The sequence below is a fragment of the Hyla sarda genome, chromosome 5 (assembly GCF_029499605.1).
Source record: "Hyla sarda isolate aHylSar1 chromosome 5, aHylSar1.hap1, whole genome shotgun sequence".
In the NCBI taxonomy this organism is placed as follows: Eukaryota; Metazoa; Chordata; class Amphibia; order Anura; family Hylidae; genus Hyla; species Hyla sarda.
This window is the reverse complement of record NC_079193.1, coordinates 15,523,849-15,668,027: the sequence shown is the minus strand read 5'-3', so window position 1 is coordinate 15,668,027 and position 144,179 is coordinate 15,523,849. Positions and strand designations below refer to the sequence as shown.

Below are 144,179 nucleotides of genomic sequence, written 5' to 3'. Positions count from 1 at the left end.
ATAGATACAATAAATGTTAATGGACCTGAATCATGGATGAATACAGTAACAAATGCAATTCAAAATATTTAATATATAATTAAATATTACATATTAAATATTTTGAATTGCATTTGTTACTGTATTCATCCATGATTCAGGTCCATTAACATTTATTGTATCTATTATATTTATATGTATGTATACACACACATATATATATGTATATATATATATATATATATATATATATGCACACACACACACACATCTCATTCCTTCTATATCTCTCTCACAATTTTTTTTTATTATAAATTTTTTTTTTCTTCCTATTTATTCTTTTGAGGACTGGTCCTGTATATAATTTAGCATATACAACATTTTTTGCACACATTTTGGGGGATTTAGACCAACCCAGTTAACCTTGGGATGGTTGGTTGAGTGAGCTATAAATTTTTACATAATTTCAATAATGACAAATTTTCTATTCTGGAGCTGTAGCTGCTGTACTTATATCAGTGAAAACTTATGTCTTGGAATATATAGTAGTATTTCTGCCCCTATAGTCTTAGTTATGACATATACAAAGTATCTTCATGTTATAAAATCTGCCCTTTCCGAGAAATGGCAAGACAGTGAACGTTCACTCAACTCTGGTGCATTAAAGTGGTACTCCGCTACTCAGCGTTTTGAACAAACTGTTCTGAACGCTGGAGCCGGGAGCTCGTGACGTGATAGCCCCGCCCCCTCAATGCAAGTCTATGGGAGGGGGCGTGACATTCGTCACGCTCCCTTCCATAGACTTGCATTGAGGGGGTGGGGCTATGACATCATGAGCTCCCGGCGCCGGCTCCAGCGTTCGGAACAGTCTATTCCAAATGCTGAGCAGTGGAGTACCCCTTTAAAAAATTAGACTTTAAGAGCAACAATAGGGATCAGTAAAGGCCCAAGATCCCAGACATCATCACCAATGTATTTATGACTTATCACGGTTGTCAGGGAATAGAAACAGTTCTTATACGATGCAATATTTCCTTACTTAAAGGGGTACTCCCGTGGAAATCTTCTTCTTTTTTTTTTTTTTTTTAAATCAACTGGTGCCAGAAAGTTAAACAGATTTGTAAATCACTTCAATTAAAAAAATCTTAATCCTTCCAGTACTTTATAGGGGCTGCATACTAAAGAGAAATCCAAAAAAGAAATGCATTTCCTGTGATGTCCTGACCACAGTGCTCTCTGCTGACCTCTGCTGTCCATTTTGGGAACTGTCCAGAGCATCATATGTTTGCTATGGGGATTTTTTTCCTGCTCTGGACAGTTCCTAAAATGGACAGCAGAGGTCAGCAGAGAGCACTGTGGTCATGACATCACAGGAAATGCATTTCGTTTTTGGATTTCTCTTTAGTATACAGCCCCTAAAAAGTACTGGAAGGATTAAGATTTTTTAATAGAAGTGATTTACAAATCTGTTTAACTTTCTGGCACCAGTTGATTTAAATGGGAAAAAAGACAGGTGTCATCAGAGAACAACTCAATTTCAGCAGCTCATAAGTACTGAAAGGATTAAGATTTTTTAATAGAAGTAATTTTCAAATCTTTTTAACTTTCTGGTGCCAGTTTATATATATATATAAAAAAAAAAAGTTTTTTCCTGGATAACCCCTTTAACTTTTACTTCATTTGCACATAAAACACATATGGATAGTGAGTGTTCTATAGGTAATGTATTACCATCTAAAATGACGCATAGTAGAGTTAGACAAGCTGTTAAACTTATAACTGTATTTTCTCATTATTACAAATATATAGCTAGAGTCACTATCCCAGTATAACACGTCTCCAAAGCTGCCCTTTGGGCAGCTTTGGAGACCTGTTATACTGGGATAGTGACTAGAGATGAGCGAATTTACAGTAAATTCGATTCGTCACGAACTTCTCGGCTCGGCAGTTGATGACTTTTCCTGCATAAATGAGTTCAGCTTTCAGGTGCTCCCGTGGGCTGGAAAAGGTGGATACAGTTCTAGGAGACTCTTTCCTGTATCCACCTTTTCCAGCCCACCGGAGCACCTGAAGGCTGAACTCATTTATGCAGGATAAGGCATCAACTGCCGAGCCGAGAAGTTCGTGACCAATCGAATTTACTGTAAGTTCGCTCATCTCTAATAGTGACTATCTATGTATACATCGCACAGCATGATACACTAACACTCCGCCCAATCCTGAAAGAGCAAAACACCAAAACCGAAACAACCAAACAATACAATCTGTGATCGGAGAAGGGTAGGTGGCATGAGAAATCTAATTTGCTTATCATTTCCTCCCAGAATTCCCAGTGGAGCATGAATTGCCCTTTAAAGGGGTTATCCAGAAAAAAAAAAAACTATATATCAACTGGCTCCAGAAAGTTAAACAGATTTGTAAATTACTTCTATTAAAAAATCTTAATCCTTTCAGTACTTATGAGCTGCTGAAGTTGAGTTGTTCTTATCTGTCTAAGTCCTCTCTGATGACACCTGTCTCGGGAACTGTCCAGAGTAGAAGCAAATCCCCATAGCAAGCCTCTTCTACTCTGTGCAGTTCCCGAGACAAGCAGAGAGGTCAGCAGAGAGCACTGTTGCCAGACAGAAAAGAACAACTCAACTTCAGCAGCTGATAATTATTGGAATGATTAAGATTTTTTTAATAGGAGTAATTTACTAATCTGTTTAACTTTCTGGAGCCAGTTGATATAAAAAAAAAAAAAATTTCCTGGAATACCCCTTTAAGTCTCCGTGTATCTTTATGATGCTGTCCTCAAGGAGAAACACTACCCATTTGGTCTCACAACAATAGGCCTCTCAACAGCTATCCAGCACCCTGCTCCCCCTCCAAAAAGGGTAATAATCCCGATACAGCCATCTATAAATGGATATTTTTCCTTCTGGCGAGATTTCTGGCTTAGCGTACATTCCCAGTCATGTTCTAAGACTCCTAGTTGGAGTAAAACAAAGACTTTATATGGACACTGTCAGATATAAAAAAATAAAATAAAAAAAAACATTTTATATGTTGTACATCTTGGCAAAACAATAGTTTTTCTAATATACTTCTTTATAAAATGTTCACATTTTATTAAAGAAAACTGCCTTTGAAAATCCCACCACTAGGGGTCCCCATACCTCCTGGGACACTGATGAGTCCCAAAGCAGCATGAGCCTGTCCAAGGGTCATGGACACGAGACAGATGATTGACAAGGCTGCAGGAGGAACACAGCCTGCAGCAATTTCTGTAACACAGAGTTTTACCAATCATGTGCATCCAGCTGTTGAAAAACTACAACTCAAAGTATGCCTGGACAGACAAAGGATGTCTGGGCATGCTGGGAGTTGTAGTTCTGCAAAAGCTGTAGGCACACAGCTGAAGGCAACACTGCTGCAAAAAAGAGTTATCAAAACACTGTACCTCCAACTATTCCAAAACTACAAGTCCCAGCATTACAGGATGATACACATGAATGACATAGAAACTTATGTAAAATGTATGCATAAAAAATACACTGTACTTTTAGCACTAAACCTTTGCACTGATTTAGGAAGAAGTAAGTTATACACTCACCATATTGTCTTTGGTGGTAGAGTACAGGCAATCTCGTGTGTGTGTATGTGTGTACAGTATAAAACCAAAGAAAAGGTTACAGAGCAGCGCTGCCAGGCTCCCGAGAGCAGAGAGTCAGCAGAGTGAGGAAGCGGGATGAGTCATAACAGTGCAGGCCTATCCTTTTGGAAGATGGAAAAGACAGTGAGCAGCTGTAATATGCTATTTTTTTGTGATATATCAGTGATAGATACATAAAAATTACATGTGCATGACCAGGATGGGGTACTGAGTAACATATAACAGTTTTTTTTTCTTTTTTGTGGGATCTGACAGGCACACTTTAAGAAAGAGCTGCTCTGCATATTCTTTCTTCCCATAAAGCGATAAATCACACAGTCACACCCATTTCATGGTCAAACCTCTTGCAAACAAGAACAAAAAATGTCTACCCCCCCCCCCCCTATTGCATGTCACGAAACCTTATTGACTTATCTAGAAAACATTAGCCGCCATCAAGGAGCAGATTCATGAGCTTTTCATGTACCTCATTTACCTGTATACACAGACATTGACCTGTAAACAAAACATATACTGTGACTGCATTGAATACTACTCCACATAGGTGATAACAATGTATTTAATGGCATTTTATACATCATTGCAGACAAACGCAATAGCTTAAAGGGGTACTCCGCTGGAAAACATTTTTTTTTTATCAACTGGTGCCAGAAAGTTAAATAGATTTGTAAATGACTTCTATTTAAAAATCTTAATCCTTCCAGTACTTATCAACTGCTGTATATTCCCCAGAAAGTTCTTTTCTTTTTTTAATTTCTTTCCAGCCTGACCACAGTGCTCTCTGCTGACACCTCTGTCCATGTCAGGAACTGTCCAGAGAAGGATAGGTTTGCTACGGGGAATTGCTCCGGACAGTTCCTAACATAAACAGGTGGTATAAAAAAAGAGGTGTCAGCAGAGAGCACTGTGGTCAGACTGTTAAGAACTACACAACTTCTCTTGGAGCATACAGCAGCTGATAATTAATTCACAAATCTGTATAACTTTCTGGCAACAGTTGATTTAAAAAAAATAAAAAATACAGTTTTCCACTGGAGTACCCCTTTAAGGGGTTGTCCAGTTTAGATACTTCATTCGGGATCCTTATCTCTTGGCCTTATCTCTTGGCCAATTTCCTGTGGAGCATACAGCAGCTGATAAGTAGTGGAAGGATTACGTTTTTTTTTTTTTTAAATAGAAGTAATTTACAAATCTGTTTAACCTTCTGGCACCCCGCTATTATGTTATTTAACAGTTTCCTTTGCGTATTATAGTAAGTCACTGAGATAAGATACCTGCAGTCCTACGTAATGCATTTCATAGCACCTGCAGTTGTGTCAAAAGACGTATTCAGCCTGCTACATCTATATATTTACAGGGATACTCCCATGGAAAACTTTTTTTTTTTTAATCAACTGGTGCCAGAAAGTTAAACAGATTTGTAAATCGCTTCTATTGAAAAATCTTACTCCTTCCAGTACATTTTAGGGGCTGTATACTACAGAGAAATCCAAAAAAGAAATGCATTTCCTCTGATGTCATAACCACAGTGCTCTCTGCTGACCTCTGCTGTCCATTTTAGGGTATGTTCACATGTTCACACTGGTTAAGATGTTCGCGGAATTCTCGCTGATTAAATCCACTCAAAATTAAGTTTTTTTTCCGTGCGGAATTTGTGTGGAATTTGCGCGGAATTCACGCTGAATTCCGTGCGGAAATGAAAGGGGATAGGACACACAATAAAATGCGCAAATTCCGCACGAATTCCGCACGGAAGCTGGGCAGAATGCCAAAAATGTTTACATTTACTTCTATGGAGTTACGAGCCGAATTCCGCATGAAGAAAGAACATGTTCCGCTAGCGGAATTTCCTCAGTGTGAACTAAGGAAAGAAAAGTTAACTACATACTATGGGGTATGGCACTGCTGAATGAATTGGAGAGGAATAAGCGAGCAGAATTACTTGCTGAAATTCCTCTCCAAACCCTCAGTGTGAACATACCCTTAGGAACTGCCCAGAGCAGGAGGAAATCCCCATAGCAAACATATACTGCTCTGGACAGTTCCTAAAATGGACAGAGATGTCAGCAGAGAGCACTGTGGTCATGACATCAGAGGAAATCCATTTCTTTTTTGGATTTCTCTTTAGTATACAGCCCCTAAAAAGTACTGGAAGGATTAAGATTTTTTTTAATAGAAGTGATTTACAAATCTGTTTAACTTTCTGGCACCAGTTGATTTAAAATAAAAAATAAAAAGTTTTCCACGGGAGTACCCCTTTAAAAATTATTCTTTTCAGTTCCCCAGAGATCATATACTTATATTCTGTCCCATTGATAGGTCAGTGTTAGAGATGAGTGAACTTACAGTAGATTTGATTCGTCACGAACTTCTCGGCTCGGCAGTTGATGTGTTATCCTGCATACATTAGTTCAGCTTTCAGGTGCTCCCGTGGGCTGGAAAAGGGGGATACAGTCCTAGGAGACTCTTTCCTAGGACTGTATCCACCTTTTCCAGCCCACCGGAGCACCGGAAAGCTGAACTAATTTATGCAGGATAAGTCATCAACTGCCGAGCCGAGAAGTTCATGACGAATCGAATTTACTGTAAATTCGCTCATCTCTAGTCATTGTTTTCAAACCATAGTGCCTCCAGCTGTTGCAAAACTACAACTCCCAGCATGCCTGGACAGCCTTCGGCTGTCCAGGCATGCTGGGAGTTGCAGTTTTGCAACAGCTGGGGGCACCCTGGTTGGGAAACACTGAGATAGAGATATAAATATTGTCTAACGTCATTCAAAACCAAAAGCTTCAGACCTGGCTGCGTTTATAAGAGAATTCTGTCCTATAACCTTGGTTTCCATTCCACAACTGAAACTGGAGGATACATTGTCCCTGTAGTGTTTATAATGGATAGGCTGCATTTACGTAAATATGTTGTATTCTTATTATACTTATTTTTCCTCTTTGTAACAGATGAGTTCTGGAGTGCCTTGGGAGGTAAAAAGTCCTACCAGACCTCTGAGCTGCTTGGATCCCAACTGGCCGATCACCCCCCAAGGCTTTATGGATGCTCAAATAAGAGTGGGAGATTTGTGGTAAGTCTGAAGTGTGTCACAAAACTAGTACATATTGAACCATGACCAGGAAAGCTAAACTGCGCAGCAGGGTATACAGAAGCTCCTGCCGGGCTGGTTCTGTCTATAGGCAAAATAGGCAGCCACCTAGAGCGCCCTCTTGATGGGGGCGCCACTCTGCCCGCTGCTAGAAAGTCAGTAACAATCCGCACAACCCGCCCAGCCAGAACCATGTTGTGTGAGGAGGAGGTTTGTTACAGTGTGTCATCCTAGGAGTAAGGTGGGGCATGTGAAAAGGGTGGAGCCAAAGGGCGGGGTCAAAGTGCGGCAAAATTAGCTTTCGCCTAGGGTGGCAAAAATCCTTGCACCAGTCCTGGCCTCCTGCTCTACTACACAGTTCATGCAAACGAAGAATACCAGGCAGAGCCCCAACTAAATGACAAATGTAAATTTTTTTTGGTAGCAGTGGATACGCTTACAAAATATTTTTCTTTTATATTTGTTTTAACACAGATTGAGGAGGTCCCAGGAGAATTTACACAAGAAGATTTGGCAGAAGATGATGTCATGTTACTGGACACATGGGAACAGGTACAAAATAAAATAATAATGATAATAATAATAATTATAAGTTGTTGTTATTATTTTTAATTACTAAAAAACTACTATATTACTTGCCCGTTTACAAAAGTAATGCTCCCTATATACGAGAATATAACTACTATATTACTGTCTCCTATATACACGAATAAAACTACTATAATACTGCTCCTATATACAAGAATATAACTACTATAATACTGCCCCCTATATACTAAAATATAACTACTATAATACTGCTCCTATATACAAGAATATAACTACTATAATACTGCCCCCTATATACAAGAATATAACTACTATAATACTGCTCCTATATACAAGAATATAACTACTATAATACTGCTCCTATATACAAGAATATAACTACTATAATACTGCTCCTATATACAAGAATATAACTACTATAATACTGCTCCTATATACAAGAATATAACTACTATAATACTGCTCCTATATACAAGAATATAACTACTATAATACTGCCCCCTATATACTAAAATATAACTACTATAATACTGCTCCTATATACAAGAATATAACTACTATAATACTGCCCCCTATATACAAGAATATAACTACTATAATACTGCTCCTATATACAAGAATATAACTACTATAATACTGCTCCTATATACAAGAATATAACTACTATAATACTGCTCCTATATACAAGAATATAACTACTATAATACTGCTCCTATATACAAGAATATAACTACTATAATACTGCTCCTATATATAAGAATATAACTACTATAATACTGCTCCTATATACAAGCATATAACTACTATATTACTGTCTCCTATATACAAGAATATAACTACTATAATACTGCTCCTATATACAAGAATATAACTACTATAATACTGCTCCTATATACAAGAATATAACTAATATAATACTGCTCCTATATACAAGAATATAACTATTATAATACTGCTCCTATATACAAAAATATAACTACTATAATACTGCTCCTATATACAAGAATATAACTATTATAATACTGCTCCTATATACAAAAATATAACTACTATAATACTGCCTCCTATATACAAGAATATAACTACTATAATACTGCTCCTATATACAAGAATATAACTACTATAATACTGTCTCCTATATACAGGAATACAACTACTATAATACTGCTCCTATATACAGGAATATAACTACTATAATACTGCTCCTGTATACAAGGATATAACTACTATAATACTGTCTCCTATATACAAGACTATGACTACTACAATACTGCTCCTATATACAAGAATATAACTACTATAATACTGCTCCTATATACAAGAATATAACTACTATAATACTGCCCCTATATACAAGACTATAACTACTATAATACTGCTCCTATATACAAGAATATAACTACTATAATACTGCCTCCTTATATACAAGAATATAACTACTATAATACTGCTCATATATACAAGAATATAACAACTATAATACTGCTCCTATATACAAGAATATAACTACTATAATACTGCTCCTATATACAAGAATATAACTACTATAATACTGCTCCTATATACAAGAATATAACTACTATAATACTGCTCCTATATACAAGAATATAACTACTATAATACTGCCTCCTTATATACAAGAATATAACTACTATAATACTGCTCCTATATACAAGAATATAACTACTATAATACTGCTCCTATATACAAGAATATAACTACTATAATACTGCTCCTATATACAAGAATATAACTACTATAATACTGCCTCTTATATACAAGAATATAACTACTATAATACTGTCTCCTATATACAAGACTATAACTATTATAATACTGCTCCTATATACAAGAATATAACTACTATAATACTGCCTCCTTATATACAAGAATATAACTACTATAATACTGCTCCTATATACAAGAATATGACTACTATAATACTGCCCCTATATACAAGAATATGACTACTATAATACTGCCCCTATATACAAGAATATGACTACTATAATACTGCTCCTAAGTACAAGAATATAACTACTATAATACTGCTTGTTACGCCGAGCGCTCCGGGTCCCCGCTCCTCCCCGGAGCGCTCGCTACACTCTCCTCACTGCAGCGCTCCGGTCAGATCCACTGACCCGGGGCGCTGCGATACCGCCTCCCGCCGGGATGCGATTCGCGATGCGGGTAGCGCCCGCTCGCGATGCGCACCCCGGCTCCCGTACCTGACTCGCTCTCCGTCGGTCCTGTCCCGGCGCGCGCGGCCCCGCTCCCTAGGGCGCGCGCGCGCCGGGTCTTTGCGATTTAAAGGGCCACTGCGCCGCTGATTGGCGCAGTGGTTCCAATTAGTCTGATCACCTGTGCACTTCCCTATATCACCTCACTTCCCCTGCACTTCCTTGCCGGATCTTGTTGCCATCGTGCCAGTGAAAGCGTTTCCTTGTGTGTTCCTAGCCTGTGTTCCAGACCTCCTGCCGTTGCCCCTGACTACGATCCTTGCTGCCTGCCCCGACCTTCTGCTACGTCCGACTTTGCTTCTGTCTACTCCCTTGTACCGCGCCTATCTTCAGCAGCCAGAGAGGTTGAGCCGTTGCTAGTGGATACGACCTGGTCACTACCGCCGCAGCAAGACCATCCCGCTTTGCGGCGGGCTCTGGTGAAAACCAGTAGTGACTTAGAACCGATCCACTAGCACGGTCCACGCCAATCCCTCTCTGGCACAGAGGATCCACTACCTGCCAGCCGGCATCGTGACAGTAGATCCGGCCATGGATCCCGCTGAAGTTCCTCTGCCAGTTGTCGCTGACCTCACCACGGTGGTCGCCCAGCAGTCACAACAGATAGCGCAACAAGGCCAACAGCTGTCTCAACTGACCGTCATGCTACAGCAGTTACTACCACAGCTTCAGCAATCATCTCCTCCGCCAGCTCCTGCACCTCCTCCGCAGCGAATGGCCGCTTCTGGTCTACGCCTATCCTTGCCGGATAAATTTGATGGGGACTCTAAGTTTTGCCGTGGCTTTCTTACCCAATGTTCCCTGCACTTGGAGTTGATGTCTGACCACTTTCCCACTGAAAGGTCTAAGGTGGCTTTCATAGTCAGCCTTCTGTCTGGAAAAGCCCTGTCTTGGGCCACACCGCTCTGGGACCGCAATGACCCCGTCACTGCCTCTGTACACTCCTTCTTCTCGGAAATCCGAAGTGTCTTTGAGGAACCTGCCCGAGCCTCTTCTGCTGAGACTGCCCTGTTGAACCTGGTCCAGGGTAATTCTTCCGTTGGCGAGTATGCCGTACAATTCCGTACTCTTGCTTCAGAATTATCCTGGAATAATGAGGCCCTCTGCGCGACCTTTAAAAAAGGCCTATCCAGCAACATTAAAGATGTTCTGGCCGCACGAGAAATCCCTGCTAATCTACATGAACTCATTCACCTAGCCACTCGCATTGACATGCGTTTTTCCGAAAGGCGTCAGGAGCTCCGCCAGGATATGGACTCTGTTCGCACGAGGCGTTTCTTCTCCCCGGCTCCTCTCTCCTCTGGTCCCCTGCAATCTGTTCCTGTGCCTCCCGCCGTGGAGGCTATGCAGGTCGACCGGTCTCGCCTGACACCTCAAGAGAGGACACGACGCCGCATGGAGAATCTCTGCCTGTACTGTGCTAGTACCGAACACTTCCTGAAGGATTGTCCTATCCGTCCTCCCCGCCTGGAGAGACGTACGCTGACTCCGCACAAAGGTGAGACAGTCCTTGATGTCTACTCTGCTTCTCCACGTCTTACTGTGCCTGTGCGGATATCTGCCTCTGCCTTCTCCTTCGCTACTATGGCCTTCTTGGACTCCGGATCTGCAGGAAATTTTATTTTGGCCTCTCTCGTCAACAGGTTCAACATCCCAGTCACCAGTCTCGCCAGACCCCTCTACATCAATTGTGTAAACAATGAAAGATTGGACTGTACCATACGTTTCCGCACGGAGCCCCTTCTAATGTGCATCGGATCTCATCAAGAGAGGATTGAACTTTTAGTCCTCCCCAATTGCACTTCTGAAATTCTCCTTGGACTTCCTTGGCTTCAACTTCATTCCCCTACCCTGGATTGGTCCACTGGGGAAATCAAGAGTTGGGGGCCCTCTTGTTCCAAGGACTGCCTAAAACCGGTTCCCAGTAACCCTTGCCGTGACTCTGTGGTTCCACCTGTAACCGGCCTCCCTAAGGCCTATATGGACTTTGCGGATGTTTTTTGCAAAAAACAAGCTGAGACTCTACCTCCTCACAGGCCTTATGATTGTCCTATCGACCTCCTCCCGGGCACTACTCCACCCCGGGGCAGAATTTATCCTCTGTCCGCCCCAGGAGACTCTTGCCATGTCGGAATACGTCCAGGAAAATTTAAAAAAGGGCTTTATCCGTAAATCCTCCTCTCCTGCCGGAGCCGGATTTTTCTTTGTCTCCAAAAAAGATGGCTCCCTACGTCCTTGTATTGACTACCGCGGTCTTAATAAAATCATGGTTAAGAACCGCTACCCCTTACCCCTCATCTCTGAACTCTTTGATCGCCTCCAAGGTGCCCACATCTTTACCAAACTGGACTTAAGAGGTGCTTATAATCTCATCCGCATCAGAGAGGGGGATGAATGGAAAACGGCATTTAACACCAGAGATGGACACTTTGAGTATCTGGTCATGCCCTTTGGCCTGTGCAACGCCCCTGCCGTCTTCCAAGACTTTGTTAATGAAATTTTTCGTGATCTCTTATACTCCTGTGTTGTTGTATATCTGGACGATATCCTGATTTTTTCTGCCAATCTAGAAGAACACCGCCAGCATGTCCGTATGGTTCTTCAGAGACTTCGTGACAATCAACTCTATGCCAAAATAGAAAAATGTCTGTTTGAATGCCAATCTCTTCCTTTCCTAGGATACTTGGTCTCTGGCCAGGGACTACAAATGGATCCAGACAAACTCTCTGCCGTCTTAGATTGGCCACGCCCCTCCGGACTCCGTGCTATCCAACGTTTTTTGGGGTTCGCCAATTATTACAGTCAATTTATTCCACATTTTTCTACCGTTGTGGCTCCTATCGTGGCTTTAACCAAAAAAAATGCCGATCCCAAGTCTTGGCCTCCTCAAGCGGAAGACGCCTTTAAACGACTCAAGTCTGCCTTTTCTTCGGCTCCCGTGCTCTCCAGACCTGACCCATCCAAACCCTTCCTATTGGAGGTTGATGCCTCTTCAGTAGGAGCTGGAGCTGTCCTTCTACAAAAAAATTCTTCCGGGCATGCTGTTACTTGTGGGTTTTTTTCTAGGACCTTCTCTCCGGCGGAGAGGAACTACTCCATCGGGGATCGAGAGCTTCTAGCTATTAAATTAGCACTTGAGGAATGGAGGCATCTGCTGGAGGGATCAAGGTTTCCAGTTATTATTTACACCGATCACAAGAACCTCTCCTACCTCCAGTCTGCCCAACGGCTGAATCCTCGCCAGGCCAGGTGGTCTCTGTTCTTTGCCCGATTTAATTTTGAAATTCACTTTCGGCCTGCCGATAAGAACATTAGGGCCGATGCTCTCTCTCGTTCCTCGGATGCTTCTGAAATTGAACTCTCTCCGCAACACATCATTCCTCCTGACTGCCTGATTTCCACTTCTCCAGCCTCCATCAGGCAAACTCCTCCAGGAAAGACCTTTGTTTCTCCACGCCAACGCCTCGGAATCCTCAAATGGGGTCACTCCTCCCATCTCGCAGGTCATGCGGGCATCAAGAAATCTGTGCAACTCATCTCTCGCTTCTATTGGTGGCCGACTCTGGAGACGGATGTTGTGGACTTTGTGCGAGCCTGCACTATCTGTGCCCGGGATAAGACTCCTCGCCAGAAGCCCGCTGGTTTTCTTCATCCTCTGCCTGTCCCCGAACAGCCTTGGTCTCTGATTGGTATGGATTTTATTACTGACTTACCCCCTTCCCGTGGCAACACTGTTATTTGGGTGGTCGTTGATCGATTCTCCAAAATGGCACATTTCATTCCTCTTCCTGGTCTTCCTTCAGCGCCTCAGTTGGCTAAACAATTTTTTGTACACATTTTTCGTCTTCACGGGTTGCCTACGCAGATCGTCTCGGATAGAGGCGTCCAATTCGTGTCAAAATTCTGGAGGGCTCTCTGTAAACAACTCAAGATTAAATTAAATTTTTCTTCTGCATATCATCCTCAATCCAATGGACAAGTAGAAAGAATTAACCAGGTCTTGGGTGATTATTTACGACATTTTGTTTCCTCCCGCCAGGATGACTGGACAGATCTTCTACCATGGGCCGAATTCTCGTATAACTTCAGAGTCTCTGAATCTTCCTCCAAATCCCCATTTTTTGTGGTGTACGGCCGTCACCCTCTTCCCCCCCTCCCTACCCCCTTGCCCTCTGGTCTGCCCGCTGTGGATGAAATTTCTCGTGACCTTTCCATCATATGGAGAGAGACCCAAAATTCTCTCTTACAGGCTTCATCACGCATGAAGAAGTTCGCGGATAAGAAAAGAAGAGCTCCTCCCATTTTTTCCCCTGGAGACAAGGTATGGCTCTCCGCTAAATATGTCCGCTTCCGTGTCCCTAGCTACAAGTTGGGACCACGCTATCTTGGTCCTTTCAAAATTTTGTGCCAGATTAATCCTGTCTCTTACAAACTTCTTCTTCCTCCTTCTCTTCGTATTCCTAATGCCTTTCACGTTTCTCTTCTTAAACCACTTATCATCAACCGTTTCTCTCCCAAATCTGTTCCTCCCACTCCTGTTTCCGGCTCCTCGGACATCTTCTCCGTCAAAGAGATTCTGGCTTCCAAAAAGGTCAGAGGGAAAACCTTTTTTTTAGTGGATTGGGAGGGTTGTGGTCCAGAAGAGAGATCCTGGGAACCTGAGGACAATATCCTAGACAAAAGTCTGCTCCTCAGGTTCTCAGGCTCTAAGAAGAGGGGGAGACCCAAGGGGGGGGGTACTGTTACGCCGAGCGCTCCGGGTCCCCGCTCCTCCCCGGAGCGCTCGCTACACTCTCCTCACTGCAGCGCTCCGGTCAGATCCACTGACCCGGGGCGCTGCGATACCGCCTCCCGCCGGGATGCGATTCGCGATGCGGGTAGCGCCCGCTCGCGATGCGCACCCCGGCTCCCGTACCTGACTCGCTCTCCGTCGGTCCTGTCCCGGCGCGCGCGGCCCCGCTCCCTAGGGCGCGCGCGCGCCGGGTCTTTGCGATTTAAAGGGCCACTGCGCCGCTGATTGGCGCAGTGGTTCCAATTAGTCTGATCACCTGTGCACTTCCCTATATCACCTCACTTCCCCTGCACTTCCTTGCCGGATCTTGTTGCCATCGTGCCAGTGAAAGCGTTTCCTTGTGTGTTCCTAGCCTGTGTTCCAGACCTCCTGCCGTTGCCCCTGACTACGATCCTTGCTGCCTGCCCCGACCTTCTGCTACGTCCGACTTTGCTTCTGTCTACTCCCTTGTACCGCGCCTATCTTCAGCAGCCAGAGAGGTTGAGCCGTTGCTAGTGGATACGACCTGGTCACTACCGCCGCAGCAAGACCATCCCGCTTTGCGGCGGGCTCTGGTGAAAACCAGTAGTGACTTAGAACCGATCCACTAGCACGGTCCACGCCAATCCCTCTCTGGCACAGAGGATCCACTACCTGCCAGCCGGCATCGTGACACTGCTCCTATGTACAAGAATATAACAACTATAATACTGCCTCCTTATATACAAGAATATAACTACTATAATACTGCTCCTATATACAAGAATATAACTACTATAATACTGCCCCTATATACAAGAATATGACTACTATAATACTGCCCCTATATACAAGAATATGACTACTATAATACTGCTCCTAAATACAAGAATATAACTACTATAACGCTGCTCCTATATACAAGAATATAACTACTATAATACTGCTCCTATATACAAGAATATAACTACTATAATACTGCCTCCTATATACAAGAATATAACTACTATGATACTGCTCCTATATACAAGAATATAACTACTATAATACTGCTCCTATATACAAGAATATAACTACTATAATACTGCTCCTATGTACAAGAATATAACTACTATAATACTGCTCCTATATACAAGAATATAACTACTATAATACTGCTCCTATATACAAGAATATAACTACTATAATACTGCTCCTATATACAAGAATATAACTACTATAATACTGCTCCTATATACAAGAATATAACTACTATAATACTGCTCCTATATACAAGAATATAACTACTATAATACTGCTCGTATATACAAGAATATAACTACATGCTGGGAGTTGTAGTTTTGCAACAGCTGGGGGCACAGACATATAATACCATCCAGTAGGGTCCTGCTGAAGTCCTCCCGTTGTACAATGGCTTCTACTTTTCTTTTGTAGTTATTCCTATGGATTGGTAAAGATGCTAATGAAGTTGAGAAGAAAGAATCCTTGAAATCAGGTAAATAACTTACAATGGGGTAGATTTTATCTTGTACGATAAAAAAAAAAAAAAAACATAAAATAGTTAAATAAACTGATATAGATAAACTGAGGCTCACTGGGTTCACACCACGTTTTTGCAATACAGTTCCCGTATCAGGTTTTTGATGAAAAACGGACTAAACTGTATCAAAACATGTTTACAAATTTTAACCCATATATTGTGTGAAAAAATGATGTTGGGTTGCATCCGTTTTTTAAGAAAAAAATATATATGTTTTTAACATTTTACTCCGTTACGAATAAAGTTGCACTTGTTTGATTGAAATTCCAAGAAAAAAAACTATCGGTGTCAAAAAACGTATGGTGCACAACGGATGGAACCGTACACACATACGGTTCTGTACGTTCCCATTGACTCCCATGTTAAAACAATTGTATATGGTTTCCATACGGTTTTTCACCCAGACCAAAAACGGTGGTAGGCTACAGTGTTGGGTACGGGAAAAAATGGACAAAACCGTACAAGATGCAAAATGGACACAACCGGATGCATCATTTGGCGTACGGTTTTCAATGGAGCATACGGTTTTCACATTGAAAATGTATTGCAAAAATGTGGTGTGAACCCAGCCTGATATAGATAAATAAACTGATCTAGACAAACTGATCAAGATAAACTGATGTACAGTCATGGCCGTAATTGTTGGCACCCCTGAAATTTTTCAAGAAAATGAAGTATTTCTCACAGAAAAGGATTGCAGTAACACATGTTTTGCTATACACATGTGTATTCCCTTTGTGTGTATTGGAACTAAACCAAAAAAGGAGGAAAAAAAGCAAATTGGACATAATGTCACCAAACTCCAAAAATGGGCTGGACAAAATTATTGGCACCCTTTCAAAATTGTGGAAAAATAAGATTGTTTCAAGCATGTGATGCTCCTTTAAACTCACCTGGGGCAAGTAACAGGTGTGGGCAATATAAAAATCACACCTGAAAGCAGATAAAAAGGAGAGAAGTTCACTTAGTCTTTGCATTGTGTGTCTGTGTGCCACACTAAGCATGGACAACAGAGAGAAGAGAACGGTCTGAGGACTTGAGAACCAAAATTGTGGAAAAATATCAACAATCTCAAGGTTACAAGTCCATCTCCAGAGATCTAGATTTGCCTTTGTCCACAGTGCGCAACATTATCAAGAAGTTTATAACCCATGGCACTGTAGATAATCTCCCTGGGCGTGGACGGAAGAGAAAAATTGATGAAAGGTGTCAACGCTGGATAGTCCGCATGGTGGATAAGCTCCAAAGATATTCAAGCTGTTCTGCAGGCTCAGGAAGCATCAGTGTCAGCGCGAACTATCCGTCGACATGTAAATGAAATGAAACGCTATGGAGGAGACCCAGGAGGACCCAACTATGGAGGAGACCCAGGAGGACCCCACTATGGAGGAGACCCAGGAGGACCCCACTATGGAGGAGACCCAGGAGGACCCCACTATGGAGGAGACCCAGGAGGACCCCACTATGGAGGAGACCCAGGAGGACCCCACTATGGAGGAGACCCAGGAGGACCCCACTATGGAGGAGACCCAGGAGGACCCCACTGCTGATACAGAGACATAAAAAAGCAAGACTACATTTTGCCAAAATGAACTTGAGTAACCAAAATCCTTCTGGGAAAACGTCTTGAGGACAGATGAGGCCAAGATAGAGCTTTTTGGTAAAGCAAATCATTCTACTGTTTACCGAAAACGGAATGAGGCCTACAAAGAAAAGAACACAGTACCTACAGTGAAATATGGTGGAGGTCAGTGATGTTTTGGGTTGTTTTGCTGCCTCTGGCACTGGGGGCCTTGAATGTGTACAAGACATCATGAAATCTGAGGATTACCAATGGATTTAGGGTCGCACTGTACAGCCCAGTGTCAGAAAGCTGGGTTTGCATCCGAGATCTTGGGTCTTCCAGCAGGACAATGACCCCAAACATACGTCAAAAAGCCCCCAGAAATGGATGACAACAAAGCGCTGGAGAGTTCTGAAGTGTCAGCAATGAGTCCAGATCTAAATCCCATTGATCACCTGTGGAGAGATCTTAAAATTGCTGTTGGGAAAAGGCACCTTCCAATAAGAGACCGGGAGCAGTTTGTAAAGGAAGAGTGGTCCAACATTCCGGCTGAGAGGTGTAAGAAGCTTATTGATGGTTTTAGGAAGCCACTGATTTCAGTTATTTTTTCCAAAGGGTGTGCAACCAAATATTAAAGGACAACTGTAGTGGTACACTTTTATATATTCCCGTGCTCGGGCCTCAAAAATAAACAAAATAAACTTATACATACCTTCCTACGAGCCCCTGTTGGTCCGGTACAGGCCTCACAGTCCGGCAGTGCTGACGTCATTCCACTTCCTGGGGACGGGGATGCCGCAGAGCCGTCGGCAGATCACCGGCCGCAGCGATGTCCCGCCCCTGCCTGTGATAGGCTGAGCCCACTGTCATGTAAGAAGCCGGCCAGAGCTCCTTACATGACAGTGGGCTCAGCCTATCACCAGCCAGGGCGGGACATCGCTACGGCCGGTGATACACTAATGGCTCTGCGGCGTCCCCGTCCCCAGGAAGTGGAATGACGTCAGCACTGCCGGACTGTGAGGCCTGTACCGGACCAACAGGGGCTCGTAGGAAGGTATGTATGAGTTTATTTTGTTTATTTTTGAGGCCCGGGCACGGGCATATATAAATGTGTTCCACTGCAGTTGTCCTTTAAGTTAAGGGTGCCAATAATTTTGTCCAGCCCATTTTTGGAGTTTGGTGACATTATATCCAATTTGCTTTTTTTCCTCCCTTTTTTGGTTTAGTTCCAATACACACAAAGGGAATAAACATGTGTATAGCAAAACACGTGTTACTGCAATACTTTCCTGTGAGAAATACTTCATTTTCTAGAAAGATTTCAGGGGTGCCAACATTTACGGCCATGTAGATAAACTGATATAAATGTAGGGTGCAATATAGGAAAGATGGAACACTTGTTAGATGACCACCTCAGCACCCACTGAACTCTTTTGCCACTACAATAGACTTACATGGACCCCTGAATTTAAATCGCTCACTTCATATAGCCCCCAAAATGACACATGGGGATGGGCAATATCACCCACTAGTTCAGCTTTGTGGAGACTCCTACCGACATCTATAGCTGCCAACAGTTCAAAATACACTCACCGGCCACTTTCTTACACCTCTTCAATTGCTTGTAAACACAAATATCCAATCTCATGGCAGCAAATGACTGTATTTAGGCATGTAGATGTGGTCAAGACAACTTACTGAAGTTCACACTGAAGTTTCAGAGTGGAGAAGGAATAGGGTTTAAGTAATGTGACATGGTTGTTGGTGCCAGACGGACTGGTCTAAGAATTTCACAAACTGCTGATCTACTGGGATTTTCACACACAACGATCTCTAGGGTTTACAGAGAACGGTCTGAAAAAGGAAATATCCAGTGAGTGGCCGTTGTGTAAAAGGAAATGCCTTGTTGATGTCAGATGAGAAGGGGCATACTGGTTCGAGGTGGCAGAAAGGCAACAGTAACCTAAATAACCACTGGTTACAACCAAGGTGTGCAGAATATTATCTCTGACCACACAACATATCCACCCTGGAAGCAGATGGGCTACACTAGCAGAAGACCACATCGGAGGCCACTCCTGTCAGCTAAGAACAGGAAACTGAGGCTAAAATTCATACAGGAACCAAAAAAATGTACAATGGAAGATGGAAGAACGTTGTCTGGTCGGATGATTCTCCATTCCAGCTGTGACATTCAGATGGGTCAAAATTTGGTGTAAACAACATAAAGCCTGGATCCCTCCTGCCTTGTATCAGGTTCAGGCCGGCGATGGTGTAATGGGGGGGGGGGGGATTTTCTGGTCACTTTGGGCCCCTTAGTACCAATTGATCCTGGTATAAACACCACAGTCTACCAGAGTATTGTTACTGACCATGTCCGTCCCTTTATGACCACAGTATCTTCTGATGATATTTCCAGCAGGATAATGTCCCATGTCACATGACATCATCTCATAAAGGACAGTGAGGTCACATGACATCATCTTATACAAGACAATGAGGTCACATGACATCATCTCATACAGGACAATGAGGTCACATGACTCCAATGGCCTCCGCAGTCACCAGATCTCATCCAATAGATCAACACTGGAATGTGGGGAACAGAAGATTCTCATCATGGATGTGCAGCAACTGTGTGATGTCATCATGTCCATATGGAGGAACTGTGTGATGTCATCATGTCTATATGGAGGAACTGTGTGATGTCATCATGTCCATATGGAGGAACTGTGTGATGTCATCATGTCCATATGGAGGAACTGTGTGATGTCATCATGTCCATATGGAGGAACTGTGTGATGTCATCATGTCTATATGGGGGAACTGTGTGATGTCGTCACACAGTGATGACATGTTCCTGTATATTTCCTGTATTTTGTCCTCAATAGGACATAGGGAAATAGGGAGAAGATTGTTTGCAGTGATCTCAGATGCAATTGGCCATTGAAATTAAAGCAATATTAAGGCCTCAGACCATACTCCACACTCCAGATCCCCAAATATTCAGATTCCTTCACTTGTTCACCTTTCCTCTTTGGTACTGGGTGCTATCATGCATCATGTGAAGCAGCACCTGGTCTTTGTACAGCGCTGTGGAATATGTTGGTGCTATATAAATAAATAAAACACATAAGGAGTAGCCAGGCTAGCGGAGCTGAAAGTAAGAAGAGTTAGATTATTACTATCATGACCTAAATGCCGCCCCTGCAGGACAATGGTTGGGACAGTACTGGCAAAATCAGGATAACTGGCAACTATAGTCCAGGAATATGTGGGCCCTTGGTCTACAAAGTACCAGTGCGCCTCACTGTTACATTAGCCCGTTGTTTCCTAGGTCATGACGCCGTCCCCCTCCTAATAACAAGTATAATATTTCATGCTTATAGATTTGCTAAGCTTTCACATTTTTCTGATAAAGCGCAATACCCACTTTTGACCTGAAGATGTCACTGTTGTCAATGCATTCTAAATACTATGCACTTGGCCGACAGGTTGGTGTCACTTTAAGGGCGCGTTCACACTGAGTAATCCCTCTTGAATTCTCTGCTTAGAAATAATTAACATCTACTTTGCCATTGAATTCGGCACTCTGCACTGTTAACACTGCGTAAATTCCGCTCGCGGAATTCCGTCCAGCTAGAAGAAAGAACATGTTCATTCTTCTTGCGGAATATGCGAGCAGAAGTCCATTGAAGTCCATGGTAAAAAAAAAAATTCCACTTGAAATCGTTTCCGCACAAAATTTGCGTGGAATTTGCACGGAATTTCCAGGCAAAAAATTAAGTAAATAAATAAAAAGGGAAATTCCAATTGGTGGTTGTAGTCCAGCAAAAAAAAAAAAAAACTGTTTCCTGCTATATTCTGCCGCAGAATTCCGTCCCGCTAGAAGAAAGAAAATGTTCATTCTTCTTGCGGAATACGCAAGCAGAGGCCCATTGAAGTCAATGGTAAAAAAAATTTCAGCTTGAAATCGTTTCTGCACGAAATTTGCGCAAAATTTGTGTGGAATTTGCATGGAATTTGCACGGAATTCACACGGAAATTCTGTACGAAAAAAAAAAAATGAAAAGGGAAATTCCAATTGGTGGTTGTAGTCCAACAAAAAAAAAAAAAAACAGCTATATTCCGTGCAGAAAATCTGTGCAGAGTTCTGCATAAATTCTGCGCATTTTTCACACGAAAAAAAAAATGTAAATTCCACAGCGGAATTTTTACGCGTGATTCCTTTCCTTTTCCTCAGTGTGAACGCACCCTAATCCTAGTGTTTTCCAAACATTGTGTTTCTCCAGCTGTTGCGAAACTACAACTCCCAGCATGCCCGGACAGCCGTTGGCTGTCCGGGCATGCTGGGAGTTGTAGTTTCGCAACAGCTGGAGGCAAAAGCTGGAGACAAACTGTATTGAAAACACTGCTTTAGAGGGGTTATCCAGGAAAATACTTTTTTATATATATCAGCTGGCTCCAGAAAGTTAAACAGATTTGTAAATGACTTCTATTAAAAAATCTTAATCCTTTCAGTACTTATGAGCTGCTGAAGTTGAGTTGTTCTTTTCTGTCTAAGTCCTCTCTGATGACACGTGTCTCGGGAACCACCCAGTTTAGAAGCAAATCCCCATAGCAAACCTCTTCTACCCTGTGCAGTTCCCGAGACAAGCAGCGATGTCAGCAGCGAGCACTGTTGCCAGACAGAAAAGAACAACTCAACTTCAGCAGCTGACAATTATTGGAAGGATTAAAGGGGTATTCCAGGCAAAAACTTTTTTTTATATATCAACTGGCTCCGGAAAGTTAAACAGATTTGTAAATTACTTCTATTAAAAAATCTTAATCCTTCCAATAGTTATTAGCTTCTGAAGTTTTCTGTCTAACTGCTCAATGATGATGTCACGTCACGGGAGCTGTGCATGATGGGAGAATATCCCCATAAGAACTGCACAGCTCCCGGGACGTGAGTCATCAGAGAGCAGTTAGACAGAAAACAACAACTCAACTTCAGAAGCTAATAACTATTGGAAGGATTAAGATTTTTTGATAGAAGTAATTTACAAATCTGTTTAACTTTCTGGAGCCAGTTGATATAAAAAAAAATATTTTTTTTTCCTGGAATACCCCTTTAATGTAACCTTTAACCTTTTTTTCTTCCAGCCAAGCAATACATCGACACTGATCCATCGGGAAGAGATAAAGGAATTCCCATTACCACCGTCAAACAAGGATATGAACCCCCAACATTCACTGGCTGGTTCCTGGGCTGGGATTACAGTAGGTGGCAGCAGTGAGCGATACCGAAAGGAAACCGCAAACACAAAAGAAGCCAGTCCCAAATTAATCGGTGCCTATAGTTCCGGTCGTGTAACCATATTCCCTAATGCAACACCCTGCGCTGCTTGTTGTGACTGTTTCGATAAACATGTTACGGATGTCACTTTTTTACATCGGCGAGCTTTATCTGGAATATCATTTCATTAAAAAAAAATAATAATAATAATAAATTGTTTGTTTTTTAAATTTCGAATATTATTCTTTATATATTTGAAATGTGCAGCAGAAATAAAGATTCTCAAAAGTTGTTGTTTTACGCTATTTTGAGAGGAAGAGAGACAGAGACAAAATAATAATGGAGAGGTTCTTGTGTATGCTTGGTGTTTATCTGGTTTAGGAATGTGGCAGGAATGTTTTTTTTTTAAACCCTATTGGGGGAGATTTATAAAAAACCTGTGCAAAAGAAGAGTGGTGCAGTTGGCCTTAGCAGCAACAGTATACAGACAGAGCTGGAGGGGAGGTGTACAGGGTGGGCCATTTCTATGTATACACCTTAATAAAATGGGAATGGTTGGTGATAACTTCCTGTTTGTGGCACATTAGTATATGTGAGGGGGGAAACTTTTCAAGATGGGCGGTGACCATGGTGGCCATTTTGAAGTCGGCCATTTTGAATCCAACTTTTGTTTTTTCAATTGGAAGAGAGTCATGTGACACAACCAACTTATTGGGTATTTCACAAGAAAAACAATCATGTGCTCGGTTTTAATGTAACTTTATTCTTTTATGAGTTATTTACAAGTTTCGGACCACTTATAAAATGTGTTCAATGTGCTGCCCATTGTGTTGGATTGTCAATGCAGCCCTCTTCTCTATATACTACTATATACTACTATATACACCGCAGGAGAAATGCTAGCACAGGCTTCCAGTATCCGTATACACTGCTATATACTACTATATAGACCACAGGAGAAATGCTAGCACAGGCTTCCAATATCCGTATACACTGCTATATACTACTATATACACCGCAGGAGAAATGCTAGCACAGGCCTCCAGTATCCGTATACACTGCTATATACACCGTAGGAGAAATGCTAGCACAGGCCTCCAGTATCCGTATACACTGCTATATACTACTATATACACCGCAGGAGAAATGCTAGCACAGGCTTCCAGTATCTGTATACACTACTATATACTACTATATACACCGCAGGAGAAATGCTAGCACAGGCCTCCAGTATCCGTATACACTGCTATATACACCGTAGGAGAAATGCTAGCACAGGCCTCCAGTATCCGTATACACTGCTATATACTACTATATACACCGCAGGAGAAATGCTAGCACAGGCCTCCAGTATCTGTATACACTACTATATACTACTATATACACCGCAGGAGAAATGCTAGCACAGGCCTCCAGTATCCGTATACACTGCTATATACACCGTAGGAGAAATGCTAGCACAGGCCTCCAGTATCCGTATACACTGCTATATACTACTATATACACCGCAGGAGAAATGCTAGCACAGGCCTCCAGTATCCGTATACACTGCTATATACTACTATATAGACCACAGGAGAAATGCTAGCACAGGCTTCCAGTATCCGTATACACTGCTATATACTACTATATACACTGCAGGAGAAATGCTAGCATAGGCTTCCAGTATCCGTATACACTGCTATATACTACTATATAGACCACAGGAGAAATGCTAGCACAGGCTTCCAGTATCTGTATACACTGCTATATACTACTATATACACCGCAGGAGAAATGCTAGCACAGGCTTCCAGTATCTGTATACACTGCTATATACTACTATATAGACCACAGGAGAAATGCTAGCACAGGCTTCCAGTATCTGTATACACTGCTATATACTACTATATACACCGCAGGAGAAATGCTAGCACAGGCCTCCAGTATCCGTATACACTGCTATATACTACTATATACACCGCAGGAGAAATGCTAGCAGAGGCTTCCAGTATCCGTATAAACTGCTATATACTACTATATACACCGCAGGAGAAATGCTAGCACAGGCTTCCAGTATCCGTATACACTGCTATATACTACTATATACACCGCAGGAGAAATGCTAGCACAGGCCTCCAGTATCCGTATACACTGCTATATACACCGTAGGAGAAATGCTAGCACAGGCCTCCAGTATCCGTATACACTGCTATATACTACTATATACACCGCAGGAGAAATGCTAGCACAGGCCTCCAGTATCTGTATACACTACTATATACTACTATATACACCGCAGGAGAAATGCTAGCACAGGCCTCCAGTATCCGTATACACTGCTATATACACCGTAGGAGAAATGCTAGCACAGGCCTCCAGTATCCGTATACACTGCTATATACTACTATATACACCGCAGGAGAAATGCTAGCACAGGCCTCCAGTATCCGTATACACTGCTATATACTACTATATAGACCACAGGAGAAATGCTAGCACAGGCTTCCAGTATCCGTATACACTGCTATATACTACTATATACACTGCAGGAGAAATGCTAGCACAGGCTTCCAGTATCCGTATACACTGCTATATACTACTATATAGACCACAGGAGAAATGCTAGCACAGGCTTCCAGTATCTGTATACACTGCTATATACTACTATATACACCGCAGGAGAAATGCTAGCACAGGCTTCCAGTATCTGTATACACTGCTATATACTACTATATAGACCACAGGAGAAATGCTAGCACAGGCTTCCAGTATCTGTATACACTGCTATATACTACTATATACACCGCAGGAGAAATGCTAGCACAGGCCTCCAGTATCCGTATACACTGCTATATACTACTATATACACCGCAGGAGAAATGCTAGCAGAGGCTTCCAGTATCCGTATAAACTGCTATATACTACTATATACACCGCAGGAGAAATGCTAGCACAGGCTTCCAGTATCCGTATACACTGCTATATACTATTATATACACCACAGGAGAAATGCTAGCACAGGCTTCCAGTATCCGTATACACTGCTATATACTACTATATACACTGCAGGAGAAATGCTAGCACAGGCTTCCAGTATCTGTATACACTGCTATATACTACTATATACACTGCAGGAGAAATGCTAGCACAGGCTTCCAGTATCTGTATACACTGCTATATACTACTATATACACCACAGGAGAAATGCTAGCACAGGCTTCCAGTATCCGTATACACTGCTATATACTACTATATACACCACAGGAGAAATGCTAGCACAGGCTTCCAGTATCCGTATACACTGCTATATACTACTATATACACCGCAGGAGAAATGCTAGCACAGGCCTCCAGTATCCGTATACACTGCTATATACTACTATATACACCTCAGGAGAAATGCTAGCACAGGCCTCCAGTATCCGTATACACTGCTATATACTACTATATACACCTCAGGAGAAATGCTAGCACAGGCTTCCAGTATCCGTATACACTGCTATATCCTACTATATACACCTCAGGAGAAATGCTAGCACAGGCTTCCAGTATCCGTATACACTGCTATATACTACTATATACACCACAGGAGAAATGCTAGCACAGGCCTCCAGTATCCGTATACACTGCTATATACTACTATATACACCTCAGGAGAAATGCTAGCACAGGCCTCCAGTATCCACATACACTGCTATATACTACTATATACACCGCAGGAGAAATGCTAGCACAGGCCTCCAGTATCCGTATACACTGCTATATACTACTATATACACCTCAGGAGAAATGCTAGCACAGGCTTCCAGTATCCGTATACACTGCTATATACTACTATATACACCTCAGGAGAAATGCTAGCACAGGCTTCCAGTATCCGTATACACTGCTATATCCTACTATATACACCTCAGGAGAAATGCTAGCACAGGCTTCCAGTATCCGTATACACTGCTATATAATACTATATACACCGCAGGAGAAATGCTAGCACAGGCTTCCAGTATCCGTATACACTGCTATATACTACTATATACACCGCAGGAGAAATGCTAGCACAGGCTTCCAGTATCCGTATACACTGCTATATAGTACTATATACACCGCAGGAGAAATGCTAGCACAGGCTTCCAGTATCCGTAGTTTCAGGTGCTGCAGATTGGGCAAAACAAAAATGTGAACAGGACCCTCAGATTACGCAGAAGATTTTGTTCAGTGATGAGACAAACATTTATGTGAATGGTGAAATTAACAAACAAAACCACCGCTATTGGTCTGACACTAACCCACATTGGATAGATCCCTCCAAGACTGTTGGAACACAAACATTGATGGTCTGTTGTGGTATATGGGGTACAAAGATAGTGGGGCCATTCTTCATCAATGGAAACCTCAAGGCCACTGGATATGTGAAATTGTTACATGATGATGTGTTTCCCTCTTTATGCACTGAAGCTGCACGTTCCCTGAGTTTTTCCAGCAAGATGGTGACCACCACATTATGGGTGTCAGGTCCGAGCATTCCTAGATGAACAGTTTCTTGGAAAGGGGATTGGTCGTCGTGGGCCAGTTGAATGGCCCCCAAGGTCTCCCGAACTGACCCCCTTAGACTTTTATGTTAGGGGTCATCTGAAGGCAATTGTCTATGCTGTGAAGATACGAGATGTGCAGCACCTGAAACTACGGATACTGGAAGCCTGTGCTAGCATTTCTCCTGCGGTGTATATATTAGTATATTGCAGTGTATACGGATACTGGAAGCCTGTGCTAGCATTTCTCCTGCAGTGTATATAGTAGTATATAGCAGTGTATACGGATACTGGAGGCCTGTGCTAGCATTTCTCCTGCAGTGTATATAGTAGTATATAGCAGTGTATACGGGAACTGGAAGCCTGTGCTAGCATTTCTCCTGCGGTGTATATAGTAGTATATGGCAGTGTATACGGATACTGTAAGCCTGAACTAGCATTTCTCCTGCGGTGTATATAGTAGTATATAGCAGTGTATACGGATACTGGAAGCCTGTGATAGCATTTCTCCTGCAGTGTATATAGTAGTATATAGTAGTGTATACGGATACTGAAAGCCTGTGCTAGCATTTCTCCTGCGCTGTATATAGTAGTATATTGCAGTGTATATGGATACTGGAAGCCTGTGCTAGCATTTCTCCTGCGGTGTATATAGTAGTATATAGCAGTGTATACGGATACTGGAAGCCTGTGCTCGCATTTCTCCTGCGGTGTATAAAGTAGTATATAGCAGTGTATACGGATACTGGAAGCCTGTGCTAGCATTTCTCCTGCAGTGTATATAGTAGTATATAGCAGTGTATACGGGAACTGGAAGCCTGTGCTAGCATTTCTCCTGCGGTGTATATAGTAGTATATAGCAGTGTATACGGATACTGTAAGCCTGAACTAGCATTTCTCCTGCGGTGTATATAGTAGTATATAGCAGTGTATACGGATACTGGAAGCCTGTGCTAGCATTTCTCCTGCGGTGTATATAGTAGTATATAGCAGTGTATACGGATACTGGAGGCCTGTGCTAGCATTTCTCCTGCGGTGTATATAGTAGTATATAGCAGTGTATACGGATACTGGAAGCCTGTGCTAGCATTTCTCCTATGGTGTATATAGTAGTATATAGCAGTGTATACGGATACTGGAAGCCTATGCTAGCATTTCTCCTGCGGTGTATATAGTAGTATATAGCAGTGTATACGGATACTGGAAGCCTGTGCTAGCATTTCTCCTACGGTGTATATAGTAGTATATAGCAGTGTATACGGGAACTGGAAGCCTGTGCTAGCATTTCTCCTGCGGTGTATATAGTAGTATATAGCAGTGTATACGGATACTGGAAGCCTGTGCTAGCATTTCTCCTGCGGTGTATATAGTAGTATATAGCAGTGTATACGGATACTGGAAGCCTGTGCTAGCATTTCTCCTACGGTGTATATAGTAGTATATAGCAGTGTATACGGATACTGGAAGCCTGTGCTAGCATTTCTCCTGCGGTGTATATAGCAGTATATAGCAGTGTATACGGATACTGGAAGCCTGTGCTAGCATTTCTCCTGCGGTGTATATAGTAGTATATAGCAGTGTATACGGATACTGGAAGCCTGTGCTAGCATTTCTCCTGCGGTGTATATAGTAGTATATAGCAGTGTATACAGATACTGGAAGCCTGTGCTAGCATTTCTCCTGCGGTGTATATAGTAGTATATAGCAGTGTATACGGATACTGGAAGCCTGTGCTAGCATTTCTCCTGCAGTGTATATAGTAGTATATAGTAGTGTATACGGATACTGGAAGCCTGTGCTAGCATTTCCCCTGCGGTGTATATAGTAGTATATAGCAGTATATAGAGAAGAGGGTTGCATTGACAATCCAACACAATGGGCAGCACATTGATCACATTTTATAAGTGGTCGGAAACTTGTAAATAACTCATGAAAGAATAAAGTTACGTTAAAACCGAGCACATCATTGTTTTTCTTGTGAAATTCCCAATAAGTTTGACGTGTCACATGACCCTCTTCCTATTGAAACAACAAAAGTTGGAGTCAAAATGGGCGACTTCAAAATGGCCTCCATGGTCACCACCCATCTTGAAAAGTTTCCCCCCTCACATATACTAATGTGCCACAAACAGGAAGTTAATATCACCAACCATTCCCATTTTATTAAGGTGTCTCCATATAAATGGCCCACCCTGTATAACTACTAGTGTTGAGCGGCATAGGCCATATTCGAATTCGCGAATATTCGCAAATATATGGGCGAATATTCGTCATATATTCGCGAATATTCGCATATTCGTTTTATTTTCGCATATGCGAAAATTTACATATGTGAATATTAGCATATACAAAATTAGAATACGCGAAAATTCGCATATGCGAAAATTAGTGTAACCAGAAATTCTAAAATTCGCAAACCAGTCTCACACAGTAGTATTAGAGCCTTCTTTACACCACACAAGCTGGAAGCAGAGAGGGGTGATCACTGTGATGTGTACTGTGAGAAAAAAAAAAAAACGAATATTCGTAATTACGAATATATAGCGCTATATTCGCGAAATTCATGAATTCGCGAATATGCGATATTCGCGAATAATATTCGAATTGCGAATATTCGTGAGCAACACTAATAACTGCTATATATTGTGATCCCATAGAGATAGCAGAAGCAGTATACAGATAGAGCTGGAGGGGAGGTGTATAACTACTATATATTGTGATCCCATAGAGAGAGCAGTATACAGATAGAGCTGGAGGGGAGGTGTATAACTACTATATATCCTGATCCCATAGAGATAGCAGCAGCAGTATACAGATAGAGCTGGAGGGAAGGTGTATATATACTATATATCCTGATCCCATAGAGATAGCAGCAGCAGTATACAGATAGAGCTGGAGGGGAGGTGTATAACTACCATATATCCTGATCCCATAGAGATAGCAGCAGCAGTATATGGATAAAGCTGGAGGGGGAGTTGTATAACTACTATATATCCTGATCCCATACAGATAGCAGCAGTATACAGATAAAGCTTGAGGGAAGGTGTATATATACTATATACCCTGATCCCATAGAGATATCAGCAGTATACAGATAAAGCTGGAGGGAAGGTGTATAACTACTATATATCCTGATACCATGGAGACAGCAGCAGCAGTATACAAAGAGAGCTGGAGGGAAATATATAGCTACTACATATCCTGATTCCATAGAGCTAGCAGCAGCAGTATACAGAAAGAGCTTGAGAGGCGAGCAGTATAACTACAATAATAACAGCAGTAGTATACGGATAGAGCTGGGATGGGAGGGGTCTGGGGACTGAGAGGAGGGATCTGATAGGTGAAGATGTCAGCCTGTATTTCACAGAAAGTTAGCTGCCCCATGACTAACCACTTCCTCTGATACATTAACCCCTTCCCTCATTTTTGCACTTTTGTTTTTTTCTCCTCCCCTTCTAAAAATCATAACACTTTCTATTTTCCACCACAAAATCCATATGAGGGCTTGTTCTTTGCGCCAACAATTTTACTTTGTAATGACATTAATAATTTTACTACAAAATCTACTGCGACATACCGCGTCATACCTCGGGAGCCGCAGATGGAAGTTAATGAACGTCCATTTGCGGCAAGGGGTTAGACACTTATATTTTCTGTGGGTCAGACTTGAGAGCACATGACCCAGTTACAGCAATGAAACGAACTAATGCAGCTGTGCTGGAGTAAAATATATGACTAGTGATGAAGAGTGTGCACGATATGGGCAAAAGAAAAAAACTGAAGTGCTTTAATTAAATAAATAAATAAATAAATAAATAAAAACAACAATAATAAATAAATATATATATATATATATATATATATATATATATATATATATATATATATATACTAGCTGAGTACCCGGCATTGCCCGTTTTTTCCTTCCTAATCCTTGTTGGGGAGGAAAATAAACAAAGGAGGAAGCTTTTGACTTCTTATCCCGTCCTCATATATTGTTGTCATATCCAAACCCCATATTCCGTCCTCATATCCCAACCTCCTATCCTGTCATCATATCCCAACCTCCTATCCCGTCCTCATATCTCGACCTCCTATGCCAACCTCCTATCCCGTCCACCTTTCCCGTCCTCATATCTCAACCTCCTATTCCGACCTCCTATCCCATCCCGTTCACCTTTCCCGTCCTCCTATCTCGACCTCCTATCTTGACCTCTTATCCCGACCTCCTATCCCATCCCATCCTGTCCTCATATCTCGACCTCCTATCCGTCCACCTTTCCCGTCCTCCGATCTCGACCTCCTATCATGACCTCCTATCTCGACCTCCTATCCCGACCTCCTATCATGACCTCCTATCCTGACCTCCTATCCTGACCTCCTATCATGACCTCCTATCCCGACCTCCTATCCCGACTTCCTATCCCGACCTCCTATCCCGACTTCCTATCCCGTCCTCATATCTCGACCTCCTATGCCAACCTCCTATCCCGTCCACCTTTCCCGTCCTCCTATCCCGTCCTCCTATTCCCACCTCCTATCCCCACCTCCTATCCCATCCCGTCCACCTTTCCCGTCCTCCTATCTCGACCTCCTATCTTGACCTCTTATCCAGACCTCCTATCCCATCTCATCCTCCTATCCTGTCCTCATATCTCGACCTCCTATCCTTCCACCTTTCCCATCCATCGACCTTGTCAGGCCCAAGACCTGATTATTAAAATCCTATATGTGTATTATAAATTATAACTGTGTGTGATGTATTATCCAGGACATGGGTGAGAGGTCATTCAGACGGTGTATCCTTTTGAGTTTTGAGTATTGCATTTTATTGGGGTCTGGCTGTTTGTTTGTATCTCCTTTGAAGTCAGAGGCTCCTTTGAAGCAGCAGGATGTAAGGGCACTCTGGTCCCATCATATAATCAACCAGATAAGAGGGCCAGGAACAGAGATGCCCCCCTGGTGGGATCAGAGGGGAGGGGGGAATGGAGTCTCCCTCCAAAAAGGCAGATATATAATATTTAACAATGCTAGACTCAGGGTGTTCAATGCTGTGCAACAAGCTGACAAGACCATCCTAAGAACAGCTGGAACTCACTCTCATGGACTGCTATATCATCATGCTGTAAGAACTTCATCTTTTGTTTTCTGAACTTGCCTTGCCAAACTCTTTCATATTTTTGTAACTGTATGTCATTTGTTTCTGTATTTTTATATAGTCAGCACTGTGATACCTTTTATCAGATTAATTGTTTAATTAATCAGCTCTGGTCTTTGATCTCTAAATATATGAGCTCACCTTTCTAAAGGCAGCTCTGGTGGAAACACGTTTATCTAAGGGTTAATTTGGTGACTTGCTGGGACTAGTAGTGGATATCCAGAGGTCTGGCGGCTTTAACCCTTGCACCATCACACTCTCTCTGATGTCTTGGCTGGATCAATAGGGTGTGATCGTGACAGACCTCCTATCCGGACCTCCTATTCCGACCTCCTATCCCGTCCTCCTATCCCGACTTCCTATTCCGACCTCCTATCCCATCCTCCTATCCCGTCCTCCTATCCCGGCCTCCTATCCTGACCTCCTATGATGACCTCCTATCTCGACCTCCTATCCCGACCTCCTATCATGACCTCCTATCCCGACCTCCTATCCTGACATCCTATCATGACCTCCTATCCCAACCTCCTATCATGACCTCCTATCCCAACCTCCTATCATGACCTCCTATCCCGACCTCCTATCGCGACTTCCTATCCCGTCCTCCTATCTCGACCTCCTATCCCGACCTCCTATCTCGACCTCCTATCCCGACCTCCTATCCTGTCCTCCTATTTCGACCTTCTATACCGACCTCCTATTCCGACCTCCTATTCCCCCTCCCCCCGATGACACCAGGAACAAGTCACAGATCTGCAGCTTCAGCTGCTTTCACATTGTAAAATATATCTGTTAAAAGATCCGTTATAAACGTCCGGTATAAAAACCCTGAAAATCGGCTGTTAAACGACCGTTACAAAATCCCATACAGTCGTTAGAAAATCCCATTATAGTCTATGGGATTTTTACATTATTCGTTTTAACCCGTTATAGCCCATTATTCATAACGGACGTTATTTTGTGACGGGTCAATGAACGGAAGAAATAGCCCTTGCACTATTTCTCCCGTTACAATCTTCCGTCATAAAATAACGTCCGTTATGAATAACGGGTTAAAACGGATAATGTAAAAATCCCATAGACTATAATGGGATTTTCTAACAACCATATGGGATTTTGTAACGGCCGTTTAACAGCCGATTTTCAGGGATTTTATACCGGAATGTTTACAACGGATCTTTTAACGGATGAATTTTATAGTGTTATAGCAGTCTTACTTCTTCTTACTTCTTTTTACTTCCTTTTTACATATGCACAGAACTGATGCAGACCCTATAGTAATAGAGTAACGTTCATGGCATCCACCTTTCGCTGCTGCGTTAAGCACGTTTGCACTTTCCACATTCTGCTTCTTTCTCTGTGAGGTTAACGCGACCGCATCCCAGGATCCGCTAAGAAGTCGCTGACACCATAATAAGCTTGTAATGAATGTGTCACAAGCCGGTTATATATAACGAGAGAGAGGAGCGCAACGTCCCTATATGTCGCCATGGAGAGCTGGAATATGGATTCTTACTAATGGTTCCTTTTCTTTTCATTTTTTTATTTTCTTTTAGGATTCCGACACATTTTTATTTTATGAAACTAATTTGTCAGCTGAAAAGAATCTAAATATATATATTGGGGGGGGGGGGGGGGTCAGAATAGAAAAGGTCGTGATCCCAGGAATGTATGAATGTCCAGATTTTGGAGCAGTGTCCTATGACGGAGGTCACATAGATTTAGAGCTTGCACATATCCTGTGATTTGCTATTCTAATGTTAGAAAGTATAACCAGATGATACTTGAAGTTATAAGAGTTAAAACTATCATTATTTGGAGCAAAAACGTTGTAAAAGTAAAGCAATGCTTGCAGGAACATCGAGCAGTAATTGTGTTTCACTTAAAGGGGTACTACGCTGGAAAACATTAATATTATTGTTATTATTTTTATATTGTTATTATTATTCTGTAACTTCTTTAAAGGGGTACTCCACTGGAAAACATTTTTTTTCTAAATCAACCGGTTCCAGAAAGTTAAACAGATTTGTAAATTACTTCTATTTAAAAAATCCTAATCCTTCCAGTACTAATCAGCTTCTGTATATTCCAGAGGAAGTTATTTTCTTTTTGAATTTCCTTTCTGCCTGACCACAGTGCTCTCTGCTGACACTTCTGTCCATTTTAGGAACTGTCCAGAGTAGAAGCAAATCTCTCTTGCTCTGGACAGTTCCTGACATGGACTGAAGTGTCAGCAGTAGGCACTGTGGTCAGACAGAAAGGAAATTCAAAAATAAAAGAACTTCCTGTGGAGCTGATTAGTACTGGAAGGATTAAGATTTTTTAATAGAAGTAATTTACAAATCTATATAGATACAATGGAGAGGCTCCTGTCTGTCTGACCGTCACTGAAGACCCGAGCAACCCAACAAACACCTATACCTAAGGTGTATAAAATAGGGAAAATATGGTAAAAGAAAATGGGGCTCAAAGGTCAAAGATATTTGGTTTACAATAATAATTAATATTTATTAGTATAGAATAATAATAGATTAAATAGGGAATGTACAGGGCCCTTGTACTCCCCTAATTAATTTAAATGAATACAAAATTATAAAATATAATAAAAACAGTGAATATATCAACTATAAAATTATTCTGCAAATTGAGCCTGTAATATCAGTATAGCAATCTAATAATCCTGTGGAACAACAATTTTCAATGCAAATGTTCATTCAATTGTTCCTGTTCTCAGTGATCTTCAATATAAAGCAGATACAATGTAGCAGCTACAGATATACAGTTAATCAATTGATGCAATGGTACTGTATCTTTCCAGACAGTGATAACCCGATCCAGCCGATGCAATGTAGCGCTTGGTGATCAGTAGCGAGTAGATTAACAGTCACTCAAGATCACTCCTTATGAATCTCTGTGGATATCACACATTAAAAAGTCATATTAAATCAGCCAATTTGCAATAAACTCCATACAATGCTCACCACTCCCGGGGTACCACGGATCTCCCTTAAGTGTAGTCCTGAATGCCGGCTGTATAGGATCTTTCGCCCGGTGACTTGCCTCAGTCAGGGATCGCACTGCTGGAGTCTCGGCCAACTCCTAAGAAAGCAGCACTTGGTGGTGGGCACCGTTTGGGGGGACTGCAGCGCTGTCAAGCGGAGTCCCTTAGTCGGACCAGCTGGGAATGGTGGCGGTCAGCAGGCACAAAGTCCTTATTGTGGATGGCCCGATCGGCTTCTTACTTGCGATTAATGTAACGGCTGTATGCGGTATACAAATTGAATAACCTGGCGGCGTTCCTCGTGCACTATGGAATAATAGTGGTTTATATACCTTAAATCACGCCCCTTTATAGAGGTCATAGTTTAGGTCACTATGAAGGGGCGTGATTTAAGGTATATAAACCACTATTATTCCATAGTTCACACGTTCCGCTGCTGAAGAAAAAAACGAGGATGGTTTTGAAACGCGTCCAGCGATCATAAATATGCGATATTGAGCCTGACAATATAGAACACTTGCCTGACATTAACAGTGATCATCCGACAGATCCAAGACATCTATTACCGTGCGGCATCTCCCGAGCGCGCGACCTGTGCACGAGGAACGCCGCCGGGTTATTCACTTTGTATACCGCATACAGCCGTTACATTAATCTGGATAGATTCAATACCATTGCATCAATTGAGTAACTGTATATCTGTAGCTGCTACATTGTATCTGCTTTATATTGAAGATCTCTGAGAACAGGAACAATTGAATGAACATTTGCATTGAAAATTGTTGTTCCACAGGATTATTAGATTGCTATACTGATATTACAGGCTCAATTCGCAGAATATTTTTATAGTTGATATATTCACTGTTTTTATTATATTTTATAATTTTGTATTCATTTAAATTAATTAGGGGAGTACAAGGGCCCTGTACATTCCCTATTTAATCTATTATTATTCTATACTAATAAATATTACCGTAATTATTATTTTAAACCAAATATCTTTGACCTTTGAGCCCCATTTTCTTTTAACATAATTTATAAATCTGTTTCACTTTCTGGCACCAGTTGATTTAAGAGAAAATGAGAAAATGTTTTCCAGTGGAGTACCCCTTTAAAGGTAATGTATCAACTAGATTATTATCATATTTTTTTACTAATTAGCGCCAGAAAAGTTTTTTATTTATTTGTTTCTATTTTCTTATTGTAATTTTTTTTAAATGTCATTTGTAGTATATTATGTAGGTATGCTCAGATAACTGTGCAGAGGTCATTATAGAGGGGGAGAGGGAGGCTGGGCTCCTAATGTCTTCTCTATCACCTTCCACTACTTCCGCTGTACTGATCACTTTCCAGCATCCTCCTCCTTATCATTACAGACAGGACAGGAAGTGTCCGCTTAGTTTTAAAGGGGTACTCCACTGCTCAGCGTCTGGAACAAACTGTTCCGAATGCTGGAGCCGGTGCCGGGAGCTTGTGACATCATAGCCCCGCCCCTCATGACATCATGCCCTGCCCCCTCAATGCAAGTCTATGGGAGGGGGCGTGACAGATGTCACGCCCCCTTCCATAGACTTGCATTGAGGGGGCGGAGCGTGACATCATGAGGGGGCGGGGCTATTATGTCACAAGCTCCCAGCGCCGGCTCTAGCATTTGGAACAGTTTGTACCAAACGCTGAGCAGCAGAGTACCCCTTTAAGCTTAGTGGTGAGAATGGAAATTGCAAGGATTTTTTTTTTCTAATCTGTTTCTATTTTCTTATTCTATTTTTAAAATTTATTTGTGGTACATTATTATGGGGGCAGCCATCTTGCCCGATCTGTTTTTAGCATTTAGTGATATATGCTTTATTGGAAGTCCCATGGATATAGACACAATGGATCTCTCCAGACCCTATTTTTTGTATGGGGGAGGATTGTAGGCATGTTCAGTGACCTGTGTAGAGTTCATTAAACAGGGAAGGGGGAGACTGAGCTCTTACTGTCTTCACCTTTCACTGTAATGCTGTATTAGTCCCTTTCCAGCGTAATCCTCCTTATGATCAAAGGACAGGACATCTCAGCTTAGTTTTGGGCCTAGTAGTGAGAATGGAAATTGCAAGATTTCAGTATTATTTTATAATATAGATCAGTGTTTCCCAACCAGGGTGCCTCCAACTTTTGCAAAACTACAACTCCCAGCATCCAGCATGCTTGGGCAGCCATCGGCAGAGTTGTGGTTTTGCAACAGGTGGACCTCTGCACAGGGAAAAACTGATGTAGATAGTAAAATAATTTGAAAACAATCTAAAAAAAAAAAATTCTTGCAAAATATGTCGAAAAATGTCGTTTTCAAATGACAAATTTTCTGTCATTTAAAAAAAATTCACAAGCTACAGAGACATTAAATCCAACCAATCACCCTTTGTAGATGACATATGCTACCACTGGGGGGAGCCAAAGGCAAACATTTTGTATAGTATAGCTTATACCAAACCACTAACCCTACAGAAAAAAAATACAAATACAGTGATCCCTCAACTTACAATGGCCTCAACATACAATAGTTTCAACATACAATGGTCTTTTCTGGACCATTGTAACTTGAAACCAGACTCAACATACGATGTACAGACAGTCCAGATCTGTGAAACGTGTCAATGGCTGGAACAACCGACCAATCAGAATGGGCATTCACTGGTAAAACACTTGTATTCCTAAAGTGTATGCACTGACTGGCTGTCCGGTGGCGCCCCCTACAGTACAGGGAGGTATTACATGTACTGTACTCTTTACCTGTATTACTGAAGTGTATGCACTGACTGGTGTCTGGTAGCGCCCCCTACACTACAGGGAGGTATTACATGTTCTGTAATCTTTACCTGTATTACTGAAGTGTATACACTGACTGGTGTCTGGTAGCACCCCCTACAGTACAGGGAGGTATCACATGTTCTGTACTCTTTATCTGTATTAGTGAAGTGTATGCACTGACTGGTGTCTGGTAGCGCCCCCTACAGTACAGGGAGGTATTAAATGTTCTGTACTCTTTACCTGTATTACTGAAGTGCATGCACTGACTGGTGTCTGGTAGCGCCCCCTACAGTACAGGCAGGTATTACATCTTCTCTACTACTCTTTACCTGTATTACTGAAGTGTATGCACTGACTGGTGTCTGGTAGCGCCCCCTACAGTACAGGGAGGTATTACATGTTCTCTACTACTCTTTACCTGTATTACTGAAGTGTATGCACTGACTGGTGTCTGGTAGCGCCCCCTACAGTACAGGGAGGTATTACATGTTCTGTATTCTTTACCTGTACCAGGGTTATCTGTTCCTTTGGACACCAGGTGAGGGCAGCTCATGTTACTTTTTTAGGACACTGTGTACTGTACAGGACCCTGAAGAAGCTCCTGTCCTCTACATAGACAGTGATTACAGCTCCCAGCAGATCTTTCTTACTTTTATATGTAAGGATTTGCTTTACCTATATTAGTTATCTACTTACTTTTCTTTAATCCTCACTTTTTCCTATTTTTGGATGACTTTTTGGGGCTTCGGAACCAATTACCAGTTTCCATAGAGTTCTGGTCTCAACATACGATGGTTTCAACATACAATGGTCGTCCTGGAACCAATTAATATTGTAACTTGAGGGACCACTGTAGATTTAAAAAAAAAATTAAAAACAAATATATATATGTTCTTTATTCAAAAAATAATTTATGCAACACAATTTAAAAAAAAAAATAATTATTAAAGGAAAAAGGAGTACAGTATTAAATCACTGATTTTTCCTTCAGTACTGAATTTTTATATTGTCTTGCCTGAATCTATCTCTCATATCTATCTATCTATCTATCTATCATAAAGTCCATAAAATCGATGTTTGTAATAGCGTGGTGGGTGTACCTTCCGGCGGAGGAGGAGTCCCAGCACATGTGGCGCACACCGGAGCCTGTGGAAACGCTGTACGTGGTGCAGTGCAATGGCGTTTGCACCGCTTCCGGTCCAGAGCGGAAATGACGTTGGTAAACAAAAGGTACATGTGGAGCCACTCGCGCATGCGCCCTGCTGTGCCGTCAGGACGTGCGCCATCTTGGAACCTGGCATCATCTTACTTTCGGGTGTCATCACAAGCTTCTGTGCAGCCGTTCACTGGTTATACCAGCACATCGTGGGGGTGGGGGAGTACCCATCTTAAGGAGCGGTCGTCTCAGAACGATACCCATTCATCTAGACTTATCCGTCTTGGTGTCAATCGCGGTGGGAATCCATCCGAGTGACAGCATATCAGTCCGCTCACTTGTTTGGGTCATCCAGGCATCCACTTGCCCATCTATGTTCCTGGCTGTACGCTTGTTTATTCGGGCGTCAAGGGTGCGCAGGTGTTGTGGCTATGTAAAAAAAAAATTCTCCCGACAGCGTTCCCCATGTCCCGTGTGTTTCTTCATGCGCCGCTCCCCACCTCCACCTCTGGAAGGAAGAAGAAAGTGATTACACACATGATGATAACAAAAAAGTACATGCGATGTCGGGGCCATCGCATTAACTGCTATCCGACAGCGCAAAATGCTTAAGCTGCTGTCGGATAGCAGTTTAAGCTTCCCGGACAGGTTCACTTACCTATCCCCGCTGCTCCGGGTCCACTTCGCGATCCTCCGGCGTCTTCTGCATCTTCTCCGGGGTCCGGGCCTCGCTTTCCGGCGTCGTTATTACGTCACTATGCACGCTGCGCCGGCGCAGCAGCGTAATAACGTCACCAGAAAGCGAGGCCCGGACCCTGCAGAAGATGCAGAAGAAGCCGGAGGATCGCGAAGAAGACACCGGAGCAGCGGGACAGCATCGGGAGCCCCTGGGACAGCATCGGGAGCGGTGAGGACGCGGTCTGGGACAGGTGAGTATAACTTCCTATACTTTACTTTGCACGGATCCCTCAACATACGATGGATTCGACAAACGATGGGTCGTTTGGAACGAATTACCATCGTATGTTGAGGGACCACTGTACTCAATCTTACAACAGGGGTTGCAGAGACATCCTGTTCCTTACATTACATTAGAGAAATCATATATTTAACTTTTTCAGGGATTGCAGATTTTATGGCTAATCTTGCATTCCATTTTAAGACCTGCTGGTTTCAGGGAATTTAAGGAGTAAATCCACCTGAGCTCTCTTCTCTTCAACACACGATCAACACCTTTTTTGAGTGGGGGAATGTGGTCTATCAACATAAACCGTAAATCTTTTTCAGTGTGTCCAAAGTCATCAAAGTGTTTCGCAACTGGGAGGTCTTTTCTCTTTTTCCTAATCGTGTACCTGTGATGGTTTATTCTGGTTTTGAAGTCCCAGGTTGTTTCCCCTATATAGAGTAATCTGCAGGGACACCAAAGGGCATAAATCACTTAGGTGGAGTTACAAGTTAAATAGCGTTTTAATGGAAATTCTTGGCCAGTGGTGGGGTGGATAAATGTAGTCCCCTTTTGCATTAAAGGGCAATTTATGCATGATCTGCATGGAAAAGAGCTGGGATTGGCACTCGTAATATACCCTTGTCTAGGGCCCTGTAGTGCTCTCACCAGATGGTCCCTAAGGTCGCCTGATCTGTGATAATACATTAGGGGGGGAGACTTGAAATCTGTTACCTTCTCGTACCCATCTCTGAGGATATGCCAGTGTCTCCTGAATATACCTGCCATCCTCCCCGAGACGCCCGAGAAGGTGGAGACAAAGGCAATGCGGGGGGACTCGTCCCTCTTCTGGCGTGTATCACTCATATTAGTATCCATGTGTAGAATTTTGTCTTTACACTGATCTATCAGACTCTGAGGATAGCCACATTCTGTGAAATTTGAAGCCATCCTGGTGAGGGCTTGCTCCAATCTCTCACCAGAGCTGATTATCCTTTCAATATCCATCAATGCTGACCCAAGTGTCCAAAAATTGGACAGCCTTAGGTGAACATGTTAGTGTAAACTGGATGTTAGGATGTACACTATTCAAAAATTCATGGAAGGCTTGGAGTTGAATGTTGTTACCGGCCCAGACGAGGAAGATGTCGTCGATGTATCGCCACCACCCCAGCACGTGGCTGAAGTGGTGGGAAACAAAGACAACATCCTCCTCTAGATGGGCGACGAACATGTTCGCATACGTAGGTGCGACGTTCGTCCCCATCACGGTCCCTACGCATTGAATGTAAAACTGCTCGTTGAACTTGAAGTAGTTCCTGGTTAGGACTATCTTCAAAAGATCGACTAGCAAGTTCACCTGATCAGTAGAGAAATCATGGTAGATAGCCTGTTTCACAGCCTCTATTCCTCCATCGTGGGGAATAGAGGTGTAGAGGCTTACTATGTCTAATGTTGCCAAGATGGCACCCTCTGGCACAAACACATTTTTTTTTTCAAGAAAATCTGTGGTGTCGCGTATATAGGATTTGGCTCCACTTCCCACCGCGATTGGCTTCCCACCGAGATTGACACCAAGACGGATAAGTCTAGATGAACGGGTATCGTTCTGAGACAACCGCTCCTTAAGATGGGTACTCCCCCACCCCCACGATGTGCTGGTATAACCAGTGAACAGCTGCCAAGAAGCTTGTGATGACACCCGAAAGTAAGGTAATGCCAGGTTCCAAGATGGCGCACGTCCTGACGGCACACCAGGGCGCATGCGCGAGTGGCTCCACATGTACCTTTTGTTTACCAACATAATTTCCACTCTTGACCGGAAGCGGTGCAAATGCCATTGCACTGCACCCCGTACAGCGTTTCCACAGGCTCCAGTGTGCGCCACATGTGCTGGGACTCCTCCTCCGCCGGAAGGTACACCCACCACGATATTACAAACATCGATTTTATGGACTTTATGAGTATAGTATTTAGGTTTGATTTGCACTTGTTGTTTTATTTCATAAGTGGCAGACATCCGATGTATATGAGGTGTTTGTATTTTGCCTGTCCACCTATGATCATACTGTCACTGCTCTTGTTCTGTTTTTTATTTGTAAACAGATTACGTCACTAATTGTATCACACCTGAACGGTATATATATATATCCTGCACTATGTACTAATAACTGCTTGACAAAGGCCTTGTGAGAAGGCTGAAACGTCGCAACCTCTGATGCTTTGGTGAATAGAGTGTGAACTCCACTCGGTGCCCAATGGCTGGCGATGCGGGCCGACATGCCCCCTCAATTCACGTCTATGGGAGGCTATGTACCAGCAGTCACACCCCCCCATAGACAGCAAGCTTCCATGTTCCAGACACCGCAGCTGCTGGCCCGGAGATCGCAGGCGTCCAAATGATAGGGTATAAGATGTTTCAAACAGAGTGCTCCTTTAAGTTCAATTGTCTTTGGTTCAGGGAGGTAATGAAGGAATTTCTCGCTTACTTATCATAGATGATCATTTTGGTAAGGCTGGGTTCACATCACGATTTCGGAAGCTCAAATCCTCTGAAATCGTATCTGTGCACGGACAGGTACAGACACAGGGCTCATGTCCTGCAGGAACGTATGGAAACTGAGTTCCTAATCTTTTTTCATGCAGGAACAAAGTTCCCATTAGCAGGAGTCCTGCAGGACCAGCCCTAGTGGAAGAGTTCCCACACTTTTTTTTTCTGGGACTTGACCCCTGTACGGACCCATTAACTTCTATAAGGCTGCGCGCAGATCGCGATTTTCCGTCCGTATCAAAAATCGGATGCGTTGAGAAAATGACCTGATCGTAGTCACAAGCTGACTACGATCAGGTCCGCAGCCCTATAGAAGTTAATGGGTCCCTACCTGTCCATGCATAGATACAATTTCAGCCGATTTGAGCTTCCGAAATCGTATCTGTGCATCGGAGGTTCAAATCGTGATGTAAATGCCCTAACAGTAGATGAGCCATTTTGTCTGGGATCTACCTGTGTATAGCATCGTCCATATCACAGAACACTCCCAGCCGCCATCTCTAGAGGAAATAAGGTCAGGAAGGGACAGAGATGCTAATTACTAAGAAAGTCAAAGTCATTTTCATGTGAAAGACCACAGGCCATGTAATACACAGGAAACTCGTGTACAGATACTGGGAGTATTTAACCAGATATCAGCACCGATGTGCCGTACGTCAATACAATGGGCAGATAAGGGCCCAGTCACAAATGTGTAATATAGGACGCCCTTCATTTCCCACTAGTAATGAGTCAATATAGGACAAAACTAAATGGTGACAATTGAATGAACTAATAATTAGGAAAACAATAGAACTCCACAGAATAGTACAAAAAAAATGGAAGTAGATGTTTACAGCCCGATTAAAACTAATATGGCTGTTGTTCGACTTCACAGCTTCAGATTGTGGCGAGGGTTTTTTTTTTTTTTTTTGGAAGGGATAAGCCAGCGCCAGAGCTGTTGGCCGTGCAGAGAGTTTATGTGTATCAGTAAAATATTAAAGAACTTTTACAGATAGATAGATAAATAGATATGAGAAAGATATGAGATAGATAGATATGAGATAGATATGAGATAGATAGATAGATAGATATGAGATAAATAGATATGAGATAGATAGATATGAGATAAATAGATATGAGATAAATAGATAGATATGAGATAGATAGATATGAGATAGATAGATAGATAATATAGATAGATATGAGATAGATTGATATGAGATAGATAGATAATATAGATAGATATGAGATGGATAGATATGAGATATATAGATATGAGATAGATAGATAGATAATAAAGATAGATATGAGATAGATTGATATGAGATAGATAGATAATATAGATAGATATGAGATGGATAGATATGAGATATATAGATAGATACAATAGACAAAAGCTAGCAGCACGCAAAGGATTTTGTGCAAAATAAACATGTTTATTTTGCACAAAATCCTTTGTGTGCTGCTATCTTTTGTCTATTGGATCTACAAGGGTTTCCTGACCAGGAGTCCGGTGATGGTGTGCACCTAATTATTGATACAACTGAAGCGGTTGTGCTGTTCTATTTGGATTTTCTTAGATAGATATGAGATAGATAGATAGATAGATAGATAGATAGGAGATATATATGAGATAGATAGATATGAGATAGATAGATAAATATGAGATAGATAGATATGAGATAGATAGATAGATAGATAGATAGATAGATATGAGATAGATAGATATGAGATAGATAGATATGAGATAGATAGATATGAGATATGAGATAGATAAATATGAGATATATATGAGATAGATAGATATGAGATAGATAGATAGATAGATAGATATGAGATAGATAGATAGATATGAGATAGATATGAGATAGATAGATAGATAGATATGAGATAGATAGATATGAGATAGATATAAGATATATATGAGATAGATAGATAGATATGAGATAGATACAAGGTCCAAGCTATTTGACCGCCAGTGGAGACAAATTTGCGCGCTAAGTGCCTCACTGTCTCATAGTTTCACATTTGCATCTATTACACCATAGCTGTATAGTCTCCATGTTTTATCTGCATATTCATGTTTCATCTATATCCTTGTGCTAGCAGTGTGCTGCTGTATTCTTCTGTTGCTAGATAGATAGATAGATAAATAGATAGATAGATAGATAGATAGATATGGGATAGATAGATAGATAGATATGGGATAGATAGATAGATATGGGATAGATAGATACAGTAGATACAAGAAAAATAGACAAGATATATATGACAGCTAGATATGACATAAATAGATAAATATATGAGACAGACCACAGTAATTCACCATTGAGTTTCCTATTGAGTTACCCTTAATGTGCCTTACTACCAATATTTGCTTTATTATATTATTTGCCATATATTTATGTGATTTGTTTAAAACACCTAAAAGCTTAGAAGCAAAAACTATTGAAGTGTGTAATTCCTGAACATGTCGGGTAATTACAGGAGGGAGGAGGCTCGAACACTGGGAACAAACTATTATATAATCTGAGCAATTACATAAAAATCAATAAAAATAACACAACACCATTGTCTTGGGAACAGGCTAATTCCCCCGGGGCTTACACATTGAGCTGTAAAGAAGTATTTGCATTGGCCGAGGCTTTGAAATCCTCTTTCTCTCCAGATCTGGCAGTCATGTGATAATTGAGGCACTTGTCACCAGTATCTGTTGTAAATCACTGTCACCAGGGGGCAAGATAATCTGTTCCCTAGGGCCAATAGTATTATCCCTGATCCCGGCCTGATCTGCTGGGGTGGAGGATGATAGGTTCTGTGCTGCTGATATACAGTACTGTACACTGGGCTTCAATCACACAGGGGCCCGGCTACAAAACGTGGAGGAAAATGTCATTTACAATAATACTGTCTCTTAGGCTGCATTCACATCACGATTTCTCCAATTTCTCCATCCGACCTGAGTACACGATTTTTATAACTTAAAATCGTATGAAATTGTATATAAAGTCGGATCCATTGACCTCCATTAAAAAAAATCTGAGCCATTACACACATCCGATTTGATCCGCATCCGATTTCACACGATTTTTGCTCGGGTCTGAAATCGAGGTCAACCACGATTTCAGATCCGAACAAAAATCGTGTGAAATCGGATGCGGATCAAATCGGATGTGTGTAATGGCTCCAATTTTTTTAATACTGCCCCTATATACAAGAAAATAACTACTATAATACTGCTCCTATATACAAGAATATTACTACTATAATACTGCCTCCTATATACAAGAATATTACTACTATAATACTGTCTCCTATATACAAGAATATAACTACTATAATACTGCCCCTATATACAAGAATATAACTACTATAATACTGCCTCCTATATACAAGAATATAACTACTATAATACTGTCTCCTATATACAAGAATATAACTACTATAATACTGCCCCTATATATAAGAATATAACTACTATAATACTGCCTCCTATATACAAGAATATATCTACTAAAATACTGTCTCCTATATACAAGAATATAACTACTATAATACTGCCCCTATATACAAGAATATAACTACTATAATACTGCCTCCTATATACAAGAATATAACTACTATAATACTGCCCCTATATACAAGAATATAACTATTATAATACTGCCCCTATATACAAGAATATAACTACTATAATACTGCTCCTATATACAAGAATATAACTACTATAATACTGCTCCTATATATAAGAATATAACTGCTATAATACTGCTCCTATATACAAGAATATATCTACTATAATACGGTCTCCTATATACAAGAATATAACTACTATAATACTGCCTCCTATATACAAGAATATAACTACTATAATACAGCTCCTATATACAAGAATATAACTACTATAATACTGCTCCTATATACAAGAATATAACTACTATAATACTGCTCCTATATACAAGAATATAACTACTATAATACTATTGCTATATACAAGAATATAACTACTATAATACTGCTCCTATATACAAGAATATTACTACTATAATAATGCTCCTATATACAAGAAAATAACTACTATAATACTGTTTCCTATATACAAGAATATAACTACCATAATATTGCTCCTATATACAAGAATATAACTACTATAATACTGCCTCCTATATACAAGAATATAACTACTATAATACTGCTCCATATATACAAGAATATAACTACTATAATACTGCTCCTATATACAATAATATAACTACTATAATACTGCTCCTATATACAAGAATATAATTACTATAATACTGCTCCTATATACAAGAATATAACTACTATAATACTGCCTCCTATATACAAGAATATAACTACTATAATACTGCCTCCTATGTACAAGAATATAACTACTATAATACTGCCTCCTATAGACAAGAATATAACTACTATAATACTGCCTCCTATATACAAGAATATAACTGCTATAATACTGCCTCCTATATACAAGAATTTAACTACTATAATACTGCTCCTATATACAAGAATATAACTACTATAATACTGCTCCTATATACAAGAATATAACTACTATAATACTGCCTCCTATATACAAGAATGTAACTACTATAATACTGATCCTATATACAAGAATATAACTACTATAATACTGCTCCTATATACAACAATATAACTACTATAATACTGCCTCCTATATACAAGAATATAACTACTATAATACTGCCTCCTATATACAAGAATATAACTACTATAATACTGCCTCCTATATACAAGAATGTAACTACTATAATACTGATCCTATATACAAGAATATAACTACTATAATACTGCTCCTATATACAACAATATAACTACTATAATACTGCCTCCTATATACAAGAATATAACTACTATAATACTGCCTCCTATATACAAGAATATAACTACTATAATACTGCCTCCTATATACAAGAATGTAACTACTATAATACTGATCCTATATACAAGAATATAACTACTATAATACTGCTCCTATATACAAGAATATAACTACTATAATACTGCTCCTATATACAAGAATATAACTACTATAATACTGCTCCTATATACAAGAATATAACTACTATAATACTGCTCCTATATACAAGAATATAACTACTATAATACTGCTCTTATATACAAGAATATAACTACTATAATACTGCTCCTATATACAAGAATATAACTACTATAATACTGCTCTTATATACAAGAATATAACTACTATAATACTGCTCCTATATACAAGAATATAACTACTATAATACTGCATCCTATATACAAGAATATAACTACTATAATACTGCCCCCTATATACAAGAATATAACTACTATAATACTGCCTCCTATATACAAGAATATAACTACTATAATACTGCCTCCTATATACAAGAATATAACTACTATAATACTGCTCCTATATACAAGAATATAACTAATATAATACTGCTCCTATATACAAGAATATAACTACTATAATACTGCTCCTATATACAGGAATATAACTACTATAATACTGCTCCTATATACAAGAATATAACTACTATAATACTGCTCCTATATACAGGAATATAACTACTATAATCCCCCCATGGAGAATGTAATGCCATATTGTTGTCTATTGGACAGTTTGCACAATATCTTAGTTTCCTCTCGGCCTCGGGCTGTGTATTGTTTGCTTTGTTCTTTTCGTTGTACTTTAGATGATTATTCTACATTATCTGCAATTCAAATCCGACTCTTGCATTCTGTAAACTTTTGTTTTTGTCTCTTTGAAAAGAAAGTTAAGATCAAAACACAGAGAAGTAAACGAGAAGCAGTGAGATTGTGCGAGGAAACGTGCGTCTCTTGTACAATAGAAGATTGGATGATTGTAATTAACTTTTTTTTAAACAAATTGTTTCCACATCGGGAGAAGCCGTAGAGATCTGAGCAGATCTATGACGTGGACCGAGAACCTGGTGAGGGTTGTTTGCTCAGGGGAGATATAACCATTACTCCATCTTATACTGATTACATTATGCAAGGAAGCCGCTCATCAGTTTCCTTCGCTGCTATTTCTGAATACAATAAAATAAATAAGCGCACCCCGTGCGGGAGGTCACCTTTAATTTACAGCACGCTTATTAAATAATAGGTTATGTTTATGGTCAGTTATCATGGAAATAAGATTAGGCCTGTGCTTTGAATCTATATTGTCCAGACGGAATCCTGTTTGAGTGGTAAATCAAAGTGAAATGCCCCCCATATTGAAGTAGATTTCCCTCAATCCATGTGAATCATTTAAAGGGGTACTCCACTGGAAAACATTTCTTTTTAAATCAACTGGTGGTAGAAAGTTATATGGATTTGTCAATTACTTCTACTTCTATAAAAAAAAAAATCATAATCCTTCCAGTACTTATCAGCCTCTAAATGCTCCATAGGAAGTTCTTTTCTTTTTGAATTTCCTTTCTGTCTGACCACAGTGCTCTCTGCTGACACCTCTGTCCATTTTAGGAACTGTCCAGAGCAGGATAGGTTTTCTTTGGGGATTTTCTCCTACTCTCGACAGTTTCTAAAATGGACAAAGATGTCAGCAGAGAGCACTGTGGTCAGACAGAAAGGAAATTCAAAAAGAAAATAACTTCCTGTGGAGCATATAACAGCTGATAAGTATTGGAAGGATTAAGATTTTTTAATAGAAGTAATTTACAAATCTGTTTAACTTTCTGCCACCAGTTGATTTAAAAATAAATGTTTTCTAGTGTAGTACCCCTTTAACAGATAATCTTTTTCTCTACTTAGTTTATAAATCATTCTGTCCTTACATTAAAGTCTACTTCCCATACACTTGCAGTAGGTCGAAGAAATCCTGGCACTCACAAGTAGATGCTGAATCCCCTTAAAGGGGTTATCCAGGGAAAAACTTTTTTACATATCAACTGGCTCCAGAAAGTTTAACAGATTTGTGAATTACTTCTATTTAAAAAATCTTAATCCTTTCAGTACTTATGAGCTGCTGAAGTTGAGTTGTTCTTTTCTGTCTAAGTGTTCTCTGATGACACCTGTCTCGGGAACTGTCCAGAGTAGAAACAAATCCCCATAGCAAACCTCTTCTACTCTGTGCATTTCCCGAGACAAGTAGCGATGTCAGCAGAGAGCACTGTTGCTAGACAGAAAATAACAACTCAACTTCAGCAGCTGATAATTATAAGAAGGGTTAAGATTTTTTAATAGAAGTAATTTACAAATCTAAAAAAATGGGGTATGTGCAGCTCACAATATAAATTAATCGAGGCTAAATGGAAAGTATTTACACCAAAAAATACTAGTACAAAATAATATATAAGGAAAAAAAGGGGGGGTACCAAATGCCTCTAGACTAATACCATAAAATGGTACATGATGATGAAATTACAGAAAAAATAAATGAAAAAATAAATGATAAATCGGACTGTGCTTCACTTTAAATGATGTACAAATTTAATATAAAAAATACAGATAGAACATAAAATAAATAATACAAATGTAATACAAAAATGCCTCCTACCACAGGGCCCTTGTGGGGAGGTGAGATAATTAAATACAAAACATATATTAAAAATATTTTTGTAAAAATTATAGCATGTGAATTACGTTCTACCGCTATCTCAATATATTGTAAACCGACATAGTATACTTTTGTGCGGTATACTCCGTTCCCATGTGATTTAGAACAGTTCACAAAGTGATATAGTTACCAACTCCTCAAGGTGGTTTTGGCTGGACGTCCGAGAGATAAATATATGAGGACTGTATTCAGCGCTAGCGTGCGCTTACGGTGACGGGCCCGGATGCCACAGGCCAAAAAGGTCACCGGTCACGGAGTAATGGCAGGCTCGATGGCAGATGCAATGGAGGCTTTATCCAGCGCTGGCATGCGCTTGCGATGACGGGCCCGGTTGCCGCAGGCCAAGAAGAAGTCACCGATCACGGAGTGGCTCCGGAGATGTAGATATACTCGGAGATATATGGATCTTGCTCCGGAAACAGGGAAAGGAAAGCCTCGTGGAAGATCTCTCGGCGTCTGGTGGAATGGCGGATAAGTTGTAGCCAGGTGTACAATCAGCAGGTGATGGAGTTGTATCGGAGATAGATGATGGCGGTTTGTAGATTGCGGTAGTCATGCAATAAGTATTTCTTTCTCTAGACGCGTTTCAGGGTACTTTATATATGACCCTTTCCTCAGTAGAGACATATCTCTACTGAGGAAAGGGTCATATATAAAGTACCCTGAAACGCGTCTAGAGAAAGAAATACTTATTGCATGACTACCGCAATCTACAAACCGCCATCATCTATCTCCGATACAACTCCATCACCTGCTGATTGTACACCTGGCTACAACTTATCCGCCATTCCACCAGACGCCGAGAGATCTTCCACGAGGCTTTCCTTTCCCTGTTTCCGGAGCAAGATCCATATATCTCCGAGTATATCTACATCTCCGGAGCCACTCCGTGATCGGTGACTTCTTCTTGGCCTGCGGCAACCGGGCCCGTCATCGCAAGCGCATGCCAGCGCTGGATAAAGCCTCCATTGCATCTGCCATCGAGCCTGCCATTACTCCGTGACCGGTGACCTTTTTGGCCTGTGGCATCCGGGCCCGTCACCGTAAGCGCACGCTAGCGCTGAATACAGTCCTCATATATTTATCTCTCGGACGTCCAGCCAAAACCACCTTGAGGAGTTGGTAACTATATCACTTTGTGAACTGTTCTAAATCACATGGGAACGGAGTATACCGCACAAAAGTATACTATGTCGGTTTACAATATATTGAGATAGCGGTAGAACGTAATTCACATGCTATAATTTTTACAAAAATATTTTTAATATATGTTTTGTATTTAATTATCTCACCTCCCCACAAGGGCCCTGTGGTAGGAGGCATTTTTGTATTACATTTGTATTATTTATTTTATGTTCTATCTGTATTTTTTATATTAAATTTGTACATCATTTAAAGTGAAGCACAGTCCGATTTATCATTTATTTTTTCTGTAATTTCATCATCATGTACCATTTTATGGTATTAGTCTAGAGGCATTTGGTACCCCCCCTTTTTTTCCTTATATATTAATTTACAAATCTGTTTAACTTTCTGGAGACAGTTGATATATAAATTTTATTTTTTCCCCCCCTTGAATACCCCTTTAAGTGTTTATTCACAAAAACATGCATATAGCAAGATAGCGACTTGCGAGTCGCTATCTTGCTATATGCATGTTTTTGTGAATAAACACTTAAAGGGGTACTCTGGTGGAAAACTTTCTTTTTTTTCTTTTAAATCAACTGGTGCCAGAAAGTTTAATAGATTTGTAAATTACTTCTATTAAAAGATCTAAATCCTTCCAGTACTTATTAGCTGTTGAATACTACAGAGGAAATTCTTTTCTTTTTGGAACACAGAGCTCTCTGCTGACATCACGAGCACAGTGCTCTCTGCTGACATCTCTGTCCATTTTAAGAACTATCCAGAGTAGGAGAAAATCCCCATAGCAAACATATGCTGCTCTGGACAGTTCCAAAACAAAGAGCACTGTGGTCCTGATGTCAGCAGAGAGCTCTGTGTTCCAAAAAGAAAAGAAATTCCTCTGGAGTATTCAGCAGCTAATAAGTACTGGAAGGATTAAGATTTTTTAATAGAAGTAATTTACAAATCTGTTTAACTTTCTGGCACCAGTTGATTTAAAAATAAATAAATAAATAAAGTTTTCCACCGGAGTACCCCTTTAAGGAGATTCAGCATCTACTTGTGAGTGCCGGGATTTCTTTGACCTACTGCATGTGTTTACCGGTCCGCGTGTACCACGCTACAGAGACGAGTGCCGACCCCTTCTACTTCTACTTCCCATACACTGACTTCCAGCCTTTACACAACACCCAGTTTGAATAAGCAGAGCTGCAGTGTAAAGCATGGAGTGATGGGGGGCAGATCAGAATTCATAGACTCTGATAATGCAGAGAAGGAATTTAAAATTACTCCTGGTTATTAAATGCAGCGAACATCATTTTGATCATAGTTGAATCATTGATCATAGTTTTTCTCTCTTACTGGAATGCTACTGATTATAGCACAGCATTGATCAGTACTATCGGCGCTCCATTAGTGCAGCCTGTCATGGCTTTCTACAGTAAAGGAGCGTCGATCAGATGGCGAGGAGGCAAGTAAGGCAACTCCCGCCGTCTTCTGATGGAGACCCCACAATTTTGTTGCTGTGGTCCCGATCAGCCCGCTGAGCTAGACAAAAAGCGATCTAAAAGGTTAAAAGGGGTACTCCACTGGCCATGGTTCGGAGTACGCGTGCTGCGCGGGTTGGTCACGCCCCCTCAATGCAAGTCTATGGGAGGGGGCGTGGCGGCCGTCACCCGAGCCCCACAGCGAGCACACAGCGTTTGGAACTAAATGTTCCGAACGCTGGCCAGTGGAGTACCCCTTTAAAGAGTACCTGTCATAATCTTGTTAAATTTCATAATCCTCCCAGGTCACTGCCCCCATCATGATAAACCACCCCCGGCCTTTATTTTTATTATTTGTTAGTTTTCTACCTTGATATTGATCTGTATTTTCTACTCAGTTTCATTCTCAGTCAGATTCACAGACTGGGAAGGAGCGTTCAGGCGTGACATCATCTGAAGCCATACAGGGGAGAACTTCCTCCCTCACTCTGCTACACACAGCCCAGAGTAGTTCAGTGTGAGATGAGCTATGATTGGCTAAGGCTGCACACACATCCCCTCAGCATTCCAAACTGCATTCCCTGATTTTGGATTTCCAGGCCATGAGGAGTCCAGAACCCTGTGCAAAAGATGGGGGGGGGGGGGGTGGAGGGGATGTAATCTTGGACAAGTAGGGAGACACCTAGTGGCAGCATTTTTAAACACAAATAAAACATAAAAAAAACTTCTTTTATTTTAAATAATGTACATTAGAAATATTTTTTATTTACTATAAGGAGTGCAAAAACTAAAATTAGTTTTAAAGACAGCGCCCATTTGATGCTGGACATCACATTGCTAACAGCAGTCAGGACCCACCAGGTATGGAGCGCGCTTAGCTCCCTGAGCATGCTTCAAACTCCAGAAGAAGGCACAGAGCGTTTATTTATGCCTTGCTTCCTTAAAGGGGTACTCCGCTGCTCAGCGTTTGGATCAAGCTGTTCCGAACGCTGAAGCCGGCGCTGGGAGCTCGTGTTGTCATAGCCCCGCCCCCTCCTGGCATTATGCCCCGCACCTTCAATGCAAGTCTATGGGAGGGGGCGTGACTGTCGTCACGCCCCCTCCCATAGACTTGCATTGAGGGGGTGGGGGGTGATCTAAAGAGGGGATGGGGCTGACGTCACGAGCACCCGGTGCCGGCTCCAACGTTCGGAACAGTTTGTTCCAAACGTTGAGCAAAGGAGTACCACTTTAAGGATTTAGGTATATAAATATGGGGAAACTCTGTTCCAGGTAAAACTCAAAAGTAACTTTCTCCGCCTGAAGAAAAAAAAGTTTTAATTTCCATGGGAGACAAGACGTCTTCCAAAAGAACTGTTATTTGTTGAATTGTCTACTTTAGGATCTGGTGATAGCAAAACAATTGAGGGCTTTAAATCAGGGTTAGATATGTTCTTAGAACAAACTAACATTAAAGGGGTACTCCGCCCCTAGACATCTTATCCCCTATCAAAAGTATAGGGGATAAGATGTCAGATCGCAGGGGTCACGCCGCTGGGGACCCCCGGGATCTCGGCCGCAGCACCCAACTGTTGCGGCTTCCGGCAGCGCTGGAGGCTCTAATCCTGACGCCTCACGACCACGGTGACGGGAGATCGTGACGTCATGACTTCGCCCCCGTTTGATGTCACGCCCCGCCCCCTCAATGCAAGTCTATGGGAGGGGGCATGACGGCCTTCACGCCTCCTCTCATAGACTTGCATTGAGGGGCGGGGCGTGACGTCACACGAGGGCGGAGTGGTGACGTCACGATCTCACGTCACCGTGGTCGGGAGCCCAAGCCTCCAGCGTTTCTGGAAGCCGCAACAGGTGAGTGCTGCAGCCGAGATCCCGGGGTCCCCGCGATCTGACATCATATCTCCTATCCTTTGGATAGGGGATAAGATGTCTAGGGGCGGAGTACCCTTTTAATGCATATGCAGAAATATAGAACCACAGCCCCTCCCCTTTATTCACTCGTATCCCTTCCGTTCACCTCCTTGGTTAAATTAAACTTGATGGAAATGTGACTTTTGTCAACCGTACTATGAGGTTCATCTATTGTATACAGTGCAATGAGACCACAGACTGTGATACTGGACTTTTTCCAATTGGGGCTCTCTGAATGCGGAAATACTTGTTCAAGACTAAACAAATTGTTGGCCAATCCGTAGGATTCAGGATTCAATTAAATTACTGTAGAATTGCTCAACTCTTCTTGAAGGAAGAGGACCTCCAGTAAAAGGTTAGACCATTGAAAGGGAAATATTGCTTGCCATGGGGAAATGTCCTCTGTACGGCCTACAATGTATTGTGCAAAAATCTCTATACAATGAGTCATTAGATCGTATTCTTTTACCATTGGAGACACATAAAGGACCTTAAGATAGGCAAATTTCTTACAGGCCATAAATGTTGGCGAGGCATCTGCTCATTTATGGCCTCCATAATGGACTCCAAAACCAAAGCCACAAAAATCAATATAGTCTTAAATAATAAGTTTGGCCCTTAAGGAAACACGACATAAAAAGAGGTTACATCCACCTCATGTTGTTTTTGTTTCTGGCTGTATTTTTTGGATGGTGTGCAGGCCAATGGGCAGATGTTTTTAACATCTGCTGCCTACTTGTCCCCATACCAGAAAACAAAGTCGTATATATTTACACTGAGTAACATTTGTGCTGTATGAGTCCTCGGCACCATTGGACCTCATCTGAAATTGGCCAAGGACACCAAGATTTGGCCACACTCATACAAACATCTCTTTATGCAAATAACATAAGGGAGAGACTTCAATTGGAGGCCCCTGGCGTAAACACCATTGATGCAATTAAAACCACGAAACACATGCATAGTCCCATGGTGGACGTCGGTTTAATAGTAGTGCTGAATATAGCGGTGGTGCTAGGAAAATGGAGACTTCAAAAAATAACAATGAGAAAAGGAGAGAAGTCCTGCAACTCTCCGCTATGAAATAGATCAGCGTAGTAGGGCCGCCATGGATCACCGGAATGGTGCGGGAAGCTCAGAGGCTACAAACCGGAAGGTTTCATGCAGATGCTCTTCTTCCGGCCGAAAGAAGTGCATCTGCACGAAATCTACCGGTTTGTAACCTCTGAGCTTCCCGCACCATCCTGGTGATCGATAGCGGCCTTACTACGCTGATCTATTTCATAGCGGTGAGTTGCAGGACTTCTCTCCTTTTCTTATTGTTATCTCTTTATGCAATCCTTATCGGCATTGTTTTATACATTCAAGTCATCTAAATGTGCCGATTTTGGTGGGATTGGTCGACCATCTAATTTGTATGGAGGTCTTCTGCCTCTCCAAAACGGCAGGTGTCACAGCAGCTTTTTTCCCCTCTTCCCATTCAGAATCAGCTATCGGAAGTGTATGGTCAGCTATATATGACTGTTGTGATCAGGTCCCATGTAGGATACACTAGTAATCTCATGCATATGGGGACAACTCAACTGATGTAAACCAGCACAAAGATCAGACAGCTTGGATTTATAATTGTTCAGCCATTTGTTTTACATGAGATAAAGGATTAATTCATTGTTAGCAGAATAATTGATGAAACCAAAGCTATCTCTATTGGTCAATACACATTTGACAGCCGAAACCAACCAATGTTGATTGGATTGGCCGACCATTGTGTATTGGATAACCCCTGACTTGCCCCCAACAGCAGATGTCGGGGGGCTGGGGAGAATCAGCTGAACAAGTTGCTTGGCTGATAGCTACCTAAGTGTTTGACAACCTTTATATCTGCAGCCAACTTTAAAAGGGGTACTCGGGTACTTTAAAAGGGGTACTCTGGTGCTCCTGCTTTGTGAACATTTTGTTTAGAACGCTGGGAGCTGGAGGCTGTGATTGTGACGTCACGACCAGGCCCCCTTGTGAAGTCACGCCACACCCCCTCCATTCATGTCTATGGGAGGGGGCGTGTTGGCAGACACGCCCCCTCCCATAGACATGAATGGTGTGGCGTGACATCACGAGGGGCGTGGCCATGACATCACGACCACTACTGCAGGAACCCGGCGTTTGTGCTGTGGGTGCTTGCGGGATAGGGCATAAGGTGTCTAGCAGCAGTGTACCCCTTTAAGAACCACCACAACCACCACATCATCACTTCGTTAGCTTTGCTTCAATTACACATATGTATGGACATCATAAAGAGGTCTTTAACTCCTTAACGACAATGGACGTAAATGTATGTCATGGTGCAGTGGTACTTAACGCACCATGGCGTACATATACGGTCCGCCATGACCGCGAGTACCGGACGGGTGTTCGCGTCAAGCGCGGCAGGTCCCGGCTGCTATCAGCAGCCAGGGACCCGCCGGTAATGGTGAACATCTGTGATCGCGCGGATGTCTGCCATTAACCCCTCAGATGCTGTGATCAATACAGATCATGGCATCTGAGGCAGCGCGGTACTTTAAATGGATGATCGGATTGTCCGCAGTGCTGCTGCGGCGATCCAATCATCCAGCATGGTGGCTGAAGGTCCCCTCACCTGCCGCCGTCCATCTCCAGGGGTCATCTCCAGAAGATCACCGATAACACTGAGCAGTGCTATGCCCTATGCATAGCACTGAACAGTATTAGCAATCAAAGTGTAAAAAAAATTAAAAAATAAAAACTTACAAAATTTGAAAAATCCCCTCCCCCAATAAAAACGTGGGAAAATGGGAAAAATCATCCGTTTTTCCCATTTTACTCCCAAAAAATCGTAAAAAAAAATAATTAATAAACATATTTGGTATCGCCGCGTGCGTAAAAGTCTGAACTAACAAAATATATTGTTAATTATCCCGTACAGTGAACGGCGTAAACTAAAAAAAATAATTTAAAAGTCCAAAATTGCTGCATTTTAGTCACATTTTATTAAAAAAATAATTAATAAAAAATTAATAAAAAGTAAAACTTATGCAAAAGTGGGACCAATAAAAACTAAAGATCATGGCGCAAAAAATTAGCCCTCATACCGCCCCATATACAGAAAAATTAGAAAGTTATAGGTGGTCAAAATAGGGCAATTTCAAACATACTAATTTTGTTAAAATAGTTTCCAATTTTTTTAAAGCGGTACAATTATAGAAAAGCAAATATCATGGGTATCATTTTAATCATATTAAACCACAGAATAAAGAAAACATGTCAGCGTGAAAACAAAAGCTTCCAAAATTTGCTAAATTGCGGTTTTCTTTTCAATTTTCCCACATAAATAATATTTTTGGGGTTTTGCCATACATTTTATGGTAAAATAAGTGATGGCATTACAAAATACAATTGGTGACGCAAAATATGGGTTTGTGGATGGAAATATAAAAGAGTTATGATTTTTAGAATGCGAGGAGGAAAAATGAAAATGCTAAAATAAAATTGGCCTGGTCTTTGAGGCCAAAATGGGCATGGTCCTTAATTACCTGTCAGCTAAATGCTTCTTATAGGATTCCTACCCCCAACACTGTCCCATTCATGTGATCAGAATTTTTTACAGAAATTATTGATTTTATTACCGTAGACTAATAATATGAACATTCCATTTTGACCACTAAATTATCTATACACCGATTGTTAGGTTTACTATGATATCTTTAGTTTAGATTGGTCATTCTCAGTGGGGGTTCTGCTCATTGTCACTGATGCCTGTCAAAGCGGTGGCACGACTGGACTGTGTAAAGGCAACTGCACCTGGCATTGTTGTGCTCATAAACATCTTGACTCTTCAATGTTTTCTTAAGCAATTCATTGAGGTCTGAGACTTCCAGAAGAGTGAGAATTGCCATATGGCCTTCCAGTTGTTGTATATTTTTGGAGGGAAAATTTTGGGTGCATAGTCCAAAGTTGGATATAAAGGTTCATTGTTAAATGTGCTGATAGATACCGCACTGCAGAGGCCATGGTGCTTCAAAGTCTTCAGAAGTAGAGGGAATATGACTACAGGCTGCTATAGGAAGTTATCCAATCTCCATACTGCTCTTGCTATCATTAGCTGTAGCACATGAAGTCCTCCGATCACGTTCTCCTTGTCTCACCACGGTGGCTGCCAGGTTATTTCTTTATCGCTCGATGTGGCAATTGCTGCTGACAACCAGGTCTCTCCTGTGGAGTCCACTTTGACTTCATCTTTTTTTGTTCTTCCAGGGAATGCAAAAGCTACCTCTTGTATATTTAAAGGTACAGTGCACACTGATGTTCTCCTTTCTCAGTCAATGTTTTGCGCAACTAAACAAAAACATCAAGCAGAGTTTCTTGGAAGGCAATACGTCACAATACTAGACACAGGAATTACAAATTAAGACATTCCTTAGGGGGAAACCGCTCCACTATATTAGTTGAGTGTACAACACAAAAAGGTATGCATGCAGGATAAAGGCTCGTTAACATTGTCGTCATGCTCCACTACATATATCTTCGTTGGCATATCGTTGTAACGATGGGAGTTATGCAGAGAGAAAAAAATTGTGCATGTAATATTTTTTTTCTCTCTGTTAAATATGGTAAACTACCAGATCCTCGATGGACCCAATTAAAGTCAATAGGATCCATTTGGGACCCGTAGGGTCAGTTGTGCTCCGGTCTGGTTGTAGAGCAGTTTATCGCAAAAAAAATAAAAATTTCAAATGGACCCAGAGCAGGACAAAGCAGAACAGCAATGTAAACCTAGCACGGCACGGTCTTAATCCTAGCCGAAGTGCAGGACCTTGGCATGCAGATCGGAGAATAATTTTCATAAACCAGTTTTATCCATAAGAGAAGTGTTACGGTTAGCGCTCTGGCCAGACACGCTGGCTCTCCTCCTATATCTGCATCTGCCGACGGGGCTGGGATTCGCATTGCAGGACGCGGCAGCATGCGAGTCCGTGCCCATTACTCACCTCTGCTCCCTTCTGCTTCCTTGCAGCGCCGGGGCAGGTGCCCCAGTCCCCTAGCGCGTGCCAGGACTCTAAAATTTAAAGAAGTGCCAGTGCTCCCTTAATTAGTACTTGCACCTGCACCTTCCTTTTAAGTTTCTGCACCTCCCCCCACTCACTGCCGGATCTTTGCCCTAGTGCCTTAGAGAAAGCATTCCTGTATTCCTGCTTATCCGAATTCCAGACCCTTTGTTCCGTGACCTGGCCCTGCTGCTCTGCCACCTGCCTATTGACCTCCTGCTACGTTCTAGACTATGCTCCTGTGCTGCCTGCCCTGACCTACTGCTATCCAGACCACGAGTTGCTGTATCCCTCCTGTGCCTCGAACCTCCTCAGCCGCCTGTGTGGTCGAGTTGTACTAGGGGTAGCTACCTGGGTGCAGCCTGCTGCTGAAAGTCCATCCTGTTTGGGACGGGCTCTGGTGAAACCCATCGGCACCTTAGACTCCGCTTCCTGGCACGGCCCACGTCATCTGCCACACAGGTCCAGTGGATCCACTACTACCGTCTCTGCTCCAGCCTACTGCCGTGAGGCTTACAATGTTGTACGGGTGTACACATACAATATTAAGATAAAATAAAATCAACATTAACAATTTTAAGATAAAATAAAAGCATACAATACCCCAATAACGTTCTTATGATATCATCAGAACTCATCAAATATAAACGTATTACAATATCGCCAGATGTAGTTGGTTATGAATGCTATGGGTAATCCATAGCGTGTGCGTATAAGGTGTGCATCTGTAAAAACTCCATGACATGGCTTGGTGACCTGGGATGCTCCGGAGTAAATGTTGCATGTGCTCTACAGGCATAGCATAAGCATACGACAATCTTCTGAAACAGAGGATCAAAGTCTGTAACTACAGCATAATGCAACATAGTTGCAGTGTCCATAGTTATGGAAGAGGCTCCAACGCCTTGAAACACGTTTTGTTCGTGGTGTTCTACAAACAAAAGTCTAACTTTGTGATATCTATGTCTATCCAGTCTAAAACAAAAAGCAAAAGGCGCTCCATGTGGAGGATCACACGTGCTAAAATGAAGTAAGGTCAGAGGTGATACAGGTGGTCACTTACCCACTCCGGTTGTGTACCGACATACACAACAATGGACAGCACGTAGTGAATCACAGATAAAATGGGGTCCCGTCTGCAGCCTTCCTGTGGAAACTTGAGAGACAAAGTGCAACTTCAAGAATAGCAGGAACTTGCGTGGCGCTGACCGGAACAGACACAATCCAGGTGTGATGGCGTAAGTTAAAATTTTTAAAAATAAATTGGAGCTCAACATAAAACGTGATTGCCCAAGCCGAGGTTACTGTGTGCCAAAAATGCAAGTGGAGACAAAAAATTGTTAACAGTCCTACTAGGCAAGGGGTGAGAGAGAAAAAAAAAGAACAGAAGAAAAAAAAATAATAAAATAATAATAATAAGTAAAAAATAAAAATAAAATAAATAAATAAATAAAATAAAAAGAGTAATAAAAAGAATAAAAAATGAAGAGAGTTTCCAATTTAAATTTTAAATTGGAAACTCACTTATTAATTTTTATTCTTTTTATTACTCTTTTTATTTTATTTTTAATTGTTACTTATAATTTAATTTAAAAAAAAATTCTTTTTTCTTCTGTTCTTTCTCTTATCTCTCACCCCTAGCCTAGTAGGACTGTTACCAATTTTTTTACTCCACTTGTAAGTTAAAATTTCATTATTGACCAAGAAGCAACGCGTTTCGCTGCGCTTGCGCAGCGAAACGCGTTGCATCTTGGTCAACAAAAAAATTTTAACTTACGCCATCACACCTGGATTGTGTCTGTTCCGGTCATTGCCACGCAAATTCCTGCTACTCTCGAAGTTGCACTTTGTCTGTCATGTCTAGCCAGTGGCTTGCAAAAAATTCTGGGGGTTTTCCTGCCCTGCATACCAAGGTCCACCAATGTCTTGGCACCATACCAATTTAATGGACTTTTCCTGATATATTCCCTTTCTGTGCAAATAAGTTCCAGAGATCATGTGAGCTGTACAAGATTTATTCCAAAAGAGTTTTCCTACATATAACCTATCCAGTCTCCTGACTATTCTCTTGCCTTGCTGCTTTTATAGGCCTTTTGCTTGTTACCCTTCTTGACTGAACTCTGTCTGTTCTGATCTTGGCCTGTTTGACTAAGTCTACTTCATGGTATGTTTGGAAACTGTATGGCAGCCACTGCTATTAGAGACTATTTTGAGGGTAGGGACCTAGGGGTCTACTGGACTAAAGTTCAGAACCATGTAAAGGGGTTATAGGATGAAAACTAGGGAGCTCTTAGATACTGTTCTTCAGTTTAACCACACACCAAATCTGGAGCAATTCAGCAGATTAACAATTTTGCCAGGTAGGCCTTGTGCTACTTCCATATACACTGCTCAAAAAAATAAAGAGAACACAAACAACACAACTCCAAATCAATCCCACTTCTGTGAAATCCCACTGTCCACTCAGGAAGAGCACTGATTGACAATCAATTTCACATGCTGTTGTGCAAATGGAACAGACAACAGGGGGAAATTATAGGCAATTAGAAAGACACCCCCAATAAAGGAGTGGTTCTGCAGGTGGTGACCACAGACCACTTCTCAGTTCCTATGCTTCCTGGCTGATGTTTTGGTCACTTTGAATGCTAGCGGTACTTTCACTCTAGTGGTAGCATGAGACGGAGTCTACAACCCACATAAGTGGCTCAGGTAGTGCAGCTCATCCAGGATGGCACATCAATGCGAACTGTGGCAAGAAGGTTTGCTGTGTCTGTCAGCATAGTGTCCAGAGCATGGAGACGCTACCAGGAGACAGGCCAATACATCAGCAGACGTGGAGGAGGCCGTAGGAGGGCAACAACCCAGCAGCAGGACCGCTACATCCGCCTTTGTGCAAGGAGGAGCAGGAGGAGCACTGCCAGAGCTCTGCAAAATGACCTCAAGCAGGCCACAAATGTGCATGTGTGCACTCAAACGGTCAGAAACAGACTCCATGAGGGCGGTATGAGGGCCCGACGTCCACAGGTGGGGGTTGTGCTTACAGCCCAACACCGGGCAGGACGTTTGACATTTGCCAGAGAACACAAAGATTGGCAAATTCGCCACTGGCACCCTGTGCTCTTCACAGATGAAAGCAGGATCACACTGAGCACATGTGACAGAGTCTGGAGACTCTGTGGAGAACGTTTTGCTGCCTGCAACATCCTCCATCATGGCCAGTTTGGCGGTGGGTCAGTAATGATGTGGGATGGCATTTCTTTGGGGGGACCACACAGCCCTCCATGTGCTTACCAGAGGTAGCCTGACTGCCATTAGGTACCGAGATGAGATCCTCAGACCCCTTGTGAGACCATATGCTGGTGCGGTTGGCCCTGGGTTCCTCCTAATGCAAGACTATGTTAGACCTCATATGGCTGGAGTGTGTCAGCAGTTCCTGCAAGAGGAAGGCATTGATGCTATGGACCGGCCGCCCGTTCCCCAGACCTGAATCCGATTGAGCACATCTGGGACATCTCGCTCCATCCACCACAGACTGTCCAGGAGCTTTAGTCCAGGTCTGGGAGGACATCCCTCATGAGACCATCTTCCACCTCATCAGGAGCATGCCCAGGCATTGTAGGGAGGTCATACGGGCACATGGAGGCCACACACACTACTGAGCCTCATTGTAACTTGTTTTAAGGACATTACATAAAGTTGGATCAGCCTGTAGTGAGGTTTTCCACTGTGATGTTGAGTGTGACTCCATATCCAGACCTCCATGGGTTGATACATTTGATTTCCATTGATAATTTTTGTGTGATTTTGTTGTCAGTGCATTCAACTATGTAAAGACGAAAGTATTTCATACGATTAGTTCATTCAATCAGATCTAGGATGTGTTATCTTAGTGTTTCCTTTATTTTTTGGAGGTGTGCAGATTCAGGGTGTCATTACTTTCGGGACTAAACTTTAGACGACTTTCTCAAAATTAGGTGTTTCTCAATGTTAAAAGGTTTGGAAAACCCATGCTTTGGACCCTTGTCTTTTTTTTTCTTTTCGTTAGCAATTGCTTCAGAATGTTCCAGAACATGCTTCTCTTTTGCATGAGATATATGAACAATTCACAAACACATGGGTACATTCAAACAAGTACAGGGTGTAAAGTAAAAAGAAAAAGTATAGAAAAAAAAATGTGACAACCAACGTGCCCAAGTTCACGCCACGTGACCTTAGAACACAATAGAAAAATCACTCCGGGCCACATACAAGCTTGAACAGCTCCTGTTGTCTTGTATCCAGGACGCCAACTCTCTTTACGTGACCAATGAAATTAGGAGAATTTTTGGAGGTTGTGTTGCTCAATAGCTCATTCTGCACTGAGCTGGTTGGAAGCACAGAGATGTAAAGCTTTGTCTGTCACTGGCAGCTGCAGGAAAAATAATTACTGCAGAGCACAAGGGTGAAGCTCTGCTGCTCCCAGGACATTGTGATCAAACAAAGCCTAAGGGAAGAGAGAAAGTAGAGAGGGTGTAAGGTAAAGGAGCACCCCCACCCACCAAACCAGACCGGCACCATTGTAGCACGTAGAAGCCTGAGAACAGTAGTAATCCTCTTAGTAACTACATGGTGGGTGCATATGGGAAATTCTCTCTGTGACTGCTACTATTTACCTTTCATTTGCTTTTAGAAAGTTAATTGATTCTTTTGGATTTGTTTTCTCTTTACAAAGTTTCATTTAGTAGATTAAGGCTGTGTTCTTAGGTTGCAGCTGAATTGTTTTGGTTGCATTAGGTACTGCATTGAGAAAACACATTTGCATTTTTGTCTGAAAAAACAGCCTGAGTGATTAAGGGAAGGAAGCTTTTTTTATTTGCATATTAAATAAGAATTTGTACGGATTTAAAGGGGTACTCCGCTGCTCAGAGTTTGGAACAAACTATTCCGAACGCTCGAGCCGGTGGCGGGAACTCGTGATATCATAGCCCCGCCCCCTCATAACGCCATGCCCCGTCCCCTCAATGCAAGTCTATGGGAGAGGGCTTGACGGCTGTCATAACCCCTCCCATAGACTTGCATTGAAGGGGCGGGGCTATGACGTGACGAGCTCCCGATCCCGGTTCCAGCATTCGAAACAGTTTGTTCCAAACACTGAGCAGCAGAGTACCCCTTTAAGGCTATGTGTATGCAGTGCATCTAATGAACCCCTATAGCAGTCAACAGGAAAATTGCAGGAGTAAAAACCCAGAGGTCTATTGCGACAAATCAGTAAACGGAAAAGGTAAAGCTTTTAATAGGGTTGTGTCTCGACTCCTTATATGTTATTATGTTAAATTTAAAGGGGTTATCCAGGAAAAAACTTTTTTTATATATCAACTGGCTCCAGAAAGTTAAACAGATTTGTAAATTAAAAGATAATAATGTGTAGCTCACTTATGATATAGAGAGAGTATAGTGCTTGAGGTTAAAGGTGATACCCCCACCCAAGGGGCCTAATCTAATATAGGAAGAAGAAAAAAAAAAATATATATATATATATATATATATATATATATATATATAAAATATATAAAAACCAGTCCTCTAAAGCACTAGGGGTATGGAAAAAGAAAATGAGTGAATAGAATGTGGATCCAATTGTTTTAGTGAAAATAAAATTGTGTTTATTATGTAGAACAATATAGTATACAGCCAATCACCTGACAGGGCCCTGGCAGGTGAAAGGCAATAAAATGTTAATAAAATATATAATATATTAATAAAAAATAGCACAAAAATACAAAAGATAAATTAAATTAATATCCGCTGTAAAGATAAAAAGTCTCTTTTCAATGATCACAAGTCTCCTTGAGAAGAAATAGAATCTATCAATGCTGTATGCTAAAAATCACAAATATAGCGCAGATGCCGGGAGTGTCACAAGTATCATATAGTCTTGCAGAGACTCAATAGTAACACTTATCAGGGGTAAATCAATTATAAGTCCTGCAACAGTGTTGTGGTCTTGGATGCAGTAGCAAGTAAGCTGAATAGGTAAGTATAATTGTAGCGAATGTATCGCGGTGCACAGCACCACTCACCCTCCTCAACAGCCGCGATGGATGCAGTGCCTGTCTGTATTCCGGTCGGGGTGAGTGGCTCTCCGGGGGCTCCGAATGTCCTGGGCTGGCCCCCGGAGAGCCACTCAGCCCGACCGGAATACAGACAGGCACTGCATCCATCGCGGCTGTTGAGGAGGGTGAGTGGTGCTGTGCACCGCGATACATTCGCTACAATTATACTTACCTATTCAGCTTACTTGCTACTGCATCCAAGACCACAACACTGTTGCAGGACTTATAATTGATTTACCCCTGATAAGTGTTACTATTGAGTCTCTGCAAGACTATATGATACTTGTGACACTCCCGGCATCCGCGCTATATTTGTGATTTTTAGCATACAGCATTGATGGATTCTATTTCTTCTCAAGGAGACTTGTGATCATTGAAAAGAGACTTTTTATCTTTACAGCGGATATTAATTTAATTTATCTTTTGTATTTTTGTGCTATTTTTTATTAATATTTTAACATTTTATTGCTTTTCACCTGCCAGGGCCCTGTCAGGTGATTGGCTGTATACTATATTGTTCTACATAATAAACACAATTTTATTTTCACTAAAACAATTGGATCCACATTCTATTCACTCATTTTCTTTTTCCATACCCCTAGTGCTTTAGAGGACTGTTTTTTATATATTTTATATATTTTTTTTTCCTATATTAGATTTGTGAATTACTTCTATTAAAAAATCTTAATCCTACCAGTACTTATGAGCTGCTGAAGTTGAGTTGTTCTTTTCTGTCTAAGTGCTCTCTCATGATACGTGTCTCGGGAACCGCCCACTTTAGAAGCAAATCCCCATGGCAACATAGCAAACCTCTTCTACTCTGTGCAGTTCCTGAGACAAGCAGAGATGTCAGCAGAGAGCACTGTTGCCAGACAGAAAATAACAACTTAACTTCAGCAGCTGATAATTATTGGAAGGATTAAAGGACAACTGTAGTGGTACCGTTTTACATATGCCCGTGCCTCAAAAATAAACAAAATAAACTTATACATACCTTCCTACGAGCCCCCGTTGGTCCGGCACAGGCCTCACGGTCTGCAGTGCTGACGTCATTCCACTTCCTGGGGACGGGGACGCCGCGGAGCCGTCGGCGTATCGCCGGCTGTAGCGATCTCCCACCCCGGCTGGTGATAGGCTGAGCCCACTGTCATGTAAGAAGCCGGCTAGAGCTCCTTACATGACAGTCGGCTCAGCCTATCACCAGCCAGGGCGGAACATCGCTACAGCCGGTGATACACTGACGGCTCTGTGGCGTCCCCGTCCCCAGGAAGTGGAATGACGTCAGCACTGCAGACCGTGAGGCCTGTGCCGGAGCAACGGGGGCTCGTAGGAGGGTATGTATACGTTTATTTTGTTTATTTTTTAGGCCTGGGCACGGGCATATATAAATGTTTACCACTGCAGTTGTCCTTTAAGATTTTTTAATAAAAGTAATTTACAAATCTGTCTAACTTTCTGGAGCCAGTTGATTTTATATTATATATATATATATATATATATATATATATATATATATATAAAGTTTTTTCCTGGAATACCCTTTTAAGACAAATCTATCAAGGGGTTTTCAAGTTACATACATACAGAGTAAATCAATCAGACCAATACCTTATGTCGTTCAGTCTAAAATAATACTCACCTCGCCTTTTGTTGCTCCTCTCCCTTGTCCCGGCCTCAGAAAGTAGAGGGCAGGCAGATGTGACTGAGTGACGTCACCAGCTGTGTCCTCTGGCTCTATACATTTGCTGAGGTTTAATTTCAGGTGTCAATGCATTTTAGGCAGGGTCTCAAGGTGGTCATACACCTGACAGCTAAATGTGCATACGCGTGACAGGTATTTTACCTGACATCTCCATGTGCTCGAGCATGTATATGCTCTCAAAGGGAGAACAAGTCACTGCCAGACTACTCTGGAGGCAGCTAGTTTTTCATTAAAACAAAGGATCGGACATGATGATATCCAGTTTAGCGACTTGCACATCGCTTCAGTGTGTCTGCACATAGTGGCGTATTGCCGCTCCGAGCAGGCACATGTAAAGGCACCATACAGAGGTCCTTCAACGGCAGATCTGCAGCGTAAAATATGCTGTAAATTCGTTTGCGTGAACACACCCTAATGATGGTTTTGCTACTCTGTCAGTGATATTTGGGCAACAGAGTGATTGCTGTGGAGTCCTAGGGTAGTCCAGGGAAAACTTTTTTTTTATTTTTATCAACTGGTGTCAGAAAGTTAAACAGATTTGTAAATTACTTCTATTAAAAAATCTTAATCCTTCCAATATTTATCAGCTGCTGTATGTTCCACAAGAAGTTGTGTAGTTCTTTCCAGTTTGACCACAGTGCTCTCTGCTGCCACCTCTGTCCATGTCAGGAACTGTCCAGAGCTATGGGGATTTGCTCCTACTCTGGACAGTTCCTAAAATGGACAGAGGTGTCAACAGAGAGCACTGTGGTCAGACAGAAAAGAAATTCAAAAAGAAAAGAACTTCCTCTGGAGGATACAGCAGAATAGAAGTAATATACAAATCTGTTTAACTTTCTGGCACCACTGGAGTACCCTTTTAAAGTGCACCTGTAATAAAAAAAAAAAAAGACTTGACATGTCACAGAGACATGGCCCCCATAAACTTACAATGGAGCTGTAGATCTCTATTGCAGATAAACTTGTTATACTGATTGGTCGGAGTCTCAGTGCAACAACCCCCACCAATGAAAACTTTTGAGATATCTCTGTGACAATTCAGAAGTTTTTTTTAAAAAAACGTACACACCATTTGGGGTATACATTAGGATACCGGCAGATTTATACACCACAGCATACTGCACTGTGTCAGACTGCATTCAGTCCACTGAACTCAATGGATCCAGCACAGGTTTGCTGCAGTACTTGTCGGCATACCACTATGCTGATATGTAGGGGACATTATCAAGTCTAGAAGGACAATAGAAAGTAAGACCTAATAAAACATTGTAATATATGTTGTTTTATCATTATTTATTTATTTTATAATATGTGATCCCTCAACTTACAATGGCCTCAACATACAAGGGTCTTTTCTGGACCATTGTAACTTGAAACCAGACCCAACATGCAATGTACAGACAGTCCAGATCTGTGATACATGTCAATGGCTGAAAAAACCGACCAATTAGAATGGCCATTTTACTGGTAAAACCCCTGTTTTACTGAAGTGTATGCACTGACTGATGTCTGGTAGTGCCCCCTACAGTACAGGGAGGTATTACATGTTCTGTACTCTTTACCTGTATTACTGAAGTGTATACACTGACTGGTGTCTGGTAGCGCCCCCTACAGCACAGGGAGGTATTACATGTTCTGTACTCTTTACCTGTATTACTGAAGTGTATGCACTGACTGGTGTCTGGTAGCGCCCCCTACAGCACAGGGAGGTATTACATGTTCTGTACTCTTTATCTGTATTAATGAAGTGCATGTACTGACTGGTGTCTGGTAGTGCCCCCTACAGTACAGGGAGGTATTACATGTTCTATACTCTTTACCTGTATTACTAAAGTGTATGTACTGACTGGTGTCTAGTAGCGCCCCCTACAGTACAGGGAGGTATTACATGTTCTGTACTCTTTACCTGTATTACTGAAGTGTATGCACTAACTGGTGTCTGGTAGCGCCTCCTACAGTACAGGGAGGAACTACATTTTCAGTACTACTCCTTACCTGTATTACTGAAGTGTATGCACTAACTGGTGTCTGGTAGCGCCCCCTACAGTACAGGGAGGTATTACATGTTCTGTACTATTTACCTGTATTACTGAAGTGTATGCACTAACTGGTGTCTGGTAGCGCCCCCTACAGTACAGGGAGGTATTACATGTGCTGTACTCTTTATCTGTACCAGGGTTACCTGCTCCTTTGGACACAAGGTGAGGGCAACTCCATGTTACTTTTTTAGGACATTGCGTGTACTATACAGGACCCCGAAGAAGCTCCTGTCCTCTAGATAGACCAGTGTTTCCCAAGCAGGGTGCCCCCAGCTGTTGCGAAACTACAACTCCCGGCATGCCCAGACAGCCTTTGGCTGTCCGGGCATGCCGGGAGTTGTAGTTTTGCAACAGCTGGAGGCTCCTTGCTTGGGAAACACTGACATAGACAGTGATTACAGCTCCCATCAGATCTTTATTACTTTTATATGTAAGGATTTGCTTTATCTATATTAGTTATCTACTTATTTTTCTTTAATCCTCACTTTTTCCTATTTTTGGATGACATTTTAGTGCCTTTAGAACCAATTACCAGGTTTCCATAGAGTTCTGGTCTCAACATACAATGGTTTCAACATACAATGGTCGTCCCCGAACTAATTAATATTGTAACTTGAGGGAGCACTGTATTTAGATAATATACAGAGTTAATTTCATCTCGCATTAACAGAATTAAGAAAAAAAAATGTCAGAATGGCTGGATTAACAGATGTCGGATTACATAGAATATATTTATATACGTGTGACTTAAGTATTCAAGAGCAGAACAATAGTCACAGAAACTGTCCGTATTTGCACAATGCTATCTTCTTTACAGACAAAACTGGGAATATAAAACGTCCACACCCTAAGGTGAAAAATGCAGCAGTCCTCTCTCTTCAATACCTGTGTCGATGCACGGATCTCAGTGAGCCACTCCGCTGGCCAATATGACCACACGCAAGCAACTTTTCCCTTATATTTCTCCTTAAAGGGTACTCCGGCGGAAATATATATACATTTATTTTTATTAACTGGTGCCGGAAAGTTAAACAGATTTGTAAATTACTTCTATTTAAAAATGTTAATCCTTCTAGTACTTATTAGCTGCTGTATGCTCCACAGGAAGTTGTATTTATTTCTGGAATTATTTTCTGTCTGACCACAGTGCTTTCTGCTGACACCTCTGTCCATGTCAGGAACTGTATAGAGTACAAGCAAATCCTCATCGCAAACCTCTCCTGCTCTGGACAGTTCCTGATACAGACAGGGGTGTCAGCAGAGAGCACTGTGGTCAGACTGAAAACAACTTTCTCTGGAGCATACAGCATCTGATAAGTACTGGAAGGATTAAGATTTTTAATTAGAAGTAAGTTACAAATCTGTTTAACTTTGTGGCACTAGCTGATTTAAAAAAATAATTTAAAAAAATGTTTTCCAGGGGAGTACCCCTTTACCTCTTAAGGACCCAGGACGTATGGGTACGTCCTGGTCCTGCGATATAACGCGGGGTCACACGGTGACCCCGCATCATATCGCGGCGGGCCCGGCGTCATAGTGAAGCTGGGACCCGCCTCTAATAGCGCGCGGCACTGATCGCTGTGCCGCGCGCTATTAACCCTTTAGCCGCGTGCTCAAAGCTGAGCCGCGCGGCTAAAAACGAAAGTGAAAGTTGCCGGTTAGCTCAGGGAGCTGTTCGGGATCGCCGCGGTATAATCGCGGCATCCAGAACAGCTCTAGCACAGGAGGAGGTCTTCTTACCTTCCTTCCTGAAGTCCGATCGCCGAATGAATGCTTCAAGCCTGAGATCCAGGCTTGAGCATTCAATCGCTGAAAACACTGATTGATCCATTCCTATGGAGATGCATCAATCAGTGGTTAAGATCAGTACATGCAATGTTATAGCCCCCCCCCCCTATAGGAGCTATAATATTGCATAAGAAAAGTGTAAAAAAATCATTAACCCTTTCAATTATCCCTTCCCCTAATAAAAGTTTGAATCACCCGGCATTTCCAAGAATAAAAAAAACATTATGTAAATAATAATAAAAATAAACATATGTGGTATCGCCGCGTGCGGAAATGTCCGAATTATAAAAATATACTGCTTTTTAAACCGCTCGTTCAATGGCGTATGCGCAAAAAAATTCCAAAGTCCAAAATAGCGCATTTTTGATCACTTTTTATACCACAAAAAAGTGAATAAAAAATGATCAAAAAGTCTGATCAGAACAAAAATGGTACTGCTAAAAACTTCAGATGACGGCGCAAAAAATGAGCCCTCGTAGCGCCCTGAACACAGAAAAATAAAAAAGTTATAGGGGTCAAAAGATTACCATTTTAAACGTATACATTTTCCTGCATGTATTCATGATTTTTTTCTGAAGTGATACAAAATCAAACCTATACAAGTAGGGGATCATTTTAACCGTATGGACCTACAGAATAAAGATAAGGTATCATTTTTTGCTGAAAAATGTACTGCGTAAAAACGGAAGCCCCCAAAACTTACAAAATAGTGTTTTTTCATCAATTTTGTCGCACATTGATTTTTTTTCCCGTTTCACCGTAGATTTTTGGGTAAAATGACTAATGTCATTACAAAGTAGAATTAGTGACGCAAATTTTTAAGAGTTATGATTTTTTAAAGTTAAGGAGGAAAAATTAAAAATGAAAAAACGGAAAAAGCCCGGGTCCTTAAGGGGTTAAGTTGGGTCTTGGCTGCAAAAAACAAACCATGTAAAAAAAATTGGATAAAATCTGTGTAAGGCTGGGTTCACACCACGTTTTCTTAAATACGGTTCCCGTATACGGTTTGGAGGAGGGGGCGGGGCTTAATCGCGGCCGGGAAACCGCATACGGCCAAAAACGAAGCCGACCGGAGGCTGCGGTTCACTCCGGTCGGCTCATAGACTTGCATTAAATACGGTTCCCGAATACGGCTGAGTGCGGGCGCCGCGATTAAGCCCCGCCCCCTCCTCCAAACCGTATACGGGAACCGTATTTAAGAAAACGTGGTGTGAACCCAGCCTAAAAATGATTTTGTGTGGCAACACTCAGATCTATGGCTGTTTCTTTAAGCAGTGGATAGGACGCATTTAGTATTTTGTCCTTTCTGTCGATGACAGAGTTTGTCCTCCCCCAGGACCACAAGACGGGCGCAGGTTAGTACACAATAGCAAAACAAACAGATAAACAAAATTAACAAACAGAAAACAGGAACCAACTGCGCATTTGAGACAAGATATGAGCCAACAAAATATCCAGAGCACACAGCTTTCTCTCTCCTTACAGCACAATTTGCACATAGCCCCAATTTCTTCACTTTATTCCCAAAAAAATGTGCATCAATCTTGGGCCGTAAGTTGTATCTGAAATTGCAACTCAGTCCTATTAGAGTGAACGAGGATAAACATCAGAGAGCGGCCTACATCCATTTTCATCTTCTTCATGGGCAGAATATCAGAATTGCAGCATAGTCTATTATTAGAGAATGATGTAGAGGTTTGTGTATGCATCATGCTTACCTGTTTTAGCTGATGTGGTAGGCCTTGGGTTTTTAGCCATTCAGATTGCAATCCTATCATGGAAATGAATCCCTAATGCTGCCTACATTTTCCATGAATCCTCTAGATTTGCAGAGAAAGGGGCTGGGGTCTCATCATTGCACCTGATCATCTAATTAGGCTATTGGTGCTGGAGATCACCCAGATGAACTGATTAGACTCATAAGTGGGTTAGAGAGTCAGTTCACATTATGTGCAGTTTTTATGTGTTTTCTTATTGAGAGTGCATTTATTTTTAGAAAATTGATCTAGAGGCTGTGTTCCAACATAATTTTTACTGCAGTTTTCCCAACATTTTCTGAAATTGCTGTAAAATAGCAAAATTTTTGCCACAATTTTGGGAAAATCACAGTAAATAAAATAAAAACCAATCACAAAATGTGTGAATGTAGCCTAAGGAGAGGTGTATAATTAATTTATATCCTGACCCCATGGAGATAGCAGCAGCAATATACAGATAGAGCGAAGGAAGGAAGCGAAGGACAAGTATAACTACTATATATCCTAATATTATAGAGATATCTGCTGCAGTATACAGATAGAGCTGGGGCAGGAGGTGTATAACTACTATATGTATATATATATATATATATATATATATATATATATATATATACTGATTCTTCAGAGATAGCAGCAGCAGTATACAGATAGAGCTTGGGGGGAAGAGTATAACTATATATCCTGCCTAATATCATAGTTACCCACTACAGTATACAGACAGAACTGGGCGAGGAGGTGTATAACTACTATATACTAATTCTATATAGATAGCAGCAGCAGTTTACAGATAAAGCTGGAGGGGAGGTAAATCACATTGTGATTTTCTGTGGGTCAGACTGGTTACAGACCCAGTTACAGTAATGAACTCATGGATGCAGCTGTGCTGGAATAAAACAGATTGCACTGTAGGACTAGTGATGATGAGTGTGCATGATATGGGCAAAAAAAAATCTCAAACCTGGAATGTTTCTTTAACACTGCATAATGCAGACTTATATGCCAGCTAGGTGACATCCCAGGCTTTATTTTGGTGTGTAATTTATTTCTCTCGATTGTATCAACTGGAAGAAAAAAAAAATCTTCAAGTCACAAGAAGCTGTGATGTCTTTACCTCGAATGACCTCAGTCTTGGATTTAGCGAGGATGCAGCGCTCTGATCCCGGTTCTTTTCTTCTAGTCACATCTGTCCTCTAAGATTGCAAATGTAGGAAGATTTGCTTCGGAATTCCGCGGCAGCTATAAAGTAGATTCTTGTTTAGATGAGGAAGCTGAAAACTCGTTCTGACCTCGTCCCTCTTCACACAACCGACAGACTTGTTACAATGTCTCGCTGAGCATAAGGCTGGTTTTAGACGGCCTTATTCTGTCAATTCTACATGGCATTTCTACTTCTTCTACGTTGATCTAAATTTTGTTTCTGCAGAACTGCCTGAGGGCTGGGTCTTGTCTTGTAGCTGTGATGTGGATGCTAATAGGTCACTGTAGCAGTCTGTCCAGATTCACAAATGCAGATTTTTTTTATGTATTAATTTTTAGTTTTTCCCCCCCAAAAAAACCCCATCACATAATACATCTGCATTATATCAACATCATGATATTCCAATCCCCCCACCAGAGCAGAGAGAAAAAGTAAAAAAAAAAAAAAATTAAACAATTCAGTTAGTTTCCCAGTCCTTCCAGATATTTTACCATCCTTCAAAGGGTTGTACAGGCCCACAAAAATTCATATTTTTTTTATTTTAAACACCAAGTTTCCCCACTCCTGAATACAAGGGCACTCCTCGGACATCCATACACGAAGAATCAAAAGTCTGGCACTAAATAAGCACATAAAACAATTTATGACTCCCATACTCCCCCACCATTCCCAATACTGGCTCCTTAGCTGAGATGTCAAAATTCAGCCTTAAATGGGCACTGTCAGATACAAAAACTTTTGATATGCTGTAAACCAATAGGTTTTGCAATTGCTTTCATTAGAAAATTTTCAGTATTTCATACTGAAAAAGCCAGTCAGACAACTGCCCCCCCCCCCCCCCCTGCCTGCTTGGACACATACTAGTCCTGCTGTGTCCATGCATCATCACCTATGTCATGGACACACTTCCTTGATTGACAGCTGTGAGCAAAGGGCTCAGAGCTGGAGGAAAAATCCTCCCACTGTAAGCTTGTGTCCCGCTACTGTCATCTTGTGACAAGCTGGGAGTTGTAGTTTTGCTAATGCTAGGGGAGATGTGAGCAGAGAGCATACTGAGGGAGGGGGCGGAGACCTGAACAGTGAGGCCACGCCCCCTCCCTTTGAGAGGAATTCAGACTAGTGAGCTAAATTAAAAGTGAAATTAAAAAAAAAAAAAAGTGCTAGACACATAAAAATTAGACGAACATGGTCAGAATTAAATACTGAGTGATCCATAAAAAATTTTTTGTTGGATCTGACGGGTACGCTTTAAAGTCCCGTTAAACCTGTCCATCACTTCTCCACAAAAGATATGGATCTTCTGACACCCCGACATAATATGCAAGAAATCTGATTCATCAACCAAACACCTGGGGCAGTGATCTTCATTTTTATAGCCATCTGCTTGGGGGAGATATAAGTCCTATGTATAATTTTCGCCTGAGTAAGCTGAGTCCCATCTAATTTCACTGATTTCCCCTACTACCCTTGACCAGCGGTTTCTAAGATTGCCATAATATGTTGCTGAGACCTCCCGTATTAAACATCTAAGGATTAACCCCTTAAGGACTCAGGGTTCTTCAGTTTTTGCACTTTCTTTTTTTCCTCCTTACCTTTTAAAAATCATAACCCTTTCAATTTTTCACCTAAAAATCCATATTATGGCTTATTTTTTGCGTCACCCATTCTACTTTGCAGTGACATTAGTCATTTTACCCAAAAATTCACGGCGAAATGGAAAATAAAATCACTGTGCGACAAAATCTAAGAAAAAACGCCATTTTGTAACTTTTGGGGGCTTCCGTTTCTACGCAGTGCATATTTCGGTAAAAATGACACCTTATCATTATTCTGTAGGTCCATACGATTAAAATGATATCCTAATTATATAGGTTTGATTTTGTCGTACTTCTGGAAAAAATCATAACTACATGCAGGAAAATGTATACGTTTAAAAATGTCATCTTCTGACCCCTATAACTTTTTTATTTTTCCACGGCGGTATGAGGACTCATTTTTTGTGCCATGATCTGAAGTTTTTATCTGTATGATTTTTGTTTTGATCGGACTTTTTGATCACTTTTTATTCATTTTTTCCACCTATTCATTTTTTAATGGTATAAAAAGTGACCAAAATACGCTTTTTTGGACTTTGGAATTTTTTTACGTGTACGCCATTGACCGTGCGGTTTAATTCACGATATATTTTTATAGTTTGGACATTTACGCACGCGGCGATACCACATATGTTTATTTTTATTTACACTGTTATTTTTTTTATGGGAAAAGGGGGGTGATTCAAACTTTTATTAGGGAAGGGGTTAAATGACCGTTATTAACACTTTTTTTTTTTGCAGTGTTATAGGTACCATAGGGACCTATAACACTGCAAACACTGATCTCTCATGCTGATCACTGTCGTGTATTAACGCGCCTGTGATCAGTGTTATTGGCGCTTGACTGCTCCTGCCTGGATCTCAGGCACGAAGCAGTCATTGGTCGATCGGACACCGAGGAGGCAGATAAGGGCCCTCCCGGTGTCCTGTAAGCTGTTCGGGACGCCGCGATTTCACCGCGGCGGTCCCGAACAGCCCGACTGACTAGCCGGGATAGTTTCACTTTCACTTTAGAAGCGGCGGTCAAAGCTTTGACCGCCGCTTCTAAAGGGTTAATACCGCACATTGCCGCGATCGGTGATATGTGGTATTAGCGGCGGGTCCCGGCCGTTGATGAGCGCCGGGACCGACGCGATGTGATGCGACCCGCTTCATATCGCGGGAGCCGGCGTAGGACGTAAATATACGTCCTGCGTCGTTAAGAGGTTAAGCATACATTTTTTACCCATAATCTCCTTTTGAATCATGTCAATCACACAGTGATCCTGTAAATGAAAGTGAGATTTATTTTGAAAGTTTTTAAATGTGTGAATTACTTGAAAATACCTAAAATATTGATTGTTGATACCAGACAAGTTTTGCATAGCTTCAAATCTATAAAGATTACCTTCAACCACTATGTTTGATCCACCAATGCTTAATCCAACAATTAACATCAGGGATGGTTACAAATTTTGAAAATTTTGTGTTACTCCATATTGGAGTGAAAACTGTGCTACCTTTCACTTTAATCAATTTCTTTAGCAAAGTCCAGCCTTTACTCAACATTTTAACATACATGAATGAGTGTGAAATTTGCTTAGCTTCTAGCCCTTCCAATAGTGCCATTCTATCTGTACTAAAGAATAGTGCAAACCTACTATAGAATTAATACCTTGAGTAATATTTTTAGCAATACTAGCAATGTAATATAAGCTGAAATATGGTAGAGCCAAACCTCCTTCCCCAACCGGGGCACACCAAATTTCGTATTTCAGCCTAGGGCGTTTCCTCTCCCATATAAACTTGTTTAAAATTCTATGCGACCTGTTGAACCAGACTTGGGGAATCCACACAGGAGCAGCATTGAGATAAAACAAAACCTGGGGCAATATTATCATTTTTATTAACGAGGCGCTATCCGCCATAGAGAAAATAAGTTTAGACCATATGCCCAGTTTATTTTTAATTCTCCTTAGCAGGGGTTTGAGATTATATTCTGAATATCTGCTGTAATAACTACCCCCAAATAATTTAACCAACATCCATCACCTATTATTTGAAACGGGGTCTCCGTCGCAGCAAGTATATTAGAGAGAGGGAGGATGTACGAATTCCCCCAGTTTATCTCCAACCCTGAGTAATGACCAAAATCAGAAAAAGCCTTAAAGGGGTACTCCGCTGGTTAATTTTTTTTTACTATGTGGCATCTTCTTTATAAGTTTAGTTTTTTTGCAATATACATGTGTTATATGTTTTGGCAGCATGTATGTGTTTTTCTTACCTGTTTGTTGGGCTGGAAGTTCTGTAGTTCAGAGGGTTTTCTTTTACTGTTGACCACAGTCGGCCATGTTCTGAGTCTGTGGTGGACAAGATGTCATAGCTTTTTTTTAATTCTCTGTCTGCATGAGAGAAATAAGCCACGCCCCCTCATCTCAGCCAGCTGAGTACACAGCTCCTCACCTCCCCTCCCCTCTGCTCTGTATTCTAAGGATGCAGGTCTGCACAGGAGAAGCAACACAGAGAAGATAGGTGTTATCTGAAGGGGAGGATGACAAGGTACACGGGCTGGGGATGTATGTGAAGGGGGGACTCCTGAATGACACATGCTGGAAGTTGTAGTCCCTGTTGTGTGTGTGTATTCTAGTGTTTACTCCCAGCATGCCCTGACAGACTTTGGGCATGCTGGGAGTTGTAGATTTGCAACAGCTGGAGGCACAATGGTTGGGAAACACTGTTCTAGCTTATTCAGCATACACATCATGTTACACCAGCATGTCAGGGCATACAGGGTGTTGTAGTTTTGCAACACCTGGAGGCACCCTGGTTGGGAAAAACTGGTGTATGCCCTACAGAGGTGTGGTGAACTACAACCCCCAGGAGACTACAGAGGCAGCATGCTGATGTTATACCACAGACTGAAGACTCCTGAAAGACACATGCTGGGAGTTGTAGTCCCTTTTGTGTGTGTATGACAGTGTATCCCAACCAAGGCTGATTTATATTAGTGTGCTGTGCATTAGGGGGCCGCCCGGGAAAATAGTAGGGTGGGTAAAGGGCGGAACAAAAAAAATAAAGGAGCTGCCCCAAACCAGCAAGGCATGTGGCATGCTGGGATTTGTAGTTTTCAGCACCTTCAGCACAGCAAGAAACAGGAAATAGATAGAAAAGATAGAAAAGATAGAAAAACAAAGTGGGGGATAAAAAGACCACAAAGAACAGAAATAGAGTCGCCTAAACAACAAGAATACAAATGAAACAAAACAAATAGGGTAAGTCAAAAACGGAAAAACATGTCGACCACCGGAGAACCCCTTTAATAAATATGGGGGCAGTTTTAACAGGATCTTGAACAAACATCAACAGGTTGTCGGCGTACAATAAAATACGAGTCTCCCTGTCTATAAGGATTAACCACCTAATCCCCTCCAACCCTCTAATCAGAAAAGTCAAAGGTTCAATGTACAGAGCGAAAAGCAGAGGGGACAAGGGTCACCCCTGTCGAGTGCCCTTTGACATCTCAAACCAACCAGTTCGCGAATTTCCCAGAGATATACACGCTTTTGGGGCACAGTAAAGTAGTTTAATCAGTCTAATGAATGACTCCCCAAACCCAAACGCCCTTAGGGCGCCCAGAGGTACCTCCACTCCACCCTGTCAAATGCTTTAGTAGCATCAAGGGACAGGATGGAGCGGAGTTCCCCCACCCCTTTCTGAATACCCATGTATGCCCTCTTGATATTAGAAAATAATGTTCTATGGGGAATAAAACTTGTCTGATCCTCCATTATCATCCATCTATTACTCTTCTTAACCTTTTTGCCAAAAATTTCTGGAAAATTTTAACATGGGAGTAAAGGGATATTGGATGAAATGACTCTACTTTAGTAGGAGCTTTATTGTTTTCTAGAATCAAAACTATATATGCCTCCATCATAGACTTTGGGAGACCGCCTCCCTTACAGTATTCATTGATTATTTCTAATATTGGGGCCAGCACTTCGGAGAATCTTTTAAAAACCCCAAAAGGTCAGGGCCCGGTGCAGATCTATTGGGCGCTGTTTGAATAGCGTTCCTGATCTCCCCCAGGGAAATAGAAGAGGAAAGGTGCTCCACCCCTTCCGACATAACCTGAGGCAACCCTAGACCCTCTAAAAATGAGACTCTCTGCCTCTCTCTACCCGCTGTTCCGAGGAATACAGCTTAGAGAAAAAAATCAGAAAACATTCACCACCTCCTCTGGGTTATGCTTTATAATCCCCTGTTCGTTTAGTATTGAGTTAATCGGTTTCCTATTTTCCTGTACATTTACTAAGTTCGCTAACATCCTTTTTGGTTTACCCCCTTCAGAAAAAAAATTGTATCCTGCGAAGAATAATTTATTTTGAGCTTTCTCTATCTGCCAGACTCCCAATTCAACTTGTGCTAATTTTAATTTCATTAAATTTTCTAAGTTTGAATTCAAAATAAGGGACCCCTCCACTTCCTTCACTTTATTAAACAACACCTCTTCCTCATTCCTAAAGACCCTTTTCTTTTTTATGATTTCCCTCAGGAAGAGGCCTCTCAATAAGGCCTTAAAGGGGTACTCCAGCCCTAAGACATTTTATCCCCTATCCAAAGGATAGGGGATAAGATGTCTGACCACGGGGGTCCCACCGATAGGGACCCCCGCAATCTTGCATTTGGCACCGACCTCTTTGAGCTGCCAGCTCACAAACTGCCGGGTACCGACCACGGGGCCGGAGTATCGTGACATCACCCTCGCCATGCAAGTCTATGGTCGGCACCAGGCAGTTTGTGAGCCTGCAGCGTGGCGTGCAGCTCAAAGAGGTGGGTGCTGAATGCAAGATTGCGGGGGGCCCCAGTGGCGGGGATCCTTTGGATAGGGGATAAGATGTCTTAGGGCCGGAGTACACCTTTAAGCGTGTCCAATGCTACATTAAGGCTAGTTGAGCCCTTATTATTTTCCCAGGTGGTTTTAATTTCTTCGATGAAAAATTCATCACAATTCAAAATCTCCAACCAATGAAAATTCTGTTTAAAAGGAGGGGGGGCATACTCTATGGCAGGGGTCTCAAACTCCCGTCACGCGGAACAAAATTTTGTTTTAGGCTGCAGAGATGTAAGTACTGTAGTTGTGAAACTTATCTTGCCTAATAAGGGAGGACCTGCTTATCGCCAGGAGCTAACCTATTATCTAAGGGGGTATTATTAAATAGGAGCCCTACCTGCCGAGGGTAATATCTGTCTGGGGGCCTGTACACCTATTTGGAACCCCTACCTGATCATCAGGTAGGGCTCCCCAGTAGGTAGACAGTCCCACAGATAGATATTACCCCCATCAGTGATGGGGATCATACTTACTGGGTAGCCCTACCAGATGGGGGCCTTTGTACCTACTGGTGACCCCTACTTGACGGGGGTCATATCTATCTGGGGGCATTATATGTGAGGGGCACACGCGGCCCAGCTTCACCCAGGCTCAACCTCCAGTGGCCCCCAGATAATTTGAGTTTGAGACCTCTGCTTTAGGGGCACTAACAGAGTTGATCCTAATTGCTTTTGGGGAGTGATCTGAAATAGATCTCGCCTGACAAACTATATGTTTAACTTGCCCAATATTATTATGATTCCCCCAAAAAGGATTCGGGATGCTACATGATGGGAGGAACTATAACAAGTGCCACACTTACGATTCCCATACAACACCCTCCAGAGGTCTAGCCACCCCACCTCCTCCAAGAATTTATACATCGGGGATCGGTCTCCAGCGGAAGTAGAGTGTCCCAATCTACACTGCTCAAAAAAATTAAGGGCACACTTCTGTGAAATCACACTGTCCACTCAGGAAGCAACACTGATTGACAATCAATTTCACATGCTGTTGTGCAAATGGAACAGACAACAGGTGGAAATTATAGGCAATTAGCAAGACACCCCCAATAAAGGAGTGGTTCTGCAGGTGGTGACCACAGACCACTTCTCAGTTCCTATGCTTTCTGGCTGATGTTTTGGTCACTTTTGAATGCTGGTGGTGCTTTCACTCTATTGGTAGCATGAGATGAAATCTACAACCCACATAAGTGGCTCAGGTAGTGCAGCTCATCCAGGATGGCACATCAATGCGAGCTGTGGCAAGAAGGTTTGCTGTGTCTGTCAGCGTAGTGTTCAGAGCATGGAGGCACTACCAGGAGACAGGTCAGTAGGAGACGTGGAGGAGGCCGTAGGAGGGCAACCACCCAGCAGCCGGACCACTACCTCTGCCTATGTGCAAGGAGCACTGCCAGAGCCCTGCAAAATTACCTCCAGCAGGCCACAAATGTGCATGTGTCCACTCAAATGGTAAGAAGCAGACTCCATGAGGGTGGTATGAGGGTCTGACGTCCACAGATGGGGGTTGTGCTTACAGCCCAACACCGTGCAGGACGTTTGGCATTTGCATGAGAACACCAAGATGGCTGTGCTCTTCACAGATGAAAGTAGGTTCACACTGAGCACATGCGACAGATGGGACAGAGTCTGCAACATGCTCCAGCATGACCGGTTTGGCGGTGGGTCAGTAATGGTGTGGGGTGGCATCTCTTTGGGGGTCCGCACAGCCCTCCATGTGCTTGCCAGAGATATCCTGACTGCCATTAGGTACCGAGATGAGATCCTCAGACCCCTGGTGAGACCATATGCTGGTGTGGTTGGCCCTGGGTTCCTCCTAATGCAAGACAATGCTAGACCTCATGTGGCTGGAGTGTGTAGGCAGTTCCTGCCAGAGGAAGGCATTGATGCTATGGACTGGCCCGCCCGTTCCCCAGACCTTAATCCGATTGAGCACATCTGGGACATCATGTCTCGCTCCATCCACCACCACCACCACCACACGTTGCACCACAGACTGTCCAGGAGTTGGCGGATGCTTTAGTCCAGGTCTGGGAGAACATCCCTCAGGAGACCATCCTCCACCTCATCAGGAGCATGCCCAGGTGTTGTAGGTAGGTCATACGGGCACGTGGAGGCCACACACACTACTGAGCCTCATTTTGACTTGTTGTAAGGACATTACATCAAATTAGATCAGCCTGTAGTGTGATTTTCCACTTTGATTTTGAGTGTCACTCCATACCCAGACCTCCATGGGTTGATAAATTTGATTTCCATTGATAATTTGTGTGTGATTTTGTTGTCAGCGCATTCAACTATGTAAAGACGAAAGTATTTCATACGATTAGTTCATTCAGATCTAGGATGTGTTATCGTAGTGTTCCCTTTATGACCTATGTTCCCTTTTTTGAGCAGTGTATCTTGTAGAAGATCTACAACAGAATTAAAATCCCCTGCAACTAAAAGGGGAATGCAAATAAAAAAAGGGGGAAGTGCCTAAAACTAAATGTTATTGATATACACTAAAATATCACCAACTCAGAAAGTGGATCCCAAAGAGACAAGATTGTTCAGAGAAAACAGGTATATACCCAAATAATCCATATAAATCCAGCAGCCAAGTGCAATACAGAATACACAGGAATATAGCATGCCACCTATATCATTTCTTGCATGCTACTTGGTACATTACAATATTTATACTCTGGAATTTATAGATACACATGAAATAGCATATCCCAGGGAACTGGTTGAGATGGGATATGCTATTTCATGTGTATCTATAAATTCCAGAGTATATATATATTGTAATGTAACAAGTAGCATGCAAGAAATGATATAGGTGGCATGCTATATTCCTGTGTGTTCTGTATAGCACTTGTTTGCTGGATTTTTATGGATTATTTGGGTATATACCCATTTTCTCTTAACAATCTTGTATCTTTGGGATCCACTTTCTGAGTTGGTGATATTTTAGTGTATATCAATAAAATTACGTTTTAGGCACTTCCCCCTTTTTTTGTTTGCAACGAATAGCTGGGAACTAATGAGTATTCGGTTCGCATATAACCTAATTTCATATGTTAATTAGTACCAAAAGGGGAATGTCAGACTTAGCCCCAATGAACTTCAAAAGCGTTGTCAGAACTTCAAAATTAAAAGGTGGAGGAATATATATAAATTCAAGAATCATTTCAAAGGTGGTCAAATCCACTGTGTAGAAAGACATAGCGACCTCTCCCATCAATTAATTTTGATTTAAGCACAAAATGAATTGATTTATGAATGCACACTGTTACCCCAGCAGAGTAATTCGGAAAAAAGGAGTGAAACACTGCTCTCACCTACTCACTGCTCTCATCTGCTCTCAAAACAAAGAGGTGGTGGGAGGTAAAGTGTGTGTGTGGGGGGGGGGGGGGGGGGGAGGGAGTGTAGAAGGGTTATTGAGAATCAGAAATACAAAAAGGGTATGGTAACACGTAGCACTTACAAAATCTGCTGTTCTCCAATGACCATACATTCAGGGCTTTCCCGTCGCAGCCCTGTGTGCAGTGAGGTTTGGAGGCAGTGCAGTGCTCATTGGATAATATTGGATTATTCTATCAATGACAAACAGCTGAAGGGTCTTGAAAGTGTAAAAAGAAAGGTATCAACCATTTTGCCGCAGCCCAGAGATGTGTGGTTAAACATGAGGAGCTAGGGAAGTAGGTTGGAGCGGGGGCCCATGGAAGAATTAGTTCTGGCGAGAACCGAATGTCCTTGCCAGTGATGTTATTTATCTTCTTGAGGACTCTTTGCCAGAACAGTTACAAAACAGGGCCATGGCACTGTAGGCTATGCCACTGTAGATATTAATGGGTTCTCCTGGCCAACCTCAATCATCAGCAAAAGTCTGTGTCAGGGATACCATGATCATTTAAAAACACACAAGCATTCTAGACCATCTGATGTATAGTTTGAAGGAACTTTCTTGTATACAGACATAATAAAAAAAAAAACATGAGTGTTTTTCTGTAAAAGATATACTCGACTTAGGAGTATGCACTTCATTTTTTATTTTTTTTTATTTGTGTAGGGGGTTACAGCCAGTAAGTTACCTAAGTTACCATTTAGAGAGGCTTCTTAAGTGGAGAAGCCTGAGAGTCTCTAACCAGTTTAATGTACTAAGTGGGGAGTAAAATGTAAGAGATCTATTACACAAATTTATTTAAAATTTCTGGATGTCCAATGCCACAACATGGTCATCAAGTTTGACGGGATTTGGAGCATAAGCAGAGAATTTAGAAGCAGAGAATCTTCCACACAGCAAGGTGATAGGAGAAGAAAGAGTAAAACCATGAAGTTGTTAACTCTCATAATAATAGTAGGGTAGTATGTAGAATTGGTCAATTCAAAGCAACCAAGGTAAATGTGTTAGGACACCACAGAGAAACTCTGGCTTGAGACGGGAGACTGAAAACATCTATGTGAGGAGGCATATCTGGCCGCTTAGGAGAAATAAAGGCCAGCTTTATAGTAGTGGCAGGTGTGGTAATGCAAACCCACTGACTGAACATATCCCCCAAATGCAGGGCCTCTTGTTAGGGCATAAAAATAAAAAAAAATACCCAAATACTTTGTGCCACAGATGGCAAAAAAGGGGTAGGTTCCTCTTAGTTTAGAGAGTAATGAAGTTGGAGCTAATATGTTAAGGGATTTGTATTTTTGACAAATAAAAAAATTGACAAGACAGGAAACGTGTTGTGGTGTAGATCACGATGATCAGTAGAAAGTCATCAGTAAATGCAGCCTTTTCTGATTTTCACGCAAGCAATACAAACATCCTATCTGATATGCTAAATCTGCATCTACATAACAAAACAAAGAGGGAAGGGGAGAAGGGGATACCCGTCTTGTGCCCTTACTTGTGCCTTAATATAAAAAGTAGGAGAAGTACAGTTTATTTTCATCCCGGCCTGTGGTTCAGAATGTAGCCTCTACAAATTGGGTAGGAAACGTTCAAAAGTACTCATATATAGCATATTAACCCTATCAAACCCCTTGCTGCATCTGTGCCAAGAGGACTAATGGGGAGTTAAGAGAGCTTGACCTGATATGTGGCCAACATTCCCCTAGTCTTGTTATGTTTATCCTTGCGAGCTCTGAGAGACAAGGCTCACTTGCTCAGAGCTGATAAGAGTTGGTAAGAGGACATTGATGCCAGTCCCAAAATCTTTGCTCAATATTTGACATCTATAGTAAGGAAATAGGGTGACAGCTGTCACATCATTTGCATCTTCACGCTCCTTATGAATTACAGAGATATGAGCTTTTAGGGTGTGGTATGGAACCGAAGAACCCTGCAGAGAGGATAGGATTGCAGAATGAGGTAAAATGGAACAAGAGAATATTTTTAAATGTCTTGTAATAAGAAATGGGGAAGCTGTCAGGACCTGGTATCTTGTGGATATAGGAGTGAAAGCTGTTGGTCTTCGGTTAAGTAGGGTAAGATAGGGAGTCAAGAAGAGAGGTGATGAAAGTCATGTGTTTTGGTATTTATCAGGTCGTATGTGGGACGCATGTTGAAAAAAATGAAGAGGTTATGTATGCAGTAGAGGTGAGGGTGCGTCCATCCGATGTACTGAGTTTATCTAGAGAAGGATTCATCTTGAACAAAATCTATTTTTTCTATAAGTGCCTAAAGCAATAGCTTCACCCCATATAATAATTTTAAAATTCCCATACGATAAGAACAGAGACCTCAGAGGTATAGTTTTCAGTAAAGTACAGACACAACACACAGCTCAATTCCTCCACACAAGATGAAAGTTGAAAGCCCAAATATAACCAATTATAAGACTGGGGGTAGGGGGGGTGGAGGTGAAGAAGTGACAATATAATAAAGAACCAACTTAAATATAATATATTGCAATGTGAAATATCAGATATTGTTACTCTTATCAAGAGTGGGAAGTTTAGGTATCACTAAGGAGATAGCAATCTTTGCTTTTCATGGGTAAATTGAGCAGATGTCGGTGATTTGCATTATGATCTGATGAAAAGCGGAGTCCCCCCTTGAAACACGTTGTCTGTCACTTAAGAAATAAAAGGACATTTATTTTATTATTGTCTTATCAGAATCGGTTACTTCATCATATCAGAAATGTGCCAACACAAGTGCCAAGTATCCAGTTTTTAAGAGACGAGCCACAGGAGTGTTTTGTTCCTTCCAGTTAAATTGAGCTTCTGGCACAAAGTACTCTTTTCCGGGTCCGATAATGGCAGTCTTCCCAGTGGTGGAACATGCATCAAGGCAGGGACTCTAATTTCCCTCAGTCATCCTCAAGATCCTCTGTAGTACAAATAGCGACTTGCTTCCTATTTTTTGTGACCTCCTAGGTCAAACGGGTACAGTCATCAAAACAGCAGATTACTAGTCTGAAAGGCATCCAGTAGGGGCTTCACCAAGCAACATTTTGCAGTAGGTAGTAGGTACAAGATCTTGAAAGATCTAGTAAGTGTGACCCTATTTGGTTAATAGAGCTTGTTCTTTTGCAGCATCAGGATAGGAGAGGAGGTCAAAGATAACATCATGCGGTGGTTCACTATGACCAGAACAGGCAAGCAGGGCTTTATGAACGTGAATAACTTATATCTTGTTAGCCCTGTCCAGGCCAAGAGAAGAAAATGTCCATGGTTTTGGAAAGGCTAAATGGGCGAATGATTTGGGCCTGTAGGCCTAGGTTCTTCTAGCAGCTTATATTTTCTTGGTCTTCTATAACTAGCAGAGCATCATTAATATAGAACTGGTAGAAGTCTAATTGGCAAGTGAAAGCCGTGCTGTGCTGCATTGTCAGTGTGCCGCCCTTCCAAGTTCTCAACTGTAGAGTCAACATGTTGGATAAGAAAGTTCTTTTAACCCCTTGCTGCAAAATGCCATTTATAAACATTTAAAAATAAACACGTGGTATCGCCTCATGCTTAAAAGTCCGAATTATAAAAATATATAATTAACTAGCTGAGTACCTAGCGTTGCCCGGACCTCGTACCTGACCTCCTATCCCGACCTCCTACCTGACCTCCTATCCCGACCTCCTATCCCAACCTCCCATCCCGTCCTCATATCCCGACCTACCATCCCGTCCTCATATCCCGACCCGTACCTCCTATCCCGTCCTCCTATCTCGACCTCCTGTCCCGACCTCCTATACCGTCCTCCTATCCAGATCTCCTATACCCTCCTCCCATCCCGTCCTCCTATCTCAACCTCCTATCCTGTCCTCCTATCTTGACCTCCTATCTCGTCCTCCAATCTCGAGCTCCTATCCCGACCTCCAATCCCGTCCTCCATTCTCAACCTCCTATCTGTCCTCCTATCCCGTCCTCCTATCCCGTCCTCATATCTCAACCTCCTATCCAGACCTCCTATCCCGTCCTCCTATCCTGACCTCCTATCCCGACCTCCCATCTTGTCCTCATATCCCGACCTGTAATATGTCTACCAGGTATTGAAATATCTCCAGCCGTACGGAATTTATATGGGAACATACATTTCCCGTTGATTTGCATGGGACTTTAAACAAAAACCTGACCCTCACAAATGGGTGTAGTTAAGGGTTAAATTAACTATCCTATATTTTAAGTGGACATATAAGTAACATGTGACCAAGTATTATCAAAATATCTCCAGCCGTTTGGAAGTTATGCGGTAACATATATTTCCCATTGACTTGCATGGGACTTTAAACATACCGTATATACTCGAGTATAGGCCGAGTTTTTCAGCACGATTTTTCGTGCTGAAAACACCCCCCTCGGCTTATACTCGAGTGAACTCCCCCACCCGCAGTGGTCTTCAACCTGCGGACCTCCAGAGGTTTCAAAACTACAACTCCCAGCAAGCCCGGGCAGCCATCGGCTGTCCGGGCTTGCTGGGAGTTGTAGTTTTGAAACCTCCGGAGGTCCGCAGGTTGAAGACCACTGCGGCCTTCAACATCATCCAGCCCCCTCTCACCCCCTTTAGTTCTGAGTACTCACCTCCGCTCGGCGCTGGTCCGGTCCTGCAGGACTGTCCGGTGAGGAGGTGGTCCGGTGGGATACTGGTTCCGGGCTGCTATCTTCACCGGGGAGGCCTCTTCTAAGCGCTTTGGGCCCGGCCTCAGAATAGTCACGTTGCCGTGACAACGACGCATAGGTGCGTTCATTGCCAACGTACTTCTGCGTCATTGTCAAGGCAACGCCTCTATTCCGGGCCGGAAGCGCGGAGAAGAGGCGCCCCCGGTGAAGATAGCAGCCCGGACCACCTCCCCACCGGACCACCTCCTCACCGGACAGCCCTGCAGGACCGGACCAGCGCCGAGCGGAGGTGAGTACTCAGAACTAAAGGGGGGTGAGAGGGGGCTGGATGATGTTGAAGGCCGCAGTGGTCTTCAACCTGCGGACCTCCGGAGGTTTCAAAACTACAACTCCCAGCAAGCCCGGACAGCCGATGGCTGCCCGGGCTTGCTGGGAGTTGTAGTTTTGAAACCTCTGGAGGTCCGCAGGTTGAAGACCACTGAGGGCGAATGATGAGAAGAGGATGATGAAGGGGGGGTGTGGGGATGATGAAGGGGGGTGGGGATGATGAAGGGGGGGGTGTGGGATGATAAGGGGATGATGAAGGGGGGATGTGCGGGATGATAAGGGGATGATGAAGGGGGGATGTGTGGGATGATAAGGGGATGATGAAGGGGGGATGTGCGGGATAATAAGGGGATGATGAAGGGGGGATGTGCGGGATGATAAGGGGATGATGAAGGGGGGATGTGTGGGATGATGACAAGGGGATGATGAAGGGGGGATGTGTGGGATGATAAGGGGATGATGAAGGGGGGATGTGTGGGATGATAAGAGGATGATGAAGGGGGGATGTGTGGGATGATGACAAGGGGATGATGATGAGGATGTTAATGACGGGTCTGGATGATGACAGGGGGGGATGAGGTATTTCCCACCCTAGGCTTATACTCGAGTCAATAACTTTTCCTGGGATTTTGGGTTGAAATTAGGGGTCTCGGCTTATACTCGGGTCGGCTTATACTCGAGTATATACGGTAAGTCCCGCCCCTGGCAAATGGGGGTGAGTAAGGGTTAAATCACCTATCCTATGTTTGTTGTTGACATATAAGTAACATGTGCGCCAAGTTTCATGTTAATATCTTTAGCCGTTTGAAAGTTTTTGTGGAACATACACACATACATACACACACACACATAGAGTTTTATATATATAGATAAAAAAATAGCATATTTTTGGTCACTTTTTATACGGATAAAAACTTCAGATCATGGCACAAAAAATTAGCCCTCAGACCGCCCCATATGCAGAAAAATAGAAAAGTTATAGGGGTCAGAAGATGACAATTTTAAACATATTAATTTCTGTGCATGTAGTTATAATTTTTTCCAGAAGTATAACAGTGTTCGGACCCCCCCGCGGCGATCTATAACTTTATCCCCTATCCTTCAGATAGAGGATAAGTTATATTGCACTACAGATGTCCTTTAATATAAGAATCACCAGGTTCACAAGTGTGGCTCTTGTTATTGTGACTATGGGGAGCCCAATACTAGCCATTTAACTATGCCATTTTAGGACTATATAAGCGGACACCATGTAGGGTCAATCTCTAAGCCACAGTCATGGCCGTAAATGTTGGCACCCCTCAAATTTTTCTCAAAGTACTTCTCACAGAAAAGGATTGCAGTAGCACATGTTTTGCTATACATATGTTTATTCCCTTTGTGTGTATTGGAACTAAACAAAAAAAGGGAGGAAAAAAAGCTAATTGGACATAATGTCACCAAACTCCAAAAATGGTCTGGACAAAATTATTGGCACCCTTAACTTAATATTTGGTTGCACACCCTTTGGAAAACACTAACTGAAATCAGTGGCTTCCTATAACCATCAATAAGCTTCTTACACCTCTCAGCCGGAATGTTGGACAACTCTTCCTTTGCAAACTGCTCCAGGTGTCTCTTATTGGAAGGCGCCTTTTCCCAACAGTAATTTTAAGATCTCTCCACCGGTGTTCAATGGGATTTAGATCTGGACTCATTGCTGGCCACTCCAGCGCTTTGCGGCCATCCATTTCTGGGGGCTTTTTGACGTATGTTTGGGGTCATTGTCCTGCTGGAAGACCCAAGATCTCAGACACAAACCCAGCTTTCTGACACTGGGCTGTACAGTGCGACCCAAAATCTGTTGGTAATCCTCAGATTTCATGATGCCTTGTACACATTTAAGGCACCCAGTGCCAGAGGCAGCAAAACAACCCCAAATCATCATTGAACCTCCACCATATTTCACTGTAGGTACTGTGTACTTTTCTTTGTAGGCCTCATTCCGTTTTCAGTAAACAGTAGAATGATGTGTTTTACCAAAAAGCTCTATCTTGGTCTCAACTGTCCACAAGACATTTTCCCAGAAGGATTTTGGTTACTCAAGTTCATCTTGGCAAAATGTAGTCTTGCTTTTTTATGTCTCTGTGTCAGCAGTGGGGTCCTCCTGGGTCTCCTACATAGCGTTTCATTTAAATGTCAACGGATAGTTCATGCTGACACTGATGCTCCCTGAGCCTGCAGGACAGCTTGAATATATTTGGAACTTGTTTGGGGCTTATCCACCATCCGGACTATCCTGCGTTGACACCTTTCATCAATTTTTATCTTCCGTCAACGTCCAGGGAGATTAGCTACAGTGCCATGGGTTGCAAACTTCTTCATAATGTTGCGTACTGTGGACAAATATAACAAAAGTGAAAGATCACCAATAGGGTTTAGATATCAAATCTTAATTTATTTAGCTGATAAAATTGTTATCAAAAAGTGTTAACTAATAATGGGAGGGGGGTGAGGGTAACAGGTGAGTGCCTACACTCAGAGCCCTACCTATCTAGGGGGGGGGCTCCTAAACTAAGTGTGGATGGGAATGGGGAACATAGAGACAATATATACAGATAAATTGGCCTCTTCTACCAACGCGTTTCGCCTACGCGTTGGTAGAAGAGGCCAATATTTGGCAGCGATACCAAATATGTGTATAAATTTTTTTTACGCTTTTTTGGGGGTAAAATGGGAAAACGGACATTTTACTTTTTTATTGGAGGATGGGATGTTTCACATTTTTGTATTTTACATATTTTTCCTTTTTTTACACTTTTTATGTCCTCATAGGGGACTATTCATAGCAATTATTTGATTGCTAATACTGTTCAGTGCTATGTATAGTGCATAGCACTGATCAGTGTTAGTGGTGATCTGCTCTGGTCTGCTCGATCTCAGACCAGAGCAGAAGACCCCGGGAGACTGCCGGAGCCAGGTGAGGGGACCTCCGGCTGCCATGCTGGATGAACGGATCCCCGCGGCAGCACTGCGGGCGATTCAATCATCTATTCAAAGTACCGCACTGCCGCACATGCCATGACCTGTATTGATCATCTGAGGGGTTAATGACGGACATCCGCGCAATTGCGGATGTCGCCCATCACCGGTGGGTCCCTGGCTGCTGATAGCAGCTGGGACCTGCCGCGCATGACGCGTGCACCCGCCCCTCGCAGTCATGGTGGCGCGTAAATGTACGTCATGGTGCGTTCAGTACCACGACACCATGATGTACATTTACGTCCATTGTCGTTAAGGGCTTAAAGGAGCAACACATGCTTCAAACAGTCTTATTGATCCACAATTTTGAAAGGGTGACAATAATTTTTTCCTGCCCATTTTTGGAGTTTGGTGTGACATTACGTCCAATATGCTTTTTTTCCCTCCTTTTTTGGTTTAGTTCCAATACACACAAAGGGAATAAACATGTGTATAGCAAAACATGTGTTACTGCAATCCTTTTCTGTGAGAAATACTTCATTTTCTTGAAAAATTTCAGGGGTGCCAACATTTACGGCCATGACTGTATGTAGAGTGTCCTTTGATAATACAGGCTGTACGAATCCTATTAAAGAGATTATAGGAAAATAAAAATACTTCTTAAAATGCAATGTTTTGCTGTGTAACATTTGTAAGGCTATGTGAAATTCCACACACAGCAAAAAAACCAACATAGAAGGGCGAAGTTACTCAATGTGTGACTTTCTGCTCTGTTTTGTTTTTAGTGTCATGTCCCACAAGCAAATGCTTCAAGTGCAACATTGAGTTTTTATGACTACAAACAATGCCAGACAGATTACTGCCCATGAGGAAAACATATAAAAACAAAATGGTGCAAATTAGCAAAACACTTGGATCAAAAAGAGCGTTACAGTGTAGCAGACATGGTTAACCCCTTCTTCCCCAGTCAGTGATTTTTGCCATGTCTGTAACTCTTCATTTTCTAAAAGCCATAACTCATATTTTTCCATACTGAGCCACATGAGGAATTGTTTTTTATTTAGCCTGTACTTTTTTAAAGACACTTTTTATTTTAGCATAAAATGTATTGCGAAACAGAAACAAAATTATTTGTGGCCTGAATTTGAAAACAATCATGCAGTTCTGCAACTTTTAAGGGGATTTAGTTTTTGTGCCATGCACTTTGCAGTGAAACGGACATATTTACTCTGCTGATTAGTATGATTACAGTGATATATAATAACTATATTTTGACCTGTACTTTTTATCAGTTTAAGTTTTTATTAAAAAAATGGGAAAGGGGGAGTGATTTAAATTTTTATTATTTTTTATATATTTTAAAACACTTTTTAAAACACCTTTTTAGTCCCCTATAGGACTTTTATAAGCAATCATTAGATGTTTATTTTTACAGTTTACTGCCATACTACTGTATACCATACTTCCGTATGCCAGTAAACTGTCAACTCTCGAATCTTCTAGTACACTCTGCCTGAGAAAGACTGTACTAAAAGGCCTTCAGAAGGCCTCCGTGCCAGCCATAGGGAGGAGTCTTTATTAGATCATATATATATATTTGTGATGGTTGGCAATTTGATTGATTACAAAAAATAGGTTTACTATGTGACATCTGGTTCCATGTGGTGACCATCTTCTTCGTTGTTCGTAATTCCAGAAGGCTGGTTCAGAAAAAGGGAGAGATCTTGGATCATTCATCAGTCCTCCAGGATGCCAAATACTTACCAACCCTCATTCCTTCCTACTGTCCTCCCTAGTGATGTCACAGAGAACATACCTATACTGGTATCAGGTCTGTGTTAGTTTTCGAGGTCTGGCATCTGTATTATTTAGGGTGTTTGGTCTGGTATACTCCAATGTACGCTTTATGGTCTGTATGTATTTAGGGATTCACTCTAGGTTCTATATGTATTTAGGGGTTCCATATGGGGTCTGCATGTATTCAGCGCAGGGGTCTGTATCTATTTAGGGGTTTGCTCTAGGGTTTGTATGTATTTAGAGGTCTGGTCTAGGGTCTATATCTATTTAGGAGTCCGGTCCAGGGTCTGTATGTATTTAGGGGTCCATTTTGGGGTTTGTCTGTAGTTAATGGTTTGGGGTCTGTATGTATTTAGGGGTCTAAATGTATTTAGGGGTTTGTTGTGGGGTCCGATATGGGGTCTGTATGTATTTAGGTGTCCAGTATGGGGTCTGTATGTATTTAGGGGTCTGGTATGGGGTCTGTATGTAGGGTCCGCTCTGGGGTCTGTATGCATTTAAGTAGGGATCAACCGATTATCGGTTTGGACGATATTATCAGCTGATATTCATGATTTTGGATGTTATCGGCAATTACCTTGCTGATAATCCGATAATGCCCCGCCCCCCGCACCGCACGCTGCCCCCACCGCCGCTGCCCCATTGCCTCCCCCATCCCCGGTTTTATAATTACCTGTTCCCGGGGTCTGGGTCCCGCACTACTTCTGGCTCCTGCTGCGTCCTGCATTACGCTGTGCGCTGTGGTGGGGGAGGCAATGGGGCAGCAGCGGTGGGGGAGGCAATGGGGCAGCGGCAGTGGGGGAGGCAATGGGGCAGCGGTGGTGGGGCGGCGTGCGGGGGGTCAGCGGTGGTGGGGCGGCGTGCGGGGGGTCAGCGGCGGTGGTTGGGAGGACCCCCGGACAGGCAGGGGGAGAGAAACGGGTGGCGGCGATTTCTGGCCCAGCAAAAGCCACTGCAGTTCATTGATTTAAAGCGCCCGCTTTAAATCAATGATCTGCAGCGGCTTCTTCAGGGAAGGGGGGTGGAGAAATAGCCGATAACTTATACCGGAATATCGGTATAAGTTATCGGCTATCGGCCACAGATTATCGGTATAGGCCCTAAAAAATCGATATCGGTCGATCCCTACATTTAAGGCTTTAGTAAGGGGTCTGCTCTGCGGTCTGTATGTGTTTAGAGGTCCAGTCTACAGTTTTTTCTTTGAACAGTAAATGTTTATTCAGAAGTTTCAATAAGAATCACAGTACAAACAGATAAGTATGAACAATAGCCGGTTAAGGCCAGGCAATTAAGCCGGCGAAAAATATGACAAATGCAAAAAATGCAAGAACTGCAAGAAATGCAATAAATATAACAGTCAGGCAAAAGACATGCATCAAATAACAAAGGAGTAAAACCAGTTAGGTGCAAAAGAGGACAATCGTCCCAAAGTTTCAAGTGGCCAGTAGAGAGCAGGGAGAGGGCAGCACAATAGGTGTGATTCCGTCAGCAGGCTCCCTGTGAAGCATCTGTAGTAAGCACATATATGGGCAAAAATCTAAATATATAGGAAGAATGAGCAAGAGGAAGGCAGAATAACAAGGCCACAGCGGGGGTAGGCACCAATGGGTTAGGAGGAAAGTAGTAGTGGAAAGAAGAAAAGAGTAGGCAAAGAGGGGGGAGGGAGGGATAGAGATGACCGCATTGGAAGGCAAGAGAGGGGAGAGAGGGGCGGGGGAGGAGAACAGGCAAGGCAGGGGAAGTACATACCTCGGTGGACGAAAGGTCTATGCGAGGCCCCGGAGAGGCAGGTCAGCTGACAACGCCGAGCGGGGAACATCACCGAGATCGGCACAGCGGGACAGTAGGGGGGGGATCAGGGCGGCAAGTTAGAGGACTTATAGTCATCCATAGTGAGATATGAGGTCCAGGGGCTCCAAATCAAGTGGTGTTTCATTGTTTGGTTTCTAGTGTCCGCTATGCGCTCCTCCATCCTGTGAATATGTGTGAGTTCACGGGCCCAGTCAGAGAAAGGTGGGGGCAATGTGGATTTCCAGAGTCTCGGAATCACAGTTCTAGCCGCCAGAAGCATAAATCCGATCAGACGGACACTTTCCCTCCCTGAGGGAGGAAGGATAGAAAGGAGGAGGAGGGCCAGAGTGAAATCAAGTCTAACCGAGGTCAATTTGTAAATGGTTTCGCAAATGCTTGTCAAGAAAGGGGTCAATACAGGGCACGTCAGCCAGATATGTGACATCGTGCCCCACCCTCACCACAACGCCAGCAAACATCTGGAATGCCAGGATAGAAACGAGAAAGCAGGGCCGGGACCCTGTACCATCTCGTAAGGACCTTATAGTTCATCTCTTGGGCCTTACACGATATAGAGTATCTATGGCACATGCGGACCGCACCGCCCCATTCCTCTTCCGAGAACCCGCATTGCAATTCTCTTTCCCAGCTCGAGCGAAACGGGAGCGGGCTCTCAACTAGAGTGTCAAGAAAAAGAGCATATATGGTACTGATTGGGCGGCAAGGCCCTGATGAGGAGGCACATAGCCTCTCGAACGGAGCAAGGGGGCGGCGCAGGTCAAGGGATAGAACTTGGGCGGAGTAGAAATGCTTAAGTTGGGCGTATTGAAGATGCTGGCGAGGGGTGGCGGGGGGGGGGGATCAGGCACCGGGTCACACAACGGGCGCGGCCCCGAACGGTTCAGAAGGTCCGAGAAAGTAAGCCCTTCAGGTCTCAAATGGCCAAGAAACATGTTCAGGGTGAGAGCAGGTGGAAAGAGTGTATTCCCAAATACAGGAGTCAGGGGGCCATCAGGAGAGAATAGCGGTGTATGTGTGAGGTAGAAGTGCCGGGCACTCACAATGGAGGAGACCACCGGGGGTAGGTCAGCTAGGGGAGTAGAGGACAAGAGACATGTGGGGAGCCACAGCAGTGTCTTGGGGTCTGGGTGGGAGGCGGAGTGTTCAAGGGCTACCCATTGTTTAGTGATGGGGACCTTGTGGCAATCTAAGACCCTATTCAGGACTGCTGCCAGAAAATAAGAGAGGCAGTCAGGCAGGCCTAGTTCTCCATCCCTTTTGCGCCTAGTCAAGACACGTCTAGCCACCCTTGGGTGGCTTTGAGCCCAAATAAATCCAGAATGGAGCGAAGAGAGTCCCCCGAAAAAAGATTTTGGGAGGATGGAGGGAAGGCAGGAGAAAAGGTAGAGGAGTCTGGGTAAGATGTTCATTTTTACAATGTTGAGCCTTCCCAACCAGGAGAAGTCTCTTCGCTCCCATCCGGACAAGTCAGTTCTAATGGAGTGTATCATGGGGGGAAATTAAGGCCAAAAGTGTCCTTAAGGTCGCTGGGGACCTGGACACCCAGGTAAGTGAGAGATCATGTGCACCATTTGAAAGGGTATGTCTGCCGCAGTTGGAAAACAATCTCGGGGGAGGGGGGGGGATGTTAAGGGCCTCACACTTAGAGGAATTTAATTGATATTTGGAGTAGCGGGAGAAGGTCCGTATAGTGGAGAGCACCGAGGGCAGCGCGGTGAGAGGCGAGGATAGAAAGAGTAGTAAGTCGTCTGCAAAGGCGGAGCATATGTGATGGTGGGTCGGTGTCTGTAGTCTCCGAATGTCCGGGTTCTGGCGGAGCACCACAAGGAGGTGCTCCATGCACAGGACAAACAGTAGGGGAGACAAGGGACAACCCTGTCTCGTGCCATTGTTGAGAACAAAGTGGGAGGACAGGTTACCGTTGACTCTAATCTGAGCTCGGGGGTTAGCGACAGTGCCAATATGCGCACTGTCATCAGTGCACCCGGACTGATTTGAGACAGAGAGGCTCGTAGGAAGCTCCAGTCCACTCAATCAAAGGCCTTCTCAGCATCTAGTGAGAAAAGGCACAGTGGAGTTTGTGATTTCCGAGCAGAATGGATGACAAAGAAGGTCCGGAGAGTATTGTCTCTACGAATAAAACCCACTTGATCATCGTGGACTAGAGCTGGCATAAAGGGAGCCAATCTGTTTGCAATCAGTTTCACAAAGAGTTTTGCATCCGTGTTGATAAGCGAGATGGGATGGTAGCTTTGACAGAGCAAGGGATCCTTGCCCTCCTTGGGAATCACCGTAATGACAGCGTGCAAAAAGGACTGTGGTGGAGGGGAAGAGTCAGAGATAGCGTTAAAGGCAGAGAGGAGAGGGGAAGACAGTTCAGACTGGAGCAGTTTATAAAATTTAGATGTATATCCATCAGGTCCCGGGCAGAGATTTTATGGAAGTAAATAATTTGTCCGGTGTGAACGGTGCCTCCAGAGAATAGAGTAGTTCGAGAGTGTGGGGAGAGAGGTCGAGGAAATGTAAGAATGAAGTGAGGGGCGGGGATCACTAGCTGGGGAGCTGGCACCTGGTGCAGGTAGATTGTAAAGGGCTGCATAGTATTAGCGGAAGGCTTCGAGGATATCCGGGGTAAGGTAGGAGAGGGAGCCCAAGGGATCACTGATAGCAAGAATAAAGAGGGAAGATCTCTTATCCCTGAGGGCCCTAGCTAGGAGCTTTCCCGATTTGTTACCCCATTCATAAAAGAGTCTACCAGTGAACTGTCTGTAGTACCTGTGTTTTGTGTTTAGGAGGGCTAATAGTTCCTGACGGATTTGGATAATGTCCCGGAGGACCTGTTCTTGCTGTGACTGTTTGTGGAGGGATTCCAGGGAATGTAATTCTGGGTGCAGGGAGGAAAGTTTAGCTGCCACTTCCCTCTTCAACCGCGTCCCATGCTTCACCAAGACTCCTCGAAGCACACATTTTAGTGCCTCAGAGAAGAGGAGTCAGATTGATGATCAAACTGAAAGTGGGAGATCGCCTCCTGCAGCTCTCGGAAGCAAAGAGCATCCACGAGGAGAGATTCATTCAGCTTCCAGGTGGAGTGGGGTTGGAAGAACGAGGGGAGGGAGAAGGTGAGGTGGACAGGGGCATGATCTGAAAAGGTAATCGAGTCAATGGAGGAATGAGACACAGAGGGTAGGAGGTGGTGTGAGCAGAAGATGTAGTCTATCCTACTATAAGAGCCATGAGGGTGGGAATAAAACGTGTAGTCCCGAGTTTGGGGGTGTAGTGTTCGCCAAGAGTCACTGAGCTGTAATGCATGCAGACGGGTGCGTAGGGCTCGCAATTTATGGTATGGGAGAAGGGAGTGTCCCGAGGAAGTGTCAAGAAGGGGGGAGATAGGGAGGTTGAGGTCTCCACAGAGCAGGATAGGACCTGTCGCAAAGGAGGAAAGACCATCCAGGGTTTTGGCAAGAAAGCTCACTTGGTTACGATTGGGGGCATAGATGGAGGCTATAGTTAGACGATGACCCAGAAGGTCACAGATTGCAAAGAGGAAGCGAACATTCGGGTCAATAGCAGTGTCTAAAATAGAGATGGGGAGGGATTTGTGGAAGGCTAAGGAGACCCCTTTAGTCCTAGCATCCGGGTTTGGGCTGTGGAGCCACGTAGAATAGTATCTGGTGGGCAAAGTCGGTATATGACCTTCTTTGAAGTGTGTCTCCTGAAAGGCTAATATGTGCGTTTTCTTTTTATGGAAGGAGTATAAGATCTGTGCACGTTTCTTGGGGGGTTCTAAACCCTTTGACATTCAGGGTAGTCACATTAATGTCAGCAGGCATGATTGGTGTTTAGAAGATGGAAAGATTCACCGCCACCCCCGGGCCAGGTCCACACCGCCGTATGCCAAGGTCGTCTGAAGGGAGAAATTCTTTGCCTGTAATAGAGAGGAGGGGAGAGAAGGGGAAAGTGAGTAATACAAGAAAGAGACAAGTGCAGAAAAAGCAGCCGTAAGAAAATGTCACACAGGGACTAAAAAGGGAGGCCATAAGGGCATAAAAGAGGCACCAACAGAACCAGTCCGAGAGCCAAGCTAGGGAGGTAACGTAGAAGGCGCGGTAGCGTCAGGTGTTACCTAACTATGTGGGGTGGAACAATGGAAAAGAAGAAAAAACTACAGCCTAGGGCCATGTGGAGACTAAAGGAGTCCCGCTGCGTCAAGGCAGGGGGAACGCGGTAAATGAGGAGACTATTGAAATTGTTGCGGCGATCAAGTCGCCTATGGTTCTAAGAATATTTGGGGAGTAGGGCATTGGGCAGTCAGTAGCAGGACGAGGGGGAGATATAGTGGACGCTGTCCAGAATGTAAAGTGTAAAATACCAGGGAAGGAGCATCAGGGAGGGTGCACCAAGTCCGGCAGGGGCCATCATCAAGGGGGGAGTGTAATAAAAGCAACAGGCAAAGGTAGAGCATGTTCTGGGTGTTTCAGAAGATGCTGTGGAGGAAGAGAGAAACAGTTAAGGCAATAACATTACAACTCAGCAATAAATCAGGTCGTGCATCCTCTTCTTTACGGAAGGGTGGTGTGGGGTTTTTCCCCCATTAGGGTGCCGCAGAGCAGAGCGCAAGTCCAAGGAATGTCGGGCCGACAGGGTAGTCGGGGAGAAAAGCGATTTCCAGTCCGGCAAAGACACTTGAGGCAATTTAAATGTGGACATGAACTCTGGAAGATCTTCGGGACGACGTAGCGTAGCAGATGTAGAGCCGTAGCGGGCAATGAGAGAGAAAGGATATCCCCAGCGGTACAGGATCTTTGCATTCTGGAAAGTAACCAGCAGAGGTTTCAGGGTGGCGCAGAGTTCGTAATGACAGATCAGGGAAAAGGTGTATTTCAGTTCCCTGAAACTTCAGAGAGCTTAGTTGTCTGGACAGCCGCATGATTTCCTCCTTCAGGAGATAGTGATGGACCCTACAGATGACATCCCTCGGTTTTAATGGGTCAGGGTTCCTTGCCTTTAACGCCCGATGGGCTCGGTCCAGTTCCACCGGGGAGTCCGCTGGTCTTTGTAGGATGTCATTACATATCTTTTGAAGAGTAACAGAAATGTCCTGCGGAGGGATGGATTCAGGGAGACCCTTTATACGAATATTATTCCGTCTATTACGATTGTCCAGATCATCCATGTGGTCAACAAGGGCTGTCTGCTGAGCCAAGAGGGATGAGGCAGAAGACGCAGAATGTGGCAGAGGCAATAGAGGAGCAGAAAGTCTCTAGATCAGTGACTCGGGCGGTTAAATGAGTGACCTCCGCCTGCTCCGGGGCCAGGTCCTGTTTCTACCCTTTTTTCATATGCTCCGCCAAAGACAACAAATCCATTTTAGTTGGAAGCAGAGCCAGGAGGGCTTGCAACTCTGGGTGTTGTTTAAAAGTATTGACAGCGGCTTCAGGGCTAGGGAGGGAGGGTGGGGGACCCATTTGAGGACGGAGGAGCGGAGGGAAGTAATTTCGGTCAGACATGCGTGACTTGTGTCCACAGGGTCTCAGCAAGGTATGGGTGTCCTTAGAGGAGGAATAGTCCAAGCGCTCACTTGCCTTCGAGCGTACCTTCTGAGCAGTTTTAAACAGCGTTTTCTTTGCAGGGGGACTATCACCCCAATAGTCAGGTACACTGTCTTGATCAGAAGGGTCATCCTCAGAAGGAGAGGAGTCAGAGTCCATATGGTGGGAGTCAGCAGAGACAGCTGAGACAGATGGCCGAAGTGGTGGACCATAAGGTACAGCAGTAGGACTGTCAAAACTGGATGCTGTCTGTTCAGGCTGTGCAAGGGTAGAGGAGGAGGAGATTAGGTTGGTAGACCCCAAGTTATAGGACCTCTCTGAGGTGTCTGAGGGCTGTGGAGGCAGGGCAGCAGGCATAGTGGGCCCAGAGTTGGAGGTCTGCAGCAGTTGCGAGCCAGCAGCTCCTAGGGAAGTTTGGGCCGCATGGCCAGAAGGGAGAGGGCTGGTGGGTTGTAGACTGGCAGCCATATTGCGAGGAAGGTGGGTCACCTCCTGAGGAGTGTTAATGGCGGCCGTTAGCGCGGCCGGGAGAGGGGCACACAGCGGGGGAAAGTCCTCTTCAGGGGTACTCACTGTGGAGCCCAGGGCACAGGGGAAGGAGCCCTCCTGGAGTTTCGGCTGGCACTCCTCAGCAGGTATTCGCCACACAGGGGAAGCGCCGGGCGGAGAGGAGGATCGGAGAGCCGGCCGGGATGGTGCTGCAGTGTCGGGCCGCATCTGTGAGCGGAGTGCGGCGCTCGTCATTTGCAGGGGGAAGAAGGCTGTAATCGGCGCCTGTCTCCTGGAGGTCTCGGGTGGTCCCTGCTTTCTTTTTGGACCTTTTTCTGCCCCCCATCAACGTTAATTTTGTCTCCAAAACAGGAGCTCTCACACCATGCGTCCTGCAGCCAGCGCTCCAAGCCACACCCTCCCCAGTATACAGTTTATATGTATTTAGGGGTTTAGTTTGAAGACTGTATGTATTTTAACCTAGCAGCTTCCGAGGTATGACGCGTGCTCAGCAGGTGAGCGCGCATCATACCGGGTGGGCCCCGATTGCTATAAGCAACCAGGACCCAAGGCTAATGCCGGACATCGCCAATCGGGCTGATGTCTGGCATTAACCCTTTAGATGCGGCGATTAAACTTGATCGTCGCGTCTAAAACGAAAGTAAACATTGCCGGTTAGCTCAGTGGTGCTGTGCGGGACTGCAACTGTCAAATCACGGTGTTCCGAACAGCTTGCAGGACGTGAGGAGGATCCCTACATGACACCTCACTGTCTGATCGCTGAATGACTGCTCCTTGACTGAGAACCAGGCAGGTGCAGTCAAGTGGCAGAAACACTGATCAATGCTATGCTATAGCATAGCACTGATCAGTGAAAGAGATCAGTGTAATGCATGTTAGAGTCCCCTATGGGAGCTATAACATTGCAAAAAAAAAAGTGTAAAAAAAAAGTTAATAAATGTGATTTAACCCCTTCTCTAATAAAAGTTTGAATCACTCCCCCTTTTCCCATTTAAAAAAAAAAACTGTGTAAATAAAAATAAATATATGTGGTATCGCCCTGTGCGTAAATGTCCGAACTATAATATATCGTTAATTTAACCGCACGGTCAATGGTGTACACGTAAAAAGATTCCAAAGTACAAATTAGCGTATTTTTGGTCACTTTTTATACCGTAAAAAAATTTATCCAGAAGGGAGAGGGCTGGTGGGTTGTAGACTGGCAGCCATATTGCGAGGAAGGTGGGTCACCTCCTGAGGAGTGTTAATGGCGGCCGTTAGCGCGGCCGGGAGAGGGGCACACAGCGGGGGAAAGTCCTCTTCAGGGGTACTCACTGTGGAGCCCAGGGCACAGGGGAAGGAGCCCTCCTGGAGTTTCGGCTGGCACTCCTCAGCAGGTATTCGCCACACAGGGGAAGCGCCGGGCGGAGAGGAGGATCGGAGAGCCGGCCGGGATGGTGCTGCAGTGTCGGGCCGCATCTGTGAGCGGAGTGCGGCGCTCGTCATTTGCAGGGGGAAGAAGGCTGTAATCGGCGCCTGTCTCCTGGAGGTCTCGGGTGGTCCCTGCTTTCTTTTTGGACCTTTTTCTGCCCCCCATCAACGTTAATTTTGTCTCCAAAACAGGAGCTCTCACACCATGCGTCCTGCAGCCAGCGCTCCAAGCCACACCCTCCCCAGTATACAGTTTATATGTATTTAGGGGTTTAGTTTGAAGACTGTATGTATTTTAACCTAGCAGCTTCCGAGGTATGACGCGTGCTCAGCAGGTGAGCGCGCATCATACCGGGTGGGCCCCGATTGCTATAAGCAACCAGGACCCAAGGCTAATGCCGGACATCGCCAATCGGGCTGATGTCTGGCATTAACCCTTTAGATGCGGCGATTAAACTTGATCGTCGCGTCTAAAACGAAAGTAAACATTGCCGGTTAGCTCAGTGGTGCTGTGCGGGACTGCAACTGTCAAATCACGGTGTTCCGAACAGCTTGCAGGACGTGAGGAGGATCCCTACATGACACCTCACTGTCTGATCGCTGAATGACTGCTCCTTGACTGAGAACCAGGCAGGTGCAGTCAAGTGGCAGAAACACTGATCAATGCTATGCTATAGCATAGCACTGATCAGTGAAAGAGATCAGTGTAATGCATGTTAGAGTCCCCTATGGGAGCTATAACATTGCAAAAAAAAAAGTGTAAAAAAAAAGTTAATAAATGTGATTTAACCCCTTCTCTAATAAAAGTTTGAATCACTCCCCCTTTTCCCATTTAAAAAAAAAAACTGTGTAAATAAAAATAAATATATGTGGTATCGCCCTGTGCGTAAATGTCCGAACTATAATATATCGTTAATTTAACCGCACGGTCAATGGTGTACACGTAAAAAGATTCCAAAGTACAAATTAGCGTATTTTTGGTCACTTTTTATACCGTAAAAAAATTTATAAAAAGTGATCAAAACAAAAATGGTACCGATAAAAACTTCAGATCACAGCACAAAAAATGAGCCCTCATATCAACCCTTATAAGGAAAAATAAAAAAGTTATAGGGGTCAGAAGATGACTTTTTTCAACGTATTAATTTTGGTGTACGTAGTTATAATTTTTTTTTGTAGTAAAATAAAATCAAACCTATATAAATTGGATATCCTTGCGACTGTATGGACCTACAGAATAAACATAAGGTAGAATTTTTACTGAAAACTGCACTGCGTGGAAACGAAAGCCTCTAAAAATTACAAAATGCTTTTTTTTTTTTCTTTTTCATTTTTGCCCCACAAATAATTTTTTTCTGGTTTAGACGTACATTTTGTGATGAAATTATTAATGGTCTTAAAAAGTAAAATTGTTGGAATAAGCCCTCAATATGGATTTTTAGGTGGAAAATTGAAAGTGTTATGATTTTTAGAAGGTCAAGAGGAAAAATAAAAAGTGCAAAAATTGAAAAATCACCAAAGAGGGAAGGGGCTAGTCTGTATGTATTTAGGGGTATGGACTGTGGTGTGTATATATTTAGGGGTTCGGTATGGGATCTGTATTTATTTAGGCATTCGGTATGGGAAATGTAGGTATTAAGGGGTCCGCTCTGCTGTTTGTATGTGTTTAGGGGGCTGCTCTAGAGTCTGTATGTATTTAGGGGTCTGCTCTGGGGACTATATATGTAGGGGTCTGCTCTGGGGTCTGTATGCACTGAGGGGTCCGGACTGGGGACTGTATATATGTAGGTGTTCAGTATGGGATCTGTATGTATTTAATGGCCTGCTCTGGTATCTGTATGTATTTGGAGGTCCGAAATTTGGACTGTATATATGTTGGGGTTCAGTATGGGATCTGTATGTATTTAGTGGTCTACTCTGGGGTCTATATGTATTTGGAGGTCCGGTCTGGGGTCTGTATGTATGTAGGGGTCCGCTCTAGTATCTGTATGCATTTGGAGGTCCGGGGTCTGTATGTATTTGGAGGTCTGGTCTGGGGTCTGTTTGTATTTGGAGGTCCAGTCTGGGGTCTGTATGTATTTGGAGGTCTGGTCTGGGGTCTGTATGTATTTGGAGGTCCTGTCTGGGGTCTGTTTGTATTTGGAGGTCCGGTCTGGTATCTGTATGCATTTGGAGGTCCAGTCTGGGGTCTGTATATATATGTAGGGGTTCAGTATGGGATCTGTACGTATTTAGTGGTCTGCACTGGTATCTGTATGTATTTGGAGGTCCGGTCTGGGGTCTGTTTGTATTTGGAGGTCCAGTCTGGGGTCTGTATGTATTTAGAGGTCCGATCTGGGGTCTGTATATATGTAGGGGTTCAGTATGGGGTCTGTATGTAGTTGGAGGTCCGGTCTGTATGTATTTGGAGGTCCGGTCTGGGGTCTGTATATATGTAGGGGTTCAGTATGGGGTCTGTATGTATTTGGAGGTCCGGTCTGGTATCTGTATGTATTTGGAGGTCCGGTCTGGGGTCTGTATGTATTTGGAGGTCCAGTCTGGGGTCTGTGTGTATTTGGAGGTCCGGTCTGGGGTCTATATGTATTTGGAGGTCCGGTCTGGGGTCTGTATGTATTTGGAGGTCCGGTCTGGGGTCTGTATGTATTTGGAGGTCCGGTATAGGGGTCTGTATGTATTTGGAGGTCCTGTCTGGTATCTGTATGCATTTGGAGGTCCAGTCTGGGGTCTGTATGTATTTGGAGGTCCGGTCTGGGGTCTGTATATATGTAGGGGTTCAGTATGGGATCTGAATGTATGTAGGGGTCCGCTCTGGGGTCTGTTTGTATTTGGAGTTCCGGTCTGGTATCTGTATGTATTTGGATGCCCGGTCTGGTATCTGTATGTAATTGGAGGTCCGGTCTGGGGTCTGTATGTATTTGGAGGTCCGGTCTGTATGTATTTGGATGTCCGGTCTGGGGTCTGTATATATGTAGGGGTCCGCTCTAGAATCTGTATGTATTATGGAGTCTGCTTTGGGGTCTGTATGTATGTAGGGGTTTGCTCTGGGGTCTGTTCATATTTGGAGGTCCGGTCTGGTACCTGTATGTATTTGGAGGTCCAGTCTGGGGTCTGTATGTATTTGGAGGTCCAGTCTGGGGTCTGTATGTATTTGGAGGTCCAGTCTGGAGTCTGTATGTATTTGGAGGTCCTGTCTGGGGTCTGTATGTATTTGGAGGTCCAGTCTGGGGGGGAAATTTATCAATTCCTGTCCAGAAGTAAAGTTGACCAGTTGCCCATAGCACCCAATCAGATCGCTTCTTTCATTTTACAGAGGCCTTTTCAAAAAATGAAAGAAGCGATCTGATTGATTGCTATGGGCAACTCAGCAGCTTTTCCTCTGCACAGGTTTTGATAAATCTCCCCATTTGTATTTGGAGGTCTGGTCTGGGGTCTGTATGTATGTAGGGGTCTGCATGTATGTATGTAGGGGTCTGCATGTATGTATGTAGGGGTCCGCTCTGGGGTCTGTATGTATGTATGTGGGGGTCTGCTCTGGGGTCTGTATGTATGTAGGGGTCCGCTCTGGGGTCTGTATGTATGTATGTAGGGGTCCCCTCTGGGGTCTGTATGTATGTAGGGGTCCGCTCTGGGGTCTGTATGTATGTATGTAGGGGTCTGCTCTGGGGTCTGTATGTATTGGTCTGCTCTGGGGTCTGTATGTATGTAGGGGTCTGCTCTGGGGTCTGTATGTATGTAGGGGTCCTCTCTGGGGTCTGTATGTATGTATGTAGGGGTCCGCTCTGGGGTCTGTTTGTATTTGGAAGTCCGGTCTGGTATCTGTATGTATTTGGAGGTCCAGACTGGGGTCTGTATTTATTTGGAGGTCAGGTCTGGGGTCTGTATGTATTTGGAGGTCCAGTCTGGGGTCTGTATGTATTTGGAGGTCCAGTCTGGAGTCTGTATGTATTTGGAGGTCCTGTCTGGGGTCTGTATGTATTTGGAGGTCCAGTCTGGGGGGGAAATTTATCAATTCCTGTCCAGAAGTAAAGTTGACCAGTTGCCCATAGCACCCAATCAGATCGCTTCTTTCATTTTACAGAGGCCTTTTCAAAAAATGAAAGAAGCGATCTGATTGATTGCTATGGGCAACTCAGCAGCTTTTCCTCTGCACAGGTTTTGATAAATCTCCCCATTTGTATTTGGAGGTCTGGTCTGGGGTCTGTATGTATGTAGGGGTCTGCATGTATGTATGTAGGGGTCTGCATGTATGTATGTAGGGGTCCGCTCTGGGGTCTGTATGTATGTATGTGGGGGTCTGCTCTGGGGTCTGTATGTATGTAGGGGTCCGCTCTGGGGTCTGTATGTATGTATGTAGGGGTCCCCTCTGGGGTCTGTATGTATGTAGGGGTCCGCTCTGGGGTCTGTATGTATGTATGTAGGGGTCTGCTCTGGGGTCTGTATGTATTGGTCTGCTCTGGGGTCTGTATGTATGTAGGGGTCTGCTCTGGGGTCTGTATGTATGTAGGGGTCCTCTCTGGGGTCTGTATGTATGTATGTAGGGGTCCGCTCTGGGGTCTGTTTGTATTTGGAAGTCCGGTCTGGTATCTGTATGTATTTGGAGGTCCAGACTGGGGTCTGTATTTATTTGGAGGTCAGGTCTGGGGTCTGTATGTATTTGGAGGTCCAGTCTGGGGTCTGTATGTATGTATGTAGGGGTCCGCTCTGGGGTCTGTTTGTATTTGGAGGTCCGGTCTGGTATCTGTATGTATTTGGAGGTCCAGACTGGGGTCTGTATTTATGTATGTAGGGGTCTGCTCTGGGGTCTGTATGTATGTAGGGGTCCGCTCTGGGGTCTGTATGTATGTATGTAGGGGTCCGCTCTGGGGTCTGTTTGTATTTGGAGGTCCGGTCTGGTATCTGTATGTATTTGGAGGTCCAGACTGGGGTCTGTATTTATTTGGAGGTCCGGTCTGGGGTCTGTATGTATTTGGAGGTCCAGTCTGGGGTCTGTGGGGGAAATTTATCAAAACCTGTCCTGAGGTAAAGTTGACCAGTTGCCCATAGCAACCAATCAGATTGCTTCTTTCATTTTACAGAGGCCTTTTCAAAAAATGAAAGAAGCGATCTGATTGGTTGCTATAGGCAACTGGTCAGCTTTTCCTCTGGACAAGTTTTGATAAATCTCCCCGTTTATATTTGGAGGTCTGGGGTCTGTATGTATTTGGTGCTCCGTTTTGGGGGTCTGTATTCAGGTGTTATGATATAATTGTGTATCCCTATCATATCTATAGACACAATACACCTCATCCTTCATTCATGGACAGTCCCCAGTGTTACCGTACACGTCCTCCCCTGACACCCCCGACTCAGCACTTGCCATGTCCCCTCCGGGCCCCCGTAGTAAATCACCTCACAATTGTCACCGCAGCAGACACCACTATTATTTGGCGCCAACAGCCTAAGCGAGGACAATAAACGTGACGGACAGCAGTCCTGACCAATCAGGAGGCGAGACAAGGCTATGAAGGGGGAGAACGGCGGCGCCCAATCAGGGTGGTGGGCTGAGGGAGGGGGCGTGGTTTTGTGCTCAGTCACTCGGCTGGTAATGTGCAGCCTCTAGTCTGTGCGGTGCGGCTGCCGGGGACACCGGGGGATGTGCGGCTTGTGTGAACATTGCGGTACCGCCAGCGCCTCTGCAGTACAGGTAGGTCTCCACCCGGTAGCGACACTCCAGGGGCTTCACCCTGTCCTCTAGGGGCGCTGTTATGTCAAGGGGTCTGAATACTTTTGCATTACACCTAATAGTGGTTGCTATGCTGCCTCCTAGGTGACAGTCACTGTATGTAATCTGCGCAGTGTGTCCGTAGTTGTGCTACATGGGTGGGGTGCACATACTTTTGCACTGGCCTGAATTTGGCTTTTGGGTGGATCACCTGCTCAGTCTAGGGGGGTGCACATACTTTCCCAAACCAGAACACTGGGGGTTCACATACTTTCTCAGACCAGGAGACTGATTAGGGGGGTGCATGTACTTTTGCACTGGCCTGAATTACACCTGGAGTTTTTCTATTGGTTGGATCACCTGCTCAGTCTAGGTGGGGGGGGTGCATATACTTTCCCAAACCAGAACACTGGGGGTTCACATACTTTCTCAGACCAGGAGACTGATTGGGGTGCACATACTTTTGCAATCTGGGTCCTTAGTTAGTTTTACAGATTTCATTGTGTCTGATATAGATTGGCCCATAGTTTATGTATTGTAGACTATATAAAGGAATTCTATTGGGGGTTCAAAAACTTTTGCAATTCTGTATCAGTCAAATAATAAGCAGTTTGCCAGTTTATTGCAAAAACTACAACTCCCAGCATGCCCTGACAGCCTTTGGCATATAGTTTTGCAGATTACATTGTACCTGACCTAGATTAGTAGGCAATGTTTTTTTTTTGCAAACTAGTGAGGGGGTGCACATACTTTTGCAATTGGGTCTTTCCCGTACTCCCTACACTACTCTGCACCTTGCGATATGACTGGTCATAGATCAGATTGTTGCATCGTTTTTGCACTGTACAACAGATGAGTGTGTATGGGGTGCACTTACTTTTCCACCGGGGTTGTTCGCCGGTTTTAGGATAAGCTTTGCAGATAACATTGTCCCTGATATAAATTGGTGCATACATTCTGTACTGCACACTAGAGGGATGTTTTTATTTTATTTTTTTTTTTTTTTTGGGGGGGGGGGGTGCAGGGGTGCACTTACTTTTGCAACAAGGTGTTTGTACATGGTGGCAAAAGTCTTCCAGATATCATTGTGCATGCGATCTTAATTGCGAAGAGAACAGGATTTGGGGGGGTTCTCATACTTTTGCAAATGCTATTGTGCCTTTATTGCTAACAAGGAGAGAAAAGTAGCGAGGGGTGCACATATTTTTGCAATCAGGTCTTAGTTGATGACTGTAGCCTCATGACTCAATTCTGCACCTTTTTATTTATTTATTTATTTATTTTTTTATAAAATGTTTTTACATTGATCAGTTTGGTGCAATGTATCTGTATTGTAAACACCCAGATGCGAAAGTATGTGCGCCCAATATTATCCTGACCTAGTCCGGGATAGAGACTCTGTGTACTAAGGCAGGCATAATATAATCAGATAAACTATTGTAATTAGAACAGTAACCACCTAGTTGCAAAAGTATGTGCACCCCGAATAGTTCTACATTAAGTAGTCTAGGACAGTGGTCTTCAAGCTGCGGACCTCCAGATGTTGCGAAACTACAACTCCCAGCTTGACCGGACAGCCAACGGCTGTCCGGGCATGCTGGGAGTTGTAGTTTTGCAACATCTGGAGGTCCGCAGCTTGAAGACCACTGGTCTAGGAGATTATATTCCTGATCTAGATCATTTTTACATACCTGGTGGGGTGCACTTATTTATTTGAATCGGGGCTTCCCTACTATTACTACTGTACACCTTTGGTTAGGTATAGGCCACATTGGTGCATTGTAGTCCCAGGTGAGGGCATAATATTTGGGGTGCACATACTTTTGCATCTGGGTGTTCATCGTTATAGTAGCAGTAGTTTAGCACATTCGATTAAGGTTGGGTTCACACCACATTTTGTCAATACAGTTCCCGTATCAGGTTTTTGTTAAAAAAAAAAACTGATTCCTCAAAACCGGACTAAACTGTATGAAAACGTGTGTACAAATTTTAATCCGTATACAGTTTGAAAAATGATGTCCGGTTTCATCCGTTTTCAAAGAAAAAACTTAGACGTTTTTAAATGTTCACTCCATTATGAATAAAGTTTCACTTGTTCGATTGATATTCCAAGAAAAAAAACTGTGCAAAGTCAAAAACCGTATGGTTAAAACCGGATGGAACCGTATGCACATACAGTTCTGTACCGTTCCCATTGACTCCCATGTTAACTAAAAAAAACTTATACAGTTTCAATACAGTTTTTCACCCGGACCGAAAACGGTGATAGGCTACGATTTTGGGTACGGGGAAAAAAAAACTGACAAAACTGTACAGGATGCAAAACGGACACAACCTGATGCCTCTTTTGGCATACGGTTTTCAATACGGTTCCGTACGGTTTTCACATAGAAAACGTATACGGGAAATGTCGTGCAAAAACGTGGTGTGAACCCGGCCTATGCCTGACATAGTACAGCGACCCCCCCTCCCCCCCCCCCCCCCCCCGGACATACGATGGCCCCGACATACGATCATTTCAACATACGATGCTTTTGTATGTCGGGGCCATCGCATAAACGGCTATCCGGCAGCGCAGACTGCTTCAGCTGCCCCCGGATAGCCGTTTACGGTGCCCCGTGTGGTCCGCTGACGATCACTTACCTGTCCTCGGGGCTCCGGCGAGTCCTCTTCGGGATCCCCTGCAATGTCGGCGCTCTCCATTGTCCTCATCACTTCACCGCGCACGTCATCCAATAGGAGCGGCGTGCGTAGCGACGTGAAGACGGCGACGGACAGCGAGGATGCCGGGGAAGCAGAGGCCTTGCCAGAGCATCGGGGACACCCCGGGGATGCGGCGACAGCAATGGGCGGCAACATCCCGGGCGGTGGTGACGGTCCGGAGCGACGGGTACAGGTGAGTACAACCTCCAATACCAGTGGTCTTCAACCTGCGGACCTCCAGATGTTGCAAAACTACAACACCCAGCATGCCCGGACAGCCGTTGGCTGTCCGGGCATGCTGGGAGTTGTAGTTTTGCAACATCTGGAGGTCCGCAGGTTGTAGACCACTGTCCTATACTTTACATTGCACGGATCCCTCAACATACGATGGTTTCAGCAAACGATGGTCCATTTGGTGCGGATTACCATCGTATGTTGAGGGACCACTGTACTTTTTTTACACACTAGAATTGGGGCTGATATTAGGGGTGCATATACTTTTGCAATTGCCCTCAGACAATGCCTACGCTGCACTTTGTGACTGACACAGATCAGATTAGTGTATTGTAGGGTGGGGGCTGGGCTGCGGGGGCGGTGGGTGGTGGGGGGTGGTTAATCCTTGTCTACTTAGCTCAGTCACGACCTGACCGGTTTGCAGTTGTCAGTGAGCCTGCGCCCCCCCATAGAGAATACTGCAGCGCCCCTGCACCTTGCACATAAGGCTGTATACCCTGTATATACAGTTGGCCTAGTAAAACTATTCCTCCACTTTGGCTGGTGCAGCTGTGCCGATTCCCAGCCCCCCCCCCCCAACCCACACCCCCCTGCGGGCGTCACATGTGATCTAGTGCTGAGTCTGATCATTGTGGTGGAGGCTTCAGGATCAGCCAACACCCCTCTTCCTGCAGGATTTGTTTTTCCCATCTGCACATTATCACTTGCACCAGGATCGGCGTATTTGCGCGCACGGGGGGGTTGGATCGGATTATCCGGGTCCCAGCTGTCAATCATAATCCGTGTATTGATCTGCACCCTGTCTGCGCTCTAGTGCCTGCATGTATAATTTAGCGCTGGCAGCATGTGTTAGTAAACGCATACATCGCTTCACAACTCTATAGAAGGACGGTATTTTAAAAAATTTTACATTTATTTGATGTTTTTTTTTTTTTTTTTTTAAATATATTCCTATATTCCACTCCGGTAGTTAATAGCTTAAATCCGTACTTGCCTAAAATGTAATTACACTTTCGTAATAGACTTTATTATTTAGTTTTTTTTTTTCTTTTTCCTAATTTAAATATGAAAATCATGACATTTTTCAAAATAGAATAAAAATTTTTTTTTTTTTTTTTAATTTTCAGTTAAATTTTCCTGCAGTGAAAACCAGGTTAAAAATATGATACAATTATTACATTTTTGAACTGAAAAAATTTCAGTTTTGTTCATTCTAGTGTTAAAGGGGTTATCCAGGAAAAAAACTTTTTTTTTTATATATCAACTGGCTCCAGAAAGTTAAACAGATTTGTAAATTACTTCTATTTAAAAAAATCTTAATCCTTTCAGTACTTATGAGCTTCTGAAGTTAAGGTTGTTCTTTTCTGTCTAAGTGCTCTCTGATGACACGTGTCTCGGGAACCGCACAGTTCAGAAGCAAATCCCCCATAGCAAACCTCTTCTAAACTGGGCGGTTCCTGAGACAGGTGTCATCAGAGATTACTTAGACAGAAAAGAACAACCTTAACTTCAGGAGCTCATAAGTACTGAAAGGATTAAGATTTTTTAATAGAAGTAATTAACTTTCTGGAGCCAGTTGAGAGATATATATATATATATATATATATATATATATATATATATAACCCCTTTAATTTATTTACCGTATTTATTTTTTTATGTATTTTGTGTTTCTCTTGATAATTAAAATAAATGATGTAATTAAATTGTATAATTAAAATGAAATTTTAAATAAGTCAACTTTTCAAAATGGGGAAACTATTTTTGTTTTGTTTTTTAGTTTTATTCTACACTTGATTAGTTTGATAAAATAAAATATATATATATATATATATATATGTGTGTTTTTTTTATAGATTTATAATTTGTCATTTGTGTGTTTTGTCTAGTTATTTATTTTATTTGCCAGAGCAATAGTTAATATGTGAAGGTTTGGTTACATAATATCTTTGACCATGACAAAGGTACCCAAAACCAAAAGGCAGTATCTTTCATTAAAGAGGTACTCCGGCCCTGAGACATCTTATTCTCTATTCAAAGGATAGGGGATAAGATGTCCCGCTGCTGGGGACCCCGCGATCTTGTGTTCGCCACCCACCTGTTTGCGCTGAACACCTGTTTGCCAGCTCACAAACAGCCGGGTGGCGACCACGGGGCCGGAGTATCGTGACGTCATGATTCTGCCCCCGTGTGACGTCACCCCCAGCCCCCGCTATGCAAGTCTATGGGTGGGGGCGTGACGGCCGTCACGCCCTCTCCCATAGACTTGCATAGCGGGGGGACCTCCACGGTGAGACATCTTATCCCCTATCCTTTGAATAGGGGATAAGATGTCTCCGGTCCGGAGTACCCCTTTAACGGTGTCGCTGCAAATGGAAGTGGAAAATGTCCAGTTGTGCCTGACAGGCTCCTTTCACACTATATGTTGCTCCGTTTTTAAAGACCCGTTAAAATGTCCCGTTAAGAAAACCCTTAAAAACTTCCGTTACAAAATCCCATTCAAGTCTATGGGTATTTTTTGATTATCCGTTATCGCCCATTATGAATAACGGACGTTACTTGTGACGGGAGAAAAAAACGTTACATGCGCATATTTTTCTCCCGTCACAAATAACGTCTGTTATTCATAACGGGCGATAACGGATAATCAAAAAATACCCATAAACTGGAATGGGATTTTGTAACATTAGTTTTTAAGGGTTTTCTTAACGGCACATTGTAACGGGTCTTTAACCCCTTAAGGACACATGACGTACTGGAACGTCATGTGTCCACTCCCGATCTATAACGCGGGGCCACGGCGTGGCCCCGCGTCATAGCGGGTCGGGCCCGGCCTCTAACAACGGCCGGGACCCGTGGCTAATAGCGCGCGGCATTGATCGCTGTGCCGCGCGCTATTAACCCTTTAGACGCGGCGTTCAAAGTTGAACGCCGCGTCTAAAGTGAAACCGAAAGCATCCCGGCTAGCTCAGTGGGCTGTTCGGGATAGCCGCGGTGAAATCGCGGCATCCCGAACAGCTGACAGGACAGCGGGAGGGCCCCTACCTGCCTCCTCGCTGTCCGATCGCCGAATGACTGCTCAGTGCCTGAGATCCAGGCATGAGCAGTCATCCGGCAGAATCGTTGATCACTGGTTTCTTATGAGAAACCAGTGATCAACATAGAAGATCAGTGTGTGCAGTGTTATAGGTCCCTATGGGACCTATAACACTGCAAAAAAAAAGTGAAAAAAAAAGTGAATAAAGATCATTTAACTCCTCCCCTATTAAAAGTTTGAATCACCCCCCTTTTCCAATAAAAAAAAAAACACAGTGTAAATAAAAATAAAAATAAACATATGTGGTATCACCGCGTGCGGAAATGTCCGAATTATAAAAATATATCATTAATTAAACCGCTCGGTCAATGGCGTGCGCGCAAAAAAATTCCAAAGTCCAAAATAGTGCATTTTTGGTCACTTTTTATATCATTTAAAAATGAATAAATAAAGATCAATAAGTCCTATCAATGCAAAAATGGTACCGTTAAAAACTTCAGATCACGGCGCAAAAAATGAGCCCTCATACCGCCCCATACACGGAAAAATAAAAAAGTTATAGGGGTCAGAAGATGACAATTTTAAACGTATTAATTTTCCTGCATGTAGTTATGATTTTTTCCAGAAGTGCGACAAAATCAAACCTATATAAGTAGGGTATCATTTTAATCGTATGGACCTACAGAATACATATCAGGTGTCATTTTTACCGAAAAATGTACTACGTAGAAACGGAAGCCCCCAAAAGTTACAAAACAGCGTTTTTTTTTTCAATTTTGTCGCACAATGATTTTTTTTCCCGCTTCACCATAGATTTTTGGGCAAAATGACTGACGTCATTACAAAGTAGAATTGGTGGCGCAAAAAATAAGCCATCATATGGATTTTTAGGTGTAAATTTGAAAGAGTTATGATTTTTTAAAGGCAAGGAGCAAAAAACGAAAATGCAAAAACGGAAAAACCTCCGGTCCTTAAGGGGTTAAAATGGAGCAACCTATAGTGTGAAAGGAGCCTAACCAAAAAATCATCCATGGTTTGTTGGTTGCGTCTCTCGCATTAAAGGGGTACTCCCGTGGAAAACTTTATTTTTTATTTATTTTTTTTTTATCAACTGGTGCCAGAAAGTTAAACAGATTTGTAAATTACTTCTATTAAAAAAATCTTAATCCTTCCCATATTTATTAGCTGCTGAATACTACAGAGGAAATGGTTTTCTTTTTGGAACACAGAGCTCTCTGCTGACATCATGACCACAGTGCTCTCTGCTGACATCTCTGTCCATTTTAAGAACTGTCCAGAGTAGGAGAAAATCCCCATAGCAAACATTTGCTGCTCTGGACAGTTCCTAAAATGGACAGAGATGTCAGCAGAGAGCTCTGTGTTCCAAAAAGAAAAGAATTTCCTCTGTAGTATTCAGAAGCAAGCACTTGAAGGATTAAGATTTTTTAATAGAAGTAATTTACAAATCTGTTTAACTTTCTTGCACCAGTTGATTTAAAAAAATAATAATAATAAAAAAAAAGTTTTCCACTGGAGTCCCCCTTTAAATTTCATTTACTGTGACAAAGATGTGTTTTATTGCCAAAATCATTGTGTGTAGCCCAGGCCTTCCTCTAAGCTATGTGAAAACTATAAATTGTTCGATTTTAGTTTTTTTAATTCATTTTATGTATTTTATTTTAGGCAGTTTGCTGAAGTAGAATCAGAATTCATGAACCCGGATTTATAATCTTCTACAAAATGGGGAACGGCCTTTCCGAGCAGACTCCTATCCTGTCGGGGATCTCTCCATTTCAGGCGCTGCACATCGTCATCTTGGGCCTGGACTGCGCCGGGAAGACGACCGTGTTGTATCGGTTACAGTTTAATGAATTTGTCAATACCGTCCCCACCAAAGGGTTTAACACGGAGAAAATTAAGGTGCCACTAGGGAATTCCAAATCGGTCACCATTCACTTTTGGGATGTTGGAGGCCAGGAGAAGCTGAGGCCACTCTGGAAGTCTTATACCCGTTGCACGGATGGGATTGTATTTGTGGTGGACTCTGTGGATGCCGAGCGCATGGAGGAAGCCAAGACGGAACTTTACAAAATTACCAAACACTCTGAGAACCAAGGAGTCCCGGTTCTTGTGGTGGCCAACAAGCAGGACCTGAGGAACTCTTTGTCTCTGTCGGAAATAGAGAAACTTCTGGCGCTAAATGAGCTCAGCTCGTCCACGCCGTGGCACCTCCAGCCCACCTGTGCTATCATTGGCGACGGCCTGAGGGAGGGCATAGAGAAACTATACGACATGATCATCAAACGGAGGAAAATGCTCAGACAGCAGAAAAAGAAAAGATGAAAGCTTGTTGCAGTGGTCCACGGAGCGCAACAATGTGGCGTAGTCCCGCCCCGTCAGTATGTTGACGTTAACCAGGGTTAGGTCAGGAAACCTGGACCCGGCTGGTGTTAAAGCTACATTCCATCTTAATTTCTAGTCGTGAAGATCGCAGTGTGTCCGAGTTGTGTAAACACCAGGAGACCGTACCGTGCGCATCGGCGGAACGCGTGTGAACGATGAACTGTGAATGTTTGCAAGGACGTGGATGTTGGAATAATGCCTTTTAAGGAGGGCGGATGCTCCTGTGACGCAGGCGGAGGAGAGAAATTAGGACATGTGACGTCCCCTGCGCCCCTACTCCCCCTCGTCTTGATACTATAAAATATCCGACATTCCGAATACAACATCATAGGTTTTTTTGGGGGGGGAGGGGTAAGAAAGGAGACATCCATGCTGATCTTTTAAGACTTCTCCATGCAGTGCATGAAGGTTTTCATTCTTCATTTTTCTTGCCTTTTGTGTTTTAATATATATATTTTTTTTATTCTTTGACCTCACATGACTATGCAGTGCATTATGGACTAAAAACTATGAAATGCGTCTGCAGACACAGGGCCTGATGTCGCAACTCGTAAAGTGTTGAGATTGTATAATACTGAGTCACTTTGCATATAGTTTGGTTTACTTTTCTTTTGCGCTGGTTTTGATTGTTTTATACTGCATTCACATCCATTCACATGCAGAGTCCACTGGTTGGGGAACACTGATATATATAAAGCACCAGAGATGGGTTATATCAGGGTTTCCCAACCAGGGTGCCTCCAGTTGTTGCAAAACTACAACTCCCAGCACACCCGGACAGCTGAAGGCTGGGAGTTGTAGTTTTGCAACAGCTAGAGGCACCCTGGTTGGGAAACACTGGGCTATACACCAGGCAGTGTATAGTGATCTTATATACAGTGCAACGTTATCAGTGTGCAGTGGTTTAAGAGTTCAGCTATACTGATGGGGCCGTATCTACCAGTACAGCCTCGTCAGGTTCCTGCTAACAGCCGGAAATTATTTTGATGCAGCTTTTGCTGTGACTAGAGTAAATTCGATTTGTCACGAACTTCTCGGCTCGGTAGTTGATGACTTATCCTGCATTAATTAGTTCAGCTTTCAGGTGGACTGGAAAAGGTGGATACAGTCCTAGAAAAGAGTCTCCTAGGACTGTATCCACCTTTTCCAGCCCACGGGAGCACCGGAAAGCTGAACTAATTTATGCAGGATAAGGCATCAACTGCTGAGCCGAGAAGTTCGTGACAAATCAAATTTACTGTAAGTTCGCTCATCTGTAGCTGCGACCATTGCAGACTGTAGATGTAGTTTTGCAGCTGGTTGGGGGTACACTTGATATATAAGGGTTATCCTACTCCAAAGGCTGTCTTGGCATGCTGGGGGTTGTAGTTTCACAACATGTGGAGGCACCCTAGTTGGGAAACACTGCCGAAAGTTCATGGCCTCATAGCTTCGGTTGCGGTTTTAGAAGGTCTCTGAAATTTGGTACAGAAGCACAGTGTCGCCACTAAGTCGTACTGTTCCGAATTGAATATATATGAATGATAGTTTTGCCTGAGCAAAGTGTAAAGTTTGCTCCCCTAAAAGGTAGAGGTAAGGACTTTATTATGGTACAGTAAGCTCCACCCACAGTAGTCAGACTACTTAAACCAGTGTTAAACAACCAAGGTGCCCCCTGCTGTTGTAAAAAGTACAACTCCCAGCATGACCAGACAGCCTTTGACTGTACGGGCATGCTGGGAGTTGTAGTTTCACAACAGCTGGAGGCACCCTGGTTTTGGAACCACCGACCTAACATGACATAAAACAGGTGCAGGGAGATGGGTCCCATAACAGTATTGTTTACAATGAAACGCGTTTCGGAGAAATCTTATTTACGTAAGGACCCCGGTAACTAGTCATTGGTGCGGTTCCTGCGGCTGCTCCACAACCTTCCAGCACTGGGTGACACCTCTCCTTACCTGTGTATAGCGAGAGTGTCTTCACTCGGGGCCGACAGGGTGGGAATTATACCAACGACCAGTTACCCCCGGTTCTTTCTTTTTCAAAATGTCCTTTCTGAAACACGTAAATCAGTGTTCTGTGACCCTGCACCAATTTCATGCTGCCTGTGGTTTGGATTTGGACAGCATAAAACAGGGGACAGATTATCAATTTTGAGTGTTTCCCTGTTCCCTGTCTTCCCTCCCCCCGGAACACTGTTTTTATTACAGAAATCACACGTTCAACTATAGTAATTTGGGCACGCACCCTACTATTGGGTTTCGTTCCTGTGTACGTAAACATTTTCGGCAGCCTGTTGCCAGTCAATATTCGGCTTTTATTCAGGCCAGTAGGAGCCGTTTACAACTATTAACAGGTAGAAGAGAACGGAGCGCTATACTTGGAGAATGGGCCTCATAAGCCATTATTGAAGGAAAAAAATAATTTACCCTTTAAATTTGATATTTTACCTCTTCTTGCTCTCTTCTAGGGGCAACCAGACCTATAAGTAAAAAGAAATGGTGCTAATAACTTGCTTTGTGATTGACCACCGTGTTGCCACTGTGTAAAAACGTTTTAAGAAAATAGTGGCTGTAGATATTGGTTGGTGACACTGCCAGATACCTCGGATCATATTTATCTTCACCATGATCTGACAGGGGTCTCCAAATTGTGGATCTCCAGCTGTTGCAAAACTACAACTCCCAGCATGCCCGGAAAGCCCTTGGCTGTCCGGGCATGCTGGGAGCTGTAGTTTTGCAACAGCTGGGGGGGCCACAGTGTAAAGACTACTGGTATAAGGCAAAGATCTTAAGCCTGTGCAAATCTCACCCCCTGGAAGGAGAAGGTTCGGGACGTTGCACAAAGAATGAGCCTAATGACGGCATTTGCCTCGGGCGGCTGGTCGGCGAGGGTGATCTGTAGTTATTTCTATTTGTAAGTTTCTTGCCCATCAAAAGGGCATTGACCAGTCTTTTTGGAGATTGGGCTGACACCAGAGAACACTAGCCAATACTGTCAGTTTCTACATCCCATCATTTCTTATGACCGGACGCAAACAATAATTTTTTATTTTTTTAATTTCCAAAATTGTTAAAAACACAAAAGCGCACAAAACGTACCATGCTATTTAATGCACAATATTTATTTATGTAACTGATTGAATAAAGTTCTAATATTTCTTCACAATCAATTAAAATCTTTACATTTTGTTCACCAGAACTGTATGAAATAAAGTTTTCTTTGAATTATAGAATGTGCATAACGGCCCCCTAGGCCTTGTTTGTGTATGTGTGTCAGCCGCTCAGCCCTTAGCAACCAATCCGTGTCCTAGTTTCATTTTTGAGTCGAGGTTGAAATCTGGTTGCTATGGGTAACATGGTCATTATTTTTCTAGCTCTCACTAGCTGCAATAAAAAATATATATGTATATATATATATGTGTATATATGTATATATGTATATATGTATATGTATGTATATTTAGAATTTGCTCTCCAAAACTGTATAAATAAAGTTTATTGCATAAATGTAGGATGTTCTCACGTGTACTAGGCCTTAAGTGTGAACTGTTAAGTCCCTAGCAACCAATCAGCGGCCTAGTTTCACTTTTTAGTTTAGTTGAAAATCTGGTTGCTGTGGGCAACAAGGCCAATCTTTTATTATAAATTTTGTAAACATTGATCATTTAGCCCCCCCAAAAAAGGAGCACCCCATTGGATTGCGGTCTTGTTTGCTATATGTGCTGGTTACTATTGGCAACTAGGCCGCCAAAACATGACCACTTTTCAATAAACTTTGTGTGTTAAGCGTACTTTGACAGGGTTCATGAGAAGTTTTATCAATAGTTTATTGAAAAGAACACACTGGCTATTTTTTTGGGGGGTTGCTATGGCTTTCTAGACAGTGCGGCCATCTTTGTTACAGCAAGGAGCAGTGGGTAATCAGTATAGTGTATACCCTATACAGTACTTGTTTCAAAGACGGCGCCACTCTTGTCTACAGGTCATGTATTGTACTGCAGCTCAGTCCTGGTCACTTCAATGGAGCCGAGCTGCAATACCACACACAGCCTGTGATGCTCTTTTTGCGGAGTGTTTCTTATCCTGTCCAAACCCAATTAAGAGGCGCTCTGTGAGGTGTCAGACTGAGATGGTCACATGACGTTAATCTGTTTTATACTCCCGTAGTCACTGTTTTACCAACTTGCACTTTACATTTTTTTTTTTTCCATTTCTTTCAACTCTGCAGCTGACTTATAAGAAAAATTTTGGACTAATGAATGGCTTCCCGTGGAGCTTGCGTACGTGTGCCTGTATTACCGATGTAGCAGTGTCTGTATTTATACTGACAAACAAAATGGACTCTTCCTTTAGCTTCAATAAAATGAATCTAAAGGTCCCTGGTGCTGTGTGTGGTTCATTATTCCTATATGTATTCAGATGTAGCAGAGCTGACTTAAGAAGTCAGTAAATGGCGGTCTGGTTGGCTGGGGGCCCTGGGTTGTTAGCTTTTATGCCAGTGTTTTCCAAACAGGGATCCTCCAGCTGTTGCAAAACTACAGCTCCCAGCATGCCCGGACAGCCTTTGGCTGTCCGGGCATGCTGGGAGTTGTAGTTTTGCAACTGCTGGAGCACCCTCCTGGAAAGCACTGGCTTTGTTATTGAAATCATAATGTCTGAACAGTGGAACAAGTTCAGCTGTGCTATATTTGGACAGCCGGCAGAGGTAAGTAGCGATGCTACGCGCCGCTGTATAGTATACGGCTGGCGGAGGTAAGTAGTGATTTTATGCATCACTCCTTACCGCTTTACACTCTGGGTCGGGTGCTCTGCATCCGACCCATGGTATGGGTACCCTGAAGGCAGTGAAGAACAACCACAGGTTAAAAAATGGCGTTTCCACACGAATAAAATAATTCAATTTAAAAAAAAAAAAAGCAAATGCTGGTAAAAGCAGTTGTGGTTTTTCTGGCTTATATTAGCATTTTATTTTTATTTTTTATTTACAGGTAAAAAATTTAAGCCTGGAAAAAATGGAACCTTAGACATAGACTTCTATGTGAAAGAAACACCGGGATTTAAAGGGGTACTCCGGTGAAAACCTTTTTCTTCTACATCAACTGGTGGCAGAAAGTGAAACATATTTGTAAATTACTTCTATTAAAAAATCTTAATCCTTCCAGTACTTATTAGCTGCTGAATGCTACAGAGGAAATTCCTTTCTTTTTGGAACACTGATGACATCACGAGCACAGTGCTCTCTGCTGACATCTCTGTCCATTTTAGCAACCATGCAGAGCAGATGTATGCTAAGGGCAGCATGGTGGCTCAGTGGTTAGCACTGCTGCCTTGCATTGCTGGCGACTTCGGTTCAAATCCCACTGAGGACAACAATAAATAGAGCGTTATTATTATTATAACAACGTCAGCAGAAAGAACTGTGCTTGTGATGTCATCAGAGCATTCCAAAAAGAAAAGAATTTCCTCTGTAGTATTCAGCAGCTAATAAGTACAGGAAGGATTAAGATTTTTTTTATAGAAGTAATTTACAAATATGTTTCTTTCTGCCACCAGTTGATTTAAAAGAAAAAAGGTTTTCACCGGAGTACCCCTTTAAGCCAAAATAAAAGAGGGAGAGATTTATCAAAACCTGTGAAGAGCAAAAGCGTTGCAGTTGCCCATAACAACCAATCAATTTAATTTTGAAAAATGAAAGAAGCAATCTGGTTGCTTTGGGCAACTGAATCACTTTTACTCTACACACATTTTGATAAATCTCCCCCATAGTTTTAATATGCAGCAATTTTTGAAACGGCCACTGAGCCCAAAAACGCTCACGATGTGTGGAAAAAAACACCAAAGGAAAAAATGGCAAGTGGGTTTGGGGTCACTGACAACCAGGAGGAGGATCACAGCAGAGGCCGGAGCATGTTACCGAAGGCACTGGGGGGGGATTGGTGGCAGGCATCTATTTTTGGGAGTGCGAAATAAGAGGGCAGTTTTTTCCGGAACTAAAAAAAAAAAAAAAAAAAAAGTTTTGTGGGATCCCAGCCTTAGGGTATGTTCACATGGCGGGATGTCTGTGCAAACATTTTGGGGAAATAAAACACAAAGGAAATTTGATATATAAAATTATATATTTTTTTTAAATTATACTATGATTAAAGGGGTACATTTTGTTCCAAACTCTTGGAGCGGGCGGCAGGGGTTGTGATTAGAGATGAGCGAACTTACAGTAAATTCGATTTGTCACGGACTTCTCGGCTCGGCAGTTAATGACTTATCCTGCGTAAATTAGTTCAGCCTTCAGGTGCTCCGGTGGGCTGGAAAAGGTGGATACATTCCTAGGAAAGAGTCTCCTAGGACTGTATCCACCTTTTCCAGCCCACCGGAGCACCTGAAAGCTGAACTAATTTATGCAGGAAAAGTCATCAACTGCCGAGCCGAGAAGTTCGTGACGAATCGAATTTACTGTAAGTTCGCTCATCTCTAGTTGTGATGTCATGGCTACGCTCCTTGTGATGTCATGGCTACGCTCCTTGTGATGTGATGTCATGCCATGCCCCCTCAATGCAAGAGAGAAGAGAGGGGGTGTGGTGGCTGCCACGCCCCCTCCCATAGACTTACATTGTAGGGGGCGTAACATGACGTCACAAACGAATGCCGGGTACTGTACAGAGATCAGATCGCTTATCCTTTGAATAGGGGATAAGATGTCTAAGGGCGGAGTTCCCCTTAAAAAAAGAACTCCTTCAGTTCTCTTTGATGCCTTCCTATATTCTATCACACCGTGACATCGCTTCGCCCTCTTCTCTCCCGTTCTCATTAGTCCTAAATTGCAGTCGTTCCCCTAATTAGTTCTGACATTTTGTTGTTGTTTTTTTTTGTTTTTTTGCTTTATCGGCCTTTCCTTGCTTACATCGCAGTTGCCAGAATGTGAAAACTGTTCAGTGATTTAATTTGACTGCTACAAGATTCTACCGTTTACGAGTCAGAATAAACAACGCGCACCTTGTCACTGCTCCGGCGCGCGTTAATTGACGGTAATCGGATCTTCGGAGATCTGCACTGCAGCCAAGTGTTACATTTGCATAGATATTTGACAATAGAGGGAGGACTCCCCCGGTATGGGTCATTTATGCGCCATTTATAATACTGGTGTCTTAAATGGTAAAGCAGCCATCAGACCCCCACCTTGCATCTGCTACCACTACATCACCTATAGATTTTATATTAGTGTTTCCCAAGCAGGGTGCCTCCTCAAGCTGTTGCAAAAGTACAACTCCCAGCATGCCCGGACAGCCCTTGGCTGTCCGGGCATGATAGGAGTTGTACTTTTGCAACAGCTGGAAGCCTCCTTGTTGGCAAACACTGCTTTGGAGTTATCCAGGATTAGAAAAGTAGCTCCACACTTGTCCTCAGGTCAAGTGCGGTATTACAACTTTGCTCCATTCACTTTAATGAAACTAAGCAGCAATACCACACACAAACTGTGGCGCCGTTTATCATATCAACTGCAGGCGATGTCAAATATACCTTTGTTAGTGTTGAGGGGTTTGCCACAACCCATAAGACAATGATTTTGTGCCAGGGCTCAAGTGTCAAGGAGGCGGGGCCGAGCTGTTAAAGTACCGCTGCATCACTTGCCTCCTGTAGGTGCCCCTCCACCATGTACACGGCACTGAGCCCTCTCTCCAAAGCATGTTCAATGATGTGGCACTTAAGCAGTTAGACCTCGCCTCCTTGGCACTTGAGACACTCAAGTTGTGGCAAACCCATCAACGCTAACAAAAGTTTTTTATATCCTCATCCTGTCACTTATATGACTATGTCTGCCTCTCATAAATATGAGGGGACAGGTTCACCTTAAAGGGGTACTCCCTATCCAAAGGAGAGGGGATAACATGTCTGATCGCGGGGGTCCAGCCACTGGGGACCACAGTCATCCGATGCACCGAACTAACTCTGCCCTGTGCCGGGTGACTGGTGAACACAGCCGCCACGCCCCTCCATTCACGTCTATGGGAGGAGGCCTACTGGCTTTGTACAAGCCGTCATGTCCCCTCCCATAGACATAAATGGAGGGGGCGTGATGCCTGGGGCTTCCATGACCGTAATGTCACAGCACCGGCCCGGAGATCGGGGGGGGGGGGGGACAGGACCCCCCACAATCTGACATGTTATCCCCTATACTTTGGATAGGGGATAACATGTCTACATTTTTACCACAAAACCTTTCAGCTTCTTTCCCAGTGCTGCAGACGTTTTTCCTGAATGCAAAATTAAGACATTTTCTAAATAGTCTTTAACAAAAAAATGTCCTACCAATTTGCTGCTGTGGAGCACTGTGTAAGTTATTCATCGACAGGGTGGAGGGTGGGGGGAGCATACATGGAGGGCAGCTGAAAACAGATACAATCCAGATACAATAAGTCTGCAAGAAGAGAATCACACAGATTGCGAACAAGGATATAGAGAAAGCAGAGCACTCACAGCAAACTGTAGACTCCTGAACACACAGACCTCACATTCAGCATGTATTTTTAGGAGGACACAGCTATTACAAACTGCATATCAGGGGTCTGTAAATCAATGAAGGAATAAAGATTCCTTCATGTTAAATACTTTGTTTTTTCATGCAAAATGTGTCTTCAATTTTGTAAATAGTCTTCTTTCTTAATTTTCTACCATTTGCTACTGTGGATTCTGTGCAAGTCATTCATCAACCATCAGACAGAGAGGAAAGCATACATGGAGGGCAGATCCCACAGGTTGTAGATAGGGAAGAAAACAGATACAATACAGTCTGCAAAGGGAGAATCATATGGAGTGTGAACAAGTGTTCTGTAGAGAAAGCTGAGCACCCACAGCAAACTGTAGATTCCTGAACACACAGACCTCACTGGGAGGACACAGCTCTCAAAAACTACATATCAGTCGGTAAATGAATGAAAGAATGAAGATTCCTTCATATTAATATTTTTTCCATTTCAAATGTGTCCATGGTCTTGAGTTTTGTAAATAGTCTTTTTCCTAAATTGTTTTACCATTTTGCTACTGTGTATTCTGTGAAGGCATTTATCTACATTGAGAACAGAGAGGAGAGCATACATGGGGGGCAGATCACACAGGCTGTAGATAGGGAAGAAAACAAACAAAATGGTCTGCAAGGGGAGAATCACATTGATTGTGAACAAGTGTAGAGAGAAAGCTGAGCACCCACAGCAAACTGTAGACTCCCGAAAATACGGACCACACATACATGTGTTTTTAGGAGCACACAGCTCTCGCAAACTGCAAATCAGGGAGTCAGTTAATGAATAAAGGAATGAAGATCCCCCCCCCCCCCCCCCCCTTCATTTCAAAGTTGTTCATGGTCTTTATTTTTGTAAATAGTCCTTTTCCTAAATTTTCTACCATTTTGCTACTGGGGATTTTGTGCAAGTCGTTCATCAACAGTGTAGACAGAGGGGAAAACATGCATAGAGGGCAGATCACACAGGCTGTAGATAGGAAAGAAAACAGAAGCAGAGCACTCTAGGGCAGTGTTACCCAAACAGATTGCCTCCAGCTGTTACAAAACTACGACTGCATGCTGAGAGTTGTAGATTTGCAATAGCCAGAGGCACAATGGTTGGGAAACACTGCTGTAGGGTGGGTATCTGAAAATGGACCTGTTTTTACTTGGCTATTGGAACCTAAATCCTCAGGCTACCACCGGGGGTAGTGATAAGGTTTCTTGTCTTACAGTGCTCTCTGCTGACATCTCTGTCCATTTTAAGAACTCAGACCAGAGTAGGAGAAAATCCCCATAGAAAACATATGCTGTTCTGGACAGTTCCTAAAATGGACAGATATGTCAGCAGAGAGCACTGTGCTCGTGAGGTCAGCAGAGAGCTCTGTGTTCCAAAAAGAAAAGAATTTCCTCTGTAGTATTCAGCAGCTAATAAGTACTGGAAGGATTAAGATTTTTTTTAATAGAAGTAATTTGCAAATCTGTAACTTTCTGGCACCAGTTGATTAAAAAAAAAAAAAAAAAAAACATTTTTTGCGGAGTACCCCTTTAATGTGTGTAGAAAGTAACTGGATGTGTGAGTATATCAGGGAGCATTTCGGGGCACCATTTTGTCTTCATTATGGAAACTTTCCTCCTTATTGTCTAGGGCAGTGGTCTCCAAATGATGGACCTCCAATTATATATGCGTGACATCACAGGATTCACATATGGGGGGGGGGGGGGGAATTTTGTCCTATTCTGACCCCTATTACTTTTTTATTTCTCCTTATACGGCCTGTATGAGGGCTCATTTTTTTACGCCCGATCTGTTTTTTTTTTTTTTTTAACAGAACCGGTTCTGTTTTGACGTGACTTTTTGATTGCTTTTTTAAAATTAAATTTGGGAGTTGCAGTTAGTTACTAACTACAACTCCCAGCATGCCCTGATACAGCCTGTAGCTCAGCAGCTGCCCCAAAGGAAAACTACAACTCCCAGCATGTTGGACTATATAGTAGTATATAGTATAGGTCAGTGTTTTCCAACCTGGGGTGCCTCCAGCTGTTGCAAAACTACAACTCCCAGCATGCCCGGACAGCCAACGGCTGTCCGGGCATGCTGGGAGTTGTAGTTTTCCAACAGCCGGAGGTGCTCTGGTTGGGAAACACTGATATAGCTATGGGGCAACATTCCGGGAGTTGGAGGGTTGGTACTGGCCATTATATTAAAAATACCGACAGGGTGGCCAAAATACCGTCTGTGCCGGTAAAATATCGGTGAGGTGTCAAGTAGAGATGAGCGAACTTACAGTAAATTCGATTCGTCACAGACTTCTCGGCTCGGCAGTTGATAACTTTTCCTGCATAAATTAGTTCAGCTTTCCGGTGCTCCGGTGGGCTGGAAAAGGTGGATACAGTCCTAGGAGACTCTTTCCTAGGACTGTATCCACCTTTTCCAGCCCACCGGAGCACCGGAAAGCTGAACTAATTATGCAGGAAAAGACAGCAACCGCCGAGCTGAGACGTTCGTGACGAATCGAATTTACTGTAAGTTCGCTCATCTCTAGTGTCAACCCTAGTTGTAGGGTCCCAGTTTGGCTTTACATTTGGAACCATTTGTGTGAACTATACTATTTTGTTGTGATTCCGTTCCTATTTCACTGACAGATTTCTTTTCGTATTCCTGTCAAAACAAAGCCTGGGGTTAACCAAGTGAGGAATCTGTGGCACGTACGGTAAGGTGACAGGGGTCTGCACGAGATGTGTACAGTATGAGTACACTGTGAACAGCTGGCCGCAGCCTCGCATGGACTGGCATGTCAGGACTCCTGCAGGAATGTTACGAGTGATACATTATACAGGAGCAGGAATACTCGAGATGTTTTGACAGAATCGTATCAGTTACATATTATCACTCTACACCGGGCTAATGAATCACATCCTATAGCAGGGTTCCCCAACCTGGGTCTCGCCAGATGTTGCAAAAAAAAAAAAAAACTTCTATCGTGCCCTGGTGGCCACCGGTTGGGGAACATTGTCCTTTAGTCTACGGAATGCAACTAGGGATCAAACTATGCCATCAATGGTTCTTCAAAAATGGAATGTGCCATCAGAAGAAGGTTCGTGACTATGGGCTCTTCTATAGTATCCATGGTTTGGTGGCCACTTTGGCCATTTAGTTTCGAGATGTCTCGAATTGTCAAGGACTCGTCACAACGTTACGGAATCACTTCTCCACAGTCTCGTACTTATAGCCAGCTTTGGTGTCTTCTATTTTGTTGAGATGTATTGTAAGGGGGGGAGTCACTCAACAATCTAAATTTGATAGATTAGCCAGTTTTGGTCACTTCTATGGTGGACAGTAGATATTTTTAATTGACTCATCACAATCCATAGGAATCGCACTTAAGAATATTGCTTGTCATAGAATCGTAATGTCTTAGATTGTAACAGGCTCATTACAGAATGTTATGGGAATTCAACTAGAGGGAAAAAAAACAGACATGGTCGCACATCCACAACATGCAGAATGATCTAAGGCTTCTCAGCAACATTTAATAAACTAACAGTTATGCATGTTGTGGATGTGCGATCATGTCTGTTTTCTCTATTTGAATACAGAATGTTATGGATTTGCTCCACAACAATCTCAAGCTCATAGCCGGCTGTGTCCTCTCTTATGACATCTTGAGTAATAAAAGACCCATCCCGGTGTTATAGATTTGTTCCTCAACACTCTCATGACTATTGCCTGCTTTGGAAATTTCTATGGTGTCAGGACGTCTAAGATTGTGAAGGTGAATGGTGATTTTTAAGCCGATGGCCAGCTTTGGACGATTCTCTATTTTGTTAAAGAGCTTGCTATGTCTTGAGTTGTAAGGGACCCATCACAATATTATGGATTCATCGCTCAACAGTCCCATGCCTCTGGTAAGCTTTGGCTAATTTTGTGGAATGGTGATATCTGAAGGTGATGCAGCATTCATCGCCATTTTGTAGATTTGTTCCTCAACAGAGTCATGAAGAACTCATCACAATGGATCTGGATTCATTCCTTAGCCATCTCATGACTATTGCCAATTTTGGCCACTTCTTAGGAGATGTCTTCAGCTGTGATGGACTCATCATAATTCTAAGGATTTACTCCTCGACTATCTCATGCCTATGGTAAGCTTTGGCTACTTCCATGGTGTAGTGTTGTCTAAAGGTGATAAAGGACTCATTACAATGTTATGGATTGATTCCTCAGTTTTGGACATTTCTGAGATGTCTTAAGCTGTGATGGACTCATCTATACTTCCATGGTGTTGTCTGAAGGTGATAAATGACTCATCACAAGGTTATAGATTTCTCCTCAATATTCTCACACCTATTGTTTGTCCTCTTCTAGGGTGTTAAGATATCTTGGATTGTAAAGAACTCATGCATACTTTCATGGTGTTGTGTTGTCTAAAGGTGATAAAGGACTCATCACAATTTTATATATTTATTCCTCAGTCATCTCATGACTATTGCCAGTTTTGGCCACTTCTTAGACATCCTGAGATGTCTTGAGGTTTGATGGACTCATCAGAATTTTAAGGATTTGCTCCTCAACCGTCTCATGCCTATGGTAAGCTTTGGCTACTTCTATGGTGCTTTGTTGTCTAAAGGTGATAGAGGACTCATCACAAAGTTATGGACTCATTCCTCAGCCATCTCATCGTTATTGCCAGTTTCGGACAACTTCTTAAATGATGAGATGCCTTATGCTTGATGGGCTCCATACTTGTCATTCTAAAGATTCTCTCCTCAACGTTCTCATGCCATTAACAATTTTTGGCTTCTTCCATGGTGTTTTGTTGTCTAAAGGTGATAAAGTTACATCCACCACAGTAGTGCACCTATTTTTGTATTTTTCGTGTTTTTGTAATCTATATGTTATACATCCACACCCATTCATCTGGGCAGGATGTCATTGTGGTACTTGTGGTCGGTTGCAGGCATCCTCCATTGTATGCATTTATTGCTGGGGATTGCCAATAGCAACGGAACACAAGTGTAGGACCTGCTCCTTGGAGGTAACCTGGGAGGAGGCTGTGAGTCGGACCTAATGCTGGTGTAATTGCCCACTGGCCCCTGTTTTGCTTATCAGGCACAGGTAGGTTTAGTGTTAGGTCCCGCGCCACTTGAGAAACCTTGGCGTTGGTGTGCAGGCTCAGGCATGTCCTTCATGTAAGGATATACTGGCTAATGTCTCAATTTTACCTCAGATTTGAGCATTAGCCAATGTCATTGTTACATCCACCACAGTAGTGCACCATTTTTTTTTTATTTTTCGTGTTTTTCATAAAGGACTCATAACAATGTTATGGATTCATTCCTCCACCATCTCATGGCTTTTGTCAGTTTTGACCACTTCTTAGATGCTGAGATGTCTTGAGCTGTGATGGACTTGCAATTTGAAGGATTTGCTCCTTAACGTTCTCATGCCTTTGGTAAGCTTTGCCTACTTCCATGGTGTTGTGTTGTCTGAAGGTAATAAAGGACTCATCACAAAGTTATAATGTTCTCATCAATATTCTCTATATTCTCTGGTTTGTCCTCTTCCACAGTGTTAAGATGTCTTGGATTGTGAAGAACTCATCAACATTTTACAGTTTCACTTTGCAACACCTTTTACCAATTGCTTGCCATTTCATGACTATTGCCAGTTTTGGCAACTTCCAAGGTGCTGAGATGTCTTGGTCTGTGATGGACTCATCCATACTTCCGTGGTGTTGCCTAAACATGATAAAGGACTCATCACAATGTTACAGATATGCTCCTCAACAATTTCACACCTATGGCCAGCTTTGTCTTCTTCTACAGTGTTAAAGGGGTACTCCGGTGGAAAACTTTTTATTTTTAAATGAACTGGTGGCAGAAAGTTAAACAGATCACATCTATTTATAAATCTATTTAAAATTACTTCTATTTAAAAATCTTCTATTTCAAATGACTTCTATTTAAAAATCTTCTATTTAAAATTACTTCTATTTAAAAAAAATCTTAATCCTTTCAGTACTTATTAGCTGCCTTTATAATACAGAGGAAATTCTTTTCTTTTTGAATTTGTTTTTTGTCTTGTCCACAGTGCTCTCTGCTGACACCTCTGGCCATTTCAGGAACTGTGCAGGGCAGCATAGATTTGCTATGGGGATTTTCTCCTGCTCTGGACAGTTCCTGATAGGGGCATCAGGTGTCAGCAGAGAGCACTGTGGACAAGACAAAAAAAAATTTAAAAAAGAAAAAAATTTCCTCTGTATTATAAAGGCAGCTAATAAGTACTGAAAGGATTAAGATTTTTAAATAGAAGTCATTTTAAATAGAAGATTTTTAAATAGAAGTAATTTTAAATAGAAGATTTCTAAATAGAAGTAATCTGTTTAACTTTCTGTCACCAGTTCATTTAAAAATAAAAAGTTATCCACCAGAGTACCCCTTTAACACTGTAGTACAGCTGCTTATAAGTACTGGAAGGGTAATGATTTTTTAATAGAGGTAATTTACAAGTCTGTTTAACTTACTGGCACCAGTTGTTTAAAAAAAAAAAAAAAAAAAAAAAAGTACCCCTTCTTCCAACATTCATGCAATTTCTCATCCCTAGAAAGACGGGACGTTGTGTGTCTTCGCAGCCCACGCTTTTTTTTTTTATTTCAAGCAAATAATCATTAGAGATACAATCTATCAACACCTCCCATGTTTACCCGGCTGAGGGAACGTGGCGTGATGTACTCTAGTCGAGTCAACGTGATATCGGAGACTTCTCGTCCTTCTCCTGCCCGAGGCACCGTGTAAAGTATAGTCTTCCTCACCGCCTGTAGAGCTTCACATGATAGGGGGCACGGTATGGAGGAACACCGTGTATACAGGACAGGACCCAACAAGAACTAAATGACGGTATTATAGAGTCTGGGAGAAGACTCTATTTTGTTACATTGTCAGAAGAAGAATACATAAATAAATAAATAAATAAATAAAATTGTTGAATTTATGTAAATAAAGTTGAAACAATGTATCAAAGAACTTTCTAAGATACTTTTTTTTTTAGTAAATATTTTTTTATATTCATACATTAGTACAGTGATCCCTCAACCTACAATGGCCTCAACATACAATGGTTTCAACATACAATGGTCTTTTCTGGACCATTGTAAGTTGAAACCAGACTCAACATACAAGGCTACAGACAGTCCAGATCTGTGAAATGTGTCAATGAACTGACCAATCAGAATGGGCATTCACTGGTAAAACACCTGCATTACTGAAGCGTATGCACTGACTGGTGTTTGGTAGCGCCCCCTACAGTACAGGGAGGTATTACATGTTCTGTACTCTTTACCTGTATTACTGAAGTGTATGCACTGACTGGTGTCTGGTAGCGCCCCCTACAGTACAGGGAGGTATTACATGTTCTGTACTCTTTACCTGTATTACTGAAGTGTATGCACTGACTGGTGTCTGGTAGCGCCCCCTACAGTACAGGGAGGTATTACATGTTCTGTACTCTTTACCTGTATTACTGAAGTGTATGCACTGACTGGTGTCTGGTAGCGCCCCCTACAGTACAGGGAGGTATTACATGTTCTGTACTCTTTACCTGTATTACTGAAGTGTATGCACTGACTGGTGTCTGGTAGCGCCCCCTACAGTACAGGGAGGTATTACATGTTCTGTACTCTTTACCTGTATTACTGAAGTGTATGCACTGACTGGTGTCTGGTAGCGCCCCCTATAGTACAGGGAGGTATTACATGTTCTGTACTCTTTACCTGTATTACTGAAGTGTATGCACTGACTGGTGTCTGGTAGCGCCCCCTACAGTACAGGGAGGTATTACATGTTCTGTACTCTTTACCTGTATTACTGAAGTGTATGCACTGACTGGTGTCTGGTAGCGCCCCCTACAGTACAGGGAGGTATTACATGTTCTGTACTCTTTACCTGTATTACTGAAGTGTATGCACTGACTGGTGTCTGGTAGCGCCCCCTATAGTACAGGGAGATATTACATGTTCTGTACTCTTTACCTGTATTACTGAAGTGTATGCACTGACTGGTGTCTGGTAGCGCCCCCTACAGTACAGGGAGGTATTACATGTTCTGTACTCTTTACCTGTACCAGGGTTACCTGCTCCTTTGGTCACCAGGTGAGGGCGACTCCATTACTTTTTTACATTGCATGTACTGCAGAGGACCCTGAAGAAGCTCCTGTCCTCTACATAGACCAGTGTTTCCCAAGCAGGGTGCCTTCGGCTGTCCAGGCATGCTGGGAGTTGTAGTTTTGCAACAGCTGGAGGCTCCCTGCTTGGGAAACACTGACATAGACAGTGATTTACAGCTCCTACAGATCTTTCTTACTTTTATATGTAAGGATTTGCTTTATCTATATTAGTTATCTACTTATTTTTCTTTAATCCTCACTTTTTCCTATTTTTGGATGACATTTTGGGGCTTCAGAACCAATTACCAGGTTTCCATAGAGTTATGATCTCAACATACAATGGTTTCAACATACAATGGTCGTCCTGGAACCAATTAATATTGTAACTTGAGGGACCGCTGTATTATACAATCACAATAAGTATATTCACTACAACACAATACACATTTTATTCCCTCATTTCTCTCCCCCCCCCCCCATTTTATTTTATGTTTTTTTTTTCTTATTCATTATTTTGAATGGGGAATTCAAAATAATTAATAAAAAAAAAACATAAAATAAAAATTCTTCAATCTTCTACTTCAATACCATATTGATTACTAGTGTCGGGCGCGAATATTCGCAATGCGAATATTTACCGTCACAGTGATCATCCCTCCCTGCTTCCAGCTTGTGGTCTAAACAAGGCTCCAATACTAGTTACTGTGTCAGACTGGCGGGCGCGCAAAAATTTGCATATGCGAATATTCGCGAATATTGATCCCTCCCTTCTTTTAGCTTGTGGGCCAATGAGAATGATCATGTTTGCTGAAGATCACACGATATTGCAAATGCTCATGCGAATTTTATGGCGAATGCGCATGTGAATCTTATGGCGCATAGTAAAAAAAAAGCGGCAAATATGCGAATATATAACGAATATTCGTCCATATGTTCACGAAATATCGCAAATTCGAATATGGCCTATGTCGCTCAACACTATTTACTTTGTATAATCTCCTTTTACCATTTCTAGCCATTCCCTCTTACTAGGAGGATGCGAATTAATAATTTTTTTTAACAATCATAAATCTAACACAGAATAACATTCTATGTAATTGTTTCCTTTTTTCTCTGCTTAACCCCTTAAGGACTCAGGGTTTTTCCGTTTTTGCACTTTCGTTTTTTCCTCCTTACCTTTTAAAAATCATAACCCTTTCAATTTTCCACCTAAAAATCCATATTATGGCTTATTTTTTGCGTCACCAATTCTACTTTGCAGTGACATTAGTCATTTTACCCAAAAATGTACGGCGAAATGGAAAAAAATCATTGTGCGACAAAATCAAAGAAAAAACGCCATTTTGTAACTTTTGGGGGCTTCCGTTTCTACGCAGTGCATGTTTCGGTAAAAATGACACCTTATCATTATTCTGTAGGTCCATACGGTTAAAATGATCCCCTACTTATATAGGTTTGATTTTGTCGCACTTCTGGAAAAATCATAACTACATGCAGGAAAATGTATACGTTTAAAAATGTCATATTCTGACCCCTATAACTTTTTTATTTTTCCACGAACAGGGTGGTATGAGGGCTCATTTTTTGCGCTGTGATCTGAAGTTTTTATCGGTACAATTTTTGTTTTGATCGGACTTTTTGATCACTTTTTATTCATTTTTTAATGGTATAAAAAGTGACCAAAATACGCTTTTTTGGACTTTGGAAATAGACATCCTGCGTCGTTAAAGGGTTAAAGGGGTACTCCGGTGAAAACCTTTTTTCTTTTAAATCAACTAGTGACAGAAAGTTAAACATATTTGTAAATGACTTCTATTAAAAAATCTTAATCCTTCCAGTACTTATTAGCTGCTGAATGCTACAGAGGAAATTCCTTTCTTTTTGGAACACTGATGACATCACGAGCACAGTGCTCTCTGCTGACATCTCTGTCCATTTTAGCAACCGTGCATAGCAGATGTGCTAAGGGCAGCATGGTGGCTCAGTGGTTAGCACTGTTGCCTTGCAGTGCTGAGCACTAGGGTTCAAATCCCTCTAAGGACAACAATAAATAAAGTGTTATTATTATAATAATGTCAGCAGAGAGCACTGCGCTCGTGATGTCATCAGAGAGCATTCCAAAACGAAAATAATTTTCTCTGTAGTATTCATCAGCTAATAAGTACAGGAATGATTAAGATTTTTTAATAGAAGTAATTTACAAATATGTTTAACTTTCTGCCACCAGTTGATTTAAAAGAAAAAAGGTTTTCACCGGAGTACCCCTTTAATTCTATCTCCGGTTCATCCCCCAGTATTCCTACTGAGGGAGAGGGGGGCAAGTGTCATCTCCAATTGTTTTCCTACTTCATCATATACATCGATCCAAAATTCCTGAATTCTACCACTTTCTAAGATACTTTGTTTCAGTTCCTCATTGTCAAGATCTCCGCTTGCTGTCAGGTTCTTGTTAAAAAGTTAAAAACATGTACAATACAATTACAGACTAGGCAATCCTTTAGAGCAGTGTTTTTTTTTTTTTTTTTTTCACAACCAGAGTGGCTCCAGCTGTTGCAAAACTACGACTCCCAGCATGCTCGGACAGCCTTCGGCTGTCCGAGCATGCTGGGAGTTGTAGTTTTGAAACAGATGAAGGGCTATAAATTGTCAAACATGGAGATAATGGCCCTCATTTACTAAGAAAATTGGGTTGTAAGTCTATGTTGCTTTCTTACCCGACTGCTTTTTTCCCTGGTATTTATTATTATGTCGCATCCTGTTTGTCGCACGTGCGTTTTGTTGGTTTTGGTTTCCAACTCCTCTGAGCTGTCGGGAAAAAATCCACAACAATTCAACAAATTCGGGTTGGAAACCTTAATAAATACGTGGGAAAGCTCAGAAATGTCGGGTAACGCCCCTTTTTCGGGTTTGGGAGAATCCACATCGGGTCCGTCGGGAAAAAATGTCGCATCGTGTCGCAGACTGGCGCACAAAGATGCGACAAAAAAACCCGACAAAAGAGGTCGGGTTTAGAATTGTAAATGAGGGCCTGTATGTAGTAGTTGTAGTAGGGTCTGAACCTTATAAAGTGAAATTGCAAAAGTAAGTGAACCCCCTCTATAACTCTTCTATAGACTACAATACAATATGCAATGATGTATATTAGATACAATGTCATCTGCAAAACAGTCACTACAGACTCAGATTGCAAAAGTATGTGCACCCCCCCCCCCCCCCCCCCCCATCAGTGTCCAGGTTTGAGAAAATATGTGCCCTCCATCAGTGTCCTGGCCTGGGACTGTGCGTGGCCCCCATCAACGTCCTGGTCTGGAAAAGTATGTGCACCCCCATCAGGGTCCTGGTCTAGGAAAGTATGTGCACCCCCATCAGGGTCCTGGTCTAGGAAAGTATGTGCACCCCCATCAGGGTCCTGGTCTAGGAAAGTATGTGCACCCCCATTAGTGTCCTGGTCTGGGAAAGTATGTGCACCCCCATTAGTGTCCTGGACTGGGAAAGTATGTGCACCCCCATCAGGGTCCTGGTCTAGGAAAGTATGTGCACCCCCATCAGGGTCCTGGTCTAGGAAAGTATGTGCACCCCCATCAGGGTCCTGGTCTGGGAAAGTATGTGCACCCCCATTAGTGTCCTGGTCTGGGAAAGTATGTGCACCCCCATTAGTGTCCTGGACTGGGAAAGTATGTGCACCCCCATTAGTGTCCTGAACTGGGAAAGTATGTGCACCCCCATCAGGGTCCTGGTCTAGGAAAGTATGTGCACCCCCATCAGTGTCCTGCTCTGGGAAAGTATGTGCACCCCCATCAGGGTCCTGGTCTGGGAAAGTATGTGCACCCCCATTAGTGTCCTGGTCTGGGAAAGTATGTGCACCCCCATTAGTGTCCTGGACTGGGAAAGTATGTGCACCCCCATTAGTGTCCTGGACTGGGAAAGTATGTGCACCCCCCTTAGTGTCCTGGTCTGGGAAAGTATGTGCACCCCCATTAGTGTCCTGGACTGGGAAAGTATGTGCACCCCCCTTAGTGTCCTGGTCTGGGAAAGTATGTGCACCCCATCAGTGTCCTGGTCTGAGAAAGTATGTGCACCCCCATCAGGGTCCTGGTCTGAGAAAGTATGTGCACCCCCATTAGTGTCCTGCTCTGGGAAAGTATGAGCACCCCCATCAGTGTCCTGGTCTGAAAAAGTATGTGCACCCCCATCAGTGTCCTGGTTTGGGAAAGTATGTGCACCCCCATTAGTGTCCTGGTTTGGGAAAGTATGTGCACCCCCATTAGTGTCCTGGTCTGGGAAAGTATGTGCACCCCCATTAGTGTCCTGGTCTGGAAAAGTATCTGCACCCACCCCCATCAGTGTCCTGGTTTGGGAAAGTATGTGCACCCCCTTAGTGTCCTGGTTTGGGAAAGTATGTGCACCCCCTTAGTGTCCTGTTCTGGACAAGTATGTGCACCCCCCTTAGTGTCCTGCTCTGGGAAAGTATGTGCACCTCCCTTAGTGTCCTAGTCTGGAAAAGTATGTGCACCCCCCTTAGTGTCCTGGTCTGAGAAAGTATGTGCACCCCCATTAGTGTCCTGCTCTGGGAAAGTATGTGCACCCCCATTAGTGTCCTGCTCTGGGAAAGTATGTGCACCCCCATTAGTGTCCTGCTCTGGGAAAGTATGTGCACCTCCCTTAGTGTCCTAGTCTGGAAAAGTATGTGCACCCCCATTAGAGTCCTGCTCTGGGAAAGTATGTGCACCCCCATTAGTGTCCTGCTCTGGGAAAGTATGTGCACCCCCATTAGTGTCCTGCTCTGGGAAAGTATGTGCACCCCCATTAGTGTCCTGCTCTGGGAAAGTATGTGCACCCCCATTAGTGTCCTGGTCTGGGAATGTATGTGCACCCCCCTTAGTGTCCTGGTCTAGGAATGTATGTGCACCCCCCTTAGTGTCCTGGTCTAGGAATATATGTGCCCTCCATCCTAATCCAGATTCAGCAATCCTCTAGAGCAGTGTTTTCCAACCAGTGTGCCTCCAGCTGTTACAAAACTACAAGTGCCAGCTGCCCGGACAGCCAAAGGCTGTCCGGGCAGCTGACAGTTGTAGTTTTGCAACAGCTGGTGGCACACTGGTTTGGAAACACCGTTTTAAAGTAATCACTTTACTTATCTACAATAGACTATAAGGGAATGTGGCCACACGTGTGGCCCCCTTTCTATGGGCCAAAGGCTGTGCGGGCATGCTGGGAGTTGTAGTTTTGCAACAGCTGGAGGCACACTGATTGGGAAACACTGGTCTAAATAGACCATTTTCAAGGATAGACTCATACAATGGTGATGTGAACGTGGTCTTAGAGGAGACAATTACGGACACCTGAGGCAGAACATGTCTCCTGTTACAGAGGCTTTGTTCCGTCACCGCAGCAATGACACCACCTATTACAAATGACTCTCCACAATCCTGGGAGACGACCTGAGACAGACAGGAGAGGAAATGACAGGGTGGACGTCCGGAAAACCACACTGTAATTATAGGCCTGAGCGACGAGAGACAAAGAAACTCAAGAGACAGATAAAAAGGGGACGGCCATGGGTTCCACGCAGACGTCTGCCCGCGAACAATTCTGAGAGAGAAGAAGAAAAAGTGTTTCCTTCCTGACGCGGAGATAGCGGGGTTATCAGCAAATCACAGCCAAAACCGTAGACGACGTACTGGGAAAACCGGGCCGGAGGGGGGACTCCAAGAAATGGGCTCCAATGTTACTCTGCGCAAAAGTTTGATAAAACTTCCCCCATGTTCCAATTTGTCACCATAGGGCTACATTTCCGTAAGACTTTTCTTTGGCGTTTTTGTAACCTGAGAAAAAAATGTTTGTTTTTTTTTGTTAGTTTTTTTTAATAGTTAGATGTATTTATCATGTGACTGAAGGATTTTTAGTGAACAAGTAGAGGGAAGTGGGGGGCGAGATTTTCCCAAAAATGCCAATGTTAAACTCACATTGCGTGTTTCTTGCAATATAAGTCTAACGAGGTGAGTGGGGGGGGGGGGGGGGGGTTAGAACACCTAGATTCCCTAAAAAAGAAAAAAAAAAACGCCATAGGTTTTGTTCAGATGGCGTATTTATTGCGGAACGTCTGGCCGAAAAAAAATTCTGACGGACATTCCACAAATGCGCCATCGCATAGACAGCAATGCATTTCCTAGCGGTTTCTGCAGAAAGGATTGACCTTTCTTCAGAGGCCAGAATCTTAAAGTGATTTTCTCCACATAAGTGAGAGAGAGGAGTCTAAATGTATCTACATACAAGAGCTGGTTTAGATGCCATTATGGATGAGAGGAAAGTTGGGTGGCACTGCATTTTTAGCATTTGTGATTATCACCAGACACGTTTTTACAGGAGAGAATGAAGGGTCATGCAATCATAGCGCAGCCCCATCAATCTATGAAATGCCTAAATGATACCGCCATACAGTGCACAAATAAAACTGCTACATACCATCTATATGATACTGATACTATGCAAACCCATGACCTAAATGATACCGCCATACAGTGCACAAATAAAACCGCTACATACCATCTATATGATACTGGTACTATGCAATCCCATGACCTAGATGATACCGCCATACAGTGCACAAATAAAACTGCTACATACCATCTATATGATACTGGTACTATGCAATCCCATGACCTAAACGATACCGCCATACAGTGCACAAATAAAACTGCTACATACCATCTATTTGATACTGGTACTATGCAATCCCATGACCTAAATGATACCACCATACAGTGCACAAATAGAACTGCTACATACCATCTATATGATACTGGTACTATGCAATCCCATGACCTAAATGATACCACCATACAGTGCACAAATAGAACTGCTACATACCATCTATATGATACTGGTACTATGCAATCCCATGACCTAAACGATACCGCCATACAGTGCACAAATAAAACTGCTACAAACCATCTATATGATACTGGTACTATGCAATCCCATGACCTATATGTTACCACCATACAGTGCACAAATAAAACTGCTAAATACCATCTATATGATACTGGTACTATGCAAACCCATGACCTAAACGATACCGCCATACAGTGCACAAATAAAACTGCTACATACCATCTATTTGATACTGGTACTATGCAATCCCATGATCTAGATGATACCACCATACAGTGCACAAATAGAACTGCTACATACCATCTATATGATATTGGTACTATGCAATCCCATGACCTAAACGATACCGCCATACAGTGCACAAATAAAACTGCTACATACCATCTATATGATACTGGTACAATGCAAACCCATGACCTAAATGATACCGCCATACTGTGCACACATTATACTGCCATATAGAACCTACATACTAGTACCATATCAACACGTGATAGTGCCAGATTAACAGTGCTATAAAATGCCTAAATTATACAATCATAAAGTGCACAAATAATACTGCTATATACCACCTACTGTACATGATACTGGTACCATGTGGACACATAAAGCACAGTACATTTGGTACAGTCATAATATGTACATGATTCTGCCATAGAGTGCACAAATAATACTGCCATTTAGCACCTACATACTAGTACCATATGAACACGTGCCTGATTAAGAGTGCTATCGAATAGCTAAATTATACCATCATAGAGCACACAAATAATACTGCTATGTAGTACCTACATATTATTAATAAAGGACATGTGACAGTGCCAGATTTACAGTAATGATACTGCCATACAGTACATAAATAATACTGCTATATAGTACCTACATATTATTAATAAAGGACATGTGACAGTGCCAGATTTACAGTAATGATACCGCCATACAGTACATAAATAATACTCGCATATACCTCCTACATACCGATACCATGTGAACACATGCCAGTGTCAGACTTACAGTGCTGTATAATGCCTAAATGATTCTATAATACAATGCCCAAATAACACTGCCATATAGTACCTACACACTAGTACAGTGTTTCCCAACCAGGGGGCCTCCAGCTGTTGCAAAACTACAACTCCCAGCATGCCCGGACAGCCAATGGCTGTCCGGGCATGCTGGGAGTTGTTGTTTTGCAACAGCTGGAGGCACTCTGGTTGGGAAACACTGCACTAGTACCATGGAAACACATGATAGAGCCAAATTTACAGTGTTATATAACTATAATGCGATAGATACCCCAGCAGGAGCCATGACTTTGGACCATGGGGGAGGGAAGGAGACTGACCCTGGTGTATATTACTCTCTTTTGCTCCTGCCACACGACATGTAGGGAATTAAAGGGGTATTCCAGGAAAAAAAACAAAAAAAAACTAAAAAGTAAATAAAATTAAAAAAAAAATTATATATATCAACTGGCTCCAGAAAGTTAAAGAGATTTGTAAATTTCTTCTATTAAAAAATCTTTATCCTTCCAATAATTATCAGCTGCTGAAGTTGAGTTGTTCTTTTCTCTATGGCATCAGTGCTCTCTGCTGACATCTCTGCTTGTCTCGGGAACTGCACAGAGTAGAAGAGGTTTGCTGTGGGGATTTGCTTCTACTCTACCCAAAACAGGTGTCATCAGAGAGCACTCAGACAGAAAAGAACAACTCAACTTCAGCAGCTCATAAACACTGAAAGGATTAAGATTTTTTAATAGAAGTCATTTACAAATCAGTTTAACTTTATGGAGCCAGTTGATTGATAATTTTTTTTTTCCTGGATAACCCCTTTAACCCCTTAAGGACCAGGCATGTACTCATACGTCCTGGCGAATTTCGCATCCCGCCGCGCGCCGGGCAGGTTGCGAAACCGGACGCCTGCTGAAATCGTTCAGCAGGTATCCGAGGAAAAATGCCAAGGGGGGTCCCGGGAAATCGCGCGGGTGATCTGCGGTGATTCAGGTTATTCGGGTCAGTGGTGACCCGATGGGAACTAGATGGTGATCGGCGGTGTACGATACACCGCCAATCACCTGCTGTTGCTGGGGAGAGGTGACAATACTGTCACCTTCCCAGCAACGCTACTTTTGGCCAGCGATCGTCTGACCAATAGTAGCGCAGCAGAGGAGGGGTTAACGGTCCCTTCCCGCTGCTGCAACCGCTCTCTGTGTTCAGTCAGCGGGTGCAGCAGTGAGGAGGAGACCGTGGATCCCCCCTCGGAGCTCCGGAGCCCCCTCACCAGCCATAGAATAGGGACAGGTAGGAGTTAATAAAGTTAAAAAAGTTTAAAAAAAAATAAAAAATCCCCCCCAACCCCTAATAGGTCCCCAAAGATCCTATTAGGGTCTGATCCCTTACCCCGGGTCCTATTAGGGGTTCAGGGAGCTGCGTGTGCCACCCCTTTTTATTTTTGGGCCTCAGTTTTTTTTTTCTATTACTATTGTACACATTTTACAAGCACCAAGCACCACACACTACATACTTTCCCGCTCCCCCCCCCGCACCCCCTGCCACTGCCCCCCCCCCCCCGCCACCGTAGAAAAAAGGCGATGGCTCGCCGGGCATTTTCGGCAGCGAAGGCTTACGCTTTTTTAGCCTCCGACGCCGAATCTGCCAGTGAGGACGATGAAGATCCTACATTTTTGTGTTCTTCGTCGTCCTCCTCATCATCTAGTAGTGATGATGAGTCCCCTGTACGCCGGCGGAGACGCCGCCAGGCGAGGCCACGCACCCCCCATGAGAGTGACCCAGTGGCCGACACTATTACGAGTGGCAATGCCGCTCGTAATGGGAGTCCAGCCCCCCAGACAAGTGCACCGGAGCCCCCTTCCGATGACCCTGTCTGGAGCCCCCCAGAGGGTTATCAGCCACGGATTCCTGAGTTTGTTGGCGACTCCTGAATCCGGATTGACACGGCTGGCTTCACTGATCTGGACTTTTTAAAGTTTATTTTCAGTGACAGCCTGGTCAATCACATGGTGGAGCATAGAACTTGTACGCCCAGCAGTTCATTGCCCGCCACTCCGATTCGCTTTTGACTAGGTCCAATGAATGGCGCGCCATTGATGCAGCAGAAATGAGGACATTTTGGGGCCTCTCGCTGCATATGGCCCTGGACAAAAAAACAAGTGCTCGT

The 144,179-nt window shown here is 42.9% G+C and overlaps 2 protein-coding genes across 3 annotated transcripts in view; both read left to right on the top strand.

Annotated features, from left to right (window-relative positions):
* Positions 1-22,832, top strand: part of LOC130272905 (scinderin-like) — a 154,461-nt gene extending 131,629 nt beyond the window's left edge. The window contains exons 13-16 of the mRNA XM_056518912.1: positions 6,589-6,710; positions 7,203-7,280; positions 15,702-15,762; positions 22,520-22,832. Coding sequence (XP_056374887.1) covers positions 6,589-6,710; positions 7,203-7,280; positions 15,702-15,762; positions 22,520-22,653 — 395 coding nt within the window. The 3' untranslated portion in view covers positions 22,654-22,832. The remainder of the gene's footprint in view (positions 1-6,588; positions 6,711-7,202; positions 7,281-15,701; positions 15,763-22,519) is intronic.
* A 44,512-nt stretch (positions 22,833-67,344) lies between these two features.
* ARL4A (ADP ribosylation factor like GTPase 4A) lies at positions 67,345-120,847 on the top strand. 2 transcript variants are annotated; one of them, XM_056518914.1, is made up of 2 exons: positions 67,345-67,365; positions 116,747-120,847. In XM_056518914.1, the coding sequence occupies exon 2, from the start codon at positions 116,804-116,806 to the stop codon at positions 117,404-117,406; it is 603 nt and encodes a 200-aa protein (XP_056374889.1). In that variant the 5' UTR covers positions 67,345-67,365; positions 116,747-116,803; the 3' UTR covers positions 117,407-120,847. The 2 variants fall into 2 exon arrangements, with proteins under 2 accessions (XP_056374889.1, XP_056374888.1); XM_056518913.1 differs by lacking the exon at positions 67,345-67,365 and adding an exon at positions 108,925-109,071.
* The last annotated feature ends 23,332 nt before the right edge of the window (positions 120,848-144,179 follow it).

Coding starts and splice junctions, on each gene's coding strand:
- ARL4A (XM_056518914.1), top strand. CDS start 116,804: ATGGGGAACGGCCTTTCCGAGCAGACTCCTATCCTGTCGGGGATCTCT.